Source organism: Amphiprion ocellaris, chromosome 6 (assembly GCF_022539595.1).
Source record: "Amphiprion ocellaris isolate individual 3 ecotype Okinawa chromosome 6, ASM2253959v1, whole genome shotgun sequence".
Lineage (NCBI taxonomy): Eukaryota > Metazoa > Chordata > Actinopteri > Pomacentridae > Amphiprion > Amphiprion ocellaris.
This window is the reverse complement of record NC_072771.1, coordinates 18,740,404-18,883,051: the sequence shown is the minus strand read 5'-3', so window position 1 is coordinate 18,883,051 and position 142,648 is coordinate 18,740,404. Positions and strand designations below refer to the sequence as shown.

Below are 142,648 nucleotides of genomic sequence, written 5' to 3'. Positions count from 1 at the left end.
GATCTTGTCAGCCACCACCACGGGGTTTTCTTTACGGATCTTGGCGGCAGCCTCGGCCTTGTAATCATAGGGACAGTTGTGCTTGTCAGAGTACCGGTGGATGCCGCAGAACAGGTTGCCACAGCGACAGTCAAACCCTGGAAGCACAAAAGTCAAAGGTCAAAGCTTGAACATCTATGATCAGCAAAACAATTGTGACAATCTGAATCACTTAAAAGAACATCATAAGCGTTGCATCAGATTACCCTTAATGCCCCCCTGCTCACCTGTAAGGCCCACCCTTTTGCGGCACATGAAGCACCTATTCTTCTTGGGTTTGGGGGTATCACCCTTGCCTTCTTCACTGCTGGAAGAAGCTACAGGGGTAGGGCTAGAAGCAGCAGGCTGGTTTACAACTATATGCAAAGAAAGAAAACAGGAGAGAAAAATGCTTTTAATCATCCCCTTAATCTGCAAGAGCAGCAAATAATGACTTTTGTTCATACTTCTACAACACAAACACAGCGGCTTCCAAAATGGTGTATTTTTGTCCTGAATGATAGTAATTAGTAGGTTCCTTATCTCTAAATTGCCTCTCTTGTTCTATGCAGAAAATAGTGCACTGCTCTGAGAAAGCCTCTGGCAGGCTGCGTCAAATCTCAGAATGCCCTTTGGTGTAGAGGTATTTTTAAAACAGGTTTATTTTTAGGCACCCTGTCTTTCTTGGAGAGCGCAAGTAAAACCAACAGTTGAGCTTAAGATATGCAGCTAAGCATCAAAAATAAACTGTTCCTACAAAGCCATGTTTGTCTTAAAATGTCAGTGCTTGAGCTGTCAGCTGTGTGTGTGTGTATGTGTCTACCAGGCTGTCTGTTACGAAAAAGCTATTTATGTATGTTTTACCAGGCTCTAGGGGTTCAGGCTTATCTTCTCTCGAGATGCTCATCTCTGTCATTTGTTGAGTCACAGGAAGGGATCCTTGAACGGTTCTGCAGATTGAATTTGGGGGACAGCAGTCAGTCAACGGTTCACACATTTTCCAATTTAAGGAAAGCTCACCAACTATCTAAGACAATCAATCACAGCCAATACTGACCTAGACATGTCTGGTGAAGAGGCAGGGGAGGCTTCAACTTTCGCTAGACTGGCTTCTAGTCTCTGGATGGCTGAGGCCTCTGAGGTAGGACTAGCAGTTGAGCCTGGGTAAGAACAGAGAGGATATAATTAGATAAACTCAAATAGAAAGCATCTGAGAGCAATAAAAAGTAGAAACATATACACAATTTTAGTTGAATTCTGAGAAAAACATGCATTGGAAAAAATGTTTTTTTGCAAACCCTGCACTATATCAATGCTGAAGTTAAAATGTAACAAATTTATGTCGTCTACACCAGAAGAAAAACTTACAATCTCCTGAAAATGTAGAAGAATCAGGGCTTCTCAAAAGTGCATTCAAGATAAACTTCCTTCTCTTTTATAATGCATTTTTCTTTGAGAAACAAGTTCTAACAGATTGTACTGAGAGAAACTTCCATGTTAGATCTTGGAAATGCCTAAAAGGAGTGAACAGCCCCCAACCTTGAACATTATGATGAAGAAAGCAGCTGCCTTTCATTACCCGGAGTGGAAAAAAATGAGGGGTGGTGGGGCTGGGAAAATACAGGCTAAATACCAATTGGCCTAGAACTGGCTGTATTTCAAAAATAATGCCTAAAATTCCCAGAGTTACTCCTTATCTTATTATCATATTAGCTGTAATTGTATAGGCTGAGGTACACTTTATTTGTTTACATGAAAAAGTCAGGGCTGCTGTAATCAGTCTGAATTGCATTAACTTTTAAGAGAAGCAGGCAGAAATCTAATTTTTGTGTGCTGTCTTACCCATTGGGCTGAGGGGGCTCATGCGGTCGCTGCTCTGCTGCCGTGTCAGGTGTTCCTTATAGCATACAGAGCACATACCATTGGTTCTTGGGTTGCCATAGAAACCGCAGCCTGTGGCACAAAGCATGGGCACCGGGCTCTGGTTCGTCTCTTGAGCCATTGCTAACAGAATGAGAGAGACAGAGTGAGAATGCTTATTAGACCGACAGACACGCAGAAAAAGAAAACATTTTTCTGCATGAACAATGTGAAATATACATGAAAGCCAAAATGTTTTCCCACTACATTTATAGTTTACGACTGCTCTCCTGCCACTCTGGTTCCAGAGAAACTGGTCGCAGTATCAACAACAAAGCCAACAGATGAGAGTCATGTTATGAAAATCAGAGAACAACATGTCAGTCTGCTTTGACTTGCCCTTTAGCCTGAATACAGTAATGAATGCTGCTCCACAATAAGTACAGAGAACAAACAACACTCACAGTGCTCTGTTCAGTACCTTTGGCAGAAGCTGGACTCTTTTCTGTCCCACCCCCTTCCCACCATCCATCTCTTTCATCCCTTCACCCCTCGTGGCATCTCTAAGAACTGCTGATTTAGCTATTCTCAACATTTAACACATCTTTTAGTTTTATATCAGTATCAAAAACACTTTTTTCCCTCAGCTTTTCCTCCTAATTATTTGATCATAACTAAAATGCAACTGTGTTGTGTGAATAAATGTGAACAATGTGATTATTCACAAAAATGAATATTCTCTCATATGATAATGCACCATCTACATCAAGACTCAAAACAAAGCTCTGACTCACTAGCAGCATGTTAGCCACAATGGAACACACATAACTCATCAGGAAAAACAACATTCTGTTCTTAAACGGAACAAGATAATAAATGAACATCAACAACAAAGGTCAACACTTTCAGTAAGTATTCTCCTCCCACCTTGTGGATCTTGCCACACAAGTCATTTCATTACCACACATACGCCCAGAAAACAAGCGTGTATGTGCGTAACTTGGCAAAACACACAGTCCTATGACGTTGTCGGTTGCCTCTGCTGCGATACAATACAGCAGGAAGTTGTGTAATGTGAGACACTCACTTTGAGGCAACAGATCAAAAACATGTCTATGAATGAACAAACAGGGACACAGGAAGGCCTAGATTAGTCGGGTAAGAAGCTTCTCGCCTGTCAGTCCTGCCCTAGCCGTTTTACAAATCATCTGATCACCTCCGACACCCCCACACTAGGACTACCCTTGTAGACGGCAACAGTATCATATTTCTCCCGTAAACAACCTTTAGCCCTTTTCTGCTGCAACATGGCAGCTGCTTGCTAGCGTTGGCGTGAAGCTCGTCTATATTCTGGTCACGGACACAAACAGGAGAGACGAGCTCAATGTTCCAGGAGAGGCTGGCAGTTGTTTCAGAATGTCCTGTCAGTTCACTTGAGGTGTACGAACCAACAAGTGCCATTAAATCTTGAGCTAACCTCCAACCCCTCCTTCCTCCGTTTCTCTACCCCTGCATGCTATCACTGCTGTGTCAACAAAGGGTTTCCTTGGAAAAGCCCACAAAGACCTTCTCTCCCGTTTGTGTCACGTGTTCAGCTGCTGACTGCTGAAAAATACCAGACAAGAACACTGAGCTAAACGCTGGTAACTACCGTGTAGCAGGAAAGGAATTTTTCTTAACATGTGATCATTAGTATCATTCTCTTTAAACCCAACATGACCATTTTAATATATAGACAGCACGGATTGTAGAATTTGAGCTGCACACTGAGCAAATACACAGTTCCTCATAGGGAGGACATTGATCTAAATCACACCTGACAACAAAAGCAACATGAAACATAGAATAAAGAACATGACAAGGCTCGAGGCCAACACATCAACCATGACTGTTAACTTTCTGACACAAAGGAACAATGGACAGTGTCGTTCAGCTGTCACATTTGGGCCCTACTGTCATACAAACAGCAGGCATGCTTCACTAATATTAACCAAGACCTCTTATTAACACAGATAAGGTTAAAAAAAAAAAAAACAAAACACTCAGGTTACAGACATTTAAACCTGGCCAGATTGCAACATGAAATAATTACACTGCACATTTGGCACATTTTAAATGTTTACAATCAAAGGAGGTCTTAAAGAGGACAAAAAGAAAGCTTGCTTCTTATGAAAGATAACAAACTTAACAACTGGAGGTCATCATTATCTAACCTCTTTGATTAATCAACAACTAACAAAAGAAAATGCCTGTATCTTATTCCCGACATTGCTATAAAGCTGAAATGTCATAAATATGACATCTATAAAGCATGTTATGCATTGTAAAATACATCTGACAGGGCAAGTCAGGGGGTTTCCAGCACAGGGAAGCTTATCAGTCACGATCATTCATCACAACTTCTTTTCACGAACATCCTACCCCTCACAGCAATAAAATGTGAAAACTGACCTGATTTGAAACATTGTCACTTGATTTCTATGCTATGGCCAGCTGAGCCTCTATAGTTAGACATATGTGAGATAATCTCTGGCAAACAAAAGGGGGAAGACTGTGCTTCTGTATCAGCCGCAAGCTTAGCTCATATTTCAGGCCCTGCTTGGCTGAAAACTCCTGAGTCACACTGAAGGGAAGAACAGAGAAAAAAAACCACTGTTGTTTTGTTACAAGCAGTGAATTATTCCCTTTAAAAGCGGACACCGTGTTGAAATAAGCACCAGGAGCAGACAGGAAGGCAACAGCAGTGATGTTTTCTGAAATAACCCACAGTCTAGACAGTGTGGTCTCTGCTCCCTTTGTTTCTTCTTTCTTCCTTTGTCTGCAATCTCCCTGCTTCCTGATTAGACATCGTTTGTAGCTCTCCTTTATCGCTGCATTTGTACTAATCAACATTTTCTACGTGTTTTCAACGAAGCAATGTGAACAACCACGATTATATAATCACACTTAAGTACTTAGAAACGACTTGGTGGTGCCACATAGTTCTCGACATCGACCAAACCTCGGCTTATCCGAAGCAGAAACTACCAGGCAAAGCAGTGCTGGCACTTCATTTAATATTTAAGAAAAAGCTCTGTAGTAATTCAAGAGTAACTCTCTCGCTCTACTTGCCTATTCGGCTTATGAATTTTCCATTTCTAGACACGAATTAGCTGGCTTTACTTCCCCATCCCCCAGCTCGGGACAAACAGAAAAACAGCAACCAGCACTAGCTAGCTCCCTCCCTTGTTTTTCCCTGAATCAGGCGAGAGTCACGTTCGAGCACTTGTGATATTTCCAGTCAGGAGGAGGACATGTTGGTGACAACTTGAACCAGCGAAAGGGGAATGAAAAAAACTGCTTGTTTACCACACAAACCCATCACGCACACACCACCTGACCTTTCAGTCCACCGACAAAGGTCGCCATGATCGACCATCACCTCACGTACACCTTTTCGTTGTTCACCTCGACAAGCTGAGCTCACTTCAAAATTCATCCGCGTTGTTAACAGGAAAAAAAAGAAACAATAATCCGAGATCATCACCTGCTAAAAATCGATGAAGTTTCTCGCGAGACGACGACGGGGCCGTTGGTGCGGGCTGAAGGAAAACGGTCGCGGCTCGAGGTGCTGCCGGGTGGTCCTGCTTTTTGTCTACCTGCGCCTGGGTGTCGTCGTCCTCCGTGTCAGACAGGTTTAGACGGGTTTAATGCTCCCTGCCTTCGGCCTCCTGCCTTCCTTCCTCTCTCTCTCCGTCTCTCGGTCCTTCTGGATGGATGTTTGTTTCCTTCTTTAGTAAGAGGAGTGGCGGATGATGTCACGGGTTCTACAACGTGTCGCCATTGGCTGCGAGCGGAGCCCCCGAGCGCTGTGTACAGTCCAGGCAGGCGGCAGGGGGGGGCGGCCGGGGCTGCGCATGCGCTGAGTCAGGATTGCGTTATTACACATCTATTCGTCATCCTCCTACAAGGACACGAATCTTTTTTTATTGAGTAATCCAGCGAAATGAAAGGATGAATGAATAATGGTGCTGACATGACTGAAGTAATTAAAAAAAGAGAGAAACGTACGATTAACAGGAAATGCCCCCTTTGTGGGAGAGAAAGAGCACTATTCTGTTGATAAAACAGCCTCGCCCCGCCTGCCACCCATATGATTAGTTCTGTCAGGGGAACAACACCAGAGCAGATTTACAACTTTAAAAATATAGAGGTTGTTTGTTATGGGAGAGCTCTGGGTGACAGTAGGCTGCCCACCCTCTCTCTCTCTCTCTCTCTCTCTCTGACACACACACACACACACACACACACACACACACACACACACACACACACACACACACACACACACACACACACACACACACACACACACAAGTAGACAAGAGAGTGTAAACATGTTTTGCATGAGGTAACAACAAGCAGTACCACGAAATTTGGTTCCAAAGTCACACCAACTAATCTCAGAGCCAGAATCACAGATAACAACAGTAGTAGTTTTCTAAATAATAATATACCAAACCTTGGCTTTGATGAATGGGCCTAGAGCTGTTTGGGTACTGCAGCTTACAAAAACAGGTTTTGGTCAGTCTCCTTTCTCATTTTAAAGCTGTGAGAAAGTGGAATTCCATCCTCACAAACTTTGCAGTTTTCAAAACCAGCCCAAAGCTTTGGTTGAAGTCAGCACAAAAGTATCACCACCAATTACTGCTTTTTATTTATTGTATTTACTGATTCAAGTCACTATCTCGCACTAATGGATTTTTACAAACTGTATTGTTTTTTGTAGAGTACTCGATGTTCTGTGATTGTTTTTTGTTTATCTACCCAGAAACATCAGACACACACATTAAGCAGGGGTCAAACATTTAATTGTCTGGTAAAATTTCATGGAACCAATTTGTGCATTTTCAAATTACCTTGAAAACACTTTCATTTATTTAAAGGAAAACACAAGATTCAGCCACAATGAGTATTTTCTATAACAGTTTTTCAAAATGAATATTCCAAATTTTAAGAGAGATGTATTGTTTGCATCAATCCTGAAATCTACAGTTGTTAGTATCGATACTTTAGGTGTGTCTACCAACCTCTACTGAGGACCATGGTTTGCATAATAAGTCTTAGTCATCACTACTACAAGTCAAAACCGCAGCCCTTCCCCTAAACTCAACCTAAACATAATTCTGACCCTAATCCCAGATCAAAAGCTTAATCCTCCAATGGCTTTTTAAAGATCTGATCAAAATGAGGCCAGAATGTCTTCACTCTGGAAAAATGCCCTCAAAAAAAAGTCTATAGCTCAAAGTTGTCCTCATAAAGATAGATGTACAAGAGCAAACACACATCAACATGCTTGTGCCGATGTAGGGAGTGCAAACATGTCTTGTGGGAGGTCACAAAAAGATAAGAGCTGAGTAGCCCCAAGAGATCAAGATATTTTCAGAAAACAGATCTGCTCGAAAATAGTTGTGAAACTGGTCAAAGCTGTGTATATTTTCAGCTGGTAAACAGGGTCGTAGCCACTCCTGAGGGTAGTTAGGGTGAGTCCTCAGCTTTGTTTCAGGAAACATCTTGAACAATCAGAGGTTTTAAATGACAGTTTTGGTTACAAACGACAAAAGACTGAGTCAAAATTCGTATTTGTAGCATTTAAGTCAGTATTTAGTCAGTCTTTACAATGGCCCTGGTGTTAAAAATATTTACTGTGAAACCCAGATCATGATACAAAGCTTGTTTTCTTTAGGAAGTTTAGCCTCAGAGGATATCATCTGCTGGCCCTGTTGTTGTGAAATATAAAAACGTGTGCTTTGCACTGACTTTCAGTGTGTCATGTGCACTGTATAGTTTGCCCTGAAGTTAAACAAGTCTCAACATAATCCTCCTCCCTGTCAGAGTGGTGTCACACACATCCCCGGGCCCAACAGGCCACGCTGAGCAGAAAACAAACACTCAAAGTAGAGCGTGCGTATGAAGGAACATGTTGTCAAGTATTAGTGAGGGGATTCGTGGAAACCTAGAAGGCTAGGACAGTCTGGAAGTCACAGGCAAGTTTTGCTCAGTCTGTTTGATCCAGTTCGAACCAGAATTCAGGGGGAAACTGGAAAAAGGTGTAGCTAAGTGAAAGTAAAAGTGGGTGCTGCTGCTGCGGGTCTTCACCTAAGTTTTAGAGGGGAAACTACTCTCTCTCTCTCTCTCTCTCTCTCTCTCTCTCTCTCTCTCTCTCTCACACACACACACACACACACACACACACACACACACACACAGTGGTTTACTTACACTGACAACATTGGTGTCATCGTTAGTTGAACATATATACAAATGAACAAAGCACCACTTGTTGATGTGGGTCTATTTATGTTAACAGACTGAAAGTACGGTTTGAATTACACAGTGGCTTCTTTTGTCTTCTGACTAACATGTCTTCTTTTAGCCCTTGCATATTGTGCTGAATTCATAAAGTTATTTTTATTTTATGGTGTTGTATGGTGTGTTTTCAGGGGAAAAAAAAAACTTTGAAACATTTTTTTCTCTTCGCTTGCAAAGCTTGACCCAGAACTGATCACTGATCAAAAGCATGACTCAGGGATCACTTTCTGGACAAAAAGTCATCTGGAAGAGAATTGCAGTCGTCATAAACACCTGAAAACATTCATGCTAATACTTGTCTGTCCTGTTATTTTCATGCTAGTCAATGTCACGTGCTGCTGATGTTATCTTTTCTTTCAAGGATTTCAGCAAGACAAGCTTTGATGATACTGATTTAATTTACAGTTTACACCCAGTGCAGAAGAGAAGGATCTGTAAAACCAGGGAAAGTTATCAAATGATGGCAGATATGTAGAGACTGATTGAACGCCTAAGAGTCATAGTTTAGATATTATTATACAAGACCAAATGTGAATTGTAGAAACTTATCATGTTCAATTTTTATGCAGATAGTCTTCTTTGTATTATACACAGCTATAGCACGGTTTCTCTATTGTACTGACGTGAACTCAAAAGCTTTTCATATGTGAGTAAAGAAAACACAGGGAGGGAGGAGAGGGAGAGGAAAGGAAACCTCGTCTGTGTTTTACACTGAGGTCTTTGTATGTGAGTGTTGTGCTAACGCAGCCCTGTCCCGAGCAGAAAAGAAGGAGCATGTGTATGTGAAATGTATATCTGTTTAGTATGTGAAGGTTCATGGGTTTCAGTGAGAGGAGGGGGCAGCTGAGGAGAGAGTGGGAGGTGTTGAGTATTGAGTATCGTTACCCATCCCCCTCACTGTCAGAGCTCCGCTTCTGTGTATTTGTAGGTTGTAGATGTATGTCAATTTCTCTTTTCCACAGCCATGACGGATACACGTGAGAGGCTGGATGCGACAATGCTGTCATGACAACAGATGCCTACAATTTACAGCCATCTTTTTTTTCCTGTTGTGTTTCAGTATGCTCGTGGGTGTGTGTGTGTGTTGGTGTGTGTGGAGGTTGTGAGGATTACTTATGTGAATCTGGAGCACCCTGTCTGTAGTTACTAGGCAGATACTGGCCCACCCGACACACACACACACACACACACACACACACACACACACACACACACACACACACACAGAGGCACAGCTTGCCTGTGTCTGGCGTCGGTGTGGTGAGACACAGTTGATAAAGGGGCTAGTGGTGGAAATGGCAGCTTATCCATTTACATAAGCCGTGTGTGGGGCTTGATAAGCTCTGCAGTGAGGTTGACTAAAACCATTGCCACAAAACTTGATCCCTCACCCTGCTCTATCTACATACAGCCTCACATGCAGCCCCTATTAAAAGAGTAACCATATATGTCTGTGTGTGTTAGCGTGGGTAAAAAGAAACACTTGTCTGCTTGATTTTGAGAGATCAGGGGCAGCTTTGTTCTAAATCCTTGGTATCTTCATTTCAATTTACACTGTTGTTGCTGTAATTGCTGAGGATAGAAACACAAGAGATAGAAAACACTGTGAGTGAGAAATATATTCAGAGATACTAAAGAGGCATAAAGCAATGAAGAAAAAGAAAGAAAAATCCGATCAAATGAATGTGTTCTGTTGAGCAACTGCTGATCATTCAGATCCTCACTTGTGCTGCTACACAACTCCTCTGCACCTCCCATCAATGTGTTTCTTGTTATTTCTGACCAGGGAGGAGTCCCCCGCAACTTTCTCAGCACACACTCTATCTAGACTCTCTCCTTCGTGCTCTCTTTTCTCTTCTTCCCACACACAAGCCTCCCTGTACAAGGGTATGTGGAGGATTGTTGGATTGACACGGTGTGCATGAATATATGTGTATGCACACGTGGTAACTGTGAAAAGCTTTTAGGGAAAACCAACAGAGAGGCGATGCATATGCATATAAAACATGTGTTCATGGAGCTGTAAAAACAATAGCCGCCCTTCAAATTTACTAGCTGCTCTGTGTGGGTCTGTCCTCTGCAGCTGATATATGAGACTCTGTGTATGACCGCATGCCTGTGTGTGGCGATCAACTGTGGACCCTTTGCATGTGAGCGCACGCGTGAAAGAGAGAGCGTGTGTGTACATGTGTGTGCAGCAGATGTCCTGTGCTCTGTTCCGTTCCCCAGACTGGCTGCTCTTTGTTGCTGCTCCCTCGTGCAGACGGGCCTAGCCACGTGCTTCTCTGACTGCAAGGACAAGCCACTCCTCCGCAGCTATAATCTGTCAGTTCCAGCAGCCAAGTCGCGCCCCTCACAACACCCAGAGTCTGACAGGCTCCGCCTCCCTGCCAGATGACGCTGTTTTACTCACGCATACTCACCATGCTCGCTTTTTGTCTCTTCCTCACACCTGCACCATATCCCTGCCATGAACACAGTGTACAAAAATTGAGCAACACACTTCCTTCTCCGCAGTATGTAAACTGTCTCTTCCTCTCATGTTCCCTCTTGCTCTTGATATGTTGACGGTTGGAATTTCCTCCCTTAATGGGCAACGGTCCGTTCTGCTCATCAGAAACACCCAGAAATAGGAAGGAGGAATGTAGTGCAGAGGAAAACAAGGGAGGGAGAGATCCTGCTGTGCAAGGGCTGAGTATCCAAGTAAAGGCTTGTTGGCATTTAACTTGCTGGAATTCCAACAGTAAAATGTAAAGAAGTATGTTTTTCTACGGTGTCTTAAAGTGAAAAATGATTCTAACTTCTACTCAATCAATCATCCCAGATAGTCTCGCAGGTAAACAAGCTGTATGTTATTGAAACTGTGCTTTAGACATATTTAATGACAAGTCTGTGTATGCAGTGATTGTCTCATTTTCAATCCCTCTGGCAAAAATGTGTTTATAGTCTGAGTCACACCTGGATTAACCTGTACTCTCAGATCCCTTCTCTTTCTCCCTCTCTGTTAAAAACAGCCAAGTGTTACCCTCAAGGGCCAAAACTCCCTACTGCTTTACATTTAGTGTCGACATTTGTGGAGCTCTAATGCTATACAAAGTTCACGGGTGGATTGTTATTGGCAGAAGGAAAAGCATGTGCTTTCAAAGAGACAGTGCTTGTGCATTAGTTGTTTGACTGTTAGAGCACATTAAAAATAAAACATCACATTAAGGAACTGGGCTTTTTGAATAAATAAATCTTGTCTAGTCATCCTTTGACATCATTGTCTGGCCAGCTGCAAAGAACAGTTTGCTTTGATGACATTTCCTTAATGTTGCTGATTGCTCCTCATGATAATTCATGACTCTTCTGGTAAAGGATTTTTTATGAGGTCCTCATATTTATTTTTAGCAAAGTACAATACAGTGCCTTAAACCTCAATAGACTGACTTCCTCCAAGTCGATGTTGCTTTTCCTGCCTCTCTGGTCTGCATTAGGGGCCGGTGAGCTTGGCGGCAGACAGATCATCTTTTAAATCAGCTGCTGTTTGACTCATACAGTGCATGCAGGCACTTTGGAGGGTTCAGTAGCCTTTAATCACACCAACAGATGGATGAATCACTGTCTAACTACATACTGATAGCTACAGATGAATTTACTGTTCCACCAACCAACAACAAAACAAAGCACAGACAAACTGTACAGTGTATGAACAATGGCTTCTCTCCTATCATTGTCTGGTCAGACATCAATATGTTCACCAAAGTGCACAAACATGTGGACAACAACTATAGGGAAAAATCTGTGGATCAAAATTGACTTTATATATTACTATACAACCCCATCTTCATTCCGGATCTGGACCAACTTTAATGGTTTAAAACATAATTTTAAACCACAAAGTTCTTCTGTTGTCATTTATTAAACATTTAAAACTCACCTCTATGTATCAAAGATACACATTTAGCAGTTTTATTTTCCATTAAAGTAATCCCTTCCTGTGTAAAAATGAATTGGATGTAATTCTACACTGTTGCTTTCTTTAAACTGTGCCGATGTGCCCCTTTCTCCACCCACCCTTCCACTACATGCTGCAGCTGGAGCACACCAGCTTAGACACAACTCTGGTCAAATACTGTAAGACTACTTTATGCTACACAATAGGATCAAAGAAGAATAATGATGCAGAAAGCTCCGCCCTTTAAGATGACATGATTGGTCCTGTGAATCTCCAGAAGTCTGCAACTGTGTTTTTGAGACACTGACTGCTTATTTCACTCAAGATTTGTCTTCCAGCATGTTAAAAAAAAACATATGGACATGTTAATAATGTAAAACCAAATTATTTCACATACATTTTTGCACATTACATATACTGTATGATCACTATAACCTTTCCCCCCATGAATATGTTCCATTCTAATTCCTTGTTTTGTACACATTTTTCATTAGTACCGTATCATCACTGTCACATACGGAATGTGCAGCTGCTCAGCTTCACATTGTGTGACAGAAAGGTGTCACAATCCTACTAATTAAAGGTCACTACAACCATCAAATTTAGCTTTCACTAAATTTGTATAGTGCTCTTCATTACTTGGTAGATCAACCTTTTTTTTTGATATTATACAATGTGCTGGTTTGTTTAGATTATGGAGCCTTGTAGTTCCTGATCTGTTCATTTGGCAGCTATCCCAGCTGTACTGCAGCAATGTATCCATTTACAGTCAGATAGATCTTACAGTTTGTTTTGATGCCGTTCTCTGCTCAAGTGGCCTTGACGACCTCCCTCATCTGTCTGTTCAGTGACTCCCTCATAGCTGCAGCTAACTTTAGCACCGGGAAACTGATAGGATTCCTGCTCTACTTCCATCCTTCACATGCATGAGGTGATGCACATGTACACAAACATGCTTACATGTCTGTGACACTCTGGGCTTTTCTCCATATGAGCTTTTCACAGATGCGCTCAGACACATATGCCTAAAACAAGGAATGTAAAGGTGAAAAACATCTTTAAAGAGGCAGAGGTGTGTCTTTCAGTCTTTTCCTGGTGCTGCTCTATACTGGAATCATTGTAGAGCAACACTGCCCCCTACAGCTTCACTGGACACGAACCTCCCGCTGTTCACCCTCATCTTTTCAGTCCAGTCATTACAGTTATTTCTCAGCCGCTTAGGTGCATTTCTCAGATCAGAATTGAAATTCTCAAAACTGCTTGTTCAATCTTCACATCATTGTGTCACTTGTGCACATCAAAAAAGCAGTTTCTCATTTCTTTGAACAAGTTGCAAATGCTTTGGTACATCCATGCAAATGATTATGTAAAATTCTCTGCTGTTTCCTACATTATCAATTGCTTATGTCATGTTGATCAAAATGTTTTATAATGGGTCTCTGTTGAATAGTCTCACCCTCCACAACATTTAGGCATTATTTCATCGTGTAAGTCTTTACATGCAAAATGGTTGAACAAGTTGTCGTAATATGTCAAGGATATTTCTATACATTTCCATTAGACATTTTTTTAAAATCTGTCCTGAATTGGTAATTTGCTCCAAGGTGAATCTTGACTTTCTCTACGAAGGGAAATGTGTGAAAGGTTCGGGTTTTTTGAAATGGCTCAAAGATGCAAGAGAAAATATTCGTGATGAGGATGAGAATTTGTGGCCCAACAGACAGGAACGTCAGGAGGTGTAGGAAGACTGCACTGGAATTCCTACAGCACTGCATGTACAGTTTAGCTTTAAGCTTTAAGTGCTTTATTAACACGGAACTAAAAATTTTGTATTGTTTTGTTATCACAGGTTCTGTCTGAAAAGAGGTGGCATCATTTTAAACAGTGAAATCAAACTAACAAAATGTAATGACCAACCAGTGAGTAATACTGGATTCAGCAAAAACATAAACAACTTTTTTTAAAATCTAAATCTTATCTTAACACAGTTAATGTATTAACTTATTTTTGTGTGTATGCATGTATTTATTTATTTAGTGCTGTTAACATAGAGTTCTGAGTGAATTTTTCTTAAGATAGGCAAAGGCCATTTATTGATTACATATAAGCTGTTAAATGTTTATTAAAAACTAAAAAGCATTTAAAAAAAAAAACAAAAAAACAATTCAACTCAATTTTATTTATATAGCACCAATTACAGTCAAACTGTCTCGAGACGCTTTACAGAACCCATATGCCTGACCCCCAGAGCAAGCCAAAAGGTGACAGTGGCAAGGAAAACACCCTTTTAACAGGGAAAAAAACCTCGAGCAGAACCCGGCTCTAATGTGGGGGGACCCATCTGCCTGCTGGCCGGGCAGGTTGACTTAGGCATTTATTGAGTCACTAAAATACTGTAGAGTACAGACCACATCAGCATGATTATAAGCATCCTCTGGTAAATTAACAACCAGATACTGATGTCTCTCACCATATGGACTTCAGGAGATGACTGGGGGATGATAAACTGTGACCTACTGGTTGGGTTCTCTCTGTTCTCATGTTTCTTACATGTTTGTCTCCTGACAGCCGGGTCCTAATGTTTTTTGAGCAACACACCATACTATGATGTTTTTACAATGATGGTTCTACTATGGAACCAGTTTGACATGTTCAGGTGTTCTTTGTGTGAAAACTCAGAGATTTCAGGGATCAGAAGGTGGTTTTCAACTTTCTTTATTAACTTTCTGCTTCAACTTTAAATTAAATTTCCTTCACTAACCCAGCCCCCTGGACTTCCAGTAAGCTGTGTTCCTATTGGCTGTCCAGGTGGCTGCTTGGTGTTATCAGGAACACCTGAGCAGCTCAGTCTCTTCCTGCTTTATTTAGCTGCAGACAAACATTTCCTCTGTTTCTCTTCACCAGTGAACTGGGTTTGGCTCCGTTGCTTCAGTTTGTTCTTTAGGTGTTGGCTTGCAGCTTCCAGCAGTAAAATCGTCTTTAATGTGTTTCTTGGTGTGTTTTAGGGCTTTGTACTGGATAGTTGTCTTGGTAAAGGTGGTTCTTTAGCCACAGTTGGCACATGGTGCTAATGTGTGCAGTGATTAGTGGATTTGGTGCAGCTGAGTTGTGTCTTTATCTTGGCTGTAGTGAGTCTTTAGAGGTTTTTGGTCAGATACATTCTGTATTCTTGTTTGAGAACCAATGTTGGTTGTCCAGAAGGTAAGAGTTCCTGTCCTGATTCTCTGTTCTCAGAGGTTCTCTGGTAGGATGCAGGAGACTTTAGCATTTGGGTTGTGCTAGTTTGGTTTTTGTATGGTTTCATTTGGATGACTATCTTGAGGCCCCTCCATGTGGTTTAGTGAGGTTTTCTGGAACAGTTCTACAAAGCAACCTGCAGCAGAAGAGACTTTGAGAGTTTTTAGGAAGTTCTGGAGACCAGACTTTAGAGCAGCAGAAACATTTATCAGCAGTTTGAGCAGGAGAAGGTGAGCTTCAGAGTAGAAATGAGAAGGAAACCTTCTTGACCCGTGTGGTGAGGTCCTGTACCAAGAGTGTGAGCAGGTTGTGAAGAGTCTGTAGTTCTTTGGTCTGAAAGCACAAGAAGAGTCGACTCATTAAAGGAGAAAACAGGAGATATTGTTGGTTCTTCTGTCGCTCTGCAGTTTCCTTAGACTGAATGTCAAGTTTATATTTCAAATGATTTCCCATGTGAGCCCAAGAAGACTTCAATAAACTCCCTCCATCCCCTGGACACAACATATTTTATTACCATGTTAAATCTTTTTTTAAAAAAATGTTTTTGAGTTTTAATCATAGTTTTAGCATAGTTTTTTCTCTTTGCTTCTTTAGTTTTGTCATCTGTGTAAAAGGTGCTAAACAAATAAAGTTGAATTGATAAACTGAATAACTGACTAACTCATGATTGTGACAACAGAAGTATTTTCACTGGTATTTAAGGGTTTATTTCATTTTTAAGGTTGGGGTTAAAATCTTGACAGAAAAAGATTAAAGAAATAAACTACATAACAAAAAGCAATTAAATCAAAGGAAAAAAATAATACAATAAAACTTTTAAAAAGTTATTAAAAAGATTTAAGAACTTTAAGATGTAATTTTCTAATTAAACATTTAATTTTTTAATTAAATGTTTTGTCTTTTTGAAGGTTTAATAATCTAATTAAATGTTTTGCATTTTTAAAAATGTTTAATGTTCTTCTTGTTGAATTGTATTTTTTAAATATTTAATGATGGAAAATATTTTATCTGTAATTTTTAATATTTGTATTTTAAAAATTTTGTTTAATTTCATAATGACATGTATTATATCTTGTTGAATTATCCAATTCAATATTTTGTCTGTTTAATAGAGTTAAACAAGAAATACAATTAAATTATATATACATATACCACCTTTTAATGTTTAGTTTTCTTTTTAAATGCTTCATTGTATTTTCTGTTTAATTCCTATTTGAAGTTTTATTGTCTTTAAGATGTAATTTTCTAATTAAACATTTTTTTAATTAAATGTTTTGTCTTTTTAAAGATTTAATAATCTAATTAAACGTTTTGCATTTTTTAAAACGTTTAATGTTCTTCTTGTTGAATTGTATTTTTTAAATGTTTAATGATGGAAAATATTTAATCTGTAATTTTTAATATTTGTATTTTAAAAATTTTGTTTAATTTCATAATGACATGTATTATATCTTGTTGAATTATCCAATTCAATATTTTGTCTGTTTAATAGAGTTAAACAAGAAATACAATTAAATTATATATACATATACCACCTTTTAATGTTTAGTTTTCTTTTTAAATGCTTCATTGTATTTTCTGTTTAATTCCTATTTGAAGTTTTATTGTCTTTAAGATGTAATTTTCTAATTAAACATTTTTTTAATTAAATGTTTTGTCTTTTTAAAGATTTAATAATCTAATTAAACGTTTTGCATTTTTTAAAACGTTTAATGTTCTTCTTGTTGAATTGTATTTTTTAAATGTTTAATGATGGAAGCTATTTTATCTGTAATTTGTAATATTTGTATTTTTAAAATTTTGTTTAATTTCATAATGACGTATTATATCTTGTTGAATTATCTAATTCAATATTTTGTCTGTTTAATAGAGTTAAACAAGAAATACAATTAAATTATATATACATATACCACCTTTTAATGTTTAGTTTTCTTTTTAAATGCTTCATTGTATTTTCTGTTTAATTCCTATTTGAAGTTTTATTGTCTTTAAGATGTAATTTTCTAATTAAACATTTTTTTAATTAAATGTTTTGTCTTTTTAAAGATTTAATAATCTAATTAAACGTTTTGCATTTTTTAAAACGTTTAATGTTCTTCTTGTTGAATTGTATTTTTTAAATGTTTAATGATGGAAGCTATTTTATCTGTAATTTGTAATATTTGTATTTTTAAAATTTTGTTTAATTTCATAATGACGTATTATATCTTGTTGAATTATCTAATTCAATATTTTGTCTGTTTAATAGAGTTAAACAAGAAATACAATTAAATTATATATACATATACCACCTTTTAATGTTTAGTTTTCTTTTTAAATGCTTCATTGTATTTTCTGTTTAATTCCTATTTGAAGTTTTATTGTCTTTAAGATGTAATTTTCTAATTAAACATTTTTTTAATTAAATGTTTTGTCTTTTTAAAGATTTAATAATCTAATTAAACGTTTTGCATTTTTTAAAACGTTTAATGTTCTTCTTGTTGAATTGTATTTTTTAAATGTTTAATGATGGAAGCTATTTTATCTGTAATTTGTAATATTTGTATTTTTAAAATTTTGTTTAATTTCATAATGACGTATTATATCTTGTTGAATTATCTCATTCAATATTTTGTCTGTTTAATAGAGTTAAACAAGAAATACAATTAAATTATATATACATATACCACCTTTTAATGTTTAGTTTTCTTTTTAAATGCTTCATTGTATTTTCTGTTTAATTCCTATTTGAAGTTTTATTGTCTTTAAGATGTAATTTTCTAATTAAACATTTTTTTAATTAAATGTTTTGTCTTTTTAAAGATTTAATAATCTAATTAAACGTTTTGCATTTTTTAAAACGTTTAATGTTCTTCTTGTTGAATTGTATTTTTTAAATGTTTAATGATGGAAGCTATTTTATCTGTAATTTGTAATATTTGTATTTTTAAAATTTTGTTTAATTTCATAATGACGTATTATATCTTGTTGAATTATCTAATTCAATATTTTGTCTGTTTAATAGAGTTAAACAAGAAATACAATTAAATTATATATACATATACCACCTTTTAATGTTTAGTTTTCTTTTTAAATGCTTCATTGTATTTTCTGTTTAATTCCTATTTGAAGTTTTATTGTCTTTAAGATGTAATTTTCTAATTAAACATTTTTTTAATTAAATGTTTTGTCTTTTTAAAGATTTAATAATCTAATTAAACGTTTTGCATTTTTTAAAACGTTTAATGTTCTTCTTGTTGAATTGTATTTTTTAAATGTTTAATGATGGAAGCTATTTTATCTGTAATTTGTAATATTTGTATTTTTAAAATTTTGTTTAATTTCATAATGACATGTATTGTATATTGTTGAATTATCTCATTCCATATTTTGTCTGTTTAATATAATTTAATGTAATTTAATGTTTAACTCTATTAAACAGACAAAATATGGAATGAGATAATTCAACAATATACAATACATGTCATTATGAAATTAAACAAAATTTTAAAAATACAAATATTACAAATTACAGATAAAATAGCTTCCATCATTAAACATTTAAAAAATACAATTCAACAAGAAGAACATTAAACGTTTTAAAAAATGCAAAACGTTTAATTAGATTATTAAACCTTTAAAAAGACAAAACATGGGTACCAGTATAGCTCAACGGGTTCAGCGGGTGACATATGTACAGGGGCTGGTCCCCCATGCAGCGACCCGGGTTCGATTCCCGCTCGCAGCCCTTTGCTGTGCATGTCTTCCCCTGTTTCTTGTCTGTCTCTCACTACGCCTATCCAAATAACAAGCTGAACAAGGCCAAAAAAAAGATAAAACATTTAATTAAAAAATTAAATGTTTAATTAGAAAATTACATCTTAAAGACAATAAAACTTCAAATAGGAATTACACAGAAAATACAATGAAGCATTTAAAAAGAAAATTAAACATTAAAAGGTGGTAAAACATTTAAAAAGAAAAACCTTAAAGATATAATCGAAACATTAAATATTGGGAAAGAAAAAGAAACTCAAACAAGCCGATAAAACATTTGAAAAAACAATTAAACATTAAAAAGACAAAACATTTGGGAATCAAATCAGACATTAGAAAAGAATAAAAGATGAGAAAAGAGCAAAACTAAACGTTTAAGAAGAATCAAACTAAAGATGAAACATTTCAAAAGACACCAGTTAGACTTTAGATCAAATTAAACAGAAGAGACAATAAAATGATCAAAAAGAGCAAAACAAATAAAGGTCTTAAAGCGTTTTCTAGTCTGAAACGAAAACATCAAGTTGTTTCTTCAAACATTTCCTCTTTCTATGTTCTTGGTTTGATTGTGGATAGATTTACTAAGAACTCATTTCAGAAAACTGCTTTCCAGATAAAGTCTACTAGTAGTTGAAGGCATTTATCAAACTAATGTTACCTTCTGATCTCCACAAACTTTACTGTTCAGTGAAGAGAATCAAAGTTTGTTGAGGATTTCTAAAAAACCCACAGGTGAAGGTCTGAGAAGAACTCAGATGGATGGTCTAAATGTGAAATCAAGACTCATGGTCACAAGTTCTAAGGCTTCTGTTAACCATAAAGTTCAAACTAACAGAGAAGTACTGAGAAAGTTTTAAAATTTCAGTCCTCAGACTGTCTGAAGGTTCAAACTAACAGAGAACTACTCAAGAACTTTTAAGATTTCAGTCCTCAGACTGTCTGAAGGTTCAAACTAACAGAGAAGTACTCAGGAACTTAGAAGATATCAGTCCTTGGACTGTCTGGAAGTTCAATCTAACAGAGAACTACTGTGGGACTTAGAAAATTTCAGCCCTCAGACTGTGTGAAAGCTCAGGTCCTGAGGACTCGGGAGGTCTGGAGGCTTTGAAAGTCTTGGAACTGAGGGTTCAACCCTCCAGCACAAAGGCTGAAGTCCAAACTCCTGAGAAAAACGGTCGAGACTCAAGTTAAAAAAAACTCGAAAATGACAAAAAAATAGATGATAAATGCGCAAAAAAAAGAAGAATTAGTATCTGAGTGAGTAGCTCAGGGGATAAGAAGAGAGACTACCAAGTGGAAGGTCGCAGGTTCAAGACCCACCACTTGCATTTGTCTTTGTTTGTCTTTGTCAGGATTTTGATAAAATTTAAGAAGGGTCTGGTCTTGAACCAGCAACCTGCAGCTCTACAGGTAAACCCTTAACTCACTGAGCTACAGATCAGATGAAAAGAAGTAATTCCGTCGTCCCTTTGGCATCGTAGTTTCTGAAGTGACCACATGGGTGGAGCCAAGGCGGAGTCTGGGTGGAGTCAGGGCAGAGAGTAGGCGGGGAGGTGGGTGACGGCCTCCCCCCCTCTACTCCCCCACCTCCCCCCACCACCCACCACACCACACCGACGAGTTCTTCGAGTCTCCACAAGTTCTTCGAGTCTCCATGGGTTTTCCCGAGTTTCTGGAGTTTCCACGAGGTCGGAGGCAGAACAAGCTGTCATGAAGAGGTGTTGAAGTCGGTCAGGATGGACTGACTTTTTACAGCGACTAGAAGGAAGACCACTAGAAGAGCAGGTCTTTAACTACCATCCATAAAATCCATGGAGTCGGCTCCAGAGAAATGAAGGGAGGTCAACTTTTATCAACTTCCATCCAGATGTTCAACTTGATATCTTTACTTGGAGATTTTTAGCACCACAAACCTTTAGTATCACACTTTATTATCATTTATTAGGACTTTAATTGAATCCACCAGCAGATTTAGTTTTTGTTGAGAAACTTTATTCTTGTCGTCGTGGGACTGCAGTATTTAAAACTGTTTCTTCTATTTGACCTCATGTTTATTAGTTTTATTTATTTATTTATTATCCCTTATTAACCCCACGAGGGGAAATTCTGATTTTCGCCTCTCTCCCCAATTGGGGGAGTCAGAGCGACGGGTCAGCCGCGGTACAGCGCTCCTGGAGCAGGAAGGGTTAAGGGCCTTGCTCAAGGGCCCAACAGTGGCCACATCGGGGCTTGAACCTCTGACCTTCTGATCAGTAGTCCAGAGACTTAACCGTTGCGCCACCCCTTTTAGTGGAGAAAAGTTATTTTAGTTGTCGATTAGTCTCTTAAAAACCATATAATAAATTGGATTAGTCAAGAGGTTTAAATTTCTTACTTTGTCATATTTTAAATATGACAACAAATATAAAAATAAAGCATCTTGAGACAATTTGACCTGTATTTGGCGTTACATAAATAAAATTGAATTCAAATTGTATGTATCTTGTAATGTTGGAGTAATTCAGCCATATATGTTAGAAAACACATGTTCTTTGTTCATTAATCTGTTGATTGTTTTCTCCAGTAATTCATTTCTTGTTTTGGTTTATAAAATGTCAAACCCAAATATATTCAGTTTACTGTCATAAAAACCAAAAAGATTTACATTCATGATGCAGGAATCAGGCAGTTTTTCACTTTTTATCTTAGTTTAGTCAGAAAGATAGTTGATAATGTGTAAATTACTGCAGCATGTGAGCCGTAGAAGGTTTTAATCTTTGGGGCCGAGTGTCAGAAAACATTTAGAAACCAACATCAACAAAGCACTCAACAAAGGGAAATCCAACTTTTGCATGACAATGTCTAATTAAAGGACATTCATTTCCAACGTAAATGTGTGATATTCATCATCTGGAGCTTTCTCTTCACATCGTCTTCCACCTGGACTGGTTTGGTCGGGAGCATGTGCAACAAACATTTGAAAAACTGCACTTTAACATCAATGAATGACACTGAAGTTGAATCTCTACATAAATGAGACTGAGTCTGGATGTGCTGCTCTTTCATTAACTCCTAAGTTTAGGGAAAGTTCAAACAAAAGAGGACAGTTCAGAGAAGACTTGAGAATGAGCTTATTTTGAACAAATATCTCAGACTTTCTGAGCTTCAGCACCTCTAGCAAGATATTTTAACAACAAGCAACTCAAGACATCCAGAAGTTGGAGAGAGTTAGCTTTAGCTGAGCCAAAGAACATGTGGGACGCTAACCTAGCAAACATTTCAGACTTTCCTCTGTGAATTCTGAGAAATAATGTCCTATTTAATGACAGAGCTACACATCTTAACTCAGTCTCATTAAAACAGACTCTAATTCAGTGTCATCCATCCATATTAAAGTGCAGTTACCCAAAATGTTTGTTGCATGAGCTCCAACAAAACCTGTCCAGGTAGAAGGCCACTTTGACAAACAGGAAGTGGACGATTCCAAGCAGATTTATAGAAGGGGGAACCGGACTGTACTAAGTGTGGTCCAGTATAGAGGGGTGTTTTGTGGGTTTTTAAGGCTGATAATGATTAATAGTGAGACATTTGGAGTAGATATTCATTTGCAGTAAATGAAAGTATTTAAAATCTTGGAGTTAAACTTACAAGAACACAAACTAACAGAAAACTTTGTTGATACGTTTTTGTTTTGTTTACAGATGTTAAGTTAAAGGAGTTTTATTTGTGACGTATAACCATTTAAATCACTCCAGAAGACAGAGCGACCACAGGTAGATAAAGGTTCAGAGCCAAAGTAGCGCCATTTTTAAATGTATTTATTACCGTAAATCAGTAAAAAATAAAATACTGATAATCAGTAAATCAGTCAGCCCACAATTACTACAATTCTACAATGTATGTCTCTTTGCTTTGACTTGTTATTTGTACAATATACGATGTATATGATGGTGTTTTTCATACCAAAGGCTATACTATGATGTTTTCGAAGAGACATACGATGCTACTCTGGTTGTTCTGGCTCTGGGCCACTGCACTCCTCCTCTGTTGTTTTCTGGATTGTACTCAGCTGCATGCCTTCGTCCACCAGGCCTCCGGTGACTCGTCCCGCCTGCCGTCTCTGGAGCTGAAGCTGGATTGGAACAGACCAAAGTACAGTCCAATCACAATGCCAGCTGCCTCTCAAAAGGCTCCTTCATCTGGCAGGTGGCGGCACTTCTTCTGAGGGGAAGCTGAGCTGGCCCGGCAGAACTTTGGAGATGTGTTCCAGTGGTTGGTGGATGTGTGGGGAGATGGAGAGGGACCTTTGAATTGTTCACAAAGGAAAACAGGGAACCCATTGGTAGTTTTAGTATAGGGTGCTACTGCGGTGTGTTTTGGGGTTTTAAGAGGTGAACAGGAAGAGTTTTTTTTCGTATTGATTATCTTTTACTTTGTTCCTGGTTGGAATGCCCATCAACGTCAACATGAAGTTCACTTTTAGTTCTGTTGATTTATTTTTATTTTACTAACACCGATTTGTTTTTAAACCCCTCACATGTTGTGTTGTTGTAAATTTACTCTTTCAAATAAATTCTCGTCTAACCCTCTGGAAACCAGCGTTTGACTGTTTTTGTGTTGCTCCTCACCTACTAACAGCTGTGGACTAAAGGCTATACTGTGACGTTTTTAGAGCGACATGCTATACTATGATGTTTGTTGGGCGACATGCTATACTATAGGCTTTTTTAATTGACATATTAATGTGATTTTTTTTGTTTTAGTTTTGTTTTCTTTAGCAACATATAAGAATTCGAACAGTTTTAAAAGTTACTATACTTTTACTTGTGCAATGAAATTATTATTCTATGGCATTTTTTAGATGACATATTATACTCTGATGTTTTCTTGAATTACATACTATTTTGACAATATACTGCACTATGACATTTTTTGAACCACATATCATATATGACAATTTTAGACAACATCCTATCATTTTGCGCTTTTTGAACCACATAATAATCTATGGGTTTTTTTTGCCGACATGCTATACTATGAACTACAGGCCATACTATGTTATTCTTGAGTAAAGCATACTATACTTTGACGTTTTCTGAACTACATCCGATACTATGGCGTTATACACAGTGCTTTGGTTACATGTTGATTTATAATCTAGATTTTTTTCTGTTTTGTTTTTTGACGGGATTACCACAGACCTGACCGTGAACACCGTCGACACCCACCTCAGGGAGATGCTGCCTAAGATCTCAAGGCTGCTTGGTCGTGGTCTTTCTGGCACGTACTCTTCAAGATGAGCCGGGAAGTTTAACACTGATGGAATGACACCAGGTCTAAGCCGACAAACTTCCACTTCCTCCTCAACCCATAGTCTCTGGGAAACCTACATGGAGTAAGAAAAGTAGACAGAGAAGTAATTAAGTCTGTACACAACATATTAAAAAGAAATCATGCTAATATATTAAGTACAAAGAACCGAATTCGCCAATATACTGGAGACCAGAGATATTTAATTTGATAAGTATAACCTTGTTTAGTAACATTTCAATTATTTGAGAGCAGTCCTAAAGAACTGCCTGTAATCCCAATCATAAAATGGGTTTGGAGGAAGAACATAGACGTAATCTGGATACACATGAGTTAGGCTTTATAACTACTATTGGTAGTATTGGTGGTAGTAATAGCAATGTGACTACTACTAGTAGTAGTGGTAGTACAGTAACTACTGCTGCTGATACTGGCACTGCCACTACAACGTGTAATACTATTACAAATGCTGATACTACTTCTATGACTCTAACAGCTGTTTATACTGCTACTGCTGCTTGTACTTTTAGTATTACTACTAATGCTTGTACAACTATACTACAGCTACTATTAATCGTCTGGTATTTGGTTGTCAAGCTGCTAGCTCGCCTTAGTGTTTTGCTAGTGGCTAACTAGTTAGCTCTCATAGACTGGAAGCTCTGAACAAGATTTCATAATGAAAAAAGAGCCAAAAACTATTCTTACCTATGAAAAGTCATTCCAAGTTTCCTTGTCTCAATCGTATGACGCAGTGTGTAATTGTATGCAGCACAGTGAGCCTGCATACTTGTTTCCGTTTTCACGCCGTCTACATCCACAGAATGCACTGAAACTTTGCCCCCACTAGCTTAGCCTCGCCGTAGTACGCAGCTCAAAGGGGCGTGTCCTATCTACTCATTCATATCTATGAGAACAACGATGGCTGCACATAAGGACGCCTGACGTTGATTAGCTGCGTAAATACCATTATATACAGTCTATGGTAAATACGTATGTGAATCGCATCATTGGCTGCAGCAGCCAGTCACCGGTCACTCACTGACTCACATTGAAAAATAGCACAGAATGAATTGTTACGTGTTTATTTTATTTACAATTTAGGTTGGATTTTTTTTTTGTGCGCAGCGCAGATTTTCTGTGCGCGGAGACCGTGTCAGCAGTGCGCAATTGCGCACGCACGCAGCTTAGAGGGAACAGTGCCTCTAACCTATTCCAAGCCTAAGCTAAAAATCTAAACACAAATCTGTTAATCCTCGAATCTAATTTATTGAAAAAACACACACAGTCAGATGTGTCAGATGTCTGAATTAGTCCAAAAGCTGGCCCACACACACAGGCGTCAGACAATATGACTCATACTCATCATCAGCTCATATTTTGAAAATGTCAGCTTTGGCCTTTACTTTAGTTTCTTTAGACAGACACAGAAAATGTTTTATAACCACGGGAATCTGCACATGATGGAGCTAAATACTCACCATTACTTTAGGATTTTTAGAACCTAGGTGATAGACTGATTGATGCTTTTATTTATTTATTTATTTATTTATTTATTCATTTATTTATTATATCAAAGTGTGAAAAACATATTTATGGGGAAAAATGACTAGAAAAAAACTTAACTTTCTAATGCTGCTACTTAATGAACCAAAGGGGCTTATTTACACATAAGGATACTGTATTTTCCAAGAGTCATCGTGTTGCAACAGAGATGGATGGATATGTGAATCAATTAAACAAGGATGGCATGTCTATAATGACAAAACATCCTTGGTATTATTTCACAGAGAAAAGCCAATAGTAGACCAAGAGGACAGTTCAGCTTCATGAGGTGAACGTGATTTCTCAGTGAACCCGAGCAGCTGAGTCATCCATTATGATACAATGAAAACAATCTGCCAGACAGCTCTGACCCTGACTTCGGCCTGCTACTCTCATAACCCTCCTGTTTTTTGGCTCTCCACACACATACTTGCGCACACACCCATAAACATTCACAAACACCACCACATAAAGGCAGTCATAACTGTTCTGAATAATTGATTGCTAGTGAAATTGCGTGGCTCTAGGGTTTCCGTGCGATCATTGTCCCTGTTTCGGGTCAATGGGTGGCGAGGAAAAAGTGAACTTCTCATGCGAGTTACTCATCATGTACCAGCCCCTCAACGCACACACTCATTACATGCACTTGGATGACTTGCATCCACACCTGAGATGCAGAAGGAGAGAGAGAGACCGCAGAAAAACTGAAGCTTCGTTCATTTCCAGCTCACATGAACTGTGGATGCTGGGCGACTGTTCTGGGAGACACAGGACCATGAGAGGAAGATGCCTCGAGACAGTCTGATCACCTCAGAGGATGACAGTAAGGCCACTTTCGTATTTTCATGACTGAACTGCTGCTCTGCTTTTCACATTACATGATGCAGCAATATGTTTAAAAGAGGATGCTCATTCTTCAAACTTTTCTTTGGCTGTGGTGACAAAGTCTGATAGATTTACTTAATCTGTGGTTAATGATGTTATTTTCTTTTGGTTTATGACAACATGCTCATTTGGAAAAACGGTTGAACTGGTGATTACTGATTGTTTAAATCAATCAAGCCCCTCTGCCCTCTGACATTGTTGTAACAATTGATTTGGAAGCTATTTTTGGACAAACATCCATATTTATTGAGCTTTATGTTCAGTAGTATGAGGACAAGTCAACAGTGCAGCTATTTACACATGATTCCTAGTTTAAATCAATAAAATCAAATTCAGATGCCCGCTGTTGACCACTTCAAGCATATTTACTCACTATGTTCTGGCCCCCCGACTCTCTCTGCTGCATATTTGGGAGTTGGCCTCTGGCCCTTGGCTGTCTCCCCCGTCCTTGTGGGCTTAGTCACCCCGTCTCCCTTCATTAGGCCATTGTTTGTGTCTTTTGTGCCCCTGTGCTGCAGCCGGCCGTAATGACCCGTGTGCCGGCCACTCCGGTTACACTAAGGACACACATCAAAAGGCCGACTACATAAATATCTGTCAGTGGTCCTCTTTGTTTTCCTCTTTATCCCCCTTTACAGCAGTATAATGGTTCTAGGTACACAATAAGGGAGCTTAATACCAATGAAAGGGGTCAGTGTGGTATTGACGGTACCAAAAATGATTTATAGATTTATAGAGACGAGGTCAGCAGAGGAGGAAGAGGTCGGGTAGGTTGTGGAGGAGTTATATAGGCGACACTTTATCATATAAGATAAAGTAAATGTAAGGAGAGAAAAAATGTTTCACATCATGGTGCATTTTCAGAAGATTTACAAAATAGTGCTCATGTGCAACATTAAAATGCCATCTTTTAATCTTTATAAGAAATACAAGTTGGTCTGAAATGAAAATATTTTCATCAAAAGCTGAAGCTATCTATCTATCTATCTATCTATCTATCTATCTATCTATCTATCTATCTATCTATCTATCTATCTATCTATCTATCTATCTATCTATCTATCTATCTATCTATCTATCTATCTATCTATCTATCTATCTATCTATCTATCTATCTATCTATCTATCTATCTATCTATCTATCTTTCTATCTATCTATCTATCTATCTATCTATCTATCTATCTATCTATCTATCTATCTATCTATCTATCTATCTATCTATCTATCTATCTATCTATCTATTCTTTGTCCCTCCAAGTTTGTGCACTGCATCACCTCTTCTGTGATATTATCAATGATGAAGAGTTTGAAGTAGTAATATAACTATTACAATTTCTTTGAAAGTATAAAAGGTAACCTAAAATTTGAAATTGAATAATATCAAAAACATGTTTTTTTTGGGGGAAGAGCTGGAATATGAAATGATAAAAAGTTTGATTACAAAGATATTGCAAGAAAACGATCTCACCGGGTCATTTTTGACCCACATGTATCTAAGGGTTAAGCCATTTTAAGTAAAATTTCTCTGTACTCTGAAGTGTTACTGTATACTATAAACTTTGGTTTTATGATTTGACACAATCAATTTTATAGTAGGTCAGTTAAACTGTGTAGTGATAACCTTTGCAGTGATAACCTTTCAAATTATGAATCTAGCATTTCAGCTCAAATTGTGTTGACTACATGACCAGTTTGTCTTTCTTGTGACTATCTCATACTGATACTGATCAAATTTAAAAGTTAAGATGAACTAATATTAAAAGAAGACGTTAACAAAAAAGAAAGAAATCAAAAGTTCTCATAATATAAAATAATAAGGCACTCTATTTTCTCAACTTTTTCATTTTACAGTGAATTTCTCTCTCTCTCATAGTTGACGTTGGACTGGATTTGGCAGGTAAGTGGGCTCTTTTCTTATTAGGTGAATCACTAAAGGCTCCTATTCCTTAGGCCATTTCTGCAGGTACGACGAGCATAAAAGACTTGTCCTAAATAAGTTAAGTGACGAAAGAGATGGAGAAGTCTTGACACATTTTGGCCTGTTTTATTTTGTAGGAGCTTCAGAAGCTACATCATTGCTGTTGCCACCATATCCTCTTTCCCCCGTTATCACAGGATTATCAAACCTCTAGAACACTGTAAGATAACTGGGTGGATTTATAACCCACAGAGAGGAACTGCTGAGTTGTCAATGATGTGAGTGAGAGTAAATAATGAAAACAGCATCTACATTTTGGCTACAGGTGAAGACGAAGTTTTCTCTTCTAATGAGGGACATGAGAGGGAACGGCATAGAGGAAAAAGAAGAGATGGCGATGGAGAGAAAAAGAAGAGGAAAAAGAGGAGGAGAAAGGGAGCACATAGAGCAGAAGAAGGTGAAGATGAAGTACAGACCAGGCATGAGAGAAGAGAAAGAGAAAAGAGAAGAAGAGCAAAGAATGATCAAGAAGCAAAAGGAAGAGAGAGAGACGAGGAGGAACGGGTCCAAACAACAAGTGGCAAAGTGGCAAAAACAAAGAAGAATATCAGAAATGAAAATACAAGGAGAAGAGTGGAAGAGGAGGAGGTAGAAGTGGAAGAGAGACTTGAAAAACGGAAAAAGAAACATGGGAGTGCCAAAAAAGAGGAGAAGAAAGAGGATGAAGGTAAACAAATGGTAAAGGAGAAAGAACGTGAGGTGAAGAAGAAAAAGCACAAGAAGGTAGTTGAAACAAGGTAAATGATTTTAACTGAACTTTCTTGCTAAGAAAACCTATTATGTCATGCACATAATAGAGATACTAGTAATACTCTTAAATGTCTCAGCTCGGAGCAGGAGACGAGTGAAGAAGAGGATGACAAAGAAGAGGACAGCAAAGACGAAGAGATGAGGCCAGAGTGTCTGACACCAGAGGAGCTGGAGAAGCTGAAGGAGGCCGTAGATGAGAGGAAGAAACTGATCCAGAGTCTGAGGGGGAAGCCCTGGCCAATGAAAAAGAAGCTTGTCACTTTACGGTGCTGATAATATTAGAGTTTCAGTGCTAATTTAAGGTGTCACCAGTCAATATTTTAACCAAATTATTGCTCTATCTGCTTTCTCATAGGGAGTCACAAGAGTTTGTGGAGAAATACGAGGGAGCTTTGGGGAAAGGAAAAGGCAGGAAGCTGTATGCCTACAAGGTCATGATGACCAAGGCAAGCACTTCCACTTACTTATGTAATTATTTAAAAAAATATCAATGAATATATGATTCATTTTTAAAATTCATTCATATTAGAAATGGATGAAGTTCCAACGGGACTTTGAGAACTTCAAAACTGCCTGTATTCCATGGGAGATGAAAATCAAAGAGATTGAAAGTAGGTTTGCTTAATTTTTTTTCTCCTCAACATACTTTCCCCTCATAGCTTTAACTTTTCATTTCTAGTTTTCTCGAATATCTGTCCTGACTATTAGAGCAATCCTCATATTTCTTCCCTCTGGCGCTCAGGTCATTTTGGCTCTTCAGTTGCCTCATACTTCATCTTCCTGAGGTGGATGTATGGCATCAATATGATACTGTTTGGTCTGACCTTTGGCCTGGTTATGGTACCAGAGGTATAATACAGTTTTTAATCATTATTTTCTTGTATGTTATGTTTTTTTAGTTCATTCTGTTGTTTTCATACTTTGGAGGTATTTTTGTTCTTATAGTGCTTCTTCTCATTCCCTGTTCATTGCTAACAGGCATTAATGGGGCGTCCTTATGGAAGCATGCCAAGAAAGACCGTCCCTAGGAGTGAAGAGACCAGTGCCATGGACTTTGCTGTCCTGTGGGACTTTGGGGTGAGTTTACTACACGTGTGCAACATTTAATTTTACTTTTTTGACAGTTTTTAAAAATATTTTATTTATGAAGATTTTCAATTTGTAAAACAATAACAAAGGCTGAACAGTGATAAAACAAAAATAGAATAAATAAATAACAAATTCACAACAATGACAAACACGTGAAATAAGAGAAAGAGAAAAAATAAAGAAAATAAAATAACCAGATAAATAAATCAAAAGGGGGAGGGGGGCAAAAATCACAGCAGTGTCTACTTCTCCACTGTACAGCTATTCATCTTACCAGAAGGGTACATAAGTGAGGTAGGAAGGCAAAGAGAGTGTCATTGGTTGTTCATATGCTCTAACACTGGATTCCATATCCTGGATAACTTTAGGATGTTACCGGAAAGTTTGTATCTCAGTCTTTCCACATGTAGAATACTCATGAGTTCCCTCAGCCAAGTCTCAAACTTGAGGGCAACATCAGATTTCCACAGTTTTAGGATACATCTCTTAGCAATTATCATACAAAGAATCAGAGCAGTACGTACATTACAATCCAGGTTTTTCAATATGTTAGAGTATCCTAACAGAGCATTTTTGGGGTCAGGTGTTAAAATGATGTTAAAAACAGATGAAAACCATTGAAAGATGAGAGACCAAAAATTATGTATTTTCAGACAAGACCAGAAGAGATGTGTAAGAGTACCTTCTGCTGCATTACATCTATTACACAATGGAGAAAGATTAGGAAAGATTGTATTTAATCTAGTCTTTGAATAATGTAATCTATGAACTACCTTGTACTGGATCAGTTGGAGCCTAGCATTTATCAAGCAAGACTTGATATTTGTTAGTACTTCGTCCCATGTTTCATCCTCCATCTCAATATCCAGCTCACCTTCCCAGGCTTGTTTCTTGAAAGTTTAATGCCCAGGTATTTCACATAGTCAGAGGTTATTTTAAAGGGTGTAGTTGTCAGGAATAGTGGGTCCAGGTCATTAGCTATTGATACGAGCTCGCTCTTCTGCCAATTAATAGTGTAACCAGAGACCTCTCCAAAGGAGTTAATAAGCTGGAGTAAATGTGGTATTGATTGTTCAGGGTTGGATACAAAAAGGGCCACGTCGTCTGTGTATAAAGAGATTTTATGATCAACTCCTCCTAATGTTACAGGTTTAATGAATTTTTGGACAGCTTTTGAAAACATACTTAAACTTGGTTCCACAGGGTTACGCCCAGTATTCAGTTCTCTTCTATGGTTTCTACAACAACCAGCGTGCCATTGGCTGGCTCAAGTTCCGCATGCCTCTGTCATACTTCCTGGTTGGTGTGGGTACAGTGGCCTACAGCTATATGGTGGTCATAAGAACGTAAGTTTAATGTGTCTGTATGCAATTAATGAACCTCTTTAATCTGCACTGAGTGTTAATTATTTCTGATTTAAGGATGGCCCGTAATGCAAATGAGTCGGGGGTTGGAGATGACAACAGCTTCAATTTCAGCTGGAAAATGTTCACCAGCTGGGACTACCTGATAGGAAACCCTGAAACTGCAGACAATAAGTTTGCTTCCATCACCACCAGCTTCAAGGTCAGAGCTGCTCAATGTTCCACATGCAATTCTGATGCAACACGATGTATCACATTTATCTACTCTATATCCCATCTTCTACCTCTGCAGGAAGCAATCTTAGAGGAGCAAGAGAGCCACAAGGATGACAACATCCACCTGACTCGTTTTCTGAGAGTGCTGGCCAACTTCTTGGTCTTGTGCTGCTTAGCAGGAAGTGGATACCTCATCTATTTTGTAGTGCGTCGCTCTCAGAAGTTTGCCCTCGATGGCCTGGAGAATCACACCTGGTGGGAAAGGAACGAGGTAGGAATGAGAGCGACGGACAAAATAAAGAAGTGTACGAATCATTTTGGCAGCAGACAGGACTTTCTGAGTAGTTCCATTGTATAGAGTTGCATGAGATATAAATTATTACATATTTTTGTGGGATTTTGATGTTCATTTTTTCATGGCACTTAAAGTCCATCTGTAATTAAAAACGCTGATTAAGACCTATTACATTTAGGTTTTCTAGATACACTTTTATTGCAGACTCTCAGTGATGACTTTTGTTTCTTGGAACACTAATACTGAACAGTGTCTGTATTATTAGGTAAGCCTTAACAATGGCTCAGTTCCAAAAATTGTGGAGTCTGAGATTCTTGAGAAAGAATGTTTCCATTTCCCAGATTTACCATCCATCTCCCCTGCACTGCCTTTCTCCCTATGTCCCATCCCATGCATTCCCCCTGCCTGCTGCACGAGCAAATGCAGACATGCATTCCAACTGTTTATAGTATATTTTTTGCTTTCCTTCTTCAATGTAAACACATTACATATAGCAAATATGTGCATGTTTAGTGTTCAGTACAGGTATGGAGAACAGCTATGGCTCTAAATAATGGCGGTAACTGAAGTAAACACTTAAGACCCGCCTACATTACTAAAAAGCAAGGACTGAGCTGTCAAATGATGAAATACACCCCAAATTATCAGTACAAAAACCCATATCTCTGGATAATTTGCCCAATTATAATAACAAGCTTGAAATACTGTAGTATGGCAGCTCTTCAGTGGATGAATGATAATATTTTGATCAAATTCACAGTATGCATGAGGTGACCTCAACCACCAGCTGTTCAATTGCAACATATTATACATGAATTTTTATCTATGTTATATATTTTAGATGACACCCCAAGCTATAGTCCCCTTTATTTTACTGTTTATCACAATGTTTGCATGTATCCCAAGAAGCACAGATAATTGTGCTGCCAGCTGTATCATTCCATATGGGGTAAAAACAGGCTACACACTACAAAACTGACTTATCCTGTAGCGTCTTTACACATACAATTATAGGAGCTTTCCTGAGTCTAATGCTGGTGCATTTCTCAGGTGAACATGGTCATGTCATTACTGGGGATGTTCTGCCCCATGCTGTTTGACGTCATCAGCACCCTGGAGAACTACCACCCTCGTGTTGCCCTGCAGTGGCAGCTGGGACGCATCTTTGCACTCTTCTTGGGGAACCTCTACACCTTTATCATCGCACTCATGGATGAGATCAACCTTAAAGTAAGAACCCATGAATGTGCAGCTTTGTGAAATTGTATTATTAAACTATAATTAATCTAAATTGCGTCTATCTCAGAGGGAAGAGGAAAAGATAGTAAAGTTTAATATAACCACGTGGGAAGCCAGTCTTTATAATGGCACAATATCAGAAAACAGCACTGCTCCCTCCATCACCATCAACCCTGCTGATGTGCCCAGAGGACCCTGCTGGGAGACCATGGTGGGCCAGGTCAGTGTGTGTGTGTGTGTGTGTGTGTGTGTGTGTGTGTGTGTGTGTGTGTGTGTGTGTGTGTGTGTGTGTGTGTGTGTGTAAACTATTATGTAACTGTGTGATGTAATTGCTGTTGCAGCATGAAATGCTGGATTCTAAAAGTCACAGCTACAACAATAATAACAAAAATGTATTGTAATCACAGATTTAATCACAATAATAATAATTTAATCAGGCTTTTAAATCACAGTAACATGGCAACAGAGTTTTTTTCAGGTCATTTTATTAAATTCCAACAATATATGTTTTACCACGTAATTTTTTAAAATTTCAATTCAAAATTCACAACACCCATTTTCTCATTTCTGGTTCCTGCAAACAGCATAATTAAATGGTATTAAGCGCATAATAAAGTGTTTATTAACCTTGGGATGTTTTTCTTGCTTTACATCAAACAGCTGTATAAAACAGAGTTAAATGGGGAAAGGATGGCTAGTTTACTGCTAATAAATGTATAACAAAGGAGAAATAATCATTTTAAAGCCACAACAAAAACTTAGTAAAGGCTTAACAGTGACATAATAGGTAACTAAGTTAAACTCAGATGTGTATGTAATGCTCGAACAAACAATTATAAGAACCAAATATGGCTTTTATTAAGGGTTTTTAGCACTTTAGCACATGTTTATGACATATAATTATCACCTAATTAGCATAACAATGTTAGTAAGCATCTTTTAAGGACTTGAATGATTTTATTGATTAGTAAATCTGTAATGTTCATTACAAGAATGTTAATATAAAGCTTCACCTATCATTTTAATTCAATAATCTTTTTGTCTTTGCCTGTGAGTAAACACAAAGACAGACGAGACTGCTTTGTGATTGGTTGATTTGGTCTGTGTGTGTGGAAAGCCTTTTTTGACAATGGTTTTACATTATTACAGCTGTATTAAACAGTGGTTTCTAATTTAAATGAAGAAATGTACTGATTGCTGTGATACTTTTAGATATTTTTGATCAAAAAGTGAAAGAAATGCAAACTATCGATTTTGGACAGATTTTGAACACTAACACATCAAAAACACCCTTCAGATGAAAATATTAAATATTAAATATTTTGTCATATGTGGTAGGAAACCATTTGTCATGTTAATGTGTACTTAATAATATCAAATACTGTATGTTTAAACATATGACTGCTTCATCCTTTGCAGGAGTTTGTCCGACTGATCATATCTGACACCATGACAACCTACATCACGCTGTTGATTGGTGATTTCCTGAGAGCTGTGCTCGTTCGATTTCTCAACTACTGCTGGTGTTGGGACCTTGAGGCTGGATTTGTGAGTCAGCTTTTTGTTTGTAACTGTTAAAGTGCACACCTTTTCCCGGAGGAAAATTTTAATATTGCCAGTCACACAGCAGAGTTATTGTTGTCTGTTGTGTCATTTGTAAAAGCCGTCCTACTCTGAGTTTGATGTCAGTGGAAATGTCCTGGGTCTGATCTTCAATCAAGGAATGATATGGTAAATTACACAAATACTATAACTTTATTTTTTGTGTGTGTCAACCAACAGCTGTGGTATAATGAAAAGCTTTGCATCTGTCCTCCAATCAGAGTTTAGTCTGGTTTTCTGTCCAGGATGGGTGCTTTTTATGCGCCTTGTCTGCCTGCCCTAAACGTCCTCCGGCTCCACGTGTCCATGTACCTGCAGTGCTGGGCCGTGATGTGCTGTAATGTGCCCCAGGAGAGGGTCTTCAAGGCCTCTGGCTCCAACAACTTCTACATGGCCATGTTGCTGGTCATCCTCTTCCTGTCCACACTGCCTGCCATCTACACCATCGTCACCATCCCTCCTTCCTTTGACTGTGGACCCTTCAGGTAATGATGCTAGTTCCAGGCATCTGGCTTTAAAAATATAATTACTTGTGTTTCTGTTTCTAACCTTTACCCTCCTCTCTATAGTGGCAAGAACCGTATGTTTGATGTGATCCATGAGACGCTGGAGTCCGACTTCCCTGCCTGGTTTAGTAAAGTGTTCAGCTATGCCTCTAACCCTGGGCTGGTCCTGCCCTTCATACTACTTATGGTGTGAGTCAACAGCAGACTGTGTGAATGTGTAGAATGTTGCGCACGGCACAAATTTTGCATTACTGTTTGGTAAAGGTTTAGAATCTTTGATGATATTCATTCACTAATTCATCTTTCAGACTGGCCATTTATTACTTGCAGTCCACATCTAAAAGCTACAGACAAGCTAATGTAGAGCTGAAGAAAAAACTACAAACGGTAATCTAGCTCTTGTATGCTTCTGTACCTGTACTTTTGATATATATTTTTATATATATATATATATATATATATATATATATATATATATATATATATATATATATATATATATATATATATATATATATATATATATATATATATATATATATATATATATATATATATATATATATATATATACATATAGGCGTAAAGCATAAATAATGCTTGGAAATGCTTGGAAATTTCACATGAATGACACTTAAAGTTGAGTGATGAGTTGAGAAAGCTGACAAAGTTTTGTTTAATAATCATGTGACATGAACTAAGTCACAAAATTAACCTTTAACATTATAAATATCAAAGGGAAACAGAATTTTGTTGCTCATTTATTCTGAAGACTTGCTGTTAAAATCACTTTGTAGCTGTGAATCTGCCAGACAGTGTGCAGGTTCACAGGCAGACCATCTGAGGCCTGTCTGTCTGTAGCCATGGTACTTGTATTAGAGTTATCTCACCAGTAGAGAGCAGCACATCACATCAATCCAGAGAAGACTGGCTTTAAAACTCGCCTCTAACATAGTAATAAGGAGCAGAAGCACATAAAAGTAATCTACAAAGTGATGGTACATTCTGAAATGCTGTGCTCTGAGTGAACTTAATAGGATATGTGTTCCTTTTGAAGCAAAATGAAGAAAACAAGAAGAAGAACAAACGAGCAGCACTGAAGGCGCAGATGGATCTAGAGGAGGCCAGAAAAGCAGCATCACAAGCTGCAGAGGAACAAAAGAACAACAATGCATCATTACAAGGCCAAGAGGGTGAGACTTTAGAATTTAAATGAAAACAAGAAAAAAAATCACAAGTTTAATTTCTATGAGTAATAGCAGCAAGCATTGATACATTGGATGTGATACCAGTTTTCTGATAACCCACCAGAGAACACTTTTAAAAGTACACTCTGGGTAGACTTTGATGATCATGTCTTTTGATATTGGTGCTCAAACTTGGTTATTAAAAAAATGTGTTGAGCAAAAACAAGATTTTGGGTTTAGACTGTGACAGCTGAAATAGATTTAAATTGATTTGATTGCAATTTTTAACAGAACTAAACAGTGTTATTACTCCCTGAAAATTTCACATAATTGACTTCTTTACATTATGTAATTATGAGGTCTGAAAAATGCTCAAAAAACTAATGCAAATTAAAAAGCAAAAAACTTCACCCCACCCCTGTGACTATAGTATGAAGGTACAATTTTGCAGCACTTTATAAAATGTACTAAAGTTACTGTACAGAGAAATCAGTTGATTCTAAGGGGTGTCAGGTTGGCGCTTTTTCAGTTTTGTTAGATTTTTTTGAAGAGTGACCTAAAGATCCATTTTTCTGACTTCTACCTCGTTCTTTAGCGGATGAGGAAGAAAACTACGTCAGCAGTCACAGGTTGTATCATGGTAAGAATGGACGCAACCCTCCTCCCATGAATGGAGACCGACAACTGCTGGCCTCCAGAGCACCTGGCCCCAGGACCTATCACCATGGCAACCACGGGGCTTCTGGCTACCTGCCCGGTTTCTCCGAGCCGAGGATGTGCAGAGTGCCGAGCCTGCAGAGACACTGAGAGAATGAAATCAGAATATTGTTAATCAACATGGAGCACTAGATGTTTGTACACTGTGACATGAAGTAATGAGAATGCTAGTTTGATGGCAGTTAATGCACATTTTGTCCAAGATATAAAGATTTTTTCTTTTGATAAATTGTACTCTCATGTCAATAAAAGAAGCTGTCAGCATGTCAGCTTAGTAGAAGTTCCAAATAAATGTCAACAAAAGCAGAAGAGTGTCTTTGTCTTCAAATGTTGCCTTATAGTTCTTATACAGTACCAGTGTCTTTTGAAACCCTTTATCTGTAAATTTAATCTCCAGCAAATTGTAAATTCAATCGAAATTTGATTAAGCAGCACTGATTGTACAACTTGGCTTCCATCTTTACACTATAGAGACATCTGCTAACCTCTTCATATCTCAGTGACATATCACTCCAAAACAGTTACTTTTTATCATATAATTTTGTAAAAGTTTGCATTAATTTATTTTTTGATTCATTGTAATGATCGCTTTTGCCTTTGAAGATGTATAACATCTCTTCTCATTCACTAATCACACTTTGGCTTTGCTTGTTGACCACAGACAACCTCCCAGTTTTTGAATAAATTAGTTCAGTCCTATTCAAAATTAATTTTAAACAACACTGACATTAATTTTCCCCTTGGTCTCTGAGACACTGAGCACAGCTGTCCTTAGACCTGTGACTGGGCCAAAGTATTAAACAATTCATTAGACATGGAGGCCATTTAACCCAGCTAGCCGTGCTTAAATGGATCCTCACTCATTTCTGGCTGAACTTACGCACGCAACTCAAACTAGTTTTTCAGCTATATAGTACAGAAATAATATGACCGACTAGTAACCTCTGAACTTGGAAAACATGCACAAAATATATCAGAGTATTCCTTCTTCTGTGAGACCACAATAAAATCATCTAATCTGTGCCAAACATCCAGATTTGACCCTCATCATGTGGCAGAGAAGCCTGACTCGTATCATCTGATAACTGCGTGGCTATATCATGTGTCCTAACAGCTAATTGCACTCTGCACTCACTGGACACTGATCACTGCTGTCAGTCAACATCTCATATGGCTCAGCTGTCGGTCAAACCTAACAGAGACAGTGTTGTGTCATTAGTTAAACCTCATCAACAGGTCATTCTATGCAAACACTGACTTATTGAAAGTCTTCTGCAGATTTAAGTGTTAGGGATTTAAGGATAAGTGTTGCGTCTAAATCATTTAAGACAACAGGTAAACAAGATCATAATGTCACCGACATTAAATTACAGTGTCAGTTAAATCCACTTTCATTGATGCTCATTATCAATTCATAGCAATTAAGCATAAAGTATTAATTCTGTAGTTATGTGAGATGCAAAGAAAGGAGGCTTTTTTCATTGAACAGAAGCCAACTACTGTCAGTTATAATTATTTAATAAAGACTCAAGAGACTTTGATAAGTAATAAAAAAAGTCTCCATTTTCTCTCTATATACTGGAGAGTCATAATCTGCCTCCCTCTCAGTTTCTCCAGGTAATACCAGCCCCTCCATGCACCCTGTTTCACCTTCCTACTGGAGTTGTGTTTTGGCTCCCTCCCACTCTCCCTCCATGCTGGTACAATGCAACAGAAAACTGAGCCATGACAGGTTGCACATTACCGGATATCTCAGTGTAACGCGATGGCATCTCTTATTCACTAATGGTAATGAAGGGAGGAGTGAGACATTGCGGCGCTACAAGCACTGATTTGACTGAGCGGATGGTGTCCAGTTTTGCTTTTGAGAACAACGGTTGGCGCTCAGCCTCGGTGTGAACTTGTGGAGGGCTAGACCCTCTTTAGTTAATGGATCTCAAGAATAAAACGCATGTGGGCCTTCTCTGAGCCTAAGTACAGTGTAGTGAGAAGGAAGGATGAAGACTGATGGAGGGGACTGCTGAAATGTCTGATTCAGGAGGAGGAGTGAGGAGGAGGGTGGGGGCTGGAGGACATGAGAAGCTCCAACCCTGAGGGCTTAGCTTGTCTTTCAGGTACAAGCCTTCAGGCCACTGTTAATACAACCCCCGGAAGTGTGTTTGCTGCATAGCGGCAGCGTCTCCTGTTTCCTCCTGCATTTTTCAAAAGGTCAGATCTGACATTTGACCATAACCACAACACGGCCAGTAGCTACATCTCAACGGTACGAGCGCATCATGTGAAACGTTCATTCTATGCTGTTCATCCCTGTCTTCACTTTCACCTCATTTATTGACCTCTGTGCTCTCACAAACTCTTTTGATGCATAGATTCAGGGTTTTTTTTTGGTCTTAAAACAATGGCAAAAATGGATTGCCACATTTAGCTGAGACTTCAGCAGCCATAAGCACAAGTTTCCCAACTCACAGTCACCCTTTTAACTAAGTCTCCTCATAAGATTTCATACTAAAATGACTAAGAAGAAAATATCTACTTAATTTGACCAATCAAAAGCTGCTGCTTCATATTAACTTAGCCTGATTTTTAAAATTTATTTATCTTTTTTACACAGAACGATTTGCCTCACACCAGATTTTGGCTATTATAAACAATATGAATGATTGCAGATATTAAGAAAGACTTCAACGGATTGTGAAAGAGATTGACTTGTGCTGAATAAAATATAGTTACAGTCAGTTGTACAGTGAAGTTGCAGACTGACTGGAGTAGCTTGTGTGTGTTCAGGTTGCACAGGACTCCCACTAGTCACTGTGTACCATGTGTACATTGACTTGTTTTCCTTTTCACTCAGGCTTACTTAAGCTTTCATCCAACTTTAATGTAGCCTGACCTTTATTTCTGCATTTGCTTTGGTGTCTCCTTACTGGGTCACAAGCGAATAACAGCAAGCATGGTTTTATTTGGTGTCAAAGCTGTTTTCTTGTGTGGTTAGACGCTGTATATGACAATGATCAAAGCTGCTAGCTGTTGTCTAATTCGAATAAATTTGAAGATTAAAGCATCTGGATGTAAATGTTCTCTTGTTTCTCCAGTATGATATCAATTAACATTTTGATTGACATGTCCATTGTCTGATAGATTCTATTTTCTCTGGGGCTCCTGATTAGCATCTAATGAACTGTGTCTTCAATGGTTGTCAAGGAGCCCAGTCTTTGAACAACCCAAACAGAGGCACACCTGTTCCTCCGTGTGTGTGTGTGTGTGTGTGTGTGTGTGTGTGTGTGTGTGTGTGTGTGTGTCTCTGTGTGTGTGTGTGTGTGTGTGTGTGTGTGTGTGTGGGTGTGTGTGGTTTTGTACACTGGCTTTTTGACACTGTTCCTTCACAGCACTGCCTGCACCAAGTGACTCATGGATGTGGATGAGGCAGAGTCTGAAGTGAGCAGAAAAGGACCGAATAACTAAAAGGGAAGAAGAAGAAATGCCTCCGAAGAGGAAAAATGATTCCATTGTTAAGGTTGAAGATGGTGAGATGAATTGTTTATTGCTCTTATGCTGCAAACTCACATCTACCTTTTAAAATATATAGATAAGAACTCAGAAAAAGTCATTGTTATTTATATTTAATGTAAATGTGTTGCATTCATATGTTCCAGTTGGGATGGATGTCGATACTGTGATAGACAGTGGAAGTGAAGGTAAGTTTTCTGAGATGTCTACATCTCAAAACATGATAGGATGATGACCAGTGATAGTTTACATCTAGTTTTTCCACTTAAAATTCAAAATTTCCTCAAAAATGACTTTCACTGTATGATTTCTGGAGACTTCTGCAACTTTTTACTATTCTTTGTTTTGCATTTCCCGTGAGCAAGAAATATAAACTATTTAGTCATTGGATGTCAGCTTAAATTATTTGTCTAAAATTGGACATATGTTTTTTTACTCAGAGGAGGCCAGGAAGAGAACTAAAAACAGAAGAGCCAAACCCCAACGTAAAGCCAAACGGGTCAGTGATGATGAGGAAGATGATGAAGACGAGGACGAGGCACCGAGGAAAAGAGGGCGAAAGAAGAAGGCCAGGCCCCGAGACAGTGACGAAGACGAGGAGGAAGACAAACGAAGTGTGAAGAGCAAAGGGTCGAAAGCCTCCAGGAGGAAAGCTGCTAAGGACGAGAGTGATGAGGAGAGTGAAGAAGAGCCAGACAAAAGGAAAAAAGGAGGCAGAGCGACATCCAAAAAGGAGAAAGAGGAGCAGAATAAGGAGAAGAAGGGAGGAAACGGTAAAGGGAAAGAAAGGGAGAGTAAAGGTGGTGAGAAGAACAAGAAAAAGAAGAATGGGAAGTTGAGCAGGTGCAGTATTCTCTGAGAGACATCTCTCAACTATACCTGCATGCTCCACACACCCAACTGGGCTTTATTCATGCAAACGCCTGGCAGGTGACAAGGAATATGTATGTGGCATATATTCATTGAGATTTTAAATAAATGAAATGTAAATTGCACAACACTGAACACAGGCTTATTTTCCTGAATATATAGCATATAGTTAAAGTACCTCTGGTTGACTTTTAATGTTACGTGTCAACAGTCAGAGAAACAGAGATTCTAATTATGGCTTTTGCTTGCTTCTATGTCAGAAGTCAAGAATGCAGGATTAATTTACAGGATCAGATGTGAGAATGACAATCCTTCAAATGTCAGGAAAAGATATCAAATTCAAATTTTGGCAGCTGTTATGGATGGTACAATCTCATTAGCTCATCCATTATTTACTGCTATCTTAATACGAAGGCAACAGGACAAATTATCCACATGTTTCTGCTGTTTCACTGGGGGGTACTGGCTGCATTTTAAAAACTGTCCAACTGGTTGTGACTATCCAGTGACAGAAAATATGCTTTTTAATGCAGGAGCAGAATTCAAATTCATATCACAACTCTTAAAACTCCTTAAATAATTTATGTAGAGCCTAACAAACTTTTGAGAAAGTGCTACAAAGAAGATATTAAAGTGCCTCCCCTTTAGTTTATCAGAACTGGTGCTACAATAGGTCAACGCATTATAAGCTAATATTGCAAACTTGCTTGCAAGCAGTTGCTAATTTACTCATCCAGAACTTGCCACATGTGAAGATAAGCTTAAAATTTACTCTTCGCTCTCTTTTGGTCTGAAGGAAAGCATACATGAAGTGTGGCAGAAGCATTTTCAGTCATGGTTGGACAAAACATCATATCAACTACCTACTTTCTAGTATATCTTGGCCCTCAGAGTTTACAGCTACATGCTAAAAACTCCTTGAGCCCCATTGGAGCTTTGAGCTAAACTACAAAGGTCAGCATGTTGACACAATGTATAGCAGACGTAGTCTAATGTTTACTGTCTTGGCAGTCTTATTGCAATGACTACTGACTGCATAAAAGATGAATGTAGCTTCTGGGCTGGAAAAGTGAAGCTAATGTGGAAATGACTTAAGCCTGCTTTCTTTTTAACAGCCAGCAGGAGGCGACTCCTCTGGTTGTAAAAGGTTGTTGAAGTGAAAATTATACTACTTCTCACTTGATTTATTACCTCAGTAAACATTTTCCTAATGAGTTTATGGTCTCAATTTCTTGTTACAGTCCTCTTTCAACTTGGCATGACGTTCATTTAGTAAATTATGATCCCATCAAGAGTCGATGCAAAAAATTTGTGTTGCTACTTGCTACTTACTGATTGATGAGCTGTTTGAGCATTTAGAGCAAGTTCTCAGTCACAAGTCTCACTTTTCATGTTTAGTTTCGAAAGACTAAGATGGTAGCAGCCAATTTCCAAAATCAAGGCTTCAAAATAGTGGTGCATTCGGTGATGCTGCAGTGCTACATCCATTTTTTATGTTAAGTCTATGGTAATAGCTTAACATGACAACACTGGCTAATTATGATCTGAGGCTGACGGGAATCCCATTACATTTGTAGATATTTGATCATAAAAAGTTATGATATACATCTAAAAGATAAACTAACAGTGTTGACAGTGTTATTAAATTCAACAGTACAAAAAGGTCAACCGTATGTAACATTTTTAAGAGTTGAAATTTATTGAGTTGCTGTTTTCTGTCTATCTTGTTAAATTGTGGAAGTTTTATGATGTGCTGCAGCTTCCACCTGATATTCAGATTCAGCTCCTGCAGAACCTTGTCAGAGTCATGGCAAGTGACAGCTGTTTCCCTTCAGCAGCTCTTCTTCCTCCTCTGAGGGTGATGAAGATTCACTGTCGGAGGGAGAGATTGCAGCCCTGAAGGAACAGGTAGAGGAGAAGAAGAAACTGATCGCCACATTAAGGAACAAACCCTGGCGCATGAAGAGGAGGCTCGTAATGCTCAAGTAAAAAAACACAAAAAGTAAAACCAGTGGCAACTTTAACCAACATCCTCTGCCTGTTTGCTTATGGTTGCTGTAATTTGTGGTTGTGGCTGCTGCATTTTGTTCTTTTATTTTGTCTGATGTTTTGCTTGCTACTCATTTGTTTTTATTTTCTTACAAGCTTTTCCCTTATCATCACTCATGTCATGTACATGTGATGTTGCTCATTCAATATTAAACTTATTCATTGCTGCTTTAGCTGTTTGATACTTCTCTTTGCCAGTGTTGTGCTCTATAAACCATCAAAAGTACTTTTGATGAACACCATGTAGATATTTTTAGACAGATGTTTTACAGACACATCTGAATATGTTTCCTGCTTCATCATAAAGAACAGCACTAAACAGAAAATCAGTCCCAATACCTATGAAAATGATTAGATCCAGACAAATGCTTGTTCGCTGACATTCACAGTTTCACTCAGTTAATTAAATTCTCCCCCTTGTTACATGCACAGTGATACACATGAGGATAATTGCCTTTAAATCTCAGGAAAACACACAGATGCAGATAAAAGGCCAGCTCTGTTTCAGCCTGTTAGACAGCTTCCTTTAATGTGAGAAGACTGTAAACAGTTGTGGATGCCTTGCCAAGGCCAAGGCCAACGCAAGGAGTTGTGTAGGTTAGTGTGTCTGTGTGTGTGCAAGAGAGGTCAGTGTGTATGTTACTCTATGTACAGATCACTGTAGACAAGTTTCTGGAAAGCGAACATGATAGGCGAACCGTATTAACTTTTTCATGAGCCTGACACTGTTTAATGCATGTTGTTGCGGCTGAATGACCTCCTGCTTGCCAAGTCTACTATGCCCTTAATGTATGCAATGTATCATCAATCAGTAAATCATTCCAGAGCTGTAGTTTGAACATCCTGTTCACACTGAATAATTCATTCATTGATGGTTTTATGTTGGTTGTTGCTCACTTCATTTGATTGGCTGAACAGGGAGGCCCAGGAGTTTGTTGAAAAGTTTGAAGGGGCTCTTGGGAAAGGAAAAGGCAGGAAGCTGTATGCATACAAAGTCATGATGACCAAGGTAATCTGCTCATTGTGCTACTTTGATGACACTTTACTGACTCATTGTGGATGCCAGTGTTATAACCATTTTCAAACTTTCCCCACCCAGAAATTTATCAAGTTCAAACGTGACTTTGAGAACTTCAAAACGGCCTGCATCCCCTGGGAGAGGAAGATAAAGGAAGTAGAAAGTTGGTACCACAGTTGCACGAACTCAGTGTTTCTAATAAGCTGTCTCCACTTTTCTAAGCCATGTACTTCATCTTCCTAATAACAGGTCACTTTGGCTCATCTGTGGCATCCTACTTCATTTTTCTGAGGTGGATGTATGGTCTGAATCTGGTCCTGTTTGGGTTCATGTTTGGCCTGGTGGTGCTGCCTGAGGTACAGCCTTTCTCATAAAACATGCTAGCAGGTAATATCTAGTAAGGTACACTGTTTCAACTGTTTTTTTCCCCCCACTTCCACTCTTCTCCTCTGTATTCAGGTTCTTATGGGTCTTCCTTACGGTTCCATTGCCAGGAAAACTGTACCCCGAGCGGAACAGGACTCAGCCATGGACTTCTCAGTGCTCTTTGACTTTGGTGTGAGGATCAATTTATTTATTAAATCTCACTCGACACAGCAAATCGGTATGATATAGATAAGCTTTGTGTTTATTAGTAATGCTTGTATTTTCATCCATGTTGGTGGCATGGCTCAAGGCATGGTAATTAGTCCAACACTTTGGTTCAGACTCAGTATCTCAACAACCTTTTCACATAATTTGCAATGCAATGTTGTACGGTACTGGTTTTTCTGATTCCCAGATTGTAAATCTGAATGACGTTGTTGATCCCATGACTTTCCCCCTACCAATACTATAACTTAAACCTGGGGTAGGCAGTATTTTTTTGTGTCATTTAGCAAAAAGTCCATAAAAACTTCTTAGTATATTGCAATTTACATGATCTGAGAACATGGAGGACTTTTGCACCTCCTCTTAATGCCATTTTTAGGCTTTAGAAAGTCAAATTTGTAACAGGTTTTCATTCTTTTTGAAGGATGGTTGGGAAAAAATGCCTCACTGGCTAATGAGGAAGTTTGTGAAGAATGAGACTGGTTAAGGTTAGGAATGGCAGGCTAAGTCAGTTAGTGGTAGAGCAGGCGGGTCATGCCTTTGCAACCATGCAAACGAGCTCACTACAAAAAGGATGCCAGTCTTACAAAAATGTTATGACTGTAACATGATAACACCAAATAAAAAGAAGAACATTTCTGACAGCATATGTGCCAGTCACTAGCATTTTATGTCATTTTGTGAGTAGATGTTATCACTTACATTAAAGCACTGCTGAGCCTAAATCCAGCCTCACAGCGCTACCAGCATGGCTCTTGGTCTTGTTTTGATCACAATTTTAACATGTTAGAACGTTATTTATAGTTTAACTTTTTCTCAGTCTTGCTGAAAAAATTTAGTTTGCACCTGTAAAATGACTGTAAGCAGGAATTCATGTATCTTTGTGCATATCATCAACAGGGATACTGCAAGTACTCCTTTTTGTTCTATGGATATTACAACAATGAACGAACCATCGGGCTGCTGCAGTTCAGACTTCCTCTGTCGTACCTGCTTGTGGGTGTTGGAATCTTTGGATACAGCCTCATGGTTGTTATTAGAACGTAGGCAAGACTCACAAAAGCAGGCAGTCAAATTTACATGATCCAGATGCTGATATTTAGTGATGGTATTTCCTCATTTCTTCATGTTTGTCTTTCAGGATGGCTCGTAATGCAAACGAAGGAGGAGACGGTGGAGATGAGGGGGAGTTCACCTTCAGCTGGAAGATGTTCACCAGCTGGGACTACCTGATAGGAAACCCTGAGACTGCAGATAATAAGTACGCCTCCATTACCACCAGCTTCAAGGTTAGCAGGTGTGTGTGTGTGTGTGTGTGTGTTAGTGTTTGCTGAAAGAGAGTTGAGCATGTCATCGGTGAAACTATGAAGATATAAAAAAAACATGAGGTTTAAACTTTGTCTCAGTCTGAAAAAAATCATCACCTTTTATAATTAATTTGAACTAATTTATTTTGAGGAAATCACTCTGAACTTCTTGGTACAACAAGAAAGGACACTGATGTTAATATCCCTTGAGAATAACCGCTTGTGGTGATTTCTTTCAATCTCACTTTTCTTACAGGATTTGAAGAGATTTTACATTTTAAGATGTGAAAAGTGTGACATGGTGCAGCAGGAAACTTAAACAGGTATTAAGCGACAGTTTTTATCTGTACTGTAGGAATCCATTGTGGATGAGCAGGAGAACCAGAAAGACGAGAACATCCATCTCCGTCGTTTCCTCAGGGTTCTTGCAAACGTTATGATCCTGTGCTGCCTTGGAGGCAGTGGGTATCTCATCTACTTTGTGGTGAAACGTTCTCAGGAGTTTGCTGAGATGGATAACGATGATCTCTCGTGGTTTGAAAAGAATGAGGCAGGTTTGCTCTGAACATTGTAGTATTCTTTTAAGAAGTAATGGAAGGTTAGGAAAGATAAGGTTTGAAAATGGGAGTGAAAAATAAGATTATTAACTCCTCTGTGTTGTTCTTTGTGTCAGGTGGAGTTTGTGATGTCCCTGCTGGGACTGGTGTGTCCTCCACTGTTTGAAACCATCGCAGAGTTGGAAGATTATCACCCTCGTATTGCCCTTAAGTGGCAGCTGGGACGAATTTTTGCCCTCTTCCTGGGAAACCTGTACACCTTCCTGTTTGCTCTCTTTGACGAGGTTACTGCCAAGGTATGGCTCGTTTCTGTATTTGTTTCTTACTGATGCAGTGCTCTTGTGTTACAGATATATTTATATATATTTGGGCTCACTTTTACTGATGCAAGTGGACTAATTTTAGTGGTAAATACCTTCACTGACAGCTGCTAGATCCAGATGCCCGAACTGTATTTCCCTGTGTAAAATGAGCTACCCAATGGTCCAATATTTTCACCCCTATTTAGCAATTAGTTTCTTTCAAATTTTCAACTCAAAATAATGCCAATAGGTCATTTCACCTTGACTGTATAACCACTGCTTCTGATCCCCGTTTTAAATGGGATGTGCTCTGAAAACCACTGAGCAGCTGTTGTCCATGCCCCCTTCAGGAAGAAAACTCTCCCTGTGTTTGTGATTGACATTTAGGAGAAAGCTGGCTGATTGCATGACTGTTACACCAAGAGACAGGGACTTTCTATCACTTAGAATTTCCTCTCTAATTGATCACTTGGCTTGAAAATATCACAGAATTCACTGCACAGGTGTTGTTTTTACCTCATGTGATGAGTTTGTCAGGCAACTCTGCAGTTATAAAATCCATATTGCTACAGTGCAGAGCACTGATAGGAAATTGTTTTAAAGTGACGGCTGACTAATGTACTTTTTAGAGATTGTGTTTCAGTCACTATTTCAATATGTAAATAATAACAGCTTTATTGGAAATTTGGTTGCATTAGAATACAGTTTTTGTGAACACAGAGAACATGAGAGAAGTAAACAGAAATAAACACCGACCAAGCTGAGGGTGTACTGGAGCACAACAAGCAACAAGAAAACACAGTAACTCACACTGATAATTGGTTTCAAATCATCCTTACGTTTACATAGATTTCTGACCAGTAAGCAAAGGTATTGGTAATGTTAGCCACATCAGCCACACAATGATGTCATGCTAAAGATTTTCCTATTGTTATGATGACAAACAGCAAAGGAACGGCACAAACAAAGAGCTTCCTATCTTAACAGTTTTTACTCTTCACTTTAGCAACCACAAAACACAATAAAAATCAACTTTCACCATATGGGAACTTTAAATCAAGTTTGACTTGCTTTGAGTTCATTGTTCTTTGATGAATTTTATGTTCTATAGTTGGAGAGAGAGAAGTCAATCAAGAATGCCACTGAATGGGCTTTGAATCAGTACTATGCCAACTACTCGTCCTTCTACAACACCACAAATGTGCCTCCTCCAGATGTGCACCCCTCCGATGTCGTCAGAGGACCATGCTGGGAGACTGGAGTGGGAATTGTAAGTGCTGGCATTAGTGACTGCTTCGTCAGCATTGAAGTGTTGAATTGTGGGTGCAAAAAGAGCCCAGCAGGTCTGATTTGATTATTTAGCTTGCATTTGTTTGTTTGGTAATTTTTGTTGCTGTGCAGGAATTTGTGAAGCTGATAGTGTCAGATGTGCAGGTGAGCTATTTGACCATTCTTATTGGTGACTTTGCGCGAGCTGTCATTGTCCGTTTCCTCAACTACTGCTGGTGCTGGGACCTGGAGGCTGGATTTGTGAGTATTTGTTTTTCAGTGTGTCCATTGCTTCCATTTTTTTTATGTTTCTATTGTTAAACTAAAATAATTTAGACCCAACAATTTGTTTTTACTTATCCAATATAACATTGCACATTTGTCCTTTGCTGTAAGTCACATCATATATGCATTTGTTTGACTTGTATCTGCTGTCATGTGACTGATTGTCAGTTTCAAGTGGGTGCATCGGTTTAATTGTCTATATCATTGTGTAACAACTGCATGATTCAGCTATTATTAAACACGGTGTGAGCATGGCATAGTCCGTATTAGATCCAAGACAACCTGATACTATACGATGACATCTGGCAAGACAGGTGATCCCAAACATTGAGCGAAACAGGACACTGGATGAGAACTTAATTACAGAGAGAGAGAGGCAGGGAGAGAGCAGCAAATGCAAAGTGTATTGACCTGCTGTTTATTAATTCAGGTGGACATGCTAATCATGCTGCTGTGCTTATTCCAGCCATCATATGGAGAGTTTGATATCAGTGGAAATGTGCTGGGGCTTGTCTTCAATCAAGGGATGATATGGTGAACTATTCCACATCTGCATCGTTGATTTGTGTTTTCCATCTCTTTCTGCACTGTCAGAGATTCTCTAATGTGAAATACAGCTCATGTTTCTTTGTTTTCTTTCTTCGGTGTGTCTTTAATCAACACGATAGGTGACTGCTTCATCCAATTTGATATGTTACTTCTCTGATTGTTATTGGAGGCAAACTGTTACAAAACTCAACCTCATGACATTAAATCATTAATTAGAATGTTCAGAAAGTTTAATCTGTCCTTTTGGAATAACATGGCTAAATCTTCTGCTTTTCTTAGGATGGGAGCGTTTTATGCTCCAGGTCTGGTGGGTCTGAACGTGTTGCGCCTCCTTACCTCCATGTACTACCAGTGCTGGGCAGTAATGGCCTGTAATGTTCCACATGAACGAGTTTTCAAGGCCTCACGGTCCAACAACTTCTACATGGGCCTGCTGCTGCTTGTGCTGTTCCTCAGCCTCCTTCCTGTTGTCTACACCATCATGACGCTGCCTCCATCCTTTGACTGTGGGCCATTCAGGTCAGTAGGGGACTGAACAAGCAGAAGTTAGATAGATAGATGGATGGATGGATGGATGGATGGATGGATGGATGGATGGATGGATGGATGGATGGATGGATGGATGGATGGATGGATAGATAGATAGATAGATAGATAGATAGATAGATAGATAGATAGATAGATAGATAGATAGATAGATAGATAGATAGATAGATAGATAGACCAAGCAATTTAAAGTGATTTTGACAAGTAGTAAGAAAACAGTTGTATTAAACTACATTAGGTGCATAGACATTTTACAATCACATTAGTTCTAATGTAATCATAACTGACACCGCTTCATTTTAAATGTTTAACTTGTCATTTTTGTTCATTAAAACAGGGTGAGCATACTATTAGTGCTCCTATGTTAGTGGTGTTTTCATACCATGCTTTATTTTTTTTGCATTTGTTGTAGCACTAGCAGACAACAACAAAACAATTTAATTTCTAAAGCATTATGTACATGAATATCAAATATAGGCATAACTAAGATAGCTATACTTAAACTGTGATTTGGTTGACATTTTCATCCAGAGATTAATTTCAACAGTTTCCTGTTGTTTCCCCCCAGTGGCCAGGAGAAGATGTATGATGTGGTTATGGAGACTATAGACCAGGATCTGCCTGCTTTTATTGGGAACATTTTTACATATGCCACCAACCCTGGACTCATCATGCCCGCTGTCCTCCTCATGGTGTAAGTAGAATTTAATTATCTAGTGAAATACTGTTTAAACATTTTTCAGATATTCAGATTTTCAATTTTTTAAAAAATGGTTTAAGTGTACCTTTATAAATGTGAAAATTGACTGAAACTTTTTAAGCATTGCCAACATGTTTGTAACAGACTTTCTAGTGCTTTTTGTATTTTGTAATAGTGAACGTTGTGAAGGTATTGAGGTAATGCATCGTTTCAGATTGTATTTTTTGATAGAACCACACAGGGGCAGCAAAGTCAGTCTTTTTGTGCAGAGTACAGCGAAATGTGTTCTTATTTAGTCTGAAACGGTATCTGATTAAATCATATAACTTCATCTTAGTGTCTATTGCTCTGTGTGCAAATCCAGACTGAAATCCAAACAGCTGTGATTTTTTAAAAATCTCCTGTGAAACACTTGTACTGTGTAACAGGTTGGCCATCTACTACCTCAACACTGTGTCAAAGGGATACCAGCAAGCAAACTTGGATCTTAAAAGGAAAATGCAAATGGTCAGCACGAGTCTTGAAATCCACTTCTGTCTTTCCAAATAAAAAATATTTTTTTGTTCGAGATTTAATGAAACAAATGACTGTCTTCTCTATTGACTGACACTTCAGGCCCGAGATGAAGAGAAGAATCGCAGGAACAACAAGGACAGCACTAATGAAGTGATGAAAGACTTGGAGGACCTGCTGCCAAACAAGTCTCTAATACCTCCTCCCATTGAAGAAGAGCCCCCACCTGGTACAATCACACTCTCTCATATCCCTTTATTTCACATCAGCCATCTGATTGTTCTTACTACTTGTTTTCATCTGCACTTGTCTTTTCAGATGTCGTAGTGGAGAAGAACAGCAAGTCTACCAAGACAAAGCCAGGTTCAGCAGGGAAAGGTGTTAATCTGCAAAAGGAGGTGTCACTGGCTGCCCCAAACCCTAGAGGCCCGGTGACCCGAGCCCCGGGGGCCAGAGGAAGGCCTCCTGGAAACCCCAGGGGGCCTCAGCCTGGGCCTGGCAGAGGCAGGGGTCGGGGTGCACCTCCAAGGTATTAAGAGACATGAATCCTGGACTCAAATCCAGTCAATACAAACAGTTTACCACAAACAACAGGCGTCCGTTAACACGACTGCTGCAGTCTTTGTCACATATAGAGGATGGATGTGTCACTGGAATAATTATAGACTTATATTTCTGGTTGAATATAGTGATATCTTAAAATAAATTAGGCACATATTCAAAGTTGTGGACAAATTGTTTGAATAAAATAAACAAACGAAGAAAGAAAAAAATCACTACTTAATTCATAGTAAATTTATTACATATTTGAAAAGCTTCAGATTAGTACAGTAAACATGCTAAAAAATGTATTACTGGAAAAAGTCTGTAATTATCGCAGTGGGGCTTTCTTTAAACACACAGAAATTACAAAACTATTTTTATCTGTATTACTAGTACAACAACAAGAAAAACAAAACTATCGCACAGTAACTTATTTTCCTTATATATAGCAAGAAGTGGGCTTGATCCTGTTTACTACATTGATATGAGTGTAAGGTTTACTGGATATTGATACGGGACACTTTTATTGATTTCATTTGGAAATCCCTGTAAATAATTTGTAAATTGTCTTTCTATTTTTTGTATGATGCCCAATAAAACAATAGATTTCTGACAAAGTGCTTTTTAAGTTGTGATGTCTGACCAAAAACAGGCTTCCTAAACTATGACACAAATAAGAGACACCACTCTAGAAAATGTCAGATTACTGATAAATGAAAGTCAGTAACATTGTAACTTTGAGAAGATGTAGAAAACAGGGATAAATGCTCATGAAACACCACAAAAATAACAATGCCTCCTAAACATTCAGGTACCATATGATTACTTCAAAATGCCTGTGGAGGATCTGAATTTACGGGGTGGATCTGAACTGGCAGTAAAGAGTCAGTCCAACATTTTTATGAGTTCTTCTGTGAGATTTTAATGGTGACTGCTTTGACCTCTGTGTACTCCTGAAGAGCGTATTTCCCCCTAAAATAAAAAAAAGCAACACTGATTATGTAGGGAAATAAATGATCTATTAACTCACATTACATTACCATTTACTACTGCAGTTGCAGTGTTACAAGTACTAAAGTACTGACCAATACGTAGCTGTGTGTTGGACATAAATGCAAGAAGTATAAAGGGCTATTTCCCAAGAGATTATACAACAGTATCACTCACAGTTCCCGTCCATTCCCAGACATCTTGAAGCCACCAAACGGACACTGAGCACTCATGGCATTGTAGCAGTTCACCCTAGAAAAAAGCAGCATTAGTTACACCTCCTTACATAACAATCAAAGGCCATTTGCCAACTATTTCATCAAAAGCCTTCACTACTTTGTATTAAAGCAGCAATAGACACGTATATTTTGCTTTAACTCATCATGCTAAAGTGTTGTATGGCTTCAGAACAATGAGACCATCGACCTATGGTTTAAAGTATTGCTTTCATTATGAATTTCTGTCTGCCCCGGGTCTTAAATCTCATGGGAAAATGAAGGCTCAATTTACGGGTGAAAGAACAACCACAGAAACGGTGGAAACGCTACCTGAAGAAGGAAAAAGAGCCCCGTTGTTGGAGAAAGCACCAAGAGGGAAGCTGATAGAAACTGAGGCAAAACAAGAGTGAACCTCAGATGGGTATTCACTCACTTGAGAGGGTTCAAATCTGACATTCAGTTAGCCTTATTTCTACAAGATCAGTCAGTAGCAAAACCTGTCTACTTATTAATACAGCCAGTGCCTTACTCAGCCTTTATTTTTGCACTGAGAGCAGAGATTCTATTTCAGACTGGGATTCTTGTGGTTGTTCCTTGCTGTGGACAGCAGCCAGGCTGTTAGTGGAAGCACTTTGATTAATGCCTCCACTAGCAAATAATAAACCAGAAGCATCCGGTGAACCAGTCCCTTCCAGCGTCTAATACTATGGAAAGCTGTTTTAATATTTAATAGCTAAGTTTAACTGTCAGTGATTAAAATTACACATATCAACAATACCATTCTGACCAGACAAAACAACAGCTCAGTTTTGATGAGTCAAAATAGTAGCTGTAGAAATCTCAAACATCATCATGAATATTGCAATGCTTTATGCTGGCCAGGTCAAGCTTCTCATTGGATGTTGATCCAGCAAAGCATTTGAAGAATATGAGCAGAAGCAATGGCAACTGTGATTGGATAATCTCATATTCAAGATATTTGTAATGACTTACTGACAAGGGAAGATTCCAGTTTGAGTTATCAACGACATGATTTTCACTTAATTCCAGTTCAAAATATTGACATTACTCAGACTAGTTACAACTTAATTTAAGATGTCTACAAAGGTAGACATCTTTAAGGAAGAATAGAATTAAGGATATTTTTAAAACATATGCTGTCTAGCTATTAAACGGCCATTCTAATACAACTTAAGGGGAGGGGCTCCTGTATAATCTGCTGTGTAGATGCTCCAGGAAGATTTGATTCTTACCAGACCACCCCAGCCTGTAGAGCAGACGACACTGTGAGGGCTTTGTTAATGTCATTAGTAAACACTCCTGCTGCCAGGCCATAGTGTGTGGCGTTGGCTCTCTGGATGACTTCACTGATGCTGTGGAAACACATGATCTGCTGCACTGGACCAAAAATCTGAAAGCACAGCATGAAAACAGCACACGAGGAGAAAATTCACAACCCAGTGGTAGAATAAAGACCCGGATCATGTGTTTTATCGTGTGCACTGTCTAGTAGTTGTAAGCACCTCTTCTTTGGCGATGAGCATATCATCTGTGACATTTGAGAAGACGGTAGGTTGAATGAAAAGTCCCTGCTGACCCCACATGGACCCACCACATTCCAGCGTGGCTCCCTCTCTCTTCCCGCTCTCTATCAGCTTCATTATCTTATCAAACTGCTTCTGGTCAATCTGCAGAAAACATCAAACAGTAACTCACATGCTTTCCTCTTTCTCGCAGTTAAACAGTATATCAGAAGTGAAATCAGTACAGTTATGGTATACCTGTGGTCCCTGGTCCACCCCTGGCAGGAGTGGGTTTCCCAGGACTTTGGATTTGGCTCTCTCTACACTGCGGCGGACAAACTCCTCATAGACTGGCTCCTCTACAAATACCCTGGATCCAGCCAGACAGCACTGGCCCTGGTTAAAGAAGAGACCACTGTGGGCCTGCTCCACTGCATACTCTACTGCAAGACAGATATGTACAGATAAAGCCTAAAATATTGCACTTAGATTGTGGACAAGAAGTAAGAAGGGTTGTACAGGATAGTCTCTTTATGCTACCAGCGCTCTTTAACACTTATTAAAGGTTTGACTACAAGTGGGACATAATATGAACTGTCTGGCAATATGTTTAAGCCTCAGTGCCTGCCAACACTATGGAGCTCACTACACATTATGCAAAATGCTTAATTTTGTTTTTAACAATTTCTCTCAGAATACTATCCTCCATTAATACAAGGTCACATTCGATTTATTGGTTTGTTTGATGCAACTTTAACATTCTGCGTATTTTATGCACATTGATTGTATTTTATTTACTTTTTTTGCATTTTAAAGCATCTTACTCTCATCAGAGCACACAGAATAATGCACTAAATCACTGATATTCCATTCAGTACATACACACTGTCAGACATGGTGAAGGTATGAAAAGAACATCACATCTAAAAACTGACTGAAAAAAGTACATACTCACAATCACAGTCTGCAAAGACTATATTTGGGTTTTTTCCACCCAGTTCTAGTGTAACTCTTTTCAAGTTACTTTCACCTGCAGCCTTCTGGATGAGTTTCCCAACCTGGCAACAAATAACAACCATGCGACATACACAGCTACACACCAGTGAAGAGTTTATGTAGACTGGACCAAATGACATAATGAAAGGAAAAGGGACACTATTCAAAGATATGCTATTTATTTCATTAGATACTAACATCAGTAGATCCGGTAAAGGCTACTTTGTCTATGTCCATGTGGTGGGAAATGGCACAGCCTGCTGTCTCACCATAACCAGGCACCACGTTCACCACACCAGGAGGAAACCCAGCCTGAACAAAGAGAGAGAATCACTAAAATCTTGTTTACTGAGACATTATGTTAAAGTAAGGTTTCTGGTTTTACAGCTGCACAGGTCTTGATAATCTCTGAATGCAAGTTTATGGCTTTTGTCCACATGTATATCATTGTTATGGAGCAGCAGTAATAATCCCAGTACCTCTTTGATGAGCGCAGCCATGTACAGAGCTGATAATGGGGTCTGTTCTGCAGGTTTGATGACTACAGTGTTCCCACAGCACAGAGCAGGGGCAATCTTCCACACAAACATCATCACCGGGAAGTTCCACTGTGGAACCAAAAGACGTAAACATGTTGGAGTTGCAGAAACAGGAAAAAATCATTACACAATACAAATTAAAGTAGGGCTGCTGTGATTATATCAAGTTTTCATCACACATGACCAAAGGAAGTCAAAATAATTATCACAAATATTATCACAATATCTATAGGAAAGTGAGACACCCATAGTTTAAACGAATATTGAAGGTTATTTTCTTCCAGATTTTCTTCATTGTTGACTGAAATAGGCTCCACATTTTTATCACACATAGATGTGAAATTGAATGAAGTTACAGCTTATTCGTGCCTTGTTCATTACAGATTCTAGGGATTATAGAGCCTAACAAATTCATCCTCTGAACTCCAAGCAATTTCTGGGATTTTTATTTGCTCCTGTTATACTTCTTGCTTACTGTGGCTCATTTTTCACAGCATAATAAAGTTCTGTATCTCTATGGAAACAGTACAACCATGGCTAGAAGTAGAGAGAACTCAGAAATGTTTTCTTTGCGGTTTTGCACAGCTTCAGTGCCATAAATCATAAAAAAAAGAAAAGATGAAAGTGAAATTCTTTGATTATTTATTTTACAAAAACTGAATAAAAATTGAATAAACATGTACAACATTTTTCCAAGTGTTTAGTCGTGTCCCAGAACACTGGGGGGAAAAGAAGGTGATTGGACACGCTTCTATACACCGGTCAGGCATAACATTATGACCACCTGTCTAATATTGCATTGGTCTTCCTTTTGCTGCCAAAACAGCCCTGACCCATCAAGGCATGGACCCCACTAGAGCTCTGAAGGTGTGCTGTGGTGTCTGGCACCAAGACATTAGCAGCAGATCCTTTAAGTCCTGTAAGTTACAAGGTGGGGCCTCCATGGATCGGACTTGTTCATCCAGCCAATCCCACACAGATGCTCTTGGATTGAGATCTGGGGAAATTGGAGGCCAAGTCAATACCTCAAACTCGTCGTGCTCTTCAAACCATTCCTGAACCAGTTTTGATTTGTGGCATGGTGCACTATCCTGCTGAAAGAGGCCACAGCCATCAGATAATACCGTTTCAATGAAAAGGTGTACAATGTCTGCAACAATGCTTATGTAGGTGGTACAAGTCAAAGCAGCATCCACATGGATGGCAGGACCAAGGTTTCCCAGCAGGACATTGCCCAAAGCTTCACCCTGCCTCCGCTGGCTGCCTTCTTCCCATAGTGCATCCTGGTGCCATGTGTTCCCCAGGTAATCGACACGCACTCCACATGATATAAAAGAAAACGTCATTCATCAGATCAGACCACCTTCTTCCATTGTTCCATGGTCCAGTTCTGATGCTCACATGCCCATTGTTGGTGGTTTCGGTGGCACACAGGAGGCAGCATGGGCACCCTGACTGTTCTGCAGCTATGCAGTCCAAATGCAACAAACTGCGATGCACTGTGTATTCTGACACCTTTCTATCAGAACCACCATTAACTTCTTCAGCAATCAGAGCAACAGTAGCTCATCTGTTGGATCAGACTACAAGGACCAGCCTTCCTCCCCACATGCAAAAATGAGTGCTGGTCGCCCATGACCCTGTCGCTGGTTCACCATTGTTCCTTCCTTTGACCACGTTTGTTCGATACTGACCACTGCAGACCGGGAACACCCACAAGAGCTGCAGTTTTGGAGATGCTCTGACCCATTCATCCAGCCATCACAGTTTGGCCCTTGTCAAACTCACTCAAATCCTTATGATTGTACATTTTTCCCACTTCTAACATCAACTTTGAGGACAAAATGTTCACTTGCTGCCTAATATATCGAACCCACTAACAGGTGCCATGATGAAGAGATAATCAGTGTTATTCACTTTGCCTGTCAGTGTCACAACCATGGCTGTGGGTGGTACATAGCCACAGTTGTCTCTCCCTGCCCTGTGTGTTTTGGTTTTCTTCCTAATTAGGTGTGCTTGGGCACAGAGGTTGGCAGCAGGTGATCCACATCTCTAATCAGTGAGAGCTCTGACAAGCAGGTGGGAGCAGTTAATCAATCAACCAGTGCAACTCCTCCATGTAAGCTGACGCCACTCATCGTTTGGAGCTGGACAATGACAGTTCTCTAGTCAGTGCAGTGCACAGTTCAGTCCTGGCTTTTTTATATTTTTGTAATCTTGTTTTTGCTCCATTCCAGACCTACTCCCGCCTGCTTATACTTCCCTGGATTCCTGGTTCACGTTGCCTGAAAACTTCCTGCTATTCCTTGTGTGGTCTCCATTCCCTGGATTCCTCTGGTTCCGTCTCATCAGTTGTGGTTCCTCCATTCCTACACCTCTGTCGTCTGTCACCTGTTTGCTGCCTCTGTTGCCCAGCCACGAACTCTGGTTACAAGTCACCTTCGACGCCAAGGAGCTGTTAGTTTCCAGCTGGGGGAGTCCTGCCACGCCATCGCTGACCCAGTCACAGCCACCAGCAGTCGCCACACCATCGCCACGCCAGCTAAGTCTACCTTCTCGAGCAATACCAGACTTAGTTGTTAAGTTGTGACTTATGCATATTCCTCAGTTATAGTTCATAGTTTGTTATATCACAGTTAGTCTATGTTAGTTCTTTCAATTAAAATATTCCTGCTGTGGCCTTCCATATGTTGGTCTGCTAATTGTTAGGATTCTCCTTAAATATGTATTTCCAGATAATTCCTGTCTTACTGTTAATTCGTACGTCTATATCTGGGTTGAGTTGTATTCTGTCGTATTTTCTGACTTATTTCTGCCTTCGTGTTACCATACGTGGGCCTGTAGTCAAACGATTGATTCGAGTTATAGTCTGTTGTATTTCCTGATGAATTCCTGCCTTGGTGTTGCCATACGTGGGTCTGTAGTTAGATTCCGATTTGTGTTATTTCCTATTATTCTTCCGATTTATTCCTACATTATTGTCACCAATTGTGGGTTATTGCTAACATAACTTTCTTTGTCTTGTAGTTGGTCTGCCTCCCCGCCAGGAGGAGTCTAGCTGTCCTGCGTATCGAAGGATACCTTTGCATGTTTCGAATAAGTTCCTGTTGTAGTTCCTGTATTTCACCTTGAATTGTTAAATAAAACCTTTTAATTTGCTCCACTGGTCTATAGTCTCTTTTCCTGCACTTGAGCCTCTGTCCACCGTAACAGTCAGTGGTCATAATGGACTCACAGCTGTGCTGAAGAATGCAGAATTTTTTAATTTTTGGGAATGTGTTTAGAGCAAAAAATAACCTTTTGCTAATCTTTCAATTGAGACATGTAAAGTGACTTCCATGGAATATCATATTTTCAAACTGAGATTTAGATATTTTTCAGTAGTTAAAGGACTATTGCGAAGTTGAAAATCCAGCGCTTGTTTGTCTATACAATTTTAGGCACATTTTTAAGAATAACACGTCTTTCAAACCTACTGATGAGTTTCAGGCTTCAGAGTAACCATTTTCTATAAACAATATCCAGCTTCTGTAGTATTTGTACAGAATAATTTTTCTACTCACAGGAATAATCTGGCCACATACTCCAATGGGCTCATGACGCGTGTAAGTGAAATACTCTCCATCTAAAAACATACATACAGTCATTTCAGTTATTTCATTAAGGTGCTGAATGCTCTCTGGCTCTTTTATCATGCTGAAATATATCTGTCAGGCATGGAATTCTATCACTTAAAGTTGTGAGAAACCTAAATGTGAAAAGGTGCAAACTTACCAACAGGGATGGTTTTGCCATGAATTTTATCTGCCCAGCCACCGTAGTATCTCAAGGTCTTGATTGTGGCCATCAGATCTACAAAGTAAGCCATGAGAAACACTTTGCCACAGTCCAGGGCCTCTAGAGTCTAGAAAAAAGACACAGTAACTACTATAGAAACACCATTACTTAATGGCAATTAAACCAGTTGTGCGGTTTCGTGGAGCTTTGCATGTGTGTGTGTGTGTGTGTGTGTTTCTCACTGCCAGTAGGAGCTGATCTCTCTCCACTAAGTCAGCAAGTCTGTTTAGCAGACGACCTCGATCTGAGGCGTCCATGGATCGCCATGGTGACCCCGTCTGGAAGGCAGCCCTGGCGCTTCGCACTGCCTCGTCCACATCTTCCTGGGAGAGGTTTGAGTTGAGGAAGTCAAAATCAATTCCCAATAACCAGATCACATAAATGTCAGTCTGTACATCTGACTCTTGATTTTGACTAACAAAAATCCCCCTAAAAAACTTGGGACAAACAGAAGAGTCAAAACTCTACAGACCCTAAAACATCTGTGTAAAACATAAGGTGATACACTTTTAAAGTTTTGTACTCTTTCCTAGCACAGACTCTAAAAGCATATATGATTTATTGGTGATATGTAATATACTCACTGAGTCAGCCGCCTCCACTTCACACAGCAGCTCCCCTGTGGTGGGATTATACACAGGAATCTTCCTGCCGCTGCATGACTCATGCCAGTCGTTATTGATGAACAACTGAGGGACCAGAGCAGAAATACACACAGAAACAGTACAGTATTATCTCTAAAAGCACATCAAAGACAGTCTGGAACACATGGTGAAGTGTATCAGCTCCTCTCAGCCTGATTAAACTAATTACAGGCCTCCTGTTATTTAGCAGGAGCTGTTTTGCCCACAGACTTTTTTATGAGATGCATCTGCATGCCTTTCCAGGTAATTACTGCACCCTAACTGATCCTAAAGTCCACTGAATAGATTCCTTTATTCATCTTGTTTCGTGTCATTAAAACCACATTTCTGTTCTCCTGTAATTACAAACAGAAACACCATATTTAAGTTTAATTTTGGACACAAACCATCTCAGGTGCACAATGCCATACTAAAGAACAACTAAGCCAGTTATCAAAACCTGACAATCTGTCCACTAAGAATGTTTTTGCCCAGCAGGGCATATGATACATTTTTGTATGAGGATGAAAGAAACATCTCAAAACCATCAAACACTGCAGTTTTGTACTGTTTTAGAGTCCTTAACCACCTGCTGCAAAACACCTACATGGATCATTTTGAAGTGGATTTTTCTGAATAAGCCAAAGCCAGCATATACCAACAGTAGACTGAATGGCATATGTTAATAAACTTTCTAAATCTGATTGTCTCATTAGAAAACTTTGTGGATTTCTGTAGCCCAATGCTTTTTGATACAAGCTAAATCATCTTCTGAGAACAAAGATATCCAAACCAAACTGGAGCTCATGTTTCAGCCCTGGCTGCTTTGACTGGGTCAGCCTACCTTAGTGTAAAGAATCGGGGGGTCTGGGATTGGAGTGGGCAGCGCCTTCGTCCTTGATCCATCGACACGCTGCGATCTGTGCTCCTGGTTTGGGCCCTGGTGGTTACACCCGTTAGCGTGCTGCTCATGGCCATTCCTCGGCTGGGAGTTCATGCTGGCATGTTTTCTCTCTAAAAAAGACACAAATGGAAACCAGTGTTAGTCAAGCTCCTTTGTGTGCGTACGTTTGGGTTTAACAATGCATTTGTACGTGATTGTGAAAGTTAACATATGGATCACTGAGTGAGAATAGCTCAGTTCGTTTAACCCTGTGCATAAGATCACATCCCAACCCAGTGGACTCAACAGTAACTGTGCCAAATGAGATACTGGCATTGTCCGCAGGGTAACACCACTCGGTCAGGGGTCACGAGCGGCACCACAAAGTCGGGTCGGCTCTGAACAGAGGACTGGACCTCATTTGGAGGACAGATTTGGAAGATGCAGGCCAGGGCAAAACACGACAAGAAGCATCACATTTGAGGAGCATTTCAAAAGACTCCGTTGAACAATGATATGCTACACCTCAAGGAGCCATATTTTCAAAACATCCAAATTTACTGGAGAGCTTTTATGTAACAAATTCACATACGAATACACAGCAAATATTAACGTTACATTTTGATATGTAGAAAACTTTCACTCATAATTTTGCGATTTGAGGCTGATATGACAATTGATTAGAAGATTGGTTCTATTTTGATCATTTTTAATTATTTGCGTTACTTTTCAACACTTTTTAATTGTGCATTTCTCAGAACAAGCTCTTTGAATATGTCATTTTGGGCTATTGAGATTTTTTCTTAATTTTGTACAGAAACCACTTATTTGCAGGCATATTACTTTATGCTGCGTTTTTTCATTTTTGCTTTTTCAGACCACAGTCAAAGCTGAATATTAGAACATGTATGCCACTTTGATGACAAGTCTTAGCAGCAAATATGAAAAATGAACTACTTCTATTTTAAAGCAGTTTCAGTGTTTTATGGCCACTACAAATCACCAACTGTCAGCTTGCAGGACTTTACAGCATCTGATAAAGTTGTTGTTACCTGTGTGTGATGCTGAAGAGGCTCCTCCGGCCTGCTGGATTCTCCCTCCGGTCACCGACATCCTGCAGCTCCTCTCTGAGAGTCTCCGAGCTGCTTTAAAGACGTGCTGCTCTCAGCGCTGCACACCGGATTAGTACCCTCCGAGCACCGGGAGTCCTGCTCGGTGCTCGGAGGGTCCGGCTGCACGTAGTGATCGTCGCACAGTCTCAACCAATCACAGCGCAGCGCACGTGTCCTCGGTTGACATAACAACGGAGAGGAGGGTGGCAAGTTTTTCCACAGGAGCTAAAGAAAAGTTTGGTTGTGAAGACTTTCTGATGCGCAATAAGTAGCCAGGAGTCAAACATATGAGCAGCTCACTTCTTCCGGGGAGGAGTGTTTGAAAGTCGAGGATCCTTGTGGGGCAAACTGGGGTAAGATGCCACACAGAATTCCCCCCTGACCACTAAATTATGTCGCTTTTAAGTTTTTTCATGGATGATGGTAGTCTTGTTAATCTTTAAATAGCATCATAATACCTTTACTGGTCTGAGGAAATTAAAAGAAGTAGTTTTAAGGTATGTTGTTATAGTACAATATACGTGGGTGTGTGTGTGTGTGTGTGTGTGTGTGTGTGTGTGTGTGTGTGTGTGTGTATGTGTGTGTGTTTGTTTTAAATAGAATTTACAGATAGAAGTCTTATAAAAGATTATTCATTCATTTGAACAAAAAAAGCAAATTTTTTGTAATTTGCAAAAGTTTCAAAATTTTTTTTAATCCCATCAATGACCCAGACATCAATGACTGACCATGCTTTCAATTTCTGACAAAAATGTGCACCATTGTCCTGTCTAATAAAGTAGCATAATAGCTAAGCAGCAGTAAAAATAAATGAATACATAAAAATTAAAAAAATCTGTAAAATAAATCTAAAATCTAAAAAGGCTAACAAGACCTCTTGCTTGTCAAAAAATAAATGAAAATAAATAAATTAAAAAATTCATATATGTGTTATCTAAAAGTTATGTTGCAGCAACAGTCATCAACGTCAAAACTTATTAAATTAGTTTATCTTACGCATAAGTGACACGTGTTCTTTCTTCCCTCAGTAGGAGGGACTCTGAGATTTTACATCTGATTTTACAAAGTTAAAAAGTTTCAGTTTGTTGTGATTTAATAATCCTCTAAAATTTTCCACTTAGGCAGAACTTTTGTCTAAATATTATATTGGCATTCAAGTTACATATATAAAAAAATCCAAATTGCATAGAGAATCAAGGAAATTAGCAGTTTTCAGGCTCCCAGTTTCATGAGGTAATACTGCTAGACTCTCTGCTCAATGTGTCTCCCCAAAAGGTTCAAAATAAATTTACATCAATGCTTGTTCTTAAATGGTACATCACTAATCTCCACTGCATTTAGGACGCAAACATCACACTTTCACTGTTTATCTGGCAGCCAGACTTTCATTTCAGATTAATACTCAATTAAAATTAGCTCCTTCTAATTATGTATATCAGCAAAATGCTGCTTCCACTTTATTGTGTTAGTAACAAGAATCCAGTGATAATGCAGAAACCCTGGTGATTTTACAGATGTACTTATTAAAGATGCTGGTGAGTGTGTTATTATTTGAAGAAATGTTTCTTCCACCACTTAAAAAAACTGTCATTTACACAACAGAAGTAGCAATCATCAAATTATCAATGCACTTTTTAAAACACAAACCCCAATAATGTGATTTCACTGTGTAATAAATTAAACTTTTTAAAGTGGAAACCAATCCTACCACAAGTGGCTTTCAGTCCAGTCCTAATGTCTGAACTTTGCTAGATTTTGCAGTGATGGCCACTTTTATTCCTTCAATCATCAGTGAACCAGTTCAGCTGAACTGCCTGAATAAGCCCGTCTCCAAGGCAGCAAACATAATTGGGAAGATGTTTGCTTTGATAAGGGGCCTCCTGCTGCTTCGCTGTCTCCCAGGAACAATGTGATCACATAACTTTGTCTGGTGCGCCTATTTTGATTAGTCTGGAAATACACACATCCTTTTGAGAATTATCCCCTGGGACAACACAACCTCTGTTATTAACCCTCGTTAAGCAATTGAAAAGATCAGTACAACTGCATTTAAGGAGTGTTGCAGAATTTAGTGGAACCCATCCTCCCATACTAACACATACAGCTCTGTTTTGTCATACAGTTCGCTTGATGCAGGAATAGTTCACTCAAACTGTGTTTGTGCAAAGCTTTTGTGTCTCAGAAACATAAATATAGTGAGCAGTAAAGTGTAAGAAATTGTGATCAACACACTGCTTGTCTAAGATATAGTATCAGTCTGTCTAGTTAAACCACATGTTGAGCATTGTGGTCATTCAAGTGTCTTAAGCTGTGCATGTTAGGACCGTAACGCTGGTCTTTTTAATATTTGAATATAGGCACCAACACGTTACAACTTTGCCTGGCTCCACAGAGTCAGTGTGTCTCTGCCAGAACTAATGACAAGATTGGACCAGCTCGGCCTGAAGAGGATGTGGACCACCAGGTCAAAGGAGCTGTCGCTTGACCGGACAGCACCGGGTGTCCAACAGTTGAGCTTGAGCTAAATTGACAGTTTGATGGAGAGTGAAAAAGAAAGGAGAATGAGGGAAATGAGAGAGTGAGAGACAGAAGAGGAAATTGGGGGAAATATATAATGCAGTAATGGATTTAAAAAAAAAGGAAAATGAGGGATGAAGGCCTGAGAAAAGGAGTGAGGAGGTAAAGTAAAGAACAGAGAGGAACAAATGTCTCTAATAATCAAAATAGAGGCCACAAGATAAAAGTTAGAAATGACAACATACACTGCCCGTCCAAAAAAGAAGTTGCACACTTAATCTTTTGTTGGACTGCCTTTGGATTTGAATATGGCATACATTCTCTGTGGCATCATTTCGATAAGCTTCTGCAATGTCACAGCATTTATTTCTGTCCAGAGTTGCATTCATTTTCTACCAATATCTTATATTGATGATGGGAGAGTCGGACCGCTGCACAAAGTCTTCTCCAGAACATCCCAAAGACTCTCAACGGGGCTGAGGTCTGGACTCTCCGGAGGACAATCCATGTGTGAAAATGACGTCTCATGATCCCTGATCCACTCATTCACAATGTGAGCCCCATGAATATTGGTATTGTCATCTTGGAACATGTCCATGAAATCAGGGAAGAAAAACTCCACTGATGGAAAGACCTGGTCATTCAGTATATTCAGGTAGTCAGCTGACCTCATTCTTTGGGAACATAACGTTGCTGAACCTGACCAACCTCAGATCATAACTCTAACCCCCACAGGCTGGTAGGCACTAGCCATGATGAGTGAATCACTTCATCTGCCTCTCTTCTTACCCTGATGCCCCCATCACTTTGGAACAGGGTAAATCTGGACTCATCAGACCACATGACCTTCTTCCATTGTTCCAGAGTCCAATCTTTATGCTACCTATCAAACTGAAGCCTTTTTTTCTGATTAGCCTCCCTGATCAGTGGTTTTCTTAGAGCAACACAGCTGTTTAGTCCCAATCCTCTGAGTTCCCTTTGCATTGTGCATGTAGAAATGCTCTTACTTTCACTATTAAACAAAGCTATGAGTTCTACTGGTGATTTCCTACGATCACCTATGAGTTTGTTCTAACCACATTTGTTCCTCCAAGATGATGGTTCACCACTATCCTTCAGGTTTTAATAATGTGTTGGACAATTCTTAACCTGATTTTAGTAGTTTCAGTAATTTCCTTAGTTGTTTTCTTTGCTTGATGCAGGCCAATAATTTGACCTTTCTGAAACAGATTAACATCATTTCCATGACCACAGGATATGTCTTCTGACATGGTTGTTTAAGAAACGAGAAGCTCCTCACTGCATCAGCTGGTGGTTAAATAAGTTGTTGCAGATGAAACATATTCATCACTACAGTAATTATCCAATGGAAGGCTCTTACCGATTTGCTGAGTTAAATCCAAATGGCAACTTTTTTTGGACAGGCAGTGTATGAAAATGAGAGGAGAATGAAAGACAAGCATGTGACATGTGTCATGTAATAAACTATTCTATTAACATCAGGTGACTTTGCAGTTTACAGACAAATCCACATGCTGTTCCTCACAAAAATCAATCATTCCTCGGTAGATGATTTACTGCATTTGTAACAAAAGTTTGTTACTGTAACTATATAGCACCAAAGGGAGTGAGCTGCAATGATTTGGGGGATGCATGTCATAGATAAACCACAGCATCCTGAGAGCATAACCAAAAACTGGAAGCAATATTGAATTTGCCTAAACAGATGGACAGCGCTCCCTTGTGACACATTACAGATATTACACCGTCCACGAAACATTACCAGGCGTTTGGGAAGTAGTACCCGGATCCTTTACTTAAACACACTAATATCATAAGGTGTTTTTCTGTACAAGTAAAAGCCCTAAATTCAAAGTTTCATGGAAACTTTAAATTGTAAAATTTTACCACTTACTTAAAAATTTCAAATCTGCTCTAAGAAAGACACATAATCATGTATTAAAAGAAGAATAGACTTATGCAAATGTCTTTCCAGGATGAAAATGCAAAATACATTCGAATATAAGCAATAAATAACACAAAATGTATACTTGCGCATCTTGTACCTTCCATTAAAATGTATTAACTGGTAGATAGTAACAGTAATAAACAGATAATGTTGACTTCGTTCTTTCTTTCATCTCTGTGTGTCTGAAACCTTTTTCATGATTCATAATTCCTTTGAAAATTATCATTTTCAGCCGATGCAGTGCAACAAACAGCCTGCAGTTTTGTTGGGACAGTAAGAACTGGAGAGGAGGGGCCCCTGCCCATGAGTATGGTTCCGGTCTGTGCTCAAATGGGCCGATACAGTCTCTGGCTGGCTGGGTCAGACTCGTTCTCGACTCTGAGCCAAGTTTGTCGCCACTTGCGCCTCTCTATTGTGAGCGGGCAGCAGCTGCCTCTGCAGGGGTCCCGGTGACTGCTGAGAGGGACGTCCTGCACTGTGGGTTACCCTCATCAACAAAGTCCAGTGGATCAGACCTCAAAGTTCTGTCTGCTGAGTATTTTGGTCTCTGCTCTGCTCTCTGTTGTCCAGGCCGGGCTCGCTTCCATTGAACACCAAACTTACAGAGGACACTGTATGGTGAGTTTTTCTTTTTTCTGGCTTTTTGCTCTTTGTAGCCTACAGTACCAGTCACAGTTGCGTAATATTAGCTAGAGTCACCTCTTTTTTCACACCTTTTTTTCATGTTTTCACACATTTTCTCTTTCTTTCAGTATTTGGATTTGCAACATGAGTCTGATCCTGTTTGGGACTCTGCCCTTCAAAGGGAATCCTTGTGCCTCTCTGTCCAGTGTCACCGTTGCTCTCTGTGTTTTTGCCCTTCTCCTAATGGCCCTCAGGGGCAGAAAACGCCACTGGTTCTTCCTGCACCTCCAGTGTGATTCCCACGTGGACCACACAAAGTACCCCCCTCCTCCTGGCCCCACGCCGTGGCCCCTTGTTGGGAATCTGCTCCAGATGGGGGACCAGATTCACCTGTCTCTAACCCACTTGAGGCTCCAGTATGGGGATGTTTTCAAGGTATGAAAAGTTAGTTTTTATAGATGGACACAGCAAGGATTTGTTCATATGTTCAGTCATTTGTTAATCTCTTCACTGCAGATGCGTCTGGGCTCTCTGAGTGTTGTCGTCCTGAGTGGGTACACCACCATCAGGCAGGCGCTGGTTCGGCAGGGGGAGGCTTTCGCCGGGCGGCCTGACCTTTTCACTTTCTCTGCTGTGGCCAATGGGACCAGTATGACCTTCAGTGAGAAGTACGGACCAGCGTGGCTGCTCCATAAGAAACTGTGTAAGAACGCCCTCAGGTCTTTCTCCCAGGCTGAGCCCCGGGGATCTGGTGCCACCTGCCTTCTGGAGGAGCATGTATGTGCTGAGGCTGCTGAGATGGTGGAGTGGATTCGGGAACAAGCTGCTAAAGGACAAACAGACCATAATGTGACAGGTATAGATCCAGTGACGCCCCTGGTGACTTCAGTGGCAAATGTGGTCTGTGCCCTGTGCTTTGGGAAAAGGTATGACTACAACGACAAGGAGTTTCTCACTATTGTTCACATCAACAACGAGGTCCTGAGGATCTTTGCAGCAGGAAACTTGGCGGATTTCTTCCCGGTGTTTCGTTACTTTCCAAGTCCATCTCTGAGGAAGATGGTCCAGCACATTCACAGAATGAATGGATTCATGGAGCGGAGCATTGAGGAACACATCAACACCTTCGATAAGGTTTGCAAGTACATGTGTTGACAACAATTCAGTTTAAATGGAATAAAAATGCGAACGTAAATGATTAATTAGTGACACACTGCAATCAAAACCATTGCTGTTTTGCAGTATGGGACCCTAGCTGTTTTAATTTAACTTGTTATATTGAAACTTGGGTCTGATTTTACAGTTGCACCAGTGATTGATATTTGTAAAGACAAATAAAGTAAAGATACATTTCACAATTTAAGGTTTTTCAATGTAAAATGTATATTTAAACTAAAGGGACTAAAATTCAGCATACTTACTAAGACCATGCTACAAAAATGATTTGTTAAATATCATAAAACATTATAATTATCAGTACCACATTGCTGGTTTTATTAATATTATGTGACCCAAAGCCCACCTATTGTACAGTGACCACAAAATAGAAACAGAATATTTCCATAAGGGACTGATGCTCTAGATGGCGTGTCTGTAAGTGTTGTTTTCTTTAGATCTACCCCACTAATTTGCTCTCCACTAGTTCATCTGACATTGTACCCATACAGTAGTAGCTGTGATTGTAACTGTAGCCAAAAAAATAACAAACAACTTCCCTGGGACAGACCTTTGTTTTTGTGCAGAGTGGCTAAAATGTTCGCACGCACTCTAATTAGGAATTAGCGTCCCACTGGAAGACACGCGTCGTACCATAACTGATTACTGTCCCTTCCCTAATTATTGCTTTAAAATTTTAACCTATTTTCTGCATACTCAATAATCACATTGTATCCAGTGAAGATGCTTGATGTTTCAGCAGTGATAATGACAGTGATCGGAGAAGAGAGCAACACTGTCAATGTTAAATTTCCTGTTGTATTGTACGTGTGCCTGGTTGCAGAACTACATCCGGGACATTACAGATGCTCTGATTGCACTTTGTGAAGACAGAGAAGAAAACAAGGATGCATCAGTGCTCTCCAACTCTCAGATCATTCACACCGTCATAGACATCTTCGGAGCTGGTTAGACCAATTTCACATATTATCATTGTGCTGGCAATATCATTAATAGATCATAGCGATGACGGAGAATTCTCTCTTTTCACTGCATTTCTTTGTGTTCATGATTTTCTCAAGGATTTGACACCATCATTGCTGGATTGCAGTGGAGCCTGTTGTACCTCATCAAGTTTCCTGACATTCAGGACAGAATACACCAGGAGATAGGTATAGTCTTATGCCTTACTATGTGTACCAAGGTCGTTTTTTGCTAGAAAGAGACCAGGAATGAACTTTAACTGGCAAATTCACTGCTTAGAGAGAACAACCGCATACAGAAGGAGAGATCATACTACACTAAATAGTCCAGTACCATTTATGGTGTGGTTCGTGGTACTGGACAGGCCTCATGAAACACTCATAGTTATTGTGTTACTCATAATCTAAAAATAGAAGGTTGCTCATTAATGATTACAAGTCAGTATGAGCATGAAATTGCAGCTTGAAGTTTATTACTGATGGATCAAAACTAACAATTTTAGTAAAAGATGTTCCCTCAACAGTACATCTTAATATTTGAAAAATGAATTCTGCACATAGATCAAAATCAAACTCATGCACCAAAACAGGATTGATAAAGTTCTCACAAACAAGTGGGAATGCATTTCTCTGTAGCATGTAGACTATATACTATGTATATAAGGGTAGCTGGGGGTCTGTCACATCTGCAGTATCAAAATTTCAGGCAGCAGCAACATAACAAAAGCCCAACAATGGCCAGTCCCAGTGCCCTTCCTGAACAGACAGAATCCAACAGCCAGCAGAGAAGCTCACAAAAGATCAGTCCAATTTGCTGACGGCAGAGGTACTTTTGAAGAGGGTTGACAGAACTGGTGCTGTCTGTTCTGAGGCACGTTGCATTTTCACAAAGAGAGAGACAGAGAGAGAAAGGGGCAGACAGAGGAAGACAGAGAGATACTAAGAGGAGACAGGATGAGTCAGAACGAAAGAGGGGTTAGTGAGTTCCAGAGAGACACAAAGGCCGTAACACGCAAGGCATTCAACACACAAAGTTTAACATTCATCACTCCCTTATCGCTTAAATTAAATTGAAATTAATACAATTAATTGACCAAGGAACTTTAATTGGATTGTTTAAAGCAGGCCAGCACTTTACTGCAGACTTCATTAGTGAAGCAATAACAAGAAGTATGAGTATACTCTGTCACTGTAATTATTTGTGAAGCATGTCCATAAATTGTTAAAAAAATTTGTTGAACTCAACCAGCAGTGAACTGAAATGCAGTTGAATTTGACAGACAGGGAACTTTTGAACTTTCATAAGAATTTATAATGAAACTAACAAGGATGTAGTCTTATTAGAAACCTACCTGCGGAATGATTTAATGTCATGCTTTGACAGGGTTTCTGCAGATTATGTTTCAGAAGGTCAAAAGGAAGTCTAATTTTAAGGTTTGTACAGAGCACAGAAATTAACCTCTCAGTGATCTACAAGTTTTCAGTGGGCTTTGGTGTCTTTGTTTCAAGATGACCACATTGGCTCAGCCAGACTGCCCAGGTTTTCAGATAAGGCCAAGATGCCTTTCACAGAGGCGTTCCTATACGAAGTGTTCCGCCATGCGTCGTATGTTCCTTTCACCATACCTCATTGGTAAGACACAAGCTTCATTATCATGACATTCTCTAATCACAGTGAATATATTGTTGCTTAAACTTGTTTTCCCCCTCAGTACCACAAGAAACATCACCTTGAATGGATATTTCATTCCCAAAGATACATGTGTCTTCATTAACCAGTATCAAGTCAATCATGACAGGTAAGAAGCTGCAAGCAATGACAATTACTACTGAGACATTCAGAAACGTTTAACATTAAAGTGATTAATGGATTAATGCTGCAATAATTACAATCTAATGAAACACATTATTACTATTATCATATTATACTAGCATAATTACTACTTTTACTTTGGTAATTAAGTGTATTTCACAACAAATACTTTTTTAAAAACTTGAGTGTAAATTGAAATGCATGACGTTTACTTGTGACTGATGAGTATTTGTGCCCTATGCTATTGGTACTTTTACTTAAAGGTCCCATATTGTGCCCCTTTTCAAGGAGGTAGTCAGAGTCTCACATGTCCCCACAGTATGTCTTCCAGTAGATCAGCTCAAAATTCTACTAATATGGTTAATTTTACCATGACAGTATAACCCCTGGTTTTGAACTTGTTTTACTCTGAAAACCAGTAATCTGCTACTGTTCCTGCCCACTTCAGGAAGAACATACTGGTATTAGTCCTTTAGACAGATCTTTGTTAGATAGCACCTGAGTCAAATTCTTACTGGCTTGTAAAGCTGGTAGTTGTGATGAGGCTTGAAGATTGACAGTAAATGTCTTTATGTCCTATTAGAATTTATTTTACATCTAAAACAACCACAAAAAACAGCCACAAAACACAATAAACATGGATTTTCACCATGTGGGACCTCTAAGTACAAGATAGGAGTATTTCTTCCACCTCTGGTGAAATGTTCCTGTCTCTTTAAAGATATTCTGTTCAGTTCATAAGAACTGATCTTTTTGTTTTTCACTCTGTCTCAGTGACCTTTGGGGCGATCCGGACACATTTCGCCCTGAACGCTTCCTCGGTCCATCCGGACTCCTCAACAAAGAGCTCACAGAAAAAGTTCTTATCTTCGGGATGGGGAAGAGACGTTGTCTTGGTGATGGATTTGCTCGTTTGGAGATGTTTGTCTTTCTCACCACGCTGCTTCAAGGGCTGAGGATTGAAAAGGTTCGAGGCCAGGAGCTGGATCTCAGCACCGATTTTGGTCTGACTATGAAACCACGTCCATACAGGATTACCATCTCATCAAGATTTTAGACCTAAAAAGCAAAATGTTGCTCCTTGTGGATATTTTGGAATATCACAAATACTAATTACTATTTGCCACCATCTTTGGCTAACCTTCATAATTCCACAGAGATAAAGCATCTGTCATTATTGCTCACAGACTGGAGTTTCTATTTTTTGCCAAATGTTGTTAAAACATAAGCACACAAATGATCAGCAGAAGTGAAATATATGTATATCCTTAATGTGAACTAACTTCACTGTAATGAACACGATATGCTGAGCCCTGGTCTGTCAAACTTTAAAAGTTTCCCTCTTCCTTTCAGTCCCACCACATTAAAAATGAAAGTAGCTTGAAAACATTCCCTAATTAAAAGCCTTTCTCTTAAGTTATTAGTTACAGTTAAACACTGAGGGAGGAAGTGAGGGGGTGTTTCAGATTGGTGATTAGTGCTTCAGGCCTCAAATTGTGTTCATGCAGGGTTCATCCCTATCCTCATCGAACCTCGTCTTCCTCTTTAGTGCTTTCACTTTCCTCCCATCTCCTCCTCATCTGTTCGATTCTTTTCATCTTCTCACCCACATCATGTCCTTGCCTTCCTGTCCTTATCCTCCCTCTCTGACTCCTCCTCCTCTAAATGTAGCTTCAAAGCTTCGGGTTTTGCACCAACTCATCTTCTCCCAATGCTTCCCCAGTGGCTCTCTGAGGAGAGATGCCAAAAATATATTCAGAACCTCGTCCTTCTTGCCCATCGGCACTGTGACCTCCCACACAACCAGATTAGAAACCAGACATCTTACAAGGAGGTAAAGAGGACAGTGAAGTGTGAAATCAGACAGTTATTTTCATATGCTAAATGTGAAGAATCATGCCAGGATATGTTTGAGAAAAAGAGAAGTCAGGCAGAATTACTCAAAGGAACTTTATCCGTTAATGAAAAGTTTAGAAGTTATGTTCAAGACAATACAATCTTTTGTCAAATTTGTATTTGTTCAGGTAAAGTTTACTGAAGTTTTTATTCCATGAGAAAACTATCTGGAAACTCCATTAAACAGACATGCAGTCTTGTATGATTTGCCAGGAAGATGTTTCACCTCAACAATAGGAGGTTAAATCTGTTGCAAGGATTCAAACTGGCAACCATCTAGTGATAGTTGTCTTCATTTACCTCTCAGGCTCTCAGGAATGGCACTAAAGACCACATCATTCAGCTGTTGATTGGTCCTGCTGTTGGTGGTTTGACTGTCACTGCGTAGAATAATGTATATGTAGAGTTTGAAACTAGAATGCTGCTTTTGTCATTTATGTGCTGAAGGGTGAAAATTTCTCTGTGCTCATCTAAAATCCTAGTTAAAGTCGATGTGTAGCAACTGTATGAAATAGTTTAAAGGCCCACCATGGTCCAATATGTGATTGCACAAGAGTGATGTGACAACTAAAATATGGCTGGAGGGGATCTTCAAAGTTTTCTTTTTCTCTTGATTTTGAAAAATCTGGTAATTTGTGAGGTATATTTGTTCCACCGTTACAAAAAATATTGGTTAATTGGTCCCTGATTGAGTTTATATAATGTTAAAATGATTTAATTTTAACTTAAACGTAAGTTAAATGTTAACTCATTTCTTGAAATTATTTTTTCTCAGTTGCTGGTTTTTATTGTGTGCAGTTGTAAATGTTACATATTCAGTTGACATATTTTATTTATTATTGCAAACATCTCAAATTACCTCTTTGCAAGATTATATCAGAGCATGAAATATCACTGAACACATCTTTATTATTGTTGAATCTTAAAACTGAAGTCAACGATTTTTTTGGAAGAAGTATAGGAAATGAGAAAAAGAGTTAAAGAAATAATAAAGCACATATAACCTGTAATATGTGGTGATTTTTTAAAAAAGAAATGTAATCTAGTTTGGATAAAAGCACTCGCATTGTCATGTGAACAGTAATTAAAATGTGAGCTTCTAACAATGTCTTTGTGAAAACATGTAATATGAAAATAAAATAAAAAAATTTGTCTAGTCTTTGTGTTTAATTCTTTATTTACTTATTCTCACTCAAATGCAACATTGGTTTACAAGGCTGTACTTACATTACCGTCAGAAACAAGAGAAAGCAAAACATGACTGGTGCGGTGTATGTATTTCAACCACAATAAAGAAAATATTAACTGAACAAATTAAACATGCAATGCTTTAATATGATGGTAGAAAATATTTAACAAAAATTTAGTTATATCATGACAAACTGACTGGACATGCTATTTGTAATCACTTCTGATGTTGCAGTAGACATCTGTGTTAGTAAGAGTGATGATTTATTGTCACTATATTCTGTTTTGATTAATATGTATCAAGTTTATTTGTTTGTTGCTCTGGAAAATTCTAACAACTTAAGGTAACCTATGTAAATAGGAAACCAATTACCATGGGAAATATAAGTAACATACACTGCCTGTCCAAAAAATAGTGGCCATTTGGATTTAACTAAGCAAATAGGTAAGAGCCTTGGATAATTACTGCAATGATGAATATGTTTCAGCTGGCAACAACTTATTTACCCCCAGCTGATGCAATGAGGAGCGTCTCATTTCTTAAACAACCATGTTGGAAGACACTTCCTGTGGTCATGGAAAAGATGGTAATCTGTCTCAGAAAGGTCAAATTATTGGTCTGCATCAAGCAAAGAAAACAACTAAGGAGATTTATGAAATTACTAAAATCAGATTAAGAACTGTTGAATGCATTATTAAAACCTGAAGGATAGTGGTGAACCAACGTCGTCGAGGAATAAATGTGGTTGGAACAAACTCTTAGATGATTGTAGGAAATCAACAGTAGAACTCATAGCTTTGTTTAATAGTGAAAATAAGAGCATTTCCACATGCACAATGCAAAGGAAACTCAGAGGATTGGGACTAAACAGCTGTGTTGCTCTAAGAAAACCACTGATCAGGGAGGCTAATCAGAAAAAAAGGCTTCAGTTTTCTAGGTAGCAAAAGGATTGAACTTTGGAGCAATGGAAGAAGGTCATGTGGTCTGATGAGTTCAGATTTACCCTGTTCCAAAGTGATGGGCGAATCAGGGTAGGAAGAGAGGCAGATGAAGTGATGCACTCATCATGGCTAGTTCCTACCAGCCTGTGGGGGTTAGAGCTATGATCTGGGGTTGGTCAGGTTAAGCAACATTATGTTCCCAAAGAATGAGGTCAGCTGACTACCTGAATATACTGAATGACCAGGTCTTTCCATCAGTGGAGGTTTTCTTTCCTGATGACATAGACATGTTCCAAGATGATGATTCCAGGATTCATGAGGCTCACATTGTGAATGAGTGGATCAGGGATCATGAGACGTCATTTTCACACATGGATTGGCCTCCATAGAGTCCAGACCTCAGGCCCGTTGAGAGTCTTTGGGATGTGCTGGAGAAGACTTTGTGCAGCAGTCCAACTCTTGCATCATCAGTATAAGATCTTGGTAGAAAATGAATGCAACTCTGGACAGAAATAAATGCTGTGACATTGCAGAAGCTTATCGAAATGATGCCACGGAGAATGAGTGCCATACTCAAAGCTGAAGGCAGTTAATGTAATAAGGGCGTTTGCATTTACAGTGTACATAAATACAAAAAATATAGTGTTCAAATAAAAAAAACTGGTATATCAAATGCACTTTAACTTACATTCACCTGTCACATCAAGCACAGTAATACGCCTAACACACAACATTTTTACTGACTATTTTAGCAAAATAACACTACAAGTCAAATTATTTCTAAATATATATTGTCAAACAAATTTACAGTTAGTTGTTTTTGACACAGGCTGAATAAAATATTCATTTAGTCAGTTTATTGTATAGTAATTCTTATTTCCAAGGTTATTCTGCTATATAAATCTTATTGTAGAGAGATTGTAAGCCCCACATTGACTTCAGAGGCCAGACAGAGGTCATATAACAGCAAAGGCCTGTAGCCATTTATTGTATTAAAGGCATCTTTCCCAGTTTGCTTGTGTGTAGCCATGTACAAGGCCTTTACAGCAGCAAATTGGTTTGTGGTGATTAATTAACAAAACACACCCAGAGGATGAGACCTCAGCCCCCTCATCAACCCTGTTCCCGATCCATGTGCTCGCTGTGGCTCACTGTGCCTTTGTCCCTCACTTTGTTCTAGTCCACAGAGCTCACAGTATGATTTAAACCGTGGCCGTCATTAAGAATAACAAATCACAGTCAACATGTGCTGAGTGGCCTCTGATCTAAAGCAGCCAATAAAACGTAGCACGCAAAGCTCGGAATCTGGCTCATGTGCTATAGCAAAGAGGTCCACTTGTAAGGCCCGTGGTATAGAATAAAAGTCCTGGACAATTATGACAGGGCCCAATTACAGGCAAACATAGTCTACTTATAGAAACTTTTAACCCCTATCAGCGCTAAAATACCACCCTGGTTCTAAGAGAGTCTGTTGTTGCTGGGACTGCTTTACTCTGAGCCTGCAGCGAGACTGAAACATGTCAAGAAACACCAGAATCAATCTCTCTATGACTGCTCACTTAAAATATTGGTTTTTCCACACAAATGAAACATTAAAGACAAATGAAACTGTGGATTTTTATTGAGTTCATATGATAAATTATTACCAAAAATCTACAAATTAATTCAGCAAAGTGTAGACTTTCTTACATTTATCTGTACCTTTTGTAATGAAATTCTAATTTTACTGAATCCATCTCTCGTCAGACACAAGAGAAAAACAAAAGTAATGTAACATCGCGTGCAATACAAAGAGTCTATTCCCAGCCATTGGATCTGACCTCTCAAGACTATAGGAACAGATCATGAGCTTTGGACACTCATTTCTCAAGCGTTAATGAGCCACAAACATGTTGCCTTTTACCACATACAATAGAAGTGCAAACTGGATGACCGACTGACTAACTTCCTATTTGCCTCTTCAGTTACACATGGGGCCCTGGATTGTGGGGGCCTCCTTCTATAGATCCGAGTGGGTAGCACCAATTAAAAAACTGCACGCAATCTTCTGAACGCAGCTGTCAGTGCTCCCATTATGATGTCACCCATCCCTGCACGTGATGAAATAATTTGATGATGTTAAATTTTATGATAGCTCATAAGCACGTAGTGTTTAAACAGAACATATAAATGAAATGGTTTAGACAGTCTAATTTCACCACTTTACTGCAGGACTATGCACCATGTACGGGTCAATATATAAACATTTTATTTATGTTCATTATGATCACGTCTTTACAAATTCCATAATTATTTATTATGGACTTATTAATAAAAAATGACTGGATATCACTAAAATGTTAACTAAATAACTGTCCGAATTTAATAACAACCACCTTCTAATTAGCTAAACTAAACAATAATAAAAGGAGCTTTTTCAAAAATAGTTTTGATTGTGTTCTTTTTATTAAGTTGAGAGAATCATAACGTAGTTTTCTTTTTTGGCAATATATCAAATTTTATATGGAAAATATCAAATGTATCTGTTTCCAAGAAATCGCTTTCCACTAAGTTACCCATTACAAAAACATCTCTCCAGGAAGTGTGTTAATTCCAGATCACATGACCTGCTCCACATGATGTCATTTCCTCCTGAAGAAAAGACTGGCAAGACTCCAAGGCTTTCTGAGTTATTTAATATAAAGTAATGTGTGAATCAAGTGTGAATTTATCGCATGTCAACAGGTTTACTACAATATCTTTATAAATAACTTTCAATTTCAATTTTACTTAATTGTATATATAATATTTTAGAAGAATCCTTCTCTAAAAATGCCATGTGGTGTTTGGTTATAGGCGGCCACGTTGATTTTAGGCCTGAAAACAGCAAAATGTCAACTATGATACCTGCCAACAATGTTACAAAAAGTTCCACAATTATATATTGACCCATGCATTAAAGTACAGTTCAAACATCCACGTCTTCCACTGACTGTCCAGATTTCAGCTTCATGATCACCTTTCAGAAACAAACATAAACAGAATTAACCTATAGTGGCAGCATCATCAAGTAGATCAAAGTCACTTTTCTTTTTAACTCTAAGTATAGATTAATAATTTGGCATGACTGACCTCTTTCAGCTGGGCAATCTCTTTGCTTTCCACGTTTCTCTGAGCATTGTTGGTTATGGCCTTCACTCTGGTTGCGTAGCTGGAAGATTCAGGAATTTGAGGTGTTATTCAGTTCTTTGGAACCACTAAAGTAAATCACATGACTAATTTTTAGATCTGTTTCTTACACGAGAGATGTGAGTGTCTCATCAAGATTGCATTCTGAGGGAGAGATGTTGACGATCATGAGAGTTTTGGCGTTTCCACCCAATGAGTCCTGCATCACCTGGGAGACATCGGGAGCATAGTTTGACTGACCTGCACATTTGCATTACAGTTCATGTCCACAGATTTACAACCAGCTTGTTTTTAATAGCTGCAGTTTTCATAGTTTTGTGTCTGTGGTAAACAGAATTTCAATTCCTTCAAACGTGAATTAAATTTGATTGCCAGAGTGCCTTGCTTTCTAGGATCACCTGTGTCAGCTTACTATTCCTGTACGGTACATGAGGCAGTTCGGCAGATAAGGCTGAGATCACGTCACCCAGGGCACTCAGGGACTTGTTAATGGAGTTGGCCTCCTGCAGAGGAGATGAAGAAAACTTAAAGAGAAAGTTTGGTTTCTTTGAAATGAGGTGGTCTAAGGTACTTAATTGTTGTCAGTGTATTACTTCCAGTAGATGATTGCCAGTATGAAACTAGTTCAGAGAAGCAAACCTGGAGTCATGCATGGAAGCTAAGCAATGAACTGCTGTGAACAGGTTCAACAACAAAATGTATTTTGGTTTTATATTTTATAGTAGGTGTACGGTGTAATTTTAGCTCCTCAGACAGTCCTTTAAAACAGGAAACGGAAGCTTTTGTATTCCTCTTTTCAAAGCTGCCAAACTCTGTTAGCAAAAACAGTAATAAGTAAAAAGTAAAAAGTTTTAGACTAAATCTGTTGGTTCAGATCCAAACTGATGTGTTTCAACACCACATTCACACAATCAGAGAACAGCAACACCCCTGTTCTCTGAGGTTAAATTACTGTTTTTGTTAATGGAGTCTGTCAGCTTTGAAGAGCACAATGCAACTGCTTCAGTTCCCAGCTGGAAAAACTGTCTGATGGCAAGATAAAGTGGTGAAAATATTCTAAATAAAGTGGACACTTGAACTGATACAGACTTTTTTAGGTGGCTAAAATATGTTTCCTTGTGTTACTAACTGTCATCTACTGTAAGTAATACACCAACAATCAATACGTAGCTCCTACCACTCTACTTCGAAGAAATCAAACCATTATTTAAAAGAGGCCATGACAACTATCTGATACTTTTAATCATCCTTACAATCCCTCGGTGGGCCAATCAGATTACATCATATGAACAAACCTTGAGCTGGTGGTCCTTGGCACCAGTCTTGGCTGCTCTCTCACTGCCTGCCAGGTCCACCAGGCTCAGCTTCCCAGTGCTCACACTCCCATTAGTCAGATTCTTACTCTCCACTCTGATGCCAACAATGAGATGGGAACGGGAACTCTCCACATTCATCTCTTGAGAAATACAACAACAAAACAGATTTAAATAGCCCTGGAATTCGATTCACATTGGCTTGTTGTGGTCTCTCTCTAATAAACCTCACACACAGCCGCTCGTAGTCCACAGATTTGTGCTGCAATTAACAGCTATTTTCCTCACTGATTATTAAGGATCTAAATTCTATAAAACAATGTTGCTCCTCTTCCTACAGTTTGTTTGCTCTGCCACTCACTGCTTAGTCCAGAGACCACGTACCTAGCTGCCACATGCTAACTGTAACTAACATGATTAATCCAAACCATTTAGCAGGACCCTGTTTGAAATGGGTGCCATTGCACGGTATAGAGAACTCACTGGTGGCAGAGATGTGTCGGTTGGCGCAGGCCTGCTGGAACAGAGCGTAGAGCTCCTGGGCACTGGAAGCCTCCTTTGTCTCTGCTCCTTGGGCGAACACAACCCCCTTTCTGTTCCTCTTGATCTCCACCCGCCTGGCCTGGCCATGGGACTGAGTCTGTGCATGGGCCTCACCAGCCTGGCTCACAAAGAGGTCCTGCAACCTGTCGTTGTACAGTTCCAGCATATAGGCCGAAACCTGACAGAAAAGGATGCACAAGGATTAGGAAGATGGCATGAAGGGAGAGGGAGAGAAGTGATGATAGAACGGTCTTATTTTAAATACAATCTACTATCCTTCCTCTTCCAAACCAGGTTTAATTACAGTAGTGATAAACTGTTTGCTACCTTGAAGTCAAATTTAGAGCTGTTCTCCCGTATGATGTCAAAAATGGCATTAAAAGATCTTGGCATGAGCCCGGGGTTCTTCTGTTCCTTGTCCCCCACCATAGTGAAGGTCTTTCCTGAGCCTGTCTGGCCATACGCAAAGATACAGACGTTGTAACCATCGATAGTTGACTGGATAAGCCTGTGGGAAAAAATGTTTTTTTAGCTGCTAACCTGAAAGAATTAAGACACTTCAGCTGATAACTTCAGAAAGTCCATCTTCAGTTTGGTTGAACTGGCACTAATTTTTACCTTAAATAATAAACACTACTTTATACGTTTATGGTGAATCAAATATGCACATTTGGAGTCCATTATGTCTGTTTCATAATACATTTGTGAATATACTGTATTACATTTTAGCTGATTAGGAAACATCATCGCTCTCACCTGTTGGTGTCATGAAACAAGTCTTCCTGAGAGGCTTCAGCACTGAACACCTTGTCAAACTGAAACTCTCTCTGCCCACGTGGGGTATCTATGGTGACAGAGAACTCGTCAATTTTATCCACAACAATGACTCCTCCCTGCGCAGCCTCGTTTCGGTTCGCAGGTCGGATCCTACAAAATACTCTAATTTTGCCTGAGGAGAAACAAAACGAGGGTGTGAAGCAAAACAGTCAGAAAGCAGACCTTAATTAAAACTGCAACAACCTGCTGGAGGTATAAAAATATTTGTATACCTTTCATGTCTTCCACCATGTTGTAATATTTTTTCCTCATTGTCCTCTCTGAAGTGTAGTTCTCAGTTATTTTCTTTTTCTCTACTTTTTCCTGCTTCAGCTTCAGATAAAAGCAGGATAACACAGCTGTGATAGTGAAGAGTGCAGCATAATGAAAACATGCATGTGTGATAATGCTCCACCAGAAAAGAAGAGATCACTGCTTGGTTCCCTAATTGTCCATTTATGGTTCTAATAGCCATAACAAGTTGTCTAACTTGACTGAATGAGGGAAATTTTTTAAGGTCACAATGCAGGCGTTTGTGGTTTGGGCTTCTCTCTGTTATTTCTGTATTTGAGTTGATGCACAAAAGTGTTTGCTGGGACTGATCTGCTGCAGGTCGGGTGCAAGATAAGATTAGACTAAAAATCTAACCTGATCCTGCAATAAAAGAAGCTGCTGACCGACATCTGTGGTTTGGACTGTGTCTTGTCCCAGGATACCCTCCAGTTCAGAGATTGCAGAGTCTGAGAGATAAAATAAAAGAAATACATCTTACATTCAGTAAGATAAATGTACTGTTGACATAGAAACATACAGCTTTTACAAAGCTGATGTGTGGAAGACTTCCTATTCTTACCATAATCAATAGATGCCAGTTTTACAGTTCTACAATTATGCAAACGACAGCAGAATTCATATAATGTGGATAAAGTCAGTAATTGAATATGACTGGTTGCATCCAACCACTTGTGTATTTACCATTCGCTACAGAACTTTCTCCACTTTTGATGCAGTCTAAAGCAATTTGGCAGACTTCATACTCTCTCACTGTTTCTTCTAAGAGAGACAGTCTTGACTCATATTCATCTGACCTTTAAAGTGGAAGAAAATCATCAACAGTTATACAGTTATTCATTTTAGAAAATAAAAGAAAAAATAGGAATACCAAAGGTGGCTCAATTTAACCTGCCATTTTTACATTTAGAGGTTATTCCAATGAATAATAAACTATATTTTTGCATTCCCATGTCTCTAACCCTTCCTGGTCAGTGGCTGTCTCTCTGTCACTGCCTTCTTCTTTAGCCATCTGCAGTTTGTTTCTGGCTTCAATCAGAGCAGCCCGATTCTCCTCAATCATCTGGTCTAAAATGGCTTTGGTTTCAGGCACTGATCTGCAAACTGCATGAGCCTGGAAAAAAAGCACACAATTGCATGATATCAATGCAAAGGTTCTAAAATGCAAAACAGAGCATATTTAACATAAAGTTACACATTAGTTTAATATTCGAGCAGCACCTTGTGTATGACAGCGGGCAGCAGAAGGCTGCAGGGGGGCTGAGGGAGCGGAGGGATGGGGCTCCTCTCTGCCTCCAGCAGCTCAGTGATCTCCCGCTCCCTCTGGTACAGGCTCTCCTTCAGCTCCTCTAGACGGGCTTTAGCCCCCTCCAGAGGCCGATCTGAATCAGTGCAGGCCTGTATAAATAGAACAGAGTAGAAATGAGTTTTATTGCCATTTGCACAGGTACATTACAGTACAGGTATATTGGAAATCTCTGTGGGGTTTCTCCAGTCAGCTTTATATACAAGGGAAAAAATAAAACACAATAAAGCAATCAAAAAAATAAGAGCAGCGCAATAAAAAAAGAAATACAAATATACATTATAAAAGTAAGTAACTACACATTATAAAAAGAGCACTTTGTATTAAAAAAAAAAGATACCCTGAGAAGTAAATTAAAGAAACAAGGTTTGGTTTGATATGCTTTAAGATATCCGTCTCTTTAACTTCTGTGGTTATCTAAATGCAGTAAAGGTGAGTGGAACAGACAACTGGATCTTTATTTTGTCCCCATCACTGCATTACAAATATCACCCTTTACTACATATTGTCCCTCAGAATGTTAGATTGTTTTATTGGTTGCTTTGCTGATGTGTTTATGATCTCAGATCCTGCATCCCTGATATGACCAGCGAGTGTCATTGAGAACTAATTCCAACCCACCGCAGTCTGTTGTTCTGCTGAAAGTCCTTTTTCCTCTGAGCTTTCACCTTCCTCTGCAGCTTCCTGCTGCTCCTGTGTCGACACCATCAACATTTCTTGGACTTTCCCTATTTCCTGTCTGGCCATCTGCAGCTCCTGCAAAGCTGTTCGGTGTATCATGGCATTAATAAAGGTTTTCTGCACAAAGGTCAAGGATTTTGCAGTCTTAAATACCAACAAATGCAGAAAGACTCACTGGAGGCCTGGTGACTATGCAGGACGTCCAGCCTGTTGGAGAACAGTTCCAGTATTTTGCTCTAACAGAGAGGCAGGAACAAAATTGCTCTGATCATTATGTAATGAGAAAAAAAGTTGCCAGTTCTACGCAAATGTGACCACAAGAGTGTGCTCTGGTTCAGAAGAGAGATACCATGCTGTAGGAAGCCTGTCAGATTGCTATCTAACCTTCTCTCTGTGCCACTGCAAGGCCTCCTCTTTACTCCTCCTCCTCTCAGCTCTCTGCTCCTCCAGCAGCTGCTGGTTTTGTGCCATCAAACCCTGCAGCAAACGAGGCCAGGCAAGGAGACATATCATAACTGTATGTTATATAACAATACATGACGACACGTAGATCTATATAGTTGCACTTGATGCTTCAACACAAACATGATGGATGGGTGACTTCAAAAGCTTGAAGTAGAATCACCAGTAAGAAAAAAAGTGCACCATAAGAAAGCTGCAGGAAAATTAGCCAGATAAAAAAAAACAAAAAAAACAGGAGAAATACAACAGTAAGTTGGTTGTGTTCGAAATGAAAAGAATGACTAATAAATGACTCTGACCACAACTTTCTTCTCCCAGTCAGCCTTCTTCTTCTCCACCTTCTCCTGGTAGAGGTGCAGGAATCTCCGCAGAGTGTTTAACTTGTTCTGGTAATGAGATCTGATCTTCTGCACGGTCCATTCCTGATAACACAACATCATTTGCATTCCTATTAAGTTTTCATGCACACACACGCACACACACACACACACACACACACACACACACACACGCACGCACGCACGCACGCACGCACGCACGCACGCACGCACACACACACACACACACACACACACACACACACACACACACCTCTTCACCTGGTTTTCCCGTGCTGTGATCTGGAAGTTCTCTTCCAGCTCCTGAACCATTTCCAAGTGTCTCCTCTTCATTGCTTCCATGTCTTCAGCTATCTGTGTTAAAGTGTGGACAGCACACATAAACAAACAAACAGACTAACAAATAAACTAAAGGGCATCCTGGTATCACTGTGCTGATCAAACGCCTTCGAGGGCCTCAGTATCAGCATCAGGGCAGCCATGTGAGCGTGAATGAGATCACATCGTCTGACAGTGACTTCATTGTGCGCCTGCATGCCTTCTGTCTGGACACAGCAATGAGTCACATGTCTGATAAAAATATTTATTGTTCACTGTTTGATTAGATAAAAGTTATTTTATCTGCTCTAACCTTGTTGACCTGCAATATGGAGTGATGCTGAGTTGAATGTTCTGTCTAAAATTCTGTATAAAATGGATTCTTCTGTGAATATGCTGCTGGGTAAGAGGCACACATTGTTCTGTGACGCTTTTCTGTGACCATGGTAAATATTTTACCTGAGAGACACAGAGTTCAGCTGACTCGTAGGGGATGTAGATTTTCACATCCCGCTTCTTCTCAGCTTCTACTGCTTGATCTGCATCACTGCAATCTGGCAGCCGAGATTCTGATGAGCCTGCAGAAGTAACATGCTGCAAATTACCACCTATTGAAAGTGATAGATAGCAGAACTTTCCACAGCTTCTGTTTACCTTCCAGCTTCATCACATCCCACCACACCCCATCATCAATGAACCCTTTAGTACAGCAGAGGCGGAATTTCACTAAATCAGTTTGAGGTACTTGCATTTTACTTGAATATTGACTTTATCTGTCACATTTTGGAGTGCTTTTTACTCCACTGTATTTATCTGACCGCTCACATGAATTGAAGCATGATAAGGCAATAGAACACTATGTGTTTGGCCCAGGACGCAGTTGGAAAAATGTAAGAAGAACTTCAGTATAAGCTGAGAACAATGTTGCATCATATCGTATTTTAAATTTCTGTGATTTAACCTCTTTAACATAAATTAGTGTCTAGTTGAAATTTCAGAAATGTCTTGTTTCTGACGTTTTTGAGTCCCAACAAAAAGATATCAGCTGGTTTTATCTGAACCCCATAGATGTGAAATGAACAAGTGTTTTTTCATCATTCCTACCAGGTTAAATGAAATGAGATGTGACCTTTTGAAGTGGTTCAACTCCCAGTTTGGGAAATACTGTACTTGTTCGGCTGAATGTAAAATAGTTTAAAACAGGTCCACCTCTTCCAACTCCAGCACTAAAAGGCTGTTTAAAGCCTGGTGAATCAGAATTGACAAAATAATAATTCCATTGACAATAAAATACCATATCAGTTACAGAAACTGTTTTTCTTTTACCTTTGATTCTTTAAATATACTTGGAAGACACTTTGATGTTACTCATCAAATCTGAAACGTATAATGTTTGCTTTAGCAGAGCACTTTACTACCACTTACTGTACAGATTATTCCACCCCTCTTTCTTTAATAATATTTTCCTCCATGTATTCAGAGCACCTTGGTTGATTTCTTGTCCGTTGTGTTTCCTTCGGTCCACAATCCAGCGTCTGAATGCAGCCCACCTCTTCATCCACAAATTTTTGTGATGAACGACAGCTTGAACAACAAAGCAAACATTGGTGGACAGTTGGAATCATCTTAAGGAGTGTGGAGATAGACGAAAGAAAGAAGGAAGCACAGATTCTCCAAGTGCCTCGTCATGTTCCAGTGCAATTATTGCACCATGTGACAGTGTATTTTTAAATTTCACAACAGCTTCATTAATAAAAACAGTTTTAACTGTAGAACTAAAAATATATTTATCAATATCAGGCTCACAAACTTACTTCTGGTTAGGAATTTTGTGATTTTTTTTCTACTGTTAATCTGCATTTTGGATGATAAGAGAAACTCTTTGACGGAAACTAAAATGTTCCAATGAAAGACAACCGCAAAAATGTAATTACATATTCATGATACTCTCCAGATGGAACTTGTCAAATGGTTTTACTGGGTTCTGGAGCTTATGAATAGCTCCCCCAGCTCTAGTGTGGAATTACACTCAATCAAACAAGTAAGTCTGGATTTTAACTGATCAAACCAATCATGCAAACTCACACAACTCAAACAAACTGATTTGTCCAGCATATTTTTTTTATTAAACATTTATGGTCATTTTATTGCACTTCCATGGATGAAAAGAAAACATAAATCTCACTGAAACCATTAAAATTTTATTTATAAGGTTTAAAACATGTTTACATGTTTATGATGACGATGAGTGACTGGCATGCAGTTTAAGGTCTATTTACATTTCTGAACACTACACTCTAAATGTATGTCATTTCAGTAACTGTAGAACTTAGTTCTGTTTATTTTCATTTTCAGCTTATTGCTTCACCATGCCCAGTCTTGTCTAAAACATTGACCCGTTTCGTAAAAAGGCCTCTTCTGAGTATTTCATCATTGTCTATCTCCTACATCCCACCCTCTCCCCTCTTTGTTTCCTCATACAGGAATGTGGGCGTGTCGTCATGCTGTTACTTTCCTCCCAGAAATACCTTTCAGTGGAAAAACAGAGATTATGTCAGGAATTACAGAGAAAGTTGATAAAGAGTTGGTAAAAAAAAAAAAAAAAAACTGTCAAAAAAACATGCTTGAAAGCAGACAGAAGGTGAATCCAAAGGCAGAAAACTCAAAATAGAGCAAAACTGAAAGAATGTACTGGTCTGACCTGCTGCGTTGTCCTCGTACGGGTCAGATTGTGTGTTGTGAATTACTGGACATGGCCTCTCCTCCTTCAGCTCTGGTACGCTGCCTGGTAAATCTTCCAGCACCTGCGCTGCCGCTGGGACCTGACCAGCCCGCGAGGACACCACAGGGTCCTGAGGGCAAGACGACCGGCCAGTTGTCTCCCAGGCCACTGAGCCAAAGAAAATATTCAGATATGTGCAAAAAAGCAGATCTTTAAATGCAAAATATACAGATACTGAAATGAAGGACAAAGTATAATATTTCCTCATGGATTACAAATGAAAAGAAAAAACAGAGTAGATAAAACAGGACACAGCTCTAGCTATAGAGGGCCGGTTGAATGATAATGACATGCTGAAAAGAAGATGCAGCAGAACAGATTGCTTTCAGGTAAAGGAAAAATCCTAATGGAAGCAGTCTGGTCTTTTATTTATCCCGTAGAGTCCAAAGATCTCCGCATGGAGGCCATGTGAATACAAATGTACAGATGATAAGCTGCAAAACCATGCAAAACACATCTGTATCTATTCCTGCTACAGATGAAATGAGCTAATTCTGCAAGCATTTAGGTGGGCTTGTGCCTGTTAGTTTCTGAGTTTGCATATGCCTACGTCTGCTTCTAGTGGACCTGGCTGACCCTCGAGTCTAGCTCTCCAACCGGACCCTGCCAGGAACAACGTGGTATGTTTGTTCTGATACACTGAGTACTTCACTGCTTCACAATGGAGGCAGCCAAGCAGCTAAAATATTTAAACCTCGTCTAGCTTCACCTGTCTGCCTGCAACACATCTATCTCACAGAGACGCCCACACTAAAGCACATCCTTTGATATCATATAACGCACAAAAACACAAGGATTCTATTATCACTATGCAGATGAATATAATCCAAAGGTAATGTGTGTTCCCTTGTTGCTGCTGCGTTTAATACTCACGTTGCTTGCCTGCAGGGGCCACAGAGTGATGTCTCCCAACTTTCTTCCCCAGGAACGTCAGTGAATAAGATCCATTGTCAGCTCCAGAGGAGTTCACATACATTGTGTATATTACTGTATTTGTTGGCCGTCCACTGCTGTTCCTGTGTTTAGTCTTGGTAAGCTCACATATGCATTTGGATCAGTCCGAAATCTGCAAAGAAAAGACGGTTCAAATCATTTTGAAGCCCAAAAAGATGAGCATTTTTAATTAGTTTGCAATAGAAAATCCCCAGATATTTGAATCTGCATTGTGAACCCTTGTTCAACCCTCAAATGATTTGCAGATGTCAAAAAGCTCACACAGCTGATTCGCTCAGGGAGTGTAATCCTTTTGTCAGCCTCTCCAAGCTACTATAAGCTGCAAGCTTTTCAACAGGAACAACTGAAAATCCTAAACTTTGAGTCCTTTTTTTCCCCTTCAGTTTTCCTTATTTCATGGAGATGTATTAGAACAAATCTTCCATTTCACTTGGCAGCAGAAGGCACAGTGCCAATCATTTTATGACAGGGCTTGAATTTACAGAAATGCCACCTGCAAAATGAAGTCTTTTACCATTACACTGGACAAAATACATATCAATAAATGAATGAATCAGAAAATGCATTTGCTTTCAAAAGAGAAGCGAGGACGACAGAAGCGGAAAGTAGAATTTAAAAATTTTGATTATAAGGAATACCTTCATATTAGATGCCTTCAGTGCGCTTCAGTGCAGTTTGTGTGCAGCTATGCTGACCAGAAGGATGAGTCGATCCCGATCTCTTCAGGGAACTAAACTCTCAACAGTCTTTAAATATTAAACCCGCAGAGATGGAGTTTCACCAGGTACTGGCTTAAACTCCACACAGCCTGTTGGAAAAAGATGCCTCAAACAGTCCTCAGGTTTCCCATGTGTAAGATAGAGATTGTAACTGGACGCTTTTTCAGTCACACTCACAGACACACATATGTAGTTCATACATACGCTAACTTCACTCTTGTTTCTGTTTGTTTTCCTGGAGACCCAACACTTTACTGAGTCGTTATGGTCAAACTGAAACAAATCACCTACATCCAGACATCAAGAAATGATTTTATGCAGGTTTGTTGTGATGAAGGGAACATCATATTACAAATGATTTATTGAAATTATATATTTGCTTCTCTGTTGTGTCCAAATTCCTCCAGAAAGTGTAATTATGGAATAAAATCAATATCACGGTCACTACTGCTTCTGCTGCCACTGATTATTGCGCTCTCTTGTCCTGTTGTTCTTGGCCAAGCCCCTTGAGCAGGATTTCCTTTCTTTTGTAGACCAAGACACTGATTTGGAACATTTGGACCACAGCTTGAGCATCTGTTTAACACACCTTACTTAGAGGTAAATCCAGCCATGATGCCACTTTAATGAAAATACAGCTTTGCCTGCTATTCCTTTTTTCACAATCCAAACCCTGCTCTTGCCATATTCCAGCGTGGATGTATAAAGTGTCACGTTTTCAAACATGGCAAAATGTCATTAAACACATCGGCACCAGGCGCAACATGCAACGAAGGCCTTTTAGGACAGAAAGACATTAACACACCTTGTATACAGTATGTCCTGTAAAGTTTTGATTGGTTGGTGTGATGACAAAGTCTGACTGGGCTAAAACAATGCAATCACTGATCAAATGTCTCGTCATCTTGGCTGTTAATCTCAGCTGTGTGAAAGCATTTTCCAGAAGATGAGGCATGTAGCCTGCAGGTAGAGTCAGGCGCTGTCATGACAAGGTGCGGCACCTTACAGCAACTTATTACCTCATCACATCAGCCTTTTACGAATTTCAAGGTAGTCTCTGCTCCGTCGGGCCCCACAGATATTGAGATGGTAATTTTACTGATAGACATGCCTAGTAGTAGCAGTGGATTCACTGGATAAGGCTGTGAGCAAAGTAACCTCCTGATAACATTTTTGCCTGAAGACAGAAAACAGCAGGAAGGTCAAAAGAAAGATATACGTCACTCTGTTTTGTAGCAAATGAAACAGCAGTGACAGCAAATATTCCTTCAGCTGGGGACGGTAAACATTCCAGCTGTGGAACTATGTGTACACATGACAAAAACATGCACATACACCACCAGTCAAAAATTTGGACACACCTTCTCATTCAATGCTTTTTATTTATTTGTGTTATTTCCTACATTGTAGATGAATACTGAAGATTAACACTTTTTTGTGTACAACATAATTCCACATGTATCCTTTTATACCTTTGATGTGTTCAGTATTAATCTACATTGCATAATATAATTAAATAAAAACCATTGAATGAGAAGGTGGGTCCAAACTTTTGCCTGGTAGTGTAGCTTCTTGTAGAGCACACAAGAAATGCTATTTGCATCAGGTCACCAAGCAGACTCAAACTACTTTAAATGTCCAAATGAAAAGTGTATTGCAAGTAAAACACCACAATAATTAAATTCATTGACATTAGGGACAAAAAAACCCACACACACACACACATAAGAACTATATATACATACAGATGTACAATATGTAACTCAAACTACACACTATAAGCACGCAACTCCTTATGTCCCAGCTGTAGGTGTGTATTAGTGATTTTCCATGAAATCCCGATTTTTATGAAGGATTACGACCTGGCATTTGATCAGCATATGTTTTCAAGCCGCCTAAGCAGCGTGGCTGTTTTAAATCTGCTGAACAAACTGTTCCTAGTTTTTACGCACCGACAAATGGCTGCGTACGGACGGAGCTCCGTTGCGCACCGCTGTAGACGCTTCAATCCAATGGCAGCTGTGGAGGAGGGAAGATGGGCTGGACCCGTTACTAGGTGGGGTTTATGTTGACGTATAAATAAAGTCTTTCTGCCACTACAACGCCCCTGGAAACTCAGTGAGACAAACTTTTTCTCCTCCAGACCCGCACGGTAAGTCTGCTCTTACAAATCTCTGCTCTGTCCTTCATGCTTTTAGTTTGCGAGTTAAGGAGCAGATGTGAGAAGCTTCTGTACTCCTCTTGCTCAAGGTATTGATGCAACCTGTGTGGGTGTGGTTGGAAAAGAAGCGAGACAAGTTTGGAGTTTAGGCGTTTGGCTGAAGTAAGATGTGGTGTTGGTTAATTACGCACCGATCCTGTTACTCTGCTTCAGTAGTTAACTCCGTGAAAGTAGATGGGATATATCATTTATCCAACAGTTCACTGCATATCCGTATCAGAACTCAGTGTGGGTGTGGCAACACAGTCTACACATGCTTGGCATTATGGAAAAGCACCTATCATAAACCTATAGTAAATATGCACAGTTATATCTAGAGGAAGGAAAAGCAAATACATTTTCTTTCTGTCTTCTGCTTACATGTTTGACAGATAAGAACTTTGCTGAAGCAGAATCAATGAAAAAGTGACAGTATCATCTTTTGAATACTATCTATAGTATGTTCAGTAGATTTTGTTGTGTTTTATTTTAAGATGTTTCACTTTTTTTTCCACAGCAGATCTCTTTTAAAATATTAAATGCTACTTTAGATGGATCACATCAGCCCTGACTCTCTTCTCTTCTTTCCTCTTCTTCTCTTCTCTTCTCTTCTCTTCTCTTCTCTTCTCTTCTCTTCTCTTCTCTTCTAACAGACAGATCCCAGCAGTCCCACCATGTCTTTAATCCAGACTTTAATGCAGCAAACCGTCTATCTGGGCATGCCCGATGACTCAGTACGTAACTCTAGTTTTGTTCCAGTTGCTAAGGCAAACCACTCATGTTTTTCCTTTTTTTCTCTCTTCCTGTGGTATGCTGGGGTGGAAAAACTGATCAGGCAGTGTTTAGACTGCCGACAGAAGTGTAGAAGATAGTGAGGAAAAAGAATGAATGAGTTGAAAGGTGGTAGAAGAGAAGGAAAGGGAGGTGGACAGAGACAAAGATAAGATGAGTGCTGTGATAAAAGTGAAAGGGAGTCTGGGGGATAAAGATTATAGGTGATGAGAAAGACCATAAGTCTTGTGAGCGTATGACTCAGAATGAGGAATTTGCGCCCCTCCCTTTAAGAACTCTGCAAACAGACCAAAATGCTACTTCTTCTTTCCCTGGTTTCTTAAAGTGAACGAGGGGAAAGTTGCATAAGGTTATCCTGCATGATTTCAGCCTGTGTTCTTCCACTCTCCTGCTAACTGTTTAGTTCAGTCCAACAGAGGCGTGTTCAAGCATCTTAAAGGGCACTGACATGAGCTTTGAAGGGATGGAGGGGCAGGGGTGGAGACTGCCAGGGGAGGGAACAAAGAGGGTGGAACAAATGTCATTTATATTTCTTTAATATGCCTTAAGCTTGAAGACAGATGTAGGCAATGTGAAAGATGCCCATTTTGGCACTTTTGGAATCCACCTTATACACAATCTGAGCAGAAGTCAAGTATTTACCAAATACCCAATAATATGTGATGACTCTCAGGTCTTGAAGAGTGAGGGAACGGTGACCGCAGCACCCAATTTTAGCCCCAGTGGAGATGCAGCAGTCTTGGACAAGGCCATCAAAACCAAAGGTAAACTTAAAGTCTTCACAGGGAAGCTTGGGAGCATGTGTGAACATGCTTTGGTGTTGCAGTGCATCTCTACTACACGTATGAAGTGTTTGTGTTAAGAATTGTAACACCCTCTGCTGGTTGTCATGCATTATTACTGCAAATCGTGTCATCTATGGTAAAAAGCCACCTCATATCTCTTTGTGGGCCTTAACACTCAAGTACAAATGCTGTCTGTCTGTGCTGTTATAGTTAGAGACTGATAGAAATCATTATTCTCCTTGATTACTCCTGCAGGTGTGGATGAGAACACCATTATTGAAATTCTGGTCAAAAGGAGCAATGAGCAGAGACAGCAGATCAAAGAGGCTTACCAGCAGGCCAGTGGCAAGGTAGAGAGAATTGCCCTTCATAGAAAGATACATACACTTTAGATTTAGTGCCAGAAGTAGCTCCATGATGATGTGCTCTGAATGATATATTTACTCATGCATATGCTGTTCCTCTGTAGCCGCTGGAGTCAGCATTGAAAAATGCTCTGAAGGGAGATCTGGAGGATGTAGTGATGGGTCTGCTGAAAACACCGGCCCAGTATGATGCCTGGCACCTGAAACATGCCATGAAGGTACACACACCTGCATGTCTCGCTAAAATTGATGATAAATGTATAAACTCCTCCAACACGTAGACACTGGTGATACAGGAGCACATCTACGGTGAACGCTGTTGCCTCACAATCATCTGTTATTTCTGGTGCATAATAATATCCACCCACTTCCACATATTCACCCATTGTTTTCTTAATGGGAGGCTAAAACCTGTGTTTGCTTAAACTGGGTTTGTGAAGAATAAGAGGTCTCTTTCTGCAACAATCTCTCTATCCATGCCTCAGGGTCTGGGAACAGATGAGGACACCCTGATAGAGATTCTAGCTTCCCGAAACAACAGACAGATGACGGACATAAAGAAGGTCTACAAGGATGGTGTGTATTTCAACAACAGTCGTATGAAAACATGGTACAAATATGAGAAACGGACAGGCTCAAAGCACAGTTTTTCAAATTGTGAGCATTAATTTTGCCCTCTTTACGATTTCTTTGCCAAGAATACAAGAAGGACCTGGAGGAAGACATCAGATCTGACACCAGTGGAGACTTCAGGACCGCCCTTCTTGCACTCTGCAAGGTACAGATGTGTCCCGACCTGCGTTCTGTGTTGTGTTGGGTGTTTCATTCAGTGCTTTGTGGCAGAATTTTGAAGGCACATTTACCGCAATCAATTATTCAGTCACAGCACCAGGACACCTGTAAGTTCTGAGGCAACATAACACTCCCCCCTGTAGCTGTGACAGTACTGAGCTGACAGTGGCTTATAAAAAATACACAAACTGACTCCCTTGATACACGCATATGTGTACACACATACGGGCATCTTACAAGGGTCAACTCAGTAAGCCGAACATCTGCTACATTTTAGATAAAAATCAAAAGCTGCTTCAATAAAATGATGACAGACATGTAACTGCAGAATATCCGCTGGGTACATTCATATTATATTCCAACTTTTCTACATCTATAGGATTAGTCCATTATTTATCAGGCAACTCTTAGCATTTTTTCCCATTCTTTTTTTCACTTTGCATGCATAAAACATGAAGAAAAATGTGTCACTTGCAGCATGGGAACCCAGTTTGGTTGGGTTCAGCACAGTGAACATGCTTTGTTGGTGTATCGCAGGCCGGCAGGACTGAGGGAGTTTGTGAGCAGCTGATTGACAGCGATGCCAGGTCTCTGTACGAGGCTGGGGAGGGGAGGAAGGGCAAAGACTGCTCCGTCTTCATTGACATCCTAACCAGCAGGAGTGGCCCTCATCTTCGTAAAGGTAACCAACTCGCTGTCCTGCTGTGAAAAATCAATGTTTCACTCTTTTATATCTAACAGCTGTCCTCTGCTTCTTCTCCTTCAGTATTTGAGAGGTACTCAAAGTACAGCAAAGTGGATGTGGCCAAAGCTATCGACCTGGAGATGAAGGGAGATATTGAAAGTTGTCTCACAGCAGTAGGTAAAGGCATAAACTTCTACTCTAGTTTTATTGCTTGAGCAAAAAAAAAAAAACAACAAAAAAAACAGTAGCTCATGCACAGATGAGATTTAAACTTGAACCATTTTTTTTTCCAATAACCACAGTGAAGTGTGCTGGAAGCAGGGCTGCTTTCTTTGCAGAGAGGCTCTACTTGGCCATGAAGGTACAATATTAGTTAGCTATTTTTTAACAAAGTATATGTAAAAAACACATCCAAGATGCTGAATCTTGACTCTTTTTTTTGCCCATTAGGGTAAAGGTACCCGCAAAAATATCCTGACTCGCATCATGGTGAGCCGCTCTGAAATTGACATGAAACGGATCAAGGAGGAGTACAAGAAAAACTATGGCAAAACACTCTACCAGGAGATTCTGGTGAGCAAACATCTCTTAATAATGACAATAAATCCATCTCAGAGGTTTAGCTCTGTTTTGGTAGGCTATGCATATTACAATGCACAAAACAAAAGGTAAAGTAAAAGAATTTAAGTCTTACTGACTTTTTCTCTTTTAGGATGACACCAAAGGAGACTACGAGAAGATTCTGCTTGCTCTCTGTGGGCCTGAAAACTAACAGCCTGTCACCAGGATCAAATCTCATACATCTGAAGATTCACCACAATATCCAGCTGTGGAAAAACCACCTGTGGAGAACTGACGAGACAGTCTGGCTTTGACTGTCATGACATTTAGTAGATACAGCAGTGAGCAAAGATTAACGTGAAGTTGGCACTGCTTTGGCAGATATTGTATTTCCAAGTAAATTCTTTTATTCCAGCGTTTCTTCGTAGATCTCACAGCTTTATGCCAGTGGGCCTGTGCTCTAGACAGGCTTAGCTTTGCACTACCTAGATTCCCTATATCTGATGCTCAACGAGAAGCTGAAGTCAGTGATCACAGTGCAGCTGCTATCAGATGTATACAGATCATGTGCCAATCATTTATTGGAAGCATTACCCTTGAAGGAGCTTGAACGTTATGCAAATAAAAGCTTTTTTATGAAGGCCTATCTGAGTGCTCTTGGTTCTCTGGACATGCACACACAGCACATACCAGTAACACATGACGAAATTAGCAATGAAATATTTAAACACTGGTAGTCTGAGTACTTTGAGTCTATCTATCTATCTATCTATCTATCTATCTATCTATCTATCTATCTATCTATCTATCTATCTATCTATCTATCTATCTATCTATCTATCTATCTATCTATCTATCTATCTATCTATCTATCTATCTATCTATCTATCTATCTGTCTACCAGTCAAAAGTTTGAACACACCTTCTCATTTAATGGTTTTTATTTTATACATTGTAGGTTAATACTGAACACATCAAAACTATAAAAGAATACATATGGAATTTTGTTGTAAACTAAAAAGTGTTAATCTTCAGTATTAATCTACAATGTAGAAAATAATACAAATAAATTAAAAGCACTCAATGAGAAGGTGTGTCCAAACTTTTGACTGATATTGTATATATAATAATAATACATATTGGAGTAACCAATGGGTCAAATGCAAATAGGCTGAATACAGATATTGTAGGCCATATTTTATGTGTGACTAGCAGATCCAGTGCTGCCAAGTTGGTTAAAAAAAAAAAAAAAAAAAATCTGTATTCAAATAACGATAATAGTAATGGTAATAATAACAATAATAATAACTAACAGTAAAATATTGTAAATAGAAAGCAGGCTGTTTGCTTTTAACATCTTGAATTGGTATCGTTCACCGACCGTTCTCAGGTTGCCATCCGCAGAAGGGGGATTACTACCGCAGAACCTGGCAACCTCATAGCTCATCCGGACCACAACTATAAACAAGCGGAGCACCCTCACCGGTTAGCTAATGCTAAGCTAACCAACTTTCTTCTTCGTATGTGTTAAAGTTCCTCTCACAGCACATAGGCAACTATTCTGTATTAGTTTCGAAATGCATGCAAACCTCAAATGTAATACTGACATTTGGTGTGAATGTGTTTTAAAGCTGTTCGTTAACTACGTTAGCAGGACAGCCTGCTAGCCTGCTAACGGTTGTAGTAGTCAGTTTGGCAACAAACTTGACTGTTGTACCTGCTGCAAAATGTCAACGATGCAAAGTCATGCTTGTGTTTTGATAGAGAATAAATGTTAAAAATACAAGTGGTAGCAATACTGTTTAACGTGTTTATGAACAGAAGTCCTTTGACTTTGAGGGGGCCTTCGCTAGCACGTTACTGGTAACTGAGCTGGGCAGAGAGGCAGTAAAATTGCAGAAGCCTTTTAAGGCTGCAGGCAGGAGCAGTGAAGTATTTAGCCACCCAGTATCTTACACAACCAGATTCTAAGTTCATCATAAATAACCCTGCTTGTCTCACTCTGTCTTTTATTTCAGGTCAGTCAGCTCCTGTGGGCCACTCGAAGTACTCTCCTTTTAATCTGAATAATGACAATGACCTGACCCATGGACCACTGCAGTGTCAGCTCAACCAGAGGGCTACCTTTGCAGATAGATCATGAATGACAAACTAGTTTTCTTAGGCCTGCTGTACTTTGTCCAGGGCATCCCCTATGGTCTCCAGTCTTCCCTGCTCCCTGTCTACCTGCGTGGAGCTGGCCACTCTCTCACCCGCATCGGCTTCACCAAGATACTTTACTTCCCCTGGGTGCTCAAAGTACTCTGGGCCCCTTTGGTGGACCGAATCGGTACCAAGCGCCGCTGGCTGGTGGGGACAGTGTCTGGTTTGGCGCTGACATGCCTCTCCAGTGCTGCCCTGGCTCCAGAGGCACACATCTGGGGAGTAGCCGGGACCCTGTTGGCCATGAACTCCCTGGCTTCTGTGCAGGATATTGCTGTGGATGGTGCTGCGGTGGGGCTGTTGAAAGGACGTGGGGAGCTGGGGCTTGGCAACATGGCCCAAGTCGTGGGCTACAAAGCCGGGTCAGTGTTTGCTGGAGGTGGACTCCTGGCTGTGATTGACGTGGCTGGATGGAGCTGGATGTTTATGCTGCTGACGTTTGTGTATGCAGGCGTGGCTCTGTTTGTGTGGGGGGCCCCTGTGCTGGATGACGAGACTGTGAAGGGCCAGCAGGCAGATGGCAGCAGAAAGGGAGGGCAGGGAGCCGATGCTATGAGGCCGTGGAGGGTGTGGAGGAAGCTGCTGGCAGTGCCCGGCACACCTTGGACGGTCCTGTATGTGCTCACATACAAACTGGGTAAGTCTGATGAGGCACATTTTGAAATTTAAATGAACAGATTCATAAATCAAACAAATACTGGAAACAAGGATATTATTCATTGTCCTTTTTACATCTTTGCCACCTAGCTCAAAAAGTTAGACTGATACACTGCCTGGCCAAAAAAAGTCACCACCTGGATTTAACTAGGCAAATAATTAAGAGCCTTCCTTTGGATAATTACTGCAGTGATGAATACATTTCAGCTGCAACAACTTATTTAATCCTAGCTGATGCAGTGAGGAGCTTCTCATTTCTTAAACAACCATGTTGGAAGACATATCTTGTGGTCATGGAATGGATGTTAATCTGTGTCAGATGGGGTCAAATTATTGGCCACAGAATCCAGACCTCAACCCCATTGAGAGTCTTTGGGATGTTCTGGAGAAGACTGTGCAGCGGTCTGACTCTCCCATCATCAATATAAGGGCTTGGTAGAAAATGCATCTCTGGACAGAAATAAATGGTATGACTTTGCAGAAGCTTTGAAACGATGCAACAGCCATACTCAAAACTAAAGGCAGTCCAACAAAATATTAGAGTGTGTCACTTTTTTTTTTGTGGCTGGGCAGTGTATTTTGACTGAAACCTTCTGGATTAAATTTTGCTTTGTTTTGCTTATTGATTTATTTGTCTTAAAAAAAAAAAAACAACAAACTATCCATCATATATTTTGTCCAAACAAAAGTCTTAAAGATATTTAACACGGATACAAAACAAAGAAAAGCAGAACATCCTCACAATGGAGAGACTGGAGTTATCTACCTAGAAATGAGGCCTCAGTTTTTCACCTTTTTATTTTTTTTCTCATGTTTGCAATCTTACCTGAAAAAAACTACTCCAAAGCAATGAAGAGTCTTATTTCCTGACACTGACCCCTCTGAACTTCTTCAGTTTGTTGCCATCGCATGTAGGGTTCAGAAATCACCACTAGATGTCTCTGTTGGTGTTCCTATTAGGACTGAACTCAGGAATGAGTATTGGGAAGTTTGGAAAGCAATCATCGCAAGGCATTTTAACATGTTTTAGCAGTTCCTGTTGGCACACCGGGAAATACAAACTTTGAACAGATAAAGTAGTTGTTTTTCATGTCACAGTTACACAAGTCCAAACTTAAGGTGGTTGAAAAAGAATACAATGTTAGTTTGAATGCATCATGAGTTTACACACACAGTTTTGAATGGGTTCGTTCCAAAAAGAAGCAAAAATTTTAAAGTAGTTTTGAAATAGTCAAGCTTGTGTGTGTGTGTGGGAGAGAGAGTTGATATAACCAGAGTTTGGTGTTTGGTAGCAGAAGGGGATTATGTAAGGATTAGAGTGTCTTTGTGTCTGTGGCGTTCAGAAACCGAAATGAAAGACGGCGCATCCTGCTGATGTGTGTTTATGTGTACGTGGGTGGTGGGAATATAATTGTCTCCTCGTATTTGCATAGTCTTAACTTGTGTGTGTGCATCAATGTATATGCCTTTGTTTTTAAATTGTGTGTGTATGTGTGTGTGTGTTTTTGAGAGAGTGTTAAGGGTGGCTCAGTAATCGGATAAGCCCCAGCAGACGACACTACTAGACAAAATATGAAGGCTGGCTGGACCCCCTAATCTGTCTAGGGAGCACCCCCCTACCAAACACTCTCTCTGTCACAGGAGCACAGACAAACGCACACACACATCCACACACCCACACACTCACACACACACACACACACACACACTGTTGGCTGATGCTCATGATTACAACAGTAATTACTCTTAGTATTTTCAGTCCCATGATGGAGCTCTGTGGATACATTATCAGTCTTGTCACTTGTTAACATTTCCTGTTGTAGCAATTTAAATTTTTCCTACCTTTGCAGTGAAAAAAAAAAAAAAAAGGTTGTGTAATATTTTAGATCAGGCCTGGATGTGCTGGCATAATTGCCTATGTGAGACAGTATTGTTTTTGTTCAAGGGGTATGTGGGTATGTTTGTGTGAGACCGGTAATCTGGCTGTCTGAACCCCCACTTCTCTCACACACACGCACGCGCGCACACACACACACACACACACACACACACACACACACACACACACACACACACACACACACACACACACACACACACACACACACACACACACACACAGACCCATCTCCCTCATCTTTCCCTAATGAACGATGAGTTTGCGCTGCGTCCAACACTGTGGCCAATCATCGGTAGCCTCGTGTCTGAACTGTGACTCTGGTGCCATCTGAGGCCACAGGCATGATGGGAGAACTGTCTGGGTAGACCCGAGAGGATGGATGGAAGGCGTGAGGTGGGGGAGGGAGGGAAGTAGGCAGAGAGAAAGTGGGAAAAAGGCCAGGAAAGAGGCAAACAACGGAGGCTTAAAGTTGAAGTAAGCTGAAATGTTGGATAGAAACATTTCAATATCCTGTTGCCATACAGTATCCCCAAAACATATTTAGCCAGTTAAACTGTCAGCGAACTTCCATGGGGTTCCGAGGGTAATTTCATAAAATATTAGTGGTATGAAATGTGGTATTTGAGCCAGAGAAAGCAACCTGCAAGGAGCACCTGTGTGAATTTGTGTGAAGGCAAAATTGACTTAATAAATTCTGTATAAAGCCCTTTGGAGCTCGTTAGTTAAAAGAAACTGCAATAAATGGCAAAGACAAATGAAGTGAGCGCCGAGAAAAGGTTGAAACTTAATTCTCCTTCGTTCACAGTTGGTTATATCGTCCAAAATGCAATACTTGTGACCGAGAACAGAGAGCACACATGCAGAATCAGATAGACCAGCAGCAGTATGGACTGCGTAATTGTAAAATCAAGGAAAAAAGGAGAATTACCAGATTCATTCAGAGAAGATTCAATATAAGATGAAAGAGTATGGATACAAAGGGAGAGTGATACAGCAGAAACTATTCAAAAACTCCAAGAATAAGCCAGCTAGGATTAAATTTAAAAGAACGTGCACTGAAAGACAGCGGCTTTGAGAGACGTGCGTTGTGTTAACTAGCATGGATCTAGTGGTAGAAAGTTTGTGTGGAGAAAGCCCGGGGAAGATTTTCAACCAGACTGCATGAAGGGCACGGTGGGAAGCACAGAGGTCAAAGCCTAAGAGCGCTGAAATCTAAAGCTGTTTTTCTTGCAGTGTTGTTGGTGAATATAAGTTTATTGATAGAATCTTGAATTAGGAATTTTGTATGGCAATTTAAATCAGTTCATTCATGCATCAGAATTGGATCTTTCTTTAAGAATATGATCCAAAGCATATCAGATGCCTGTTGAAATTTTGCACAGGAGAGAAAAAAACATTTGGAGGAGCCCTTCCAGAGCACTTACCTGAATCCCACCGAGCACCTGCGGGTTGCCATGGACATAAAACAGTATGAATTCATTAATCCTATAGTGTGTGTAAACTGAGAGCTTTTCGGGTTGAAACATGGAGGATATTTTCACCACAGCTTTAAAGGAAACTGGTTAAATGTCCAAACATTAACAAGCAGCCCAGTAAGCTAAAGGATGACAAACTAAATACTAAAACATTTTAACTGTGACGTTGACCTTTAACTTCCAATCATTTATCATTTAAACCCAAACAAACAACCCTTTGTTTATTTTGCTTGACAAGTGTGCTTTTGTTTTAAAGACAGGTAGCACTTCTTTCTTTAATGTAAACTCCCTTTGCGTAGACATTGAGTTGTCTAATGCAGTGCAATTTATGAATTATTTAAGTGTGGAGTCCAAATACGTTTTGAGAACTTTGTGATTTGATAAGAAATCCTGCTTTCTTCTATTCTTGAATGTGAAGTTCCTCAAACACTGAGCAATTAGAGCTAAGATGACAGCCCTTATTATCCTCAGTTATTTTTAAATTTTTATTTCAAGTAGCTACTCAGCTGCAGGCCTGTGATGCAGTGATGCCCACATCAAGGCAGTATTTTTTTTAAGTAAAGAGTCAGTAAACCCCACATGTTTGGCAAGAGATGTGACTGATGGTGAGAAGAGGTGGACTCTGATGGTGACTTTCTCTGGGGAAGTGACCAGGTGTGTGGAGGGATGGATGGATGAGCAGAAAAAAGGAAAGCTTTGTTCCAGCACTCCCCTTTAACCTTTTCCTCTGAAACGACAGCTATAATGATTAATTGTTCAATACACTATATAAATATGGAAAACTTAATATTAGTGACAATGCAGCTCAAGAGCTACGGCTTCAGAAATGTGGCATCAACACCTCAGCAGTTTGAACAAAATCTGAACATTATAATCCTTGCAAATGTATGATTTATTGCAGGACTAATGTAGTAGACTACAAGAGTTTTAGCTAGTAGTTTTACAGAAAAAGTTGAGGACAGAGTGTGGGGGTATTTTCCAGAGAGGAAAAGAAGGACTGCAGGGAGGGAGACTGAAGGAGGGGATGAATTAATGAACAACCACCACATGGTGCCCTGAGAGAGACGAAGGGCACAGTGGAAATAGGAATAAACACATTTATCCACGCTATTACATGGAGGGTACATAATCTTTCTAGATCTTTAAAGGTCCTGCCCTGTATTGTTACCAAATAAACCACACATAATGAGCCAATTAAAGTTGATTAATCTCTCTTAATAATCAAAAATCAGCATCATGTGCTAATATGTAATTATATAGGTATCTTATGTTTGTAAAAATACTAAGGGAATCGTGTTTGATCCTGAATGGACAGTAATATTGCATAATTTGTCAGAAAACAAACCGAAAAAAAATGAACCCAGTGACCTTGCAGTTTTAGGTTGGGTGGGGAGGTGTTGGTTGTTTTGCTTCTTCCTACTTAGAAATTGTATTTTCCCATGTTCATGAGCCCCGAGGGCCACAGAGAACTCCCTGACATCTACAGGGACTCCTGGTGTGGTTGTGTCAGTAGAGTAATATGCATTAGATATTGTGAAATTGTGTATATACAGTGTTCTATTTACCCCTTTGTCCTCAGGGAACCCAAGGAGGTGAAACGTGTGTGTGCGTGCGTAGGCCTTCTTATTTATGTGTATGTGCTGTACTCAAAAAAAAAAACCGTACTATGTATGAACGTGTCTCCATTTACCCAAGCTCTCTGCGGGGAGTGATAATGTCGTTCTGCAGGGTGACTGTGTGTCCTCGGTGATCTCTCCTGCTCTGGCAGCTCTTTTGTCTAAGCTGCAGCACCAATGTCAGGATTTTCAACCCACTGTCCTTGTCGACCTCTCACCCTCATTTCAACTGTATTCTTCTGTGATCCTGCTTCATGCGACCACCCAGCCCCCCTTCTGCTTTTACACACACATTTATACATCTCATTTGATCACTATGCATAAAAGATTCGTGAATGTGTGTAGAATATTTAAAAACCAGTGTATAATTGCTAAACTAATGGTGAAACTAGTGACTCTGGTCAAGACAAGAGATACTCTTGGTCAAACAGTTTGTGGTTCAATCTTAGTGAGAAACATGCAGGAGTAAAAAAATGTGTAGCTTAGGTGTATTTGCAATGTTAACACACACACAGACCTCTTTATTTTCTTTTATCTGTATTTACTGTACATCAAAACCAGTTTCTTTAAGTAAATTCATTCCTACTATATCAGTTAGTGAATGATACGTTGATGTTTTCATGAAGGAGTTTTAGTAACTAGAATAATTAAGAACCCCACTTTCATCCACTAAAAGCCCCTGAAAATATAAACAATTTATCTGTAAGTTTAAATTCCTGAGCAGTAACACAAATTAATTAACCACAGTTGAAACAAAGTGCTGTACATCCAGAACAAGGCAATATAATACAATGAAAACAGTAAAACAAATAAAATCACAAATACACAATAAAGGCACTTAAAAACAAATAAAATCAATGTCTCATGCTGGATTGAAAGCCAATAGCTACTCTATTGAGTACAGCTGCACAATTTATTCCAATTAAATTCAACAGTTGTGCCATAAATTCTACCAATTCTGAACTAAATTTGCCATGTTACAGTTTTTGTAGCATTGTTGGACATGTGTATTTTGAGGTCATCTGATGTTGTACAGCACTGGCCACTAACTATGACCTCAGTAGTAGCTTGTTTATGTGTAACGAGTTGATCCAGAATATATATTTTCAGTGCCTGTAATGCTAAATCATTTTGTTTCTCTCGTTGTCAACGTGTCAGGGTGTTTGGGACCTGCTGTACTGGCTTCCAAGTCTATCAGTGATTGATGTTGCCATCAAGCACCTTTAAATAACTAGGATACATAAAACAACCCCGCCTCCCTTCTTTCTGTCACTTTCCCTCTTAATGTTAAATTGTTTTGTCTTTCTGCGCTGTGTGTAAACACAGGGTTTCTTTGAGCCTGCCATGCCTCCTCTGTTTCCTCTTCGCTAACCTCCTAACAATGTCTCTGTTCATCTGCCCCTCCTCCTCTTCTTCTGTCTCTAGCTCTCTCCATCCCTGCTGCTGTCCTATCTCTCCAGTCATGTTTCACTCGCATCGCTTTTATTCATGACTTTATGATTGTCATTTCCTGCACTATGTCTCGTTTTTTTTCTGCTTCGCCTGCCCTTTTAAACCCACTGCTGTTTCTCGTTACCTTCTCTTTATTTCTTTGTTTTTCTTGTTATCGCTACGTCTTAGTCCTTCACTTTTCTCTCTTTCTCCCCACACGTTTCTTTTACCCTCTCCCCCCTTCACTCTTGTTCCACTCCTTCCTCCTTCCCCTCCACGCTGTTTAATCTTTGCGGATGTCTAATGAAATCCCTGCTGGAATGGACAATTGTTGCTTTGAGAATATTTATAGAAAGGAATAATCAGCCTGGTTGTGTTTGTCTGCATGCCTTCCCCCCTGTCCTCACCCCCCCTACTTTAAAGAAATAATTAGTTGAAGGCAGGACTGTGAAAGCTCTGAGCTTTGAGCTCAACAACAGACAGACAGGCACGGGAGCGCAGAACCATGGGTAAACAACCCCGGCATCATGGGTACTGATGCTGCCAATGTTTACTTTATTATGACTACTATAGCTACCGCACAGTTGATGCAGCTCAAAACACTTCAGCACAGAAGATGACAGAGATTAAAATGTGAATAATGCACAGAGATCAGGGCAGCACCCACTGAGCAGATATGGGAATTAACGTCTGAAATTAAAATCATCTAGTTTGTCATGTCAGGGCTGGTCACCGAAAAATGAGACATTTTCAAATACAATTACATTACAAATCACATTCACCAATGAAAGCCTGTTTTACTGTTTGTTTGTGAGCATCCAACCAGATACTGATGATCGATGCAAACAGTTTCCTTTTTGCCCCAGTGGCTCAGTTTCAAGGGTACGCTATCACTTTATTTGCACATAAATTTGCTCTTTTTTCTCAAAGGTGCAGTGCAGTAAATTCGATTAGTGGCAAATGAAACCAGTGCATCATTATCATCTTTATTTATTTTAGTGTGCTCATTATTTTAGAGTTCAACAATATGATCTCAAATCTCTGTTTTGTAAGTCTGCAACTAGCAATTATTTTCTGTAATGACAAATCTGCAGATTATTCTAAGTTAATTCATTATTTGCTTTGACTATAGAACATAAAACTAGTGGAAAGTGCCCATTTTGATTCCCCTCAGGCAAATGTCACATATTCAGATTGCTTGTTTTATAAGATCATCAATCATAAACCCAAAGATATTCAGTTTACTGTCACATTTAGTAAATTAAAGCATCAGATCCAGACATTTGCGAAGGTGAAAGTATTTGCTTCGAAAAACTACAGACGATTTTTTCTCTGCCTGATTGCTAATTGACCCAGCTTTAATATTAAACCAAAGACTTTAAGATTGATAAGTGTAATAATAGATTTTTGATAATGCATTAGTGTATAATGATTTTCCCTTGATTCTTACCATTTATCCTCAAATTCTGCTGGTTTGCCCAGTTATTCGTGTTTCTCTCAGTTAATGTATCTGTGATTCTGTCAATTTGTGCAGTATGAATGATTGAATGAATGAGTTTTGCTATTGGTAATTTGATAAATTTAGCTTGTTTCCCAGCCTTAATGCAGACTGCATCCTGTGTAGATTTGCTGTAGTGGTGGATCGTGGTTCTCTCTTCTTTATCTAAAAGAAAAAACAAAACTCCTGTGTCTGTCAGACAAGTAGATATGCTTTGAAGAGATGTCTATCTGATTGGCTAAATTAATTTACATGACAAACTTGAACATAGTCGCTCCCAGCTGTATTAACTGCGAGTAAATTGCCAACAGTGAAACAAGAGTGACAGGAGGACGAGACGAGTGTTTTTGACGCAGAGAATCCACATTTCCTTCCCCACGTTTCTGCTGGGTTGTCACACCGCTGTTACAGCGGTGACACTCTAACTCTGCTGCTGCACTTCCTATCACTGGGAGCTTCTCAGCTTTCTCATTATTTTTTTTATATCAGTCCGTTTCATCTGCCTTTTTTCTTCTTTCTCTATTTTTGTTTGTCTCCTGGCTGACTGAGTGAGTGAATCGTCGGTTGTGTTGCGTCGTCTTTGACAGCAGTCTGGGAGCCAAGCTGTCACTCACGCAGCTCCTTGGTCCCACTGTCTTTCTGAAGTCAGTCTCCATTAATATAATAATGGCGTATACTCGGCACCACTGAATATTTTACTGTAATGTTCAGCAGAACATTACCCCCGCACTCAACGCCACACAGAGAAAGTCTTACTGTCTGACAGAAACTTTTTATTTTGACTGAAAGGTCTTTGTGAGGTCTGTTTCATCTGCCGAAGTTTTTGTGTTTTTGTTGTGTTTTCCTTTTTGTGCTTTAGGAAAAGTGCTAGGCCCCCGTTTGATAAAGTGACTGAGGGTATTCTTTTTCTTGTCAGGCATCTATTATTGACACTTTCCAGGAATAGGCCTAGGTACGCCACATGTCGGTGTGCTGCATTTGATTCTGCAGTCGTCATCTCAGGAAAACCATGTTGTTCATTCGTGCAGGCAAAACAGTTTGATACAACACCTCCTTCGTATTTGACTGTGATTGGAATAGGCATGTGTATTCAGGAGGTGTCTCACGTATTTACTGTAGGTGAAAAATAGTAATGCTTAGTCAGACACATACAGTACATAATACATTGTTTACTGATTGTGCTTCACCCTGCAGATCTTAATTCTGTCATCAGTATATGTGACTCATTCTGGTCTTTTTTTTGCTTCCGTCTCTCTTCTTCCCCTTCTTCCTCTGCTGTTTCCTCTTTGTCCATCTCTGTCTCCTTTCCATGTGTAAACAGGTGAGCAGGGTGCAGTCACCATGTTTCCTCTTTTCCTGTTGGATCATCACATGACTGCCAGAGAGCTCGGCTTTTGGAACGGTGTTATTGCCATGGGCTTCTCCATCTGCGGGTCGTCCCTGGGAGGCCTGCTGCTCGCTCAGTTCAGGTAGCCATCGTCGTTGAACATGAAGTTTTCTAATATTCACAAAGGCTGGAACTAACTAATTTCATCATGGATTAATCTGCCAGTTCTTTCATAAATCAACCAGTCATTTAATTTCCCAGAATCCAAAAAGACAACTTCAAATATCTTGTTTTTTTTTTTTTTTTTTTAACCAACAGTTTACTCTCATAGAAGATTACAAAAACATACAAATGCTCACATTTCATGAAGCTGGAATCAGGTAACTTTTGCATTTTTTTCTCAAACCTGACTGACAGGATTGATTGATTGACTGATCGGCCTATTAATAAATCAACTTAATCATTTAAAATCTAATATTAACAATGAATGTGATCATTTATTGGATGCATTGACATCTCTTGGAAGAATCATTACAGTGCAGTTAGAAACAAGTCAGGTTGAAGTGGTAAAAAACCGCTGCAACATGCTGCCAGAAAAAAATAAAAATCACTGCCCCACAAACTGCAATAACACAACTGAAAACAAGCAGCATTGAAAGAAGATATGTAACAGTCAAGGGTTAAAATGTTGCAGGATAGAGGCTGTCTGTGAGGCTTCTTGTGAGTTTTCAATGAGAAATATGAGACAAGAGTGAAAAGGTACAGTCCACTGCACCACATAAACATTGATCTTACTGCCTCACATGCTGTGCTCATATCGAATCAGATGTTATAGTCATCTTCCTCACTTTTTTCCAATCTTTTTGTGTACATCGACTCCATTTTCATGCCTCCTTTACCTTTTTCCTTTTTCCTCACTCATTACTCTGTGCCCATTGTTCAAATTGTGTGTGTGTGTGTGTGTGTGTGTGTGTGTGTGTGTGTGTGTGTGTGTGTGTGTGTGTGTGTGTGTGTGTGTGTGTGTGTGTGTGTGTGTGTGTGTGTGTGTGTGTGTGTGTGTCTTTCTGTCTGTATGACTGCATGTGTACAGTAATTTAAGTAAACATTGCATTGTTTGAGAGCTCAGGGACCCCCTGTGTGGTGTGTGGTGTAAGAACAGCATGAGAAGCAAATCCATGATGCACACTCATGTGCATACACATAACAGAAGCACACACACACCTCTCAGGGTTTGATCGCAGAGACAGTAGGCACCCAAATGAATTTAATTGTCAGATTTACAGACAGATACTAAGATGATTCTGATCACTGTGTTACAGTAGCTGTGATGCATATCAGATATTATTTATTATGCTCATTGGATATGATGACCTTTTTGACATTTTGTCAAAAATGTGGTCCCTTTAGATTAAAATTATTATTTCTAAAATGTGTGAATTCATCAGTCAATATATTGAATGTTATTTATTTGTACAGGTTAGTGCTTTACAGGCAAGTGATGGTTCAAATGTAAACTCATTTTTAGACTAATGCACATAAAGTGTTCAAGATTTTAAAGGAATCTGTGATCTTACTACTTACATTAATACCCTCCTCTGGAATGAATGCAGTTCTACAAATAGACAAAGAAATTTCTATAGGCAATGGTTTGTGAGTCGAGTTTTGAATTAGTAATTGTTGTCTTAATAATATGATTATGTGCAACATTTTCATGCTTTTCCCTTCAGCAAATTGATATTGTGCCATTTTTGCCTGACCATCGTTGCATAAGGTTTTCCGTCTGCTTCCACTAGGATCACATTATAGCGCAGCGCTGCCTATGGCCAGTGTGATGTAATGTGAACTATAAATAACAACAATGCCTTTATGGAGGATAGTGTGGTAGTTCACAATCCATACATTACTGTGCTCTGTTTTTGCCATTAATGTAGCCAATTTTGCACCCAGTTACATCAAGTGATCAGGATGCAGTAGATGTATTGTGTTTATTAGTTAGTTACGCAGAGGAAGCCTCCAAAGGCAGAATTTTGTTGACGGGAACGTGCTTTCAAAAGATGTCATTGTCATACTTTGGCTTTTGATCTTTCGCTCTTCGTCTCCATCTTGCCTGTAAAGGACACTGCAGCTTTTAAAGACAGTAAAATGTTCAAACACAGGCAAATAAAATACCATATCTGTAAATACAGAAAATATTTTGTGAAAAATCGCAGGATAGTGGATCATTCGGATCTGATATTATGGATCAGCATCCTTGCCAGTAGATCAGGTAAATTACACATGATACCATCAGGTTCAGAGATTTTATGATGGAAAAAGAGAACAGCTCTGGTTTTGTATTGGTACTCAGTGTCTGCCAGCACCTCGAATTAATATTTATCTGTTTTGGGACAGAACATGTGAGAACAGTACATTCCTAATTTGTCTTCCCTAAAACTGTTTAAATTAGACTATTATTTAAACCCACACAGATGCAGTAATTTGAAACATGCAGTTTATGACACCTTTATTGAACTTGTAAGTGAAGCACCTCTGTTTGGCCAGTGACTTTAATATTAAAGCTGATGAATAAGACTGGCAACTGCGTGATTTATTAACTTACTAAAATCAAATTTGTAGTGTCTGAGATATTTGTGACAGATTAAAGTTTGGCCTGTTTCACTTGGTCAGAAATACTAAAAATAAGAATGGTTACTTCATCCTGCAAGCAGTTTTTGTAATTACATTTACAAATGAAAAATAATCAAAATAAAGTAATTAAGTTGATTGCATAGAGTTACAAAGGTCATATTTCTGTTCAAGTTTACATTTTTGGTTGCCGTGCCAGTTGAACACTTCTTCTGCCTTGCCTCGTCCTATCACCCACACATTGACTCGCACACAGAGAAAGGGCTGTCCAGCAGGCTGTTGTCCCACCTCTAAAAGCTCAGTTGGAAGGTTTATCCTTCCTACCATCAGAAACGGCTGAGTGGTCAGTGAGTGACCCCCTTTACAACCGCCACTGGCAACCTGAGAACGGGGCTATTCTTATCTGGGCCTGGCCCGTGTGAGGTGGCAGCCAGGCAGGTTCTCTTTCTCAGACACACACACACACACACACACACACACACACACACACACACACACACACACACACACACACACACACACACACACACACACACACACACACACACACACCCTCCTCAGCATCTCTTGAGAGTGTGTGATATGAAAGGCTGTCATTGAGAAGGGAGGTAAAGGAGCAGCAGAGAGAAGAATGTCTTTAGCATGTGAATGATGCAGGATTGGTTTTCCAGTAGAGAGGTAAGGAAAGGCTGGGTGGATAGGGGAGAGAGGGGTGAGGTAAAGACACGGAGAAGGGTGGCGGAAGGGAGAGGGGCATGTTTTGTACAGAAATAACAAAAGTGAAATAAATAGATTTTATGACATCACCTTGGTCTTGAGGAAGCTGAAGGGCGTCTTTTATTGCTATCAGGTGACTTGTTCACAAGGCGATTAAAGTCTGCGAAAAGGAAATTCAGAGATTTGCTTCTAAATACATGATACCTGTCAAAAAATTGTTGCTGAAAGCTGTGAAAAAAGCTGTAAATGTAGGATTTTTGTGCGGCCTGAAATCATGGCTCAATGACCCACTAGAGACAAACTTAGCATGGCCCCTCCTCATAACTCTGTGACATTATAAAAACTAGTGTGCTTGGGCATTAGTGGTTCTCCTGCCCTAAAACTTAGTTTCCCAGCTAGCTGCCCTCATCCTGCCAGTGCATCTTCCTTAGAAAGCAAAATTTGCAGAACAGCTCAGCATACTTAGTTAAATTTCTTAATTTTACAACCTTGATCAAGGCTGAGGATCACCAGCAACACACCCCTCTGCACTGACCATCTTACACAAATTATCACCAGTCAACTAGGATTCACAGATAATCCACTGCTGGTGAATGGGGCTGAACTGACTATTGCTCAATCGCGATCTCCACACTCACGGATTTTGAGCACGTTCCTACTAAGTGCATAATGACTTAGGGCTGTGTAACTTCACACACACTGTGCTATGTTCTTAAACACCCTTTCTGAGAGTCTGCATATCTGCAGACTTTCCTGAGTGACTTGCCTATAGTTCATTGTGTAACTGGTGACATATAAGTGTTTTTGCTCTGCCCTTCTCAAATTGTACACAAACCAAGCATGGATGGTGCAGGAACCTCGCTAGGAAGTTTATCTTTAAGCTGTTTGTGTTTTGAGTCAAGTCTCTGCACAGGATTTACATATGTTCATAGCTTTCCTGACTTTTGGTTGTTTGTTAAACTGTACAGATAGTATAATGTCAATAAACAGGGAGTGATCAACTAAGCAGCTAGTCAAACTACACTAATCAAACTTGAAATATGATTCCAAATTCACATTTTTTATGGCAGTAAGTTTTAAACCAACATGTACTGTCCCATTCATCCTTTATATACCATTTTGAGCCCTCATGAAGTCTCACATTCAAGCACTCCTGCTGTGATGTGAGTAAAGTCTGTGAGGGTTTAGTGCTTAGGCCTTAGAGTGGGGATTGAGATACGACCCTCCTCCCTACCTGGCTGTCATTCTCTCCTCCTGCCAACATCTGATGCCATTGTTAGCGGTACGTGTCCACCAGTGAGTGTAAATTGCCTTTTGTGCTTCGTTTACCATAGTAACTTACTCAGAAATATCCTCTACCTACAATGTTCCTTTGTGATTTCATATCTAACTTGTTTGGTTCAGTTAAACCAAACTCAGGTCCATTTGCATGATTAGTGTGGTTCATTTGAGCTGGTGTGAAAACTGTCAATCAGTGCCTTTAACAGATTGCAACCTTATTTTGTAGACTGGAGGTTTTTTGTTTTTGTTTTGGTTGTGCAAATTTGACAGGTTGGTTAACACAGGTTCCTGTGGTGTAACAATGTCAGAACGCATGCTTATTACTGCTTTACATGCACTTTAACCCATTAATCGGGGAAAGAAAAATCTGTAGATGAACTGAGAAAACGGTTATTAGTTGCAGCTCTATCGCATAAAATCAGAGTGGGCCTGGTGGAGTGCAGTCAGGGACCTTTGTTGCTTGTAGGCCATCTTTTCTCTTCCTTCAGTGCCCATTTCATTTCTACTGTCCACCAGAAAAACAACAGCTTGATTCCATCTACTATTCACCTGGAGTAATGCTTTGAAAATATTTTAAATAAGTTGGTTTTGCTCAGCGCATCCAAATAAATCAGATATTCTGCTTTGTGTGACAGGCTCCTTCTTCCTCACAACCTTTTTTACACATAAATAATTACATGCAAAAAAAGCATAAACAAACACACACATAGTCCTTTGAGTGGCAGGCATCCTCTGAGTGATTGGCATTGTTAATCCCTGATGTCACACAACAGTGTGAGTGCGTCTGCGTATGTGTTTGTGTCTGTGTGCGTGTGTTTGTATGTATGTTAACAGTGATTAATTATCTTCTTCATGCTGGGGATCTCCTTAGGTTATTGATTACGTCATGTACCAAACCCACAGGGGGATGATTTTCTTGCACTAACAGGGAATCAATTAGTGTCTGGGGACTTGTTTACTTATGCACGTGCACGCATGTAGTTGTGTGTGCGCATGCATGAGTGTGTGTTTAATTGTGTGTGACTTGAAAAGAAATACCGAAGGTCTCTAAATTTAATGACACTAGCCTGGAGTCGCTGTCATCACATGTCACACTGTTCATCGATACACTCGTACTCCAAAGTTGAAGGTGAACATGCCTCTGATACTTGACTTGTTTGTCGATCTTTCCTCAGCATCGGGGCTCTGATGCGACGTGTGTTTGTATTGCGAACCGTCAGCATGGTCTTCCAGAGTTCTCTGCTCACTGTGCTGGAACCATCGCCGCTCATGAAAGGTGAGGAACAAACAGAAACACAGTCACAAAATAAGGTAGCAGTCACAGATTCAGTTGCTACACAATTTAATTTGCCATTACAAGTTTCCACTTCTATACTTACTACAGTTTGTCAGATTAGGTTGGTACCTTACACATAACCAAAACCACTTTACAAGTGTTGAAATACTCAAATAAAGAAGTTAGGATGACCCTCAGTATTAAATTTGTGTCTCTCAATCAAAACACTAACAAAAGACGTAGTTTGATGAGGTAGTGTAGTGCTGTGGAATCATGGGAGTTGCTGCCATCACCTCCCTTGTTGATGAAAACCTAAATGACGTGACTCAGGCAGAAATCATGTTCACAGACAAGGTAATGCATTAAAATTTTCTTGTGTGTGAACTGTGTTCAGCCTCTGGATGTATCTAACGTAAGGTGTGTGTTCATTCTGACTGATGGTTAAGGAGAAAATGTTACCCGATTTCTTGCGGCATGACAGGCAGGTAAGTAATTTGATACTAAGGTTAAGTAACAGCCGTATAGCTGGATTTTACAATAGACATGAACTGCTATAAATCACTGTAGAAGCGGCCAAACAAACCGATGGTCTAAAACCTGTTGGCTCTTCATCAGTAGCTGTGTTTTTTGGGTTTTTTTTGTGTGGCGATCATGTAAAAAAAAAACTTAAATTGATGTATAGTCTTTTAGACTTCCTTTGAAATATTTGGTTGAACTGTTTGTACAATTTTTCATCCTGTGAAGAAGGGACACAGTTAAATATAGCGTCATCTTGAAACAACCATGCTGGAAGCAACAGTGTGAGTGTGGCTGGTTGAGATGCTTTTAGATATTCCTCTGAGCACTAAAGGTCAGGAACCAGTGGCCTGTCAGTACAAGCGTTTGAGCCGCTTGTTCAGCATTTATACAGCGCAGGATTGCATGATGGAGAGGACCTTGATAGACAGGAGAGGTCTCTCTCCAGAGAAACATTCAGTCGTTAATGTCTGAATGACACTTCTGATTGTGTTGCACAGCCCGTCTTACAGCATTCGGGATTCAAATCCATGCCATTCATCTCCGCCAGAGTTGTCTGTTCCTCTATCAAGCCTCCCCGACTGAAAATTGAGGCCTCTCCTCCTCCATTTTAAATCCAGAACAAAGATTTCAGGGAAACTCAAACCCCCCAAAAAACAGAAAAAACATTCAGTTTCAGATTTTTCAATATTACATGATAACCCTCCGCTTCCCACTCTTCCAGTCTGATCAGTCGATGTGTCTGTGCGACTCCACCAGCCTCGTGTCGCTGACTGAAGAGTCTTATTTGGCAAAAACTCTGGCGGCTTGAGTGAATAATTCAGTGTTAGCAGGAGCACAGACAGATATGCTCTGTGGTTCCTCTGTGTTTCCCCACGAACACTGCTCTGCCTCTTCCCCTCAGAGGATACACTACATGTGTTTTGGGGAAGGGGGATGTGGCGGGGGGCGGCTACACTTCAGCAGCTCACCGTTTCTCGCTGCTTTGTCTCCGTGCTTTGACTTCTACATAGAATTGTATAGTGAGAAACACAGCAGAGCAGACAACAGTGTAAAACTGATAGTTTTCTGCCTTCTTTTAGAAACAGAACGACTTGTTTTTTGTGTGTGTCTTATTGTAGATCGGTTGTGACACGTTTTGATTCATTTCGCTTGCATGTGTAAACTTCCTCAGGTATGGCAGTCCTGAGCATGAGTGTTCAACACTTCCTGGGCGGTCTCATCACCACGCTCACCTTCACTACCATGATGCATTGCACTCAGAGGGCCGAGGAAAGCATTCAGGTAAAAAGGCCTTTACTCATTCCTGCCAAGAAACTCATTCTGGAGACCAAGGTTGCTGTTATGTAACAATTTTGTGACCATCTTTGTGGTGTTAATTGTGTCATCCTTTAGTGTTACGTCATCTCCTGTGGCTTAACAAACAGACAACGCAATCTTTCTTTTCTTTATGCCTGCTCTCCTTCCCTTCTTTCCTCTCCCTCTGTCACAGTTTAATTGTGCTACTCTGTAATGTTAGGACGTTTCCTTTGGTGGTTGTCAAAGGGAGGCCAGGGAGGGAGATCCTCGGCGTACAGTGCCACACCTATTGTCACCTACACTCATCAGTTCTCATCAGCTGTTTCCACCTGCAAAATCTCAAAGTATAAGCAGACCCAGTTTCTATTCATTGCCCCCTCCTCCCTTTGTTCCCCCCCTCTCTCTGGCACTGTCCCTCCTACCATCTCTCTCTGTTTCTTTGTCATTCTGTTGTCCTTTAAATGCTCTCTTTTCCTCTCCGACTTTTTCCTCTCCTCTCTCGTTTTCTCCTCTTTGACATAACTCCTTTTGTCCCCGCCGTAACTGGGCCATCATTGCCTGGAGGTGATCGCTGTTCACACTGCCATTCAGACATCACTCAGTCAATCTCTGAAGGTGACAAATTATCATTTAAATTGCTGTCAGTCTTAAAGTGCAGAAAAAAGACGGAGGAACAAATCACAGGCTGCAGCACAGATACCAGGATCCGGTTCTGAATTAAAATAAATAACAGGAGAGCACAATGACAACATATGATGACGAGAACGGCAGTTAATTTGAGAGGTTCTCATGACACATATACAGTTTGCTTTACAGTGTGCCGGTGTGTGAATCAGTGTGTGTGTGCGTACAGGAGGGGAGAGCATTAGCTCGCCTCTGCTCGATGTGCGTATGTGTGTGTGTGTGTTATTGAAAGTAGTGCTATCCAGTAACAGAAAGCTGATAGTGTGAGTGCTTGTTAACGATCCCCAGGAGAAAGAAACTGAATCTGTTAAACAAGTTGCTCAGAATAAAGGCACTCCACTTAGCTGTGGTCACACAGGCTCTCAGAGCTCTCTACCTCGGCCTGCAGACCACAGCTAGAGCTCAGACTGTCCAGACTCACCAAACAGATCCTCAACACTCGTCAAATTCAGACCATTTCTTTTTCTGTTTTCCTTTGAGAAATGTTCTGAATTCATTTTGTCAGCATGCTCTTGTCTCTATAAAATTTATAAATGACAAGTTTACTTCATATTTACATCAGAAGAATGTGTGATTAATCTGCCAGATGTTTTTTTTTGTTCAGTGATTAATCACGTAAATTATCAAATGCAAGAAAATGATCTTGTTTCATCTGGTCCAAAACAAAAAAGTTTGCTATTGACAATGAATGAGTCAGAGAAAAACAGCAAATCCATGTCAGTGGAAACAGCAGCGTACAGGAGAAACATTTGGTGTTCATTTCCTTTAGAAATAGCCATTTAATTGATTATCATAATAATAATAATAATGATTTTCTGTTGGGCAATTATTGTATTAATGTTTGTTGCTCTAGTTCTGAATAAAAACAAGCATTTTTAGTCTTGTAAAAAAAACTTATGCATTAGTGTCCAACAGAAAGTATAATAGTCTCCTGTACTTTTCCAGGTTTGCTGTATTTTTATACGTTTTCTGGATCAAAGAAGTGAAATTTTTAGATGAAAAATGTTTCAGAATAATTTCTTTGCCAGACTTCTTACAAACTGAATCTGTTTTTATTTCATAGTAGGGCAGAAAGCATTTGATGTAATGAAGAAAAGACTCCGAAATCTAACGAATTAATTTGTTTACTCAGTGATGTAGGTGTCACTAGAGTCCTGTGTTTGTCTGATTTACCTGCTGAATGTGGTGCTCTTGGGCAAAGGGAGGAGGTTTGGAGAGATTAGGTAATCTCTGTCCTTCTCTTTCTCCCTCCCTCTCTCTCCGTCTTGAAAGCCTTAAGGCTGGGATCAGATACTCTTCTTCGTTTGGCCTCTTTCCATCGTCTCAGGCCGTGATCTCACGCTTTCTCTTTCAGGCTTCCAGTCTTTTTGTGTTTTTCTCTTCTGCTCTTTTCTTTTGCACTTTGATGATTTATGCAAACATTTCAAATCACACCTTTCTCTTGTCGCTCTGTCTGTCGTAGCTAATTGCTCCATATTAAGGCTTTGGAGCAATTAGGCGATACGTTGTGCTGGAGGATAGGATGAAGTGTCACCTTTTCTTCCCTCTCTACTTTCCGATCTACCAGTCTCTCCTTTTACTCACAATGTCCGGCTTTCTTTCCCAAACTCTCTCCTTTCCCCCTGTCCCTTTTCTCCTCTCACTTCCTTCTCTTTTACCATCTCCTTTTAATCTCTTTTCCTATCATTCCTCCTCCTCCCCCTCTTTTTGCCCTCATCCTACTTCTCATTCTCATTCATTCATTCTCCCTTTAGGCGACCCACTACAGTTTCCTGGCGACTCTGGAGGTGCTGGGAAAGCTGACGTTCAGCGCACTGGCCGGAGGTGTGGTGGATTGGTTTGGTTTCCAAGTTGCCTTCCTGTTCTTCCTCACGCTCTCCGCCGGAACGGCCCTGCATGTGTGGACGGCAACCTTCACTGGTGCTCTCAGGGAACACCAGCTCAAAGAACAGCCCAAATAAGATCAGGGTGAAAAGTCCTGAGTCAGGGCATCTGCAGGTGCTGGAAAAGTGTTGAAATATTTTAAGTTTTACTAAAAGTATTCAGACACATCGAAAGACCTTGAATCCTGTTAAATGTAACTCTCACGATTTCAGCAAATCATTTCAGTATAGAAGATCTTGAATAAGTTGACTTTCAGCCATTTTTAAGGAGAAATTAGCCATGCAGTTAAGTACTCTGTTTCAGAGTGTGCTTTTGTTATTGCACTGTCATTTCACTGGCAAAACTAGCCTTACGTTTTATTTATTTTGCATTTGAAATGTCTTGAAAAGTCTTAAAATGTACAATAGCGCGATGAAACTTGAAGATATTGAGTAGGTAAGGATTAGCATGTTGGGTTTAGCTAATAGGATTTAGCTTTCTGGGCAAAATGGAATTGGTGTATCCAGTTAGTGTCATGAAAAATGTGGTTTAGTGTGGTAGGAAGTGACAAGTAGTCACGTATTGAGAGCTGAAAAATACTAAAAGTAGAATCAAAGGGAAATATAATCAAAGCTGTTTTTATCATCTGAGCCATTTTAATGTTATTATAAGCCAGCAATAAGAGCTGTAGCCAAAAGCAATATCGCTACTTTGTGATGCTTGTTCTATCATACTGTACTGTATATGAATTTATTAGTCATTCTCCTGAGTTTTATGGTTTACAGATGTGAATGAATAAATCTCTACTACCTCGTATCAGCACTGTATGGTACGATACACAGGAGGTGAATGTACAGTAGCTGCACCAAGTAGAGTAAACACTTATTCACAATAAACAGTGGCAACGCATCCACTATGTTACCTAAACCAGTTAGCCAGAGTAGGTTCACAGTAACTGGAGCGTTCTCTTTAAAATGAGAATAAAAATGTAATTCAGCTGTTGAATGGGGAGCATTAATTCCATTAAATTAAATTCAAAGTAAAATCCTCTTCCATGTGTAATTGAATAGTTTAACCCTGACACTTAGCTTACTTCTTATAGGAAACCTCAGCCTTACACACTGCATGGTGCCGTCTCGTCTCAGTTTTTAAATCATTAATAGGGTCTGAAAATACCTGTTTTCAATAAAACTTGAATGACCAGTATCACTGGGAAAGTGCGGTTTCTCATATCATTGCATAACTTCAATGTCTTATGTTTAAAAAATGTCAAATGCATAATAATATGTACTATAGCCTATACTGTAACTCTCCATTGTACTGTATCCTATAGAAGATACTTTTCTCCAGGCTTAAAATGTTAAGAAAACAGCAGCACAGAATGTTTTTTTTTCTTCACCAGATTCCATGAGAATAAAATACTATCCTCCATGTTGGCGAATGTATTAATATAGACTCAAATTCATTATTGTGCTGACAGATAAGTTAGAAAGGAAGGATGAATTGGTTTAAATAAAGGCAGTAATTTCAGCAAGTATAGCGGAGTAAAACAGCTGGTCACCTGCTTTCACCCACATAATAACTAATGGGATGCCATACCACGTCATTACTGGTTCATTCATGTAGCCGGGTCCTCTGTCATGTCCTGAATTGTAGAGCGCGTGTTGCAAAGCACATCTCTTGTCTCTCAGCTACTGTGTTACCAGAGATTTGCACAAAAATAAAGCTGCTGAGTGAATCTTGGAGTCCTTTTTGTGTGTGCGGTATTTACCTCTTGTCAACAGATTTTACCTCATTTTCTATCCCCGGGGGTAGAGGTCCTGTGTGGTCTTTGAGCACGCTCTCACCTTTGGAAATCCACGGTGGCTTATAGCAGCTCCAAACACAACACTGGCTCTCTGCAGTGCACTGGCTGAGGGCTATGGGAGTGAATAGGGCCCGTGTCACAGGATCCACAACCCATACAGCTCTAATGACACAACAAATGCTGTGAAGGGGGATTAGGCCAGCTTACACGGCCCCTCAATACACCTCCACTTTACACTTTCTCGCCCGACCTCATTATCTGGGCATTTTGTTTGTGTAGCTGTAGAGAGAACGAGGGGTTTGAAGAGAGGCTTACATTATACCCACTTGACATTTACAGAAAAGAGTATTTAGAGTGATGGGCCATTCTCTTTAAACCCTAAGCCCATCTGAATATTTGAGGTACATATTCAGAGTTACATTAGACAGCACAAGCTCAAACTTCATCAGCTTTTTTCACTTAAGAAAATGGGCTTTATTCATAGATGACGCCTTTAATTTGAAAAATTAGGACAATGCTCCAAAGTTCTTACTTACATCCTTGCTTTTAAATGACACTTTTTTCTGCTTGTGTGTGTGTAAGAAAGGAAAGGAAAAAGGAAACCCTTAGTGTTGAATGTTCATGAAACAATCTCATCACAGGGTCCATTTAGTAGCAGTTCTGGAGCTTTTTATAGGATCATTTCTATCTTCCTCAGCAGATGGAGTTTGCCTCAGTTGTCATGGAACTGAAGCAATTAAAGGAGTTCTTATTCAAAATAGCTTTGAAGTAGAGATGGAAAATTTAAACTGAACTTTTGACTGGGCAAACAAAGGTCAAGTGGTACAACTAAAAGCTCCTGTAGAGCTGCAAGAAAGCAGCAACCCGTAACTGCCAACAACTGCAGTTCATCCGGTGGCCACTTGAGGCAGGCACTAAAAGTGAGGCAATCCCCATAGATTCCCTTTTTAAAATGTATAACTTTACAGCAGGAAAAGACATGTTTAGAGTCCGTATACGAAAACGATTTAGGTCTCTATAGCTAGTCTCCTTGTTCATGACAACTGTACACAAGATGGATTTTTATATAACTAACTCTTTTAAATTGTATTAAGGCTTAAGTTATGCGTAATGGGGTGGCGTTTCCACTTAAAGCAACAGGTGGGTGTCATCATAGGGCAATCCAAAAACATTTGCAAGACCCGCCTCACCTCCAGTCACTCTTCACCTCTTAGCTCACTCTTGGATTAGCCGAGACTTAGGAGGAATCAGACATCTGCTTCCATTTCACTACAGCGGACGCTAATAGGATGACACTTGTTCTGAAAAACACTTAAACATTACATTCGAGGGAAAACAGCATGAACAATATCCTGATTACTTACCAAGACATTTATCCGTATGGTTCACAGTAAACAGTTTTCATTTCAACTGTTTCCTTATGTGGAGAGAAGTTCCAGACAGATACACAAAACGAGATGAGAAAAGTGTTAACCGCAGACTGCATCATTTGCGATCTCTATCTGAAGCAGAGCAGAGTGAGCAAAGGTAGGCAAGTGGTCTGGATCCTACAGTGCTGATGAGAGCGAGACCTCCCACTGCGGTTGCCAGATTGGCAGAAACCCCCCGTGGAGAGAGTGCGTGTCTCGGGGCCACCCTCCTTACCACAGTTACCATTGTAGTGATAGATTGTTGGATTTGAGGTGTGTGTTGCCACACATGTCGACCTTTATCTTTGTGGAATAACAGTCAGGGGAGTTGCATAAGACTTGCTGCCAAGTGTAAGAGAAGGTTGCTCAATTTATCAGGCAAATTTTGTAAACATAAAGCGCACATTGCACATAAAAGTATTGTTTTATCACAGAACACTGGTCAGGCAACTATTTAGTGGAAACTTTTATTTGAATCAGAAACGTACATAACATTGTGTTTGCTCATATGTGAATTCCTGAAGAGTCAGATTCCCTATATGGCGGGTAAGGCTGGGTGTTTTTTTTTTAATATATATATATATATATATATATATTTTGTCAGCAGCTATTCAATTTCATTCATTAACAATCAGGCTGGGCCACAAGTCTGGTCACATCACCAACTTTATACCCATATCACACAGCAAAAGGATAGGGCTGCTCATTCACCCGGTGCCAAGGCTGGTCTGCAAATCACAAGATGCGCCACAATGACACCCAGACAATAGGAAACACAGAAACAATAAGGCAGAGTTTATGAGCTACCATGAGTGGAGAGAGAGTTCACTGATGGTGGTTGCATCTCTCACCTGGTAGAGTTACAGTACCTCTGGGGAGAGAGGGAGGGAGGAGAGGAGAGATGATGGGACGGAGGCAGAGAACGCAACATGTTTTAATCTCAGCAAACAAAGGTGTTGTATCGCTTTTTTTTTTTTCTCTTTTGTCTCTCAGCGCCTAGAGGGGGAGAGAGGTGTTGGCTTTTTGTGCTGCTTTTGTCCTGTGGCTGGCAGAATGGCCTTCTGGGAAACCTGAGTGGGCAGGTGGAGGAGTCATCAGCAGCATCAAGTGTCACCGTGTTTCCTCCACTGGTGTTTACTTTTTGTTTGCAGAATGAGAGACATGGACACCTCTCTCTCTCTCTCTCTCTCGCTCTTTCTCTCTATATATCTCCGCTCGCTCTTCCAAACTCATTTCTTCTCGTTCTTCCCACCGCTTTGTCTTGTTTTCTCGACTAACTTCATCACATGCTCACATGAGGGCTTCACAAGCTTTTGTTCTTGTTTGTTGTGTACTGTTTCTGTTAAAAAAGAAGAGATCTTAGATTTTATTGTCATTTCTCTGAGTGTAAATAGTATCCAAATGAGCTTTATGTCATCTGATGGGATGAAAATGAACAAGCAAATGCAACTGATGATAACAGTTCAATGAATATGTCAATGTTTTAGTCTGTTGCAGGATTCTAGATTTGGCCTCTGTGCTAACACAGGTTTAGACGTGTCTTTATTCTTCCATAAATTAACATCTAAATGTTAAATTCAGTGTAAAAAAGTAAATTATTAGAAATTATTCTTCATGGATGAGAAAAATAAATCTAAGTGGAAGTTTGTGCCATGAAAACAATCCGTTCATGCCTTGAAATGGCTCAGCTGTAACTGTTGCCTCCTTCAGTATGTGGAAAAATCCTGAATATGCATAAGTTCCTGCCTCTGTCTCCACCCACCACTCTGCAGCTCGAGCACACCTGCTTGTAGGAAAGCCTGGAAGTGTGTTCTATTATCTGTAAACTGCAGCTTCAAGGCAGAAATGTTCCGCCAGGCCCTTGATCAGCTAGTCTGCTAATGTTTCAGCAAGGTAAAAAAGAAGAATAAATTATAATTTTATACCACATATGGTCAGATTTTACCTGAACACTGAAACTCTCCATGGAAATATTGTCTGCTGGGAAACTCTTGGATACATCTGAAGTTAATTAACTGAAACAGTTCAATAAAAAAAAGTGTATTTCAGTTCACACGCAGCACATACAACATGACTGGTCATACAAATATGCACTATATAAACTATTAACACCTAAACATGCAGGCAAAAAGCAACAAAACAGAAATAGGAGAAGTAGAGCAGAGAGAGATTAACTGAAATGAGATATCCAGCGACTGAAGTGCCAAGAGTGAGTAACAAATGATTTCTGATGATGCTGGGATGGTCTCAGCTTATTGCTGTAACTGAAAACACACCTATAGTACAGATTCTAATTAAAAAATGGCAAATAATCCCTGTTATTCTCACTTTCAATCTTAATAAAAGAACAAAGCGGTTTTAGTTTGATGTTGTTTACGTGCACACATCATCTCTTTCAGTTTAATGGTTCAAATCGAAGAACATCTACTGTGTTCATTAAAAGTGTGTAATATAACTGTTTAACTGTTGTAGAGATTTACCACTTCAACTATAAATGTAAATAATGATAACTGTCATATCTGTGTATCATGTTCTGAGCTTTGTGCCTGTTTTGTTACTTCTCACAACAAACAGTTTTGGCTTCTATAGCTAATTTTACTTTTATAGTCAACTGTACAGGGGTTAATTTTTAATATAACTCACCTCATCAAGTGTATTTAGGCTTAAAGTTATGCATGAGTGTTAAGTTCTGCACCTCTTTGCTCATTTTTGGATCAACTGGAAGTTATGTGCAATCAGGCGCTGCCCAGGTGGCAACAGGCATCACTCTGAGCTTCAAAAACGCTGCTCAGGAAACCTGTGGGTGACGTCATGGAGGGTTCGTCCATCTTTATATACAGTCAGGGGTGGAAATGTGACAGCTGAGGTCACATCAGACACATTCTTGTTAACACGATAAATTAGCAACGCCTGGAGGGAATTTCATTAAATCTGGCACCAATGTCCACTTGCAGTTAATTTCGTGGTCCCATAATATAGCTTTGAACATAACTCAAGAATTCAAACACTACTTATGACAGCATTTCAGATAAATGTCTAACAGAATAATGAAGTGATGAAATTTCGTATCCAAAAGGTCAAAGATCAAGTCTGCACAGACATGGATCTATGTACCTAACGCAGCAAACACTCGGAGAGGACGAAGAAACGGGAGATAATTCTGACCAGGATGTTTGGAGAACGGCAGCCTTAATGCATAATGGGCAGAGCAGCGGTAAGGATTTAGTTTTCTGTTAGCCAAGTCACTACAACTGCGCTGTAACTTTAGCCCACAGAGAGTGTGTGTGTTTTCTTCCATTGCAGGGAGGCAGATATCTTTACTCGCTGAAAACACACACCTGTGTGTAGATCACATGATCTGATCACCATTATGGGAACGAGAGTAAGCTGCAAACAGTCTGCCTTTATGGAAAGTTAAGGATCCGAAATGAAGGATCTCAGACAAATAATTGTGTGGAGTCAGTAAAGTTTACAATTTTAACAAGAATTACACATTCAAATTGTGTTTCTGTCCAACTGCTTTGGTTTAACTTGACTTATGTGCTATTTATGTCACCAAAGTTCCCTAAAATTGTCCGTAAAACATTCACTGAGGCATTGTTTGATTGTTTTGTGTTTTCAAATTAGCAACATTTCTGGCACACACACAGAATCCGTAAAAAATATTTCCAGCACATGACCATTTATCCTGTTGTGTTATTTCAGGGTGTCTCATAATCGTGTTTCTGAGAATTTTCATTTTTCCGAATTACCAGTATTTGAATACAGCTAATTTTAAAAAAAAAGAAGAAGAAGAAATCATATAATCCCCTACGCTTAATTTAGAAACAGCCATTTTCCATTTTCACGAGAGTAGAATCTTCACTTAGTTTCCTCTGAAGTGCTATGAGTTTCACCTTCTAAACAGCCCCTGAGCAATAACCACAAGCCCAACCCTACTGAATAACTTAATGTAAGAATAAACTGTATGCTCTGCACTCATTTCATTAATAATACACAACTAATTTTCATACAGGATCCCTGCTCCCTGCCAACATAATCATAGTTGTCTATTTTTAGGTACAGGGTTTTAATTGGCATGAATATTCCAATGAGCAACAATGCAGCGCGTGTTGAAGATGGCAGCGTAAACAGTGTGTGATGCTCATAGAAGAAGAGGCACAGAGAGCACAGATTTCACTGACAGTACAGTGAATGTTCATGTGTGCTGGCAGACACATAGTCTGTGGTTTGGGGCTACAAACTTTGCTGTTAGCAATGTGGTATGTGCAGTATAGTACAGGTGAGTGTTGCATAGTGTGGTGTAGTGAAGAATTGTATAGTACAGTTGAGATTTTTGTCCTCCTGATGGTACAAGAAGATAAAGCTTTTATTAGGTTTTCATTCAAAAAGCTCTCAGAATTAGAAAGGAAGATTCCAATTGTCAGCCTCAGATTTATTTCCAACTTTTGGAAATCGTGGCTAACTGATGGATAGTGACATATTCATTTCGAGTCAATGTATATTTAAGTAACACTGATTTTGTGAGATCAGAGAAAGTCCTTGTATGTTTACAGCATGTTTGCAGACATACATTCTAATTAACACACAGAGGCTGATGAGTAGAGCTTTTCCCAGTTGGATTTACACATCAACAGAAAATCCACCATGACATCAAGAGCAAGACAGTTAAAATAGCTGTAGTAATATGTCATACAGCAATCTATTTGGATAATTGAGGGATCGGTCGCAGTTAGGTGTTTGTTACAGTACTGAAAGGAGTTTGAGTTTGAATGTCTGATGCGTATCATCTTTTCTCTTATTTGTAAAGGTATTTATGTTGTTAGCTGATGCTGTGTTCTTAATGTCTGTCCTCATTAATTGTCTTGGGTTGGAGCTAAGGAAACACGCCGCCACTATAAGGTTAAGCTTGTTATGGTGAGCATAAAAACAAGCTTTAAGGAAGAGTTACAGAGGAACATTTTCAGCTTGGCTCTCATTATTTCAGCTCCTAGTTGAAGAGAAGATTTCAAAAACGTGGAGATTTTTAATTTAGGGGGAGCAACACAAACCAAGATTCTATCAAACCTGAATAGAGGAACGGGAAAATTCACCCGGACGTATAAGCAAAGTAGGTGCTGCTGGAAACTGTGTGACTATAGTGAAATACGTAGTTGGAGAGCACATGTGTAATGTGTTAGCAGGCTGGGAATATAACTCTCTGAGCTTCTTTCTGTTATTCTCTGAGCTTCTTTCCCCTCTGGCGTTTAGTTCTCAGGATTGTATATCATTTTCATTTAATAAAGAGTTACTGAAGATAGAAAAAAGCTCTCTTGCTAATTGTCGGTTAGGGAGCTCATTAGGTTGGTCGTTTATGGGACAATAATTTCACACTATATTCAGAAGACATATATCCACTGACTCCTATCTCAGAATAACCTTTTGTGGAGCAGTTAATACTCTGTGGAAGGTTAAATAAAAGCGGATGGTGTGACACGACCTGTCAGCTAGTTCCTTCTATCCTGGGTTCTCAAGATCAGGTTCGGTCCATTGATTGTAGTGTTTCCCCTTAAATATATAGATCTTTGACTTCTGTTGTGACTGTGCTTTTACAGAAGTTTCTAAAAACCAACAAAACCATGGAAACCATGTGTGCGTTTGGATTGATCGGAGCTGCTCTGTGGTGAAACAGGCTCTGCTATCCAGTCGCTCTGTGATGGGCTGGGATGTGACAAGCTGCCAGCTCATATGGTGTTGAGCCTGAGTCACTTAGCTCTTGTCTGCCTCTGTCTCCAGGCCCAGACCCCTTCAGCCCAACTCTCCCACATCCCCTCTCTCTCCCTCAGCCTCAGTCCCACCACACACACCCCCATCCTCTCCCCCAGCCTCATTTGGACCATTAGGGCCGAGACAGGAGAAGCCTCGTTCCTGTGCACACACCCCACTTCTTCTCTTTCATTTTCTGTCATCTATTTTCTGACGCCTTTCCTGCATTCCTCTATCTCGCTGCCCTCCCGTGTGGACAACCCGTCGGGACTAGTTCTTGACGGGGGAGTTAACAGCGCTTTGTGGTGATGTTTTAAGGGTTCCAGCTCGATATGTCTGTCTGTCCAACTGGTCGACTGAATGCCTCCTGGTGGTAGGACCTTGTTGGGTCATCTATCTATCTATCTATCTATCTATCTATCTATCTATCTATCTATCTATCTATCTATCTATCTATCTATCTATCTATCTATCTATCTATCTATCTATCTATCTATCTATCTATCTATCTATCTATCTATCTATCTATCTATCTATCTATCTATCTATCTATCTATCTATCTATGGCTGCACAGCTGGGAAAAGGTGTTTAAACAGTTCACTGAGGAGTTGTTCCTGTTGTTGGCAGACTCCATCATATCAGATTCCAGGCCTTTATTATTTCCAGTATCTCTCAGGGAAATCATTCTTTGGCAGAGTTTTGCTGTTGTTTCTTAGAGTGCAGTCACAACACTCAAATTTCTCTTAATCCCATATCAGACTAACTGTGGTATGAAACTGAAGCAATGAATAAATGGGAAATGTCAAATATGTCATGCTGATATCACTTACAAGAGTCTGTGATATGGTGATACAATGAAGGGAGATGCAGGTGTTCCTGCTGGTCTGCAACATTGTTGTAGAATACAATAAATGTTGCTTTTATTTTAATAGAAAGTTGAATCTATTTGCCTTCTTATATAATCAGTAAAGGGTAGTGGTGCATGAGGCCTTAGGTGTTTGGGGCTATGGCTCTGAATGATTTAAAAAATGTAAGAATAATACAGAAAACAACTCTGTCATTCATTCATCTGTCATTAAGATCATATGTTTAAAACCTTTAAAATCATTTGATACAGGTCTGATTTCTTTACCAAAGTCAAAATATATTTCTGTTATATCAAGTATTTTACTACAGAGATTTAGTTATTTCTATTTCTATGACACAATCTCATATTAGAAAATATTTATAAGTTGACATTATTGTGTGTATTAATGTTTCCTCATAGCTATATATCGACTTTACCTCTAATCCTTAAACTAAAAAAATGACAACAGGTAGCTGAATAGCAATTAAAACACATTTTATTGTAAGTTGCTGCAGTTCGTTAAACTATCATTTGGCTACGGTTAGAATTATTATTACTAATGGTATTATTATTTTTAGTCAACAACACTGGCTGCCGATTTGGTCTGATTATTAGATATTTATTTGGGGTATAATGTTTTTGGACCTTATGAGTTCACTTTTTCCCCTCATCTACATCTCTTCTCCTGGATTATTTAAAGGCTCAGTCACCCAAATGATTTTTTATATGAAATTTATGAACAGAAGAATTGTCAAGGCATGTATTTATATAAGAATAAAACTGTGTAAATCATCATACATAAGATGAATTCCACACCATGTGAGAAGCACTGCTGTAGCTGTAGACTGCTCTCACTGGGATATTAATGTGGAACATGGGTTAAGCATAGAAAGCAAGTGGGGTGACCTGACTTTGCCTGGAGCACAGCATCTCACATTTTATAGTCGTTTTACTGTGAAATAACTTGAAAATGTGCAATTATCAGGTTAAAATTTAAAACCTGCCGGGCTTAGCTAAACCCCCAGTGTGTCAAGATCCCCGCACCCCTGGTATAAAGACCTCACATCTTAAATAAAACTCAGTAGGAGTCAGACGAGGAACAGCGAATCTGTAAATAAGCACACAAAAGCATATCACTAAGCCTCTTTAAAACAAAGACAGGAGGTTGGTTTCCATTTGCTCAAAATACCTTTTTATCTGTAGCAAAAAGACATTAATGCCTGCTTTAGTTCTTAGAAGCTTTCCCTATTTTCAGTGTTTTCGAAAAAATGAGGTGCATAGTCGCTTTTCTGTGGAAACACCAAAAAATGGTCTAAATACCTGCCATTTTCCAAACTGAGTGTATATTGTATATGATGGGTGTGTTGATGTGGATGAAACGTGAAGCGATGATGTGACAGAGTGAAGAGTAGTGGAAGGGTGGAGATCCGTGGAGGAAGGGAAGGAAAATAAATGTAACGGCCGAGGGGGAGATACAGTACCGTTACTACACTGTTTGACATCATCAGGGATTCAGCCTGAGGCCAGAGCTACTAATGGGGGTCTCTCTGCTCTCCCTCTCCCCCTATCTCACATACACAACGATCATGTTCAAAATGCACACTGCATGTACAGTTATGGATTCATGCACACTTCACTGGTTAGAGCAGTGCACGCAGACACACTGCACAGCTTAAAATAACAAATAGCTGAATCTATGCTTTCCTCAAACCGTCTCCATTTGTATTTTGGTGCAAATCTGTACAGTACGTGTTGTTTCGCTGCACCAAAATCTCTTCAATAATACACCCAGGTCCTATACATCCCATTTTCCATTGCTTCACGGGGAAACTAATCTTGTATTATCATTCTTGTAAGTGTTGATGTGTCATCCGTGAGACAAACGGGAAACAGTTTAGCCCCCTCCTATCTCGCCCTGTACCTTGAAAGCCACACCACTTGTGCATCTCTGGAGTCTTTGAGGGAAAAAGGCTTACAGTGCCACGCTGCCGAGAAAAGCCAACTCATCCCCACCAGCATTTGTTGTGCTCTGCCTAATCTAATTCAGCCGCTAAAACCACTGTGACAGCAGCTCGTTGCTTCAAGCACTAAATTATAGTCTTGCAGGGAAACGGCAGCAAAAATAAAGATGAGAGGGAGAATGAGCAGAGTGGAGACAGAAGAGGTAATACATCCAGATAAAATGAGACGGATGTGGGATAGAGAGGCAGGGATACAGTGGAGCAGGGGTGTATCTGGTGGGACCGTCAGAGAGACAGTGCGTGGTCTGATGTAGACAGCTGGACATGGAGTTTTTAATCTGTCTAAATAGGATGTGCCCAGTGCAGGCTTTTCTCTCCAACAGCAGGCCCAACACTGGGGTTGTGACAGCCAGACGACAGCATGGAGCCACAGCAGTCAGAGACGACACCGCTGCTGTCTGTGTGTGTGTGTGTGTGTGTGTGTGTGTGTGTGTGTGTGTGTGTGTGTGTGTGCGTCTGTGCATGAGAGTATTTGTGTCTGAAAGTAAGCAATATGTGCATACATCTGTGTGAAGAGGAGGAGGGTAAGATGCAAACAGTGAGACAGACAGTCAAAATGTCTGCAAGTGTTGCAGACAAAAGTGTCGCATAAACTTTGCAGTTTTGGTTTCAGATTTCTATCTGATGCCAAACACTAATGCTTGTGTGTGATCCATGTTTCATTGATGAGCCACTTCCAGGTGATGGGGGTGATGTGACTCAGACATATGTCCTTCTGTAACTTTTTGGCATAATTTCCAAAAAAAATCCACAAAAGTAAATATGTATCATTGCCTCTTCTGTCCATTCACTGATCTCAATGAGATTATTGTGAAAATTCTCCAGTCTGTTGTCATTAAACCACTGAAGAACAAGATGATGGAGTTGAAAGAGAAAGTATGTTTGTTCTCGGTGTTCATTTGGGGAATGATACAGACTTCTGGCAGATTTTATTCTCTTTGGGAGACGTTTCTCCTCTCCTCCTCATATTCCCTTTGGTAAATGCATTTTACGTCTTGACTGCTGAGTACTGAAATAGATGTAACAGACTTACATATTGAGAATGTAAAAAAAATTGTAATTGAATTTTTTTACTGTTACATTTTAAACAGAGTACAGTTATTTTCTAAAAATCAGCTTCTGGTTGTTGCAGCATTGCAGATATGTCTTATTTTTAATGTTTTTCATCCACTTCATGCAGTGGATAAACAGGGAAGTTAAAAAAATATTCTAACAGTAGCATTTTTATATCAGCATTAGCTGCAAAGCAGCAAAGTGAAAACTAAGTGTTCTGTAGAACTATAAAATAATATAGTTTTATCTCATCTTGATAATTTAATTGAGAGACTGAGTTCAGTTTGTTTTACCAATAATGTCAAAGACAATGCTGAGGTAATTAAAAGTATTTCAAATGGGGGTGTCAAACTCATTTTAGTTCAGAGGCCACATTCAGCCCAACTTGATGTCACGTGTGCCAGACCAGTAAAATCACAGTACAATAACCTATAAATAACGACAACTCCTAATTTTCCCCCTAGTTTTAGTGCAAAAACCAACATTCTGAAAATGTTCACATTTAATGAACTATCTTCTCGCAAAACATTGTGAACAACATGAACTTTGTTAAGAAAAATAAATTCAATTTCAGCAATATTCTGCCTCAGTTTATCATTTACACATTACAATGTACAGATCACAGTGTCGACAGGGCACAAAACATTTAGTCACAGGCATCTGGAACTGAACAATCTAGTGTTTTACTTTATGATTAAAATGACTTGTAAGATCTAAAGGATTTTTTAAAAATGTAACCATATGCAAGTTTACAGTTTGCATTTGATGTCTTTGTAATTTTTGCACTTTACAAGGTAGTCTGGACCCTCTGGTGGGCCAGTTTTGGTCCACGGGTCGTATGTTTGACACCCCTGATTTACAAATTTTGAACAATCTAAAAGAACACATTACAAAATTAAACAAAAGTAAAGCTTAAACATCCAAGAGAAGCAACAGTAACCACAGCACACTGTTATGATCCTGCTCCAGCCCCTGCCCTTCTTTCCTCTTTTTCCCCATTTTCCTCCTTTCTCCCTCATGTCTCTCACCCTCCTGCTCTCCCTGTTTCACCTGCCTGCATTCTGCCATCAGCTGATTACTGCAATGAGTGTCACCTGCAGTAATTAGTTCATTCACCAGTTCTCTACCTCACCTCCAGTATTTAAGCTCCATGCTTCCATTCACTCCCTGCCGGATCATAGATTCACATTCCCTTCTTAGATTCTGTGGCCCTCTGAGATTCAGTTTCCACATGGACTTTGCTTCCCCACCTTTGGACTCCGTTTTACCCCCTCCTGGATTTTCCCCACATGGACTCAGTTCTCCTCCCGGATTCTCACCAGCGCTGCTTCAGTCTCCAGCTTGTTTTTCCTGCCTCGCCTCCATCTGCCCCTGGATTCCCTCAGCCTGTCTTCCCCCTCTGTTGTCAGTTCCCCCATCTTGTGAGTACCCCTCTTTAGCTTAGTATTGTTTATTCACTTTAGTTTTGGAGACGTCCATTTTTGCGTTCTTAGAGTTGGTTTGTAGAGTTTTGAGTAGTTTGATTTAGTTCGGTCCCCCCAGTTTGGTTCTCCATTTTATGTATTGGTTTAGTTATCTGGTTTAATAAAACTCTTTCCTTTATTTACGTCTGCCAGTTTCTACACACACTTTGGAGTAGAGAGGATTTTAAATGTGTTTCTGTAAATAATGTTTTGGGATCTTCAGTGCAAATAGACAGGCTGGGTTAAATGTTGTCTTCAGCAGTTAGAGGTTACAGTACTGAATCTCCTGCAAAGAAAAATACTCACTTTGTTGTGCATCTTTCAAATACTTGCTTGGCTGGATTTATATTCCAGACATTGGAGATTAGAGATGCAACTTATACGGTAGACAGATAGGACTCTTTCCAAGTGTTTTCTTTTCTGTACTGTCCTGTACTAGGTTAATCCTGTAACATGAGCATGAACAGCTTCTTTCAGCCTAATTTTGACCTTTTCTTGCTCTTCACGTTTTCAGTGTAGGATGTTTCGAGAATATTTAAAACAAAGCTAAATTCTTTATTTCTATTATAAGACGGTGACTTTTTATCCTTACGTTTAAGTTTGTTAAGAGTTTACCAGAGATTTCCTCTGGGAAACACATATATATTTGTGATTTTACATGTGTGTGTGTGTGTCTGTGTGAAACGTAGTTGACTGGATGTGTCAGCCTGGTCTACTGTCAACTCTTTCAGACAGGCTAGTAGGGTCTCGAGACCCCGGGACCCAGCGATGGTGATGGGAACACTGTTTAATTGGGGTAATCGGCGCGCTTTTAGGGACCTGCTTATTAAGAAAAACCCCTAACGCACACACAAGCGCCTCAGCAGCGACAGACAGACAAGCAAAGTGACAGCTCCGCTTCGACATCCTCTGCCTTCGCCCTCATCCCTGCGTCAAAGAGCCCGAATCAGCAGGCGGGTATGTAATGTATGATCAGAGATGTGTGTACCCATGTGTATATGTTATAACGGTGACATCTCAGTTACGCTAACAATGTTTAACAACTCTTAAATGTGTCAGTGATACAGTGCCTATGCCTGGAGATGAGAGGGGGGAAAGGTGTGGTGGCAATGATCATTTCTGAGCTCCAGAACATTTTATACAAATTTGGATATTGATAAGTAAATAAAAAAAAAAATAAAAAAAATAAAATAAGTATTTTCTTTGGGAATTGGACCTATAGTTAACATCAAGTATTCTTTTAGAAACAGAGGATGGTTTGTTGTTGTTGTTTTGTTTTGTTTTTTTTTTAATCAAAGAATATCTACCATGTGAGCATGTTATTGTAAATAAATAACATTGTATAATGTTATTTCCAGTAGATGGCATGCACATTTACTTTAATATTACCCAAAAATGCTCACTGAGCATTCTCAATGTGACCTAAGCTCACATAAAAAAAAAAACCAAAACAACAGTTTGATTCATTGTCTGAACCAACAATGACTGAGATTGTTTTATCCTGTCTCATCCTAAATTAATGCTGTTATAAGAGAGAGGGGTGTCAGGATTAGACATTGTCTGACTGTCCCCAACTACACAACACACACACACAAACACAACTTGTGCAACATATTCCCAACCCCCACATGCACTTTTTTTTTCTCACATGTGATTTGTTGTCATAGTATAAACAAATTGTTTTTCTGCTCTCTCACCATCCAACAAGTATCACTGAAGGATTAAATCTGCTGCTTTGTTTTTCCATCATCTAAAAGCACCACCTTCTAAAAAATCCACATAGATTCAGAAAATTCTTAAAACCTGTTTTGATGCACTAGACATCTTAATCAGTATTATTTCCTCTTTTACTTCAGTTTTTTCATTCTTCTCTGTTTCCTCTCCTCCCATTATCCATGCATTCTTAACTTCATGAAAACGCCACATGAAACCCTTGTGTGAGGCGAGACGGGAATCCAATTTTCTGATCCCTGCTTTCACTCACACATCCGAAGACAAAAGGTCTTTTATTTGCTGGTGTGTTTTCTGGTGGCCTTATATGTAGAGATGTTGCCTGGCCTGACTGAGGGTCAATACATATTGTTGATGAAAAACAAAAGGATGATGACGTGATGTCATGTCTAGACGCCATGCAAATGAACGAGGTTCATAAAAAACTCTTTGCAAGCTTGTGTACGGTATTTTCAAAGCCATGTGACGACACACAAACACATCTAATAAACGACACGCACACACAGAGTGGCAGACAAAGTGGGAATGATTATGGTAATGATAATAATCATGGCTGTCATCACCGTCTCCTCCACCATGTTAAAAATTAATCTGAGTTAACGGTAATCCACGTCTCCTCATTAGATTACTGGTGTGGGGAGGGGAGACTCACAGGCCATCTGTACATCATTAACAGAGTCTCAGTGACAGCTCTCTCCTCCACTATCAACTTCCTCCATCTCTCCATCCCTCTGCCCTTTCATCCATGCCTCCATCTTTGCCTCATCTCTGTTTATCCATCTCATCCTGTACCACCGCCACTCAGGCTCCACTTCCTCCTTGTTTTCTCCCTTCATTATTCAGTGTGTCAGTCTAGATGTGCGTCACGTTCGCAAACCAAAACCTGGTGACAGAGAGGATTTGAAAATCATGCTGATGTGAGGCTCCGTCTCCCAGGGGTGTCATTATCAGAAGGCGTCGTTGTCAGTGCGTTATTATTATTATTATTGTCACATCTCACTTCTGTTATGTCATTGGACATCGTTGCTTCTGATGCTTCTTCTGCATGTCTTCCTATTACACACGCTACTGGCAAAGCAAGTCCAACCAAAAGCTATCATTTCTGTGGACAAATTGGTCTTTACAGGAAAGGTTGAAGGTCACGGTGAGCGCTGAAGGGTGAGGGATCGTGGTTGTGTGCCGAAGGACAATTCAGCATTGGCTTTATTTTCCAGCCAAAGGTGATCTTTTTACATAACAGGCAGGCTCTTCAGTTGCTAAGCAAAAAATGTGAAAAGGAAAAAAAACAACAAAAAAAAAACCAGACAGAATAAACCTTGACACATTCATCATCGAATGATGTTGTTCATGTCACTGGAACAAGCACAGACAGGCAGAAAAAGAGAAACAGAGGAAGATGCTGAGAGACATGTAGAAAAAAAATGACATTGAAAATGACATTGAAAGGCATGAAGATACAGGGAGGCAAACAGTACACCAGTTGTTGAATGAACAGCTAAGCGATTACAGGAATATGCTTTTCTTTTTTCTTTCTTTTTCTAAGAGAGAAATATGAGAAAATAATGCTACTCCCCACCCTTACATTGTCATACTTTGGTTTTTGTGTGGATTAAAGAAATCCGATATGTTATTTAGTGAGTTTCAAAGATTTTGTTACCTTTGGACAAAGCTAGATTAGCTGTTTTCTTTTTATTACTGAAAAGGCAGTCGTTGGCAGTGCCCTCATACTGCTCAAAGTGTTGAACTATTCCTTCAACAGCACAGAGGGACTGTAGACGAGACAGAATTGTAATTAAGCAAAAGAAATGGATGCTGAGCATAGACGGTACAGTAAATGACTTCAAGGCTTTGGATAATTGATAACATCTGTACCTTTATTTCAGTGCGGGGCAAGTTTGCTCTGAGATCTGTCCTGCTCTCGGCAAACATTCTCCACAGTCTACTTATTTACAACCAGACACACGGACTGCAGTGCAGTACAGTACAAAAGTACAACAGTGAACTGTGTTTTCTGCAAGGACTCAGCGGAAATCACTACCCAGTCGTTTTCTGCCTGGGCTTTTGAACTGTCAAGACTCCCAAATCAAAGCATAATCTCACGCAGCACAATGTGAAGCAGCCACTGAATGAAATCGACAGTGGAGTCCTCAAGTCTCAGGTGTGGTTTCACATCGCTTTAACCTCAGCCGGTTCTCCAGCTATCTCATCTCGACAGGCATGCGGGACGAGAAGCTCATCAACTTTTACTGTGGCATCTGGCGGAGACGACAAAAGTGTGGAAGCGAACGGAAAAGTTCAGCTGCTCCTCCTGCAAGGCCTTTTGTCTCTGTCAGACCTCCATTGATTTTTCTGCTAACTTTATAGACAGCTTTTAATATTGTTTGGAGGCGGAGCTCACAGCGGTGTGCATGCGTGAGTGCGCGTATTGACAGATGGTTGTCATTGTATGAGAGCTGGTTTGCACATTCGTGTAATGGAGGCAGAGAAACATAGCAAACATATGCAGCGGACAGCAGGACTCGCTGACTGGAACTAAAGGATGCACGTTCACAACATACGGCAAACACACTTTGACTACATCAATTACATGCATGCTCAGTAACGTCAGGGCAGCATGTCAGCGCTGTGTGACGCAGGTTGTGTGACTCATACATTACATGTTGTGTAACAGACACTGCATTTCATCTTTACTGTAAGGATTTTGTCTGGCAGGAAATAGGTGAGTTCCTGGAAATGCATGTTTTTTAAAAAGGGAAAAGATTGACACAGGAACAAGTAAATGTCTGATGGCGACAGGAAGCGGTAGACAAGACGACAGAGCTGAGAAAATCTTAAAAAACCATGATAGAAAACAAACGGAGAAGTCATCGTGAGAGTCTCCGGACCGACTCACTCTTTGTATTTGTGCGCGTGTGTGTGCGCGTGTGTGTGTGCGTGTGTGTGTGTGTGAAGGTCCCACCACTCCGCTGGCCTCACACAGCAGCCTAACCGTTCCTGACAGCCAGTGGCTCATTAGAGCTGCTGTTCTATGTTCCTACCTCCATCCGCCCGCTCCCAGTTTCCTGGACCCAGCCCCCAAAAGTGTGTGTGTGTGTGTGTGTGTGTGTGTGTGTGTGTGTGTGTGTGTGTGTGTGTGTGTGTGTGTGTGTGTGTGTGTGTGTGTGTGTGTGTGTGTGTGTGTGTGTGTGTGTGTGTGTGTGTGTGTGTGTGTGTGTGTGTGTGTGTGTGTGTGTGTGTGTGTCTGTGTGTCTGTGTGTGTCTGTGTGTGTGTGTGTGTGTGTGTGTGTGTGTGTCAGCTGGCTGCACTCATGCCCGAGCCGGGACAGGCACGGGGGGCAGTAGTGGGGAAGAGAGAGGGGGAGTCAAGGCCTATTCACAGGCACAAAGACATAATTAACCAAATTGGCAAATGGTTGGAGAAACCGCCTCTTGAACATTGTGTGCTAGCCTTTGGTCGCTATAGCAACTCTAAATTTGTGTCTACATTTGTGTGTGTCCAAGGTCCATATTAAAAGTCACAAATGATTATCAGTCGCATCATCCAAGACCACACACACACACACACACACACACGTGCGTCTGTTACGCAGATTAATTGCAGCGTCATCCTTCACTCAAACACTCAGTCATCCAAATTTGCAAACAGGCCAAATCGTTTCACTTTAATGCTGTAATCGCTGTTTGAGATGTTTATCTGCATTTGTCAAATCACATTTTAATAAAGAGTTTGAGTAAAACATTCAAACCAACATTAAATCCATCGCTGGAAGGAAAAAGCATCTGTGCTGCAAGCATGTCTTTCTGTTTATCTGTGAGAAGAATCCCAGACAAGGTGATGATAGTCACACTCTGAGCCTCACACATCTTATTCATCACAGGTGTGTGTGTGTGTGTGTGTGTGTGTGTGTGTGTGTGTGTGTGTGTGTGTGTGTGTGTGTGTGAGTGTGTGAGTGTGTGAGTGTGTCTGTCAGCTTACTCTCCCCCCGGTTAGTCAATAAGACATCGATCACAGTGACTGTAGGACAGACATCAAGGACAAACTGCTTGCAGCTCAATAGCTGCACTCTGTATGTTTCTGCAGAAGTGCCGGCTTAAAGCTTTTATTTCTTTCTGGTTGAAGAAGAAAACATTTCATACTTAAACTACAGCTGCATACGACATCACTTCATCTATCAAATATAGATTTCACTGCAACACAAAAGTTGAGTTGATTTGTGCTTCAGAGCCGCACTAAGTTTAGTCCATAGAAAGTTGCTCTTTTTTGGAGTTACAGTAAGGTTGCGAGGTTTGTTTTTTTTTGTCTCTGTAAAGTTATCTTCCTCCCGACGACTCCAGCCCCGTTTTGAGGTTAGTTTATGTAAAGTTGTGCCTTTTGGCACCAAGCAGCATTGTGGTTTGGGAGCTTGAAGCTTGGTTAAAGAGAAACTTCAGGTCTGACTGAAGAGTTCACTCTTTCTCGCTCTCTTCCCCTCCCTCTGTCTCTCTGTCTCTGTGTTTCTTCCCCTCCCATCCCTCATTTGGCCCCCAGAGTCACAACAAGAAGCAGCAAACAGCTTGTGCATCCCTTGTACCAGGAGAAAATGCCCCATTTTCATCTGTTTGAATCTGACATTTTTGGCACATTAAATATTGGACATTAATAAATTAAACGTAATGAACTTACATGAAAGAAGAAAAAAGTCCATTGGTACAATGCAAGAAAGTATAAAAGGCGAGACTGCGAAAGAAAGAAGCACAACAACAAAAAAGAAGGCTCAAACTTTTTTCTTTAATTCCAATTAACTATTGCCTTCTGTAGCCATTGGAGATTGTTTTTCATGTTCATTTATTCAAACAAATATTGAATAATTTATAGTAGCGGGAATAACAACATGAGAAATCACAAGCACTTGGTGCCAATGTAGGGAAAGAGGTCTGTCTATGAGGAGAGTGGTTGAGGAGCGCTCCTAATAAGTGAGACTTATTGGTCATTTAATCTAATTAGACCTCCGCTGGGTGTTTTGTAACATTGAAATAATCATAACTGCTTGAAGGGAGTTGATGCAGCTGATCTGTGACCAGCACCATCACTGGTTAACTATTTGATCAAAGTTATTGGAAATTACTACTACTCTGTTTTAAGTGGTCATTACAGAAAATGAATTCTCTTACTGGCTGATGTTAGTGACTGCAGGTCATTATGTGCTGTATAGGCCATGCATATTTAACACCTGTACCTACTTGGTGTACGTGGTTCAGTCTTATCTGTGTCAGTGTGTGTATGTGTGTCAGTATGTAGTATGTAGGTTACTGTAAGTGACACCAGGGGTCACACCCTATGATATGTTGTATAACACATTGACTTCCGCAGATCCCATAGCACTCCTTCCTGTGCCTTTCCTACCAGCCCTCCTATGTATGTCTGGGGGTCCATCAAAACCTCCACATGGTCGTTATTTCAACCCTAATGGCAGATTTAAAAAAAAAAAAAAAAAGTCAATACTCAAGGATTCAAAAGAAAAACTGAATTGAGTTCAAATTAAGAAATAAATCAATTTTGTCACATTTTCCAACAAATCCTCTAGTAAAAAGCACAATGAATTGTTTTGTGATGACACCTCTATCACACAACATCCTTTCTCTATCCTTCAAATCTGTTACAAATCACAACTGAAAGCTAATCTTCATGATGTTGTGACAGCACTAGTGTTTGATTAGGTTTAAGGGAAAAATATCTTGGTTAGAAAATATCTCAGGGTCATTAAAACATTGTGGTTTCACATCAAAATTCCTACTTTGTCAAGGTAGTGGAACAGTTCTTCTATAATAAGAATGTTGTTTGTCAGAGGGAAATGTTAAACTAACATGTCCAGGTCTGATGTTTTGTTGATCAGTCCATCCACCCCAACCTCCTCCATCCAAGACCTGCTGATCATCACCTGACTTCCTACTTTGCTCCCAACAGTATTAACTCAGGGATTTGTCACTTGAATGTTCGGGCTCTTACTGTCCTCTTGACAAGAGATGAGAGGTTCTAGTTAATTAGGTTTGTTTAGGAATAGGCTAATTACAGACAGGAGTGTGCATAAGGTGTGGTTAGGGTTAAAGTATAGTAAAGGCAAGAAAAACCTCAGTCATGGTCAGGGAAAGATCATTAAATGTACAAATTACTTTTTAACACCAAGTCTTTGAGCTGAACTGACTGTGCTGAATCACCGTTGTCACCGAACAAATCAGTATGTTTTATCTGTTGAGCTCTCCTGACAGGAGACTGAGAGCGCTGCTGGCAGATCAGCCGTGATTGCACTTCACTATGTTCTCGTTAAAAGCTCATTAAAAGACAGCAAAAGCTACAGGGATGATCATGAAGTGATAACTGCTGCAAGTAGTAGGCTGCTGAGCAACAGAATGAACTAAAGTAAAGACAGTCAGAAGAGTCGGGAACAGTGATGTGCATTTACTGTTGCACAGTACAGGTTACATGAACTCTAAAAAGGGGTTTTAATTGTAATGCATTTGTAAAACAATACAACTGATCAACACAATTCAAACTTCTTCACACTTTGCCACTGAATGTCGGGTATAAATGAATATCATGTGATATGAAATCTTCCAACATTGTTCCTGGGGAAGTTGTTTTGCTTCTTTTCAAGTCCAGGTGTGGATGCTTGTGTGTTTGTTTTCAGCTGTAAAGGCGCACAGTCACATCGCGAGCAGTTTCCAATTTCAGCAAGATAACCTGCAGACAGAGCTGGTATTTGTTACCACGACGCATTGTCATTTAACAATGAATGAAAACAACAAGTCGGCCGTATTTTGCATCTCTTTTTATGTCCGGTGTTCTCCCAGCTGCGCGTACAGTAACGTGATGGAGAACACCTTGTTAAAATGAGTAGGTGTGAGATCTCTGGGTAAATTGCAAATTGAGTACAGCGGCAGCACTGTGCCCGTGTAGCACCTCTGGACCAATTATTTGTTCCTCTCATCTTCCTCTCTAAGCAAAAGGCCCCATTAGAGGTCCATAAAGATATCACAGATAGACCAGAGACCAATTAGGTGTCCCTAAACTAATAACAGGTAGAAGAAGTGACAACATGGGCATCCAATCTACATCTTCCCCCTTCACAGCAGCATGTGTCACAGTAGTACCTAACTAAGCCCCAAGGCCCAGTCTGCACTGTTGCTCGTAACAAACCTGTAGACCTCCAGATCTGTAAAAACAGCCCGACTGACTGACACGATATAAAGTTCCTGTGCATTTATAGGCAATCAAAGAATATTTTACATGTTTTATTTATAGTTTTATCAAAAGTTATACCATGATATCGTTTTCTCCTGATGTTTTCAGATGTAGCGCATTAAATTCTTCACATTCCCAAAGCCAGCCGTGAAGTAATTTTTTCTTCTTTTTTTTTTTTTACTTTTTCTTGAGCGTTCCTGACTTCACTCAGAGAACTTGGCTCCAGCTCATGCCTATGCCGATAAAGGGATGCCAAAAAGTGGCACCAGAATCCCAATCCATCCCACCCCCACCCATACGCTCCTCCCAAACCTCCCACTCGCGATTCTCTGGAACGGGCATCCGGAGAGGGTAAGGCCAGGTCGACATGCGATGAAAGAAGCGTGAGACACAAGTCCAACGACCAAACCAGAGGGGAGGAGAGAGGAGAGAGACGAATGGCAGCGAGGGAGAGGAGGAGGAGATAGAAGGGGGGAACGGACTTCAAAAACAACAACAACAACGGCAAGAAAACAAACAACAGGGAAAAAAACAAGTGAGAGAAAAAGAGAGAGGAGCAGAAGAAGCTCAGAGGCACCCAAGGTCCTCGAACTAATTAAGATGATTTGCATTTATTTATGAGGTTTAATGAGCAGCTTTTCAATAGTTTGTTTTCGCCTAATATGAATATTTCCTTTTCATTATTTTACATAGATGGAAAATCTCATTCTTTCCAATAATCACATCCTGGCTTTTCTGTTTCTGCAGAAACTGTAGCTGCTAATCTGTAGTGTTTGTTTGCTACTGGTGAACTTTCAAGAGTTTACATGTTAGTTATTTTCAACATTTCTATCAAGTTTTACCAAGAAAACAGAACTTCTGGTGTGCCATTGAACAACAAA

At 39.6% G+C, this 142,648-nt stretch overlaps 8 protein-coding genes and 1 long non-coding RNA gene across 15 annotated transcripts in view; 5 read left to right on the top strand and 4 right to left on the bottom strand.

The window, feature by feature from the left end:
- zfand5a (zinc finger, AN1-type domain 5a) overlaps positions 1–5,654 on the bottom strand; it is a 7,472-nt gene extending 1,818 nt beyond the window's left edge. Inside the window, exons 1-6 of one of the 2 annotated variants that reach the window (XM_023280097.3) lie at positions 5,517–5,654; positions 1,861–2,022; positions 1,076–1,178; positions 883–968; positions 267–395; positions 1–137 (exon numbers count right to left, since the gene is read on the bottom strand). The exon at positions 1–137 is cut by the window's left edge and continues 1,818 nt beyond it. In XM_023280097.3, the coding sequence (XP_023135865.1) occupies positions 1–137; positions 267–395; positions 883–968; positions 1,076–1,178; positions 1,861–2,020 (615 nt within the window). In that variant the 5' untranslated portion in view covers positions 2,021–2,022; positions 5,517–5,654. Of the gene's footprint in view, positions 138–266; positions 396–882; positions 969–1,075; positions 1,179–1,860; positions 2,023–5,404 lie in introns of both variants that reach the window. The other variant, XM_023280088.3, reaches the window with a different exon arrangement.
- Positions 5,655–26,650: 20,996 nt separating this feature from the next.
- Positions 26,651–38,102, top strand: tmc1 (transmembrane channel-like 1). Its single transcript, XM_023295898.3, has 20 exons — positions 26,651–26,813; positions 28,750–28,773; positions 29,120–29,591; positions 29,682–29,870; positions 29,960–30,050; positions 30,134–30,215; positions 30,347–30,453; positions 30,583–30,681; positions 31,897–32,039; positions 32,115–32,259; positions 32,350–32,544; positions 33,619–33,798; positions 33,875–34,027; positions 35,227–35,355; positions 35,471–35,538; positions 35,655–35,894; positions 35,979–36,104; positions 36,224–36,302; positions 36,973–37,108; positions 37,698–38,102. The coding sequence occupies exons 1-20, from the start codon at positions 26,777–26,779 to the stop codon at positions 37,907–37,909; spliced, it is 2,907 nt and encodes a 968-aa protein (XP_023151666.2). The 5' UTR covers positions 26,651–26,776; the 3' UTR covers positions 37,910–38,102.
- Positions 38,103–41,205: 3,103 nt separating this feature from the next.
- On the top strand, positions 41,206–53,045 carry tmc2b (transmembrane channel-like 2b). 2 transcript variants are annotated; one of them, XM_023295891.3, is made up of 20 exons: positions 41,206–41,343; positions 41,473–41,514; positions 41,767–42,169; positions 44,035–44,181; positions 45,164–45,254; positions 45,345–45,426; positions 45,513–45,619; positions 45,723–45,821; positions 46,755–46,897; positions 46,996–47,143; positions 47,517–47,711; positions 47,835–48,014; positions 49,132–49,290; positions 49,422–49,550; positions 50,041–50,108; positions 50,403–50,642; positions 51,238–51,363; positions 51,798–51,876; positions 51,985–52,111; positions 52,201–53,045. In XM_023295891.3, exons 1-20 carry the CDS (start codon positions 41,298–41,300, stop codon positions 52,416–52,418), a joined length of 2,829 nt encoding a protein of 942 aa, XP_023151659.2. In that variant the 5' UTR covers positions 41,206–41,297; the 3' UTR covers positions 52,419–53,045. The 2 variants fall into 2 exon arrangements, with proteins under 2 accessions (XP_023151659.2, XP_054867270.1); XM_055011295.1 differs by having other exon boundaries at positions 44,032–44,181.
- On the bottom strand, positions 52,663–63,290 carry LOC111586204 (aldehyde dehydrogenase 1A1-like). 2 transcript variants are annotated; one of them, XM_023295897.3, is made up of 14 exons: positions 63,087–63,290; positions 61,996–62,165; positions 61,113–61,217; positions 60,711–60,851; positions 60,466–60,595; positions 60,255–60,316; positions 56,632–56,760; positions 56,351–56,464; positions 56,112–56,214; positions 55,415–55,599; positions 55,157–55,321; positions 54,887–55,044; positions 53,593–53,667; positions 52,663–53,397 (listed from the first exon to the last, which is right to left on the bottom strand). In XM_023295897.3, the coding sequence occupies exons 1-14, from the start codon at positions 63,145–63,147 to the stop codon at positions 53,325–53,327; spliced, it is 1,671 nt and encodes a 556-aa protein (XP_023151665.1). In that variant the 5' UTR covers positions 63,148–63,290; the 3' UTR covers positions 52,663–53,324. The 2 variants fall into 2 exon arrangements, with proteins under 2 accessions (XP_023151665.1, XP_035797733.1); XM_035941840.2 differs by lacking the exon at positions 56,112–56,214 and having other exon boundaries at positions 56,422–56,464.
- A 52-nt stretch (positions 63,291–63,342) lies between these two features.
- Positions 63,343–75,249, top strand: LOC111586200 (cytochrome P450 1A1). 2 transcript variants are annotated; one of them, XM_023295890.3, is made up of 9 exons: positions 63,343–63,499; positions 68,203–68,250; positions 68,385–68,691; positions 68,773–69,390; positions 70,256–70,379; positions 70,494–70,583; positions 71,904–72,027; positions 72,107–72,193; positions 72,982–75,249. In XM_023295890.3, exons 3-9 carry the CDS (start codon positions 68,401–68,403, stop codon positions 73,262–73,264), a joined length of 1,617 nt encoding a protein of 538 aa, XP_023151658.2. In that variant the 5' UTR covers positions 63,343–63,499; positions 68,203–68,250; positions 68,385–68,400; the 3' UTR covers positions 73,265–75,249. The 2 variants fall into 2 exon arrangements, with proteins under 2 accessions (XP_023151658.2, XP_035797734.2); XM_035941841.2 differs by lacking the exon at positions 63,343–63,499 and having other exon boundaries at positions 66,639–68,250.
- A 13-nt stretch (positions 75,250–75,262) lies between these two features.
- Positions 75,263–86,220, bottom strand: LOC111586207 (uncharacterized). The gene is made up of 20 exons (XM_035941839.2): positions 86,124–86,220; positions 85,929–86,047; positions 85,413–85,505; positions 85,113–85,235; positions 84,736–84,828; positions 84,527–84,587; positions 84,292–84,434; positions 83,586–83,762; positions 83,327–83,478; positions 83,049–83,161; positions 82,722–82,813; positions 82,307–82,406; positions 82,014–82,206; positions 81,585–81,765; positions 81,198–81,435; positions 80,697–80,857; positions 79,800–79,904; positions 79,512–79,609; positions 79,345–79,423; positions 75,263–79,231 (listed from the first exon to the last, which is right to left on the bottom strand). The coding sequence occupies exons 1-20, from the start codon at positions 86,218–86,220 to the stop codon at positions 79,181–79,183; spliced, it is 2,469 nt and encodes an 822-aa protein (XP_035797732.2). The 3' UTR covers positions 75,263–79,180.
- A 1,434-nt stretch (positions 86,221–87,654) lies between these two features.
- Positions 87,655–91,855, bottom strand: LOC118469302 (uncharacterized). The gene is made up of 4 exons (XR_004846165.2): positions 89,844–91,855; positions 89,125–89,317; positions 88,171–88,359; positions 87,655–87,997 (listed from the first exon to the last, which is right to left on the bottom strand). It is a non-coding gene; the product is annotated as an uncharacterized LOC118469302 (long non-coding RNA).
- A 145-nt stretch (positions 91,856–92,000) lies between these two features.
- anxa1a (annexin A1a) lies at positions 92,001–96,748 on the top strand. Of its 2 annotated transcripts, none has more exons than XM_023295893.3 (12): positions 92,001–92,076; positions 92,778–92,858; positions 93,590–93,680; positions 93,957–94,051; positions 94,171–94,284; positions 94,552–94,642; positions 94,765–94,844; positions 95,396–95,540; positions 95,625–95,720; positions 95,846–95,904; positions 95,994–96,116; positions 96,256–96,748. In XM_023295893.3, the coding sequence occupies exons 2-12, from the start codon at positions 92,799–92,801 to the stop codon at positions 96,313–96,315; spliced, it is 1,014 nt and encodes a 337-aa protein (XP_023151661.1). In that variant the 5' UTR covers positions 92,001–92,076; positions 92,778–92,798; the 3' UTR covers positions 96,316–96,748. The 2 variants fall into 2 exon arrangements, with proteins under 2 accessions (XP_023151661.1, XP_023151662.1); XM_023295894.3 differs by having other exon boundaries at positions 92,021–92,076; positions 92,782–92,858.
- Positions 96,749–97,497: 749 nt separating this feature from the next.
- mfsd3 (major facilitator superfamily domain containing 3) lies at positions 97,498–120,216 on the top strand. Of its 2 annotated transcripts, none has more exons than XM_023295896.3 (6): positions 97,498–97,589; positions 98,123–98,943; positions 108,205–108,352; positions 114,009–114,109; positions 115,800–115,909; positions 118,363–120,216. In XM_023295896.3, exons 2-6 carry the CDS (start codon positions 98,244–98,246, stop codon positions 118,567–118,569), a joined length of 1,266 nt encoding a protein of 421 aa, XP_023151664.1. In that variant the 5' UTR covers positions 97,498–97,589; positions 98,123–98,243; the 3' UTR covers positions 118,570–120,216. The 2 variants fall into 2 exon arrangements, with proteins under 2 accessions (XP_023151664.1, XP_023151663.1); XM_023295895.3 differs by having other exon boundaries at positions 97,506–97,624.
- Positions 120,217–142,648: the final 22,432 nt, after the last annotated feature.

Excerpts from the sequence above, each read along its gene's own strand:
- tmc1 (XM_023295898.3), top strand. The coding sequence starts at position 26,777 with ATGCCTCGAGACAGTCTGATCACCTCAGAGGATGACA. Across the intron at positions 33,799-33,874 it reads TGGATGAGATCAACCTTAAA|AGGGAAGAGGAAAAGATAGT; the intron begins GTAAGAACCCAT and ends CGTCTATCTCAG. Across the intron at positions 37,109-37,697 it reads ATCATTACAAGGCCAAGAGG|CGGATGAGGAAGAAAACTAC; the intron begins GTGAGACTTTAG and ends CTCGTTCTTTAG.
- tmc2b (XM_055011295.1), top strand. The coding sequence starts at position 41,298 with ATGCCTCCGAAGAGGAAAAATGATTCCATTGTTAAGGTTGAAGATG. Across the intron at positions 49,291-49,421 it reads GGGAGACTGGAGTGGGAATT|GAATTTGTGAAGCTGATAGT; the intron begins GTAAGTGCTGGC and ends GTTGCTGTGCAG. Across the intron at positions 51,877-51,984 it reads TTAAAAGGAAAATGCAAATG|GCCCGAGATGAAGAGAAGAA; the intron begins GTCAGCACGAGT and ends CTGACACTTCAG.
- LOC111586204 (XM_023295897.3), bottom strand. The coding sequence starts at position 63,147 with ATGTCGGTGACCGGAGGGAGAATCCAGCAGGCCGGAGGAGCCTCTTCA. Across the intron at positions 61,218-61,995 it reads CCCCGATTCTTTACACTAAG|TTGTTCATCAATAACGACTG; the intron begins GTAGGCTGACCC and ends CTGGTCCCTCAG. Across the intron at positions 60,596-60,710 it reads GAGATCAGCTCCTACTGGCA|ACTCTAGAGGCCCTGGACTG; the intron begins GTGAGAAACACA and ends TCTTTTTTCTAG.
- LOC111586200 (XM_023295890.3), top strand. The coding sequence starts at position 68,401 with ATGAGTCTGATCCTGTTTGGGACTCTGCCCTTCAAAGGGAATCCTTGT. Across the intron at positions 68,692-68,772 it reads AGTATGGGGATGTTTTCAAG|ATGCGTCTGGGCTCTCTGAG; the intron begins GTATGAAAAGTT and ends TCTTCACTGCAG. Across the intron at positions 70,584-71,903 it reads CAGAATACACCAGGAGATAG|ATGACCACATTGGCTCAGCC; the intron begins GTATAGTCTTAT and ends CTTTGTTTCAAG.
- LOC111586207 (XM_035941839.2), bottom strand. The coding sequence starts at position 86,220 with ATGCAAGTACCTCAAACTGATTTAGTGAAATTCCGCCTCTGCTGTACT. Across the intron at positions 79,610-79,799 it reads GGAATAGTAAGCTGACACAG|GTGATGCAGGACTCATTGGG; the intron begins GTGATCCTAGAA and ends GATGTCTCCCAG. Across the intron at positions 79,424-79,511 it reads GAGACACTCACATCTCTCGT|CTACGCAACCAGAGTGAAGG; the intron begins GTAAGAAACAGA and ends TGAATCTTCCAG.
- anxa1a (XM_023295893.3), top strand. The coding sequence starts at position 92,799 with ATGTCTTTAATCCAGACTTTAATGCAGCAAACCGTCTATCTGGGCATG. Across the intron at positions 94,643-94,764 it reads AAAGAAGGTCTACAAGGATG|AATACAAGAAGGACCTGGAG; the intron begins GTGTGTATTTCA and ends TTCTTTGCCAAG. Across the intron at positions 96,117-96,255 it reads CACTCTACCAGGAGATTCTG|GATGACACCAAAGGAGACTA; the intron begins GTGAGCAAACAT and ends TTTCTCTTTTAG.
- mfsd3 (XM_023295896.3), top strand. The coding sequence starts at position 98,244 with ATGAATGACAAACTAGTTTTCTTAGGCCTGCTGTACTTTGTCCAGGGC. Across the intron at positions 98,944-108,204 it reads TGTGCTCACATACAAACTGG|GTGAGCAGGGTGCAGTCACC; the intron begins GTAAGTCTGATG and ends ATGTGTAAACAG. Across the intron at positions 115,910-118,362 it reads GGGCCGAGGAAAGCATTCAG|GCGACCCACTACAGTTTCCT; the intron begins GTAAAAAGGCCT and ends TTCTCCCTTTAG.